This window comes from Nomascus leucogenys, chromosome 14 (assembly GCF_006542625.1).
Source record: "Nomascus leucogenys isolate Asia chromosome 14, Asia_NLE_v1, whole genome shotgun sequence".
Taxonomy (NCBI): Eukaryota; Metazoa; Chordata; class Mammalia; order Primates; family Hylobatidae; genus Nomascus; species Nomascus leucogenys.
Window position 1 is genome coordinate 12,698,515 of NC_044394.1, and position 137,989 is coordinate 12,836,503.

At 38.3% G+C, this 137,989-nt stretch overlaps 1 protein-coding gene and 1 non-coding gene across 3 annotated transcripts; one reads left to right on the forward strand and one right to left on the reverse strand.

Moving 5' to 3' along the window:
- Window positions 1–56,097: 56,097 nt before the first annotated feature.
- On the forward strand, window positions 56,098–121,637 carry FOXN2 (forkhead box N2). Of its 2 annotated transcripts, none has more exons than XM_030827697.1 (6): window positions 56,098–56,282; window positions 87,800–88,350; window positions 101,425–101,525; window positions 105,036–105,100; window positions 115,682–115,750; window positions 117,269–121,637. In XM_030827697.1, exons 2-6 carry the CDS (start codon window positions 87,814–87,816, stop codon window positions 117,790–117,792), a joined length of 1,296 nt encoding a protein of 431 aa, XP_030683557.1. In that variant the 5' UTR covers window positions 56,098–56,282; window positions 87,800–87,813; the 3' UTR covers window positions 117,793–121,637. The 2 variants fall into 2 exon arrangements, with proteins under 2 accessions (XP_030683557.1, XP_030683558.1); XM_030827698.1 differs by lacking the exon at window positions 56,098–56,282 and adding an exon at window positions 70,092–70,233.
- On the reverse strand, window positions 82,271–82,410 carry LOC115838517. The gene has a single exon (XR_004033532.1). It is a non-coding gene; the product is annotated as a U4 spliceosomal RNA (small nuclear RNA).
- Window positions 121,638–137,989: the final 16,352 nt, after the last annotated feature.

Below are 137,989 nucleotides of genomic sequence, written 5' to 3' on the forward strand. Positions count from 1 at the left end.
AATGAACCTTTCGCATCTTGTCAACTTCTCTGATTTTCCTGGAACCTCAACCTGTGTTGAAAATCCCACCCCCCCATATTCCTCTCTTACTCCTTCCCACATTCATGGAATGGCTTAAATATCACCACCCTACCCTGTGTTGGGATTTTACAGTTGCAAAGAAATTAAAAAGTGGCAGAATAATGATAAAACGTTCTGGAGTGATGAGAATATCCTATATATTGATAAGAGTGTGGGTCATACAAGCATATGTATTTGTCAACACTTTGGAATGGTACACTAAAGATTTGCAAAAAACCCAAAACACTCTTAAAAATATATTGAACTCTAATAAATGATAGACATGCTGAAGTATGTAGAGATGAAATATATTGATGTCCACAAATGTATCAAAAATATCAGATGGATTGATGGATGGACAAAAGGATAGATAGACAGGACAGAGGTCACCATCCAGACCCCAAGAGACGGCTCTCAGATCTTGTGCAAGAAAGAATTCAGAGCAAGTCCGCGGTGCAAAGTAAAAGCAAGTTTATTAAAAAAGTAAAGTGGTGAAAGGACAGCTACTCCATAGACAGAGTAGCATGTTCCCAAAAGTAAGAGGCAGAACGCACCCACCCTAGGTACAATGCTTGTATATATGGGGAGATGTGCTCTGCCACTGCAAGAATCGATATTATTATCTTTAATAAAGCAAAATTAGGAATGCCTTTATTCTCCAGATTCGGGATATCTGGACACTCTCAAGTCAGGGTCTGTTTTAGTAAACATTATTAATTTGTTCCCTTAACCACAAACATCTAGAGGCTAGGAATGCCTAAATTTCTGGGAATGCAACCCAGCAAGTCCCAGCCTCATTCTCCTAGCCTCACTCAAAATGGAGTCGTTCTGATTTGACTGCCTCTGACAGAGAGATAGATCATTATGTGAGAAGGCAAATATGGTAAATGTTCATTGCAGAATCTAGGTGGTTACATGGATGTTTACTGTATAGTTCTTTTAATTTAATTTTTCTGAAAATTTTTCATAATAAATTTAAATAGTTTATAATTTAATAATACATAAAATGCTAGTAAAAATAACTAATTAAGAAATACATTGTTTAAGTAGTAACCAATAAGACATTTAAAATTTTTTACAATAAAATGTTTGGTAGGGGAAGGTGGCAGAATGGTTTTTCCTAGGCCAACTTGTCATTTTACAGATGAGGAAACTAATGCTTAGAGAGTGTGTCTGATCCTTCTGATCCTATTATTCCACTGTTTAAGATCTCCAAAGGCTCCCTCATTCCCTTTACAATAAAACCCAAGCTCTTTGGCTTGGCACACAAAGCACTTCATAACCTGTCCCTGACTCTTTCTCTTACCACATCTTCCATCCTACAGACAGAAGAGCACAGCCATGAGACACATGAGCAATGAAGCAGGCTAATAATTTGTCACCCTTTTAATATGATAGCTCTTTTAAAACTAATTTTTACTTATCAAAGCAATATATGTACATAGCTTAAAATGTCAAGTAGTTCAAAAGGCTTATAACAAAAAACAGGCATATTTTCACGCAGCTCTATCCCACCCCCAACATCCTATTATCCAGAGACAATCACTTTCAGCTGTATTAGCTGTTTCTATTTGCCTCCAGTTCCTGGATTTGTGATTCTCTCTCTATTCATCAAGTTAGATATTATCTATTGATTTCTTTTGGTTGGTGGTGAGGCTATTAGCGCTACTACTCTTCCTCTGCCCCTTCTCCCATTCTCCCAACATAGTTGTATCACATCTTTTGGTAAAATCCATATTCAGTTCAATTAATATGACTGTAAATATTGTTTTCTGATGAATCAAGAAAGATTACATTTTTTCTTGCACATCTTTTAATTTATTTTGAAATTGGTAATTGCTTATGTTTTTTCATTTGCTTAGATTTCATTGAACCAATTTTAAGTGTTCCTACAATAAACCAACAGCTGTGTAAAATGCTCCTCAACAAAAACTTTCACATGACCAACCTCTTAGATAATCTAATAGTAGTTCCATTTTCTTCCTCCTGGCACCATCCTTCCTGGAGCCCCCTGTCCCACCTAATTCACACAGGTTACTTTCTGGGCTTGCCACCTGGCCTAGTCTTATCTGTTGGTCTTCAGGGACTTCCTTTGGTCATCATTCTGGAGATGCCCTTCACCTGACTCCTGTGTGTAATCCCCTGTTCCTTGGATCTTTCTTGGTTTATTTCATCATTTGGTGGAACAAACCATCCAGTAGTTTCCTGAGAAAGGATATGTGAAAAGAACATCTTTTTGTGATGTTACATTTATAAAACTGTGTATATCCTATCCTCACCCATAATCAAAGGTTTGTTTTGGTGGGTGAGTATAGAATTCTAGGTTAAAAATCATTTTTACTCAGATTTTCAATGGCATTATTCCATTAGCTTCCAGCTCTCAATGTTGATGAGAAGTCCAGCAGTATTCTATTACTCCAATCCTTTGCAATGATTTTTTTTTCTCTTTGAAAGCCTTTTGTCTTCCTCTGAATTTTTGTTTTTATTCTGCTGGCTTCCACCTATGTTACTGGGGGATTTAATCACAACTCCAGTGATTTTTGTGGATCTTTTCTATTCATTTTGTGAAATGAAAATAAATCTCGGGACCCCCGAAATCACTAAGCCAAAGGGAAAAGTTAAGCTGGAAACTGTATCAGACAAACCTGCCTCCCATTTTATTATTAAATAAGATAGCTACAAAGAGTTTTTTTTTTTTTTTTTTTTTTTTTTAAGCTACATACCTCCTTCACAATTTGCTCACAAGGAAATTCCTTGTGGATAAAGGATAGAACTCAAAGTCATCCCTCTGTTCACCTGAGACAACTGCCTATCTGACTGCTTACTCTGCCCTATTGTTTCACTAAGGCGGACTGACATGAGTGTCTATTCCTCTACTCTATTCTCACATGTAAATTGTGTAATCAGTGAAAGGCTAATCAGAAACTCAAAAGAATGCAAACTTTTGTCTCTTATCTATCTATGACCTGGAAGCTCCTTCTCCCCCTTTGAGTTGTTCTGCCTTTCCGGACCAAACCAATGTACATCTTACACATATTCATTGATGTCTCATGTCTCCCTAAAATGTATAAAACCAAGCTGTGCCCTGCCCACCTTGGGCACATGTCATCAGGACCTCCTAAGGCTATGTCAGGGGCATGTCCTACACCTTGGCAAAATAAACTTTTGAAATTGATTGAGATCTGTCTCAGATACTTTTGGGCTAACAAATTTTATTAAATAAAACAAAGCATTTGAAAGATGTTTGGAAGCTATTTTTATGTTGGTGGCCCTGTCTTCTGATGGCCTTTACTAGATTATAAACAGATGGCCAGCACACTTTTTCATTTGGTGTCCCTACAATTAATGTAGGTAGGTCTCTTCTCTGGTGGTATTCGATTTCTCCAGAGAAGGATCACCTTGTCTCTATGAGTGGAGGGGAAAGAGGGAGTGCCGCTAAACCTGGCAGAGAAGGGCATGGAGGCTCTTACTTTCCTCTTTTCAGACTCTAGCACCTCACTGCCAGCTCTCCTCTGTATGGTACCTGATTTCCTAAGACTTTCTATCTTAGCTTTTCCATAAACCCGTATTCCTATTTTGTAGATTGGGTGGGAACCTAGATGTCTAGGGGCTTCTTACACACTCTTACTCCCTATTTTCACTCCTTCACCTAGCCTCTGTCTTCCAGGTACCTGATGCCACCAATTCCTGAGTTTTTCTGCTGTTCAGTGGAGTGGACTATCTCCTTCAAATTAGCCTGGCCCTGGGCAGGTATGTTAGTTTGACCTTCCTCCTCTTTAGTTCAGCACTGCCCCTAAATGGACTTCTCCTTGGAGGAGATGGCTAGAAAATGTAAAGTTCATTGATTATATCTATAAGCACCTACTGAATACCACTGGGTACTGGGAATAAAAAGATAAATGAGATCCGGTCCCTGACCTCAAGGAGCTCATAGGCGAATTGTCAAGAGAATCACATAAACAAACAATTGCAGTACAGTGTTATGAGTGTAGCAGTCCAGATGCTTAGAAGACATAGAGAGAAAAGAGGCTATAATTTCCTCTGCAGGAGCAGTGTTTCAGAGTGGTGACACAAGCTGAGTTTTGAAAAACATAAATATGAGTTTACCTGCCAAATAGGAAGAGGGAAAATATTCCAAGAAGAGGGACAAAAACATGTGCAAAGGTTCATTTCTTCATCTGTTTAAACATATTAAGACCTTGCACTAGGTAGGCATTGGGGATACAATTCCTTTGTTGTTGTTGTTGAGACAGGGTCTCACTCTGTTGTCCAGGCTGGAGTACAGTGGTACAATCACAGCTCACTGCAGCCTCCACCTCCTGGGGTTAAGCAATCCTCTCACCTCAGCTTCCTGCGTAGCTGGGACTACAGGTGCATACTACCACACCTGGCTAATTTTTTCTAATTTTTAAATTTTTTTATAGAGACAAGGTCTCACTATGTTGCCCAGGCTGGTCTTGAGTTCCTGGCCTCAAGCAATCCTCCTGCCTCGAACTCCCAAAGTGTTTGGATTACAGGCATGAGCCACCATGCCTGGCCAGGGATATAATTCTGAACAGAACGAAGTCCCTGTTCTTGAAGTTTGCAGAATGACAAAATCAGACAATCAAATTATCAGACAAATATCTAATTACAAACTGTAATAATTGTCACAGATGGAAAGTAATAAGAATGGCAGGGTTGGGAGGGAGGGGTCCCAGCATGGTGTATTCAGGGAACCATAAGCAATTCTACATGGCTGGATAGGAGCAGAACACCCAGCTATCTTGGATGGGGCAACAAGTCCATTGTTCCCATTTTACCCTTGGGCTGATCCATACTCTAAACAGTTCTTCAACCCCTGGACAGATAATTATGAATTCTAGAGTGCTTTCCTTCTTTCAGCACGTTTAGCTTTTCTGAGAATTTCACTTACTTTTAAAAATTATGAAGACTCAAGTCAGACTTAATCTGTCATATGGCTGCTCGCTGCCTCTGTCAACATGTTCTAGTCCATCTGGAGTTTCTCAGAATCTTTCAGTGTTTTGTTTTGTTTTTTAATGTCTCCAAACAATTTAGCATCATCAGCCACCTTCACCAACTTAGAGTTCACCTTTTCTTGCCGAATGCATTAAGCACACTAACAGTTGGAAACTTTTTTTTTTTTTTTTTTTGAGACAGAGTCTCACTCTGTGGCCAGGCTACAGTGCAGTGGCGTGATCTTGGCTCACTGCAACCTCCGACTCTCTGGTTCAAGCGATTCTCCTGCCTCAGCCTCCCAAGTAGCTGGGATTACAGGCACACACCACCATGCCCAGCTAATTTTTGTATTTTTAGTAGAGACAGGGTTTCACCATGTTTGCCAGTTTGGTCTCAATCTCCTGACATCGTGATCCGCCCGCCTCGGCCTCCCAAAGTGCTGGGATTACAGGCGTGAGCCACCGCACCCAGCCAGAGACATTTTTAAAAGCTGACGTTGCATATACTCTCTCTTCTCCTATTAGAAATGACTAGTATGTTTTATTCTCATTTAGCAAACCAAGGCTGCCAAGATTTCTGTTTGTGTGATATTATCAAGTTGTGGTGTCACTGGCACTGGCTTCTAGGTTATACCAGGCTGGATTCCTCATTTGCACACTAACATCTACCGTGTCCAGATCTACATTTATAGAGAATACACACCTAGAGCAGCCTATTAAATGTTTCACCTAGAAATGATGTCCGGGGCACCCCACTCAGACTAACTACCAAAGGCCCTCAGCAAAATGGCCAAGTAGGTATAATTTGCCTTTGGTGCCTACTCATAGCCCCCATCTTTGCCTCATCCCCATGTCCCTTTTCCCCAGCCACAGTTTTTTTGCTCTCAGCTCTACTGCAAAAAAAAATTTAGAGGCACAAGGGAGGCATTGAGAGAGATGAAGAGAATTTTTTTTTTTTTAATGACTCTGACAGTAAATGATTCTGGGAGCACACGAATGTTTATGTGTCCACACCCAAAATGCTCTTACACATCTTCAAACAGGCCCTCAGAGAAGGAGAAGGGGGTCTGTGGGAACAAGATAAGGGAGGGAAAACGTTCAGAAAGGAGAAGTTCTGATGACAGCCTTGCCCTTGACAGCAGAAGAGAAGCTATCTACATTTCTGGGTAACAGATAAGGATAAAGTTGAACACCATGTCAGTTTTTTTGGAGACTTTGTACTTCCCCATGTTGCTATTTTTGTTATTACCTTCTGTTTTTCCATGATAATTAGTCCCAAACGAAGCCCTTAAAATGGAAAGGGCCAGTGTATTTATTTTGGTGCACAGCAAGAAGGGAGTATATCCCACCCTAGATTTACTCTTGAAGGAAAATGAGAACCAAGAACTTGAAAGTTTAACTGGGAAGTCTGAGAGTTCCCCAACAATCCTTAGAGCAATGCAACCCTCCTCACCCCTAAATGCTCCATGTTTTAACATGACCTTTCCTTTCTTACCCTTAATCCAAACTTCTATGTGGGCAAAACAAGAAGAGAGAGTACTTGGATCACCATGGCAAAATCAGGGAAGGCTTCACAGAAGAGGAAGATACATGTGCACGTCTTAATGTGGCATCATCTCTAACAAAATACTTGTATAATGCACATACATCAGCCACAGTGCCTGGGTCAGCCTCCACGGTATCTTCAGGGCAAGCATCACTTTCCATTTCCCAAAAGGAACAGCTACTTTCTATTTTGTTTTTGGAAAAGGAAGGTAGGGCAGAGCCAGCGCTAAGAGAAATATCCAGTGGAAACATGTTTTAGAGTCTGCTAGATTCACTTCAGAGCCCATGATTCTCTTGCATGTATTCCCGAAAGTAATTATATTAACCAGACATAAATGGGAAACGTTTTACATTAATGACTACAGCTGTGTTCCCTTTATCCTGCCAAAGAAAGTGTCTATATGTTTTCCTTTTATTCTGTTAATTATTCAGCATCAATGAAAAGTACGCTTGCAACTTTTTTTTTTTTTTTTTTTTTTTACCAAAACCAGGTTTCCTCTGTCACTTTCATACATAATAGGAAATGAAGACCCTGAATCAGCACATCAGAAGCAGGAGATCCCTTTCATTGACCTTCTCATTCCATCTCTATCCCTGAGCATTCTTGTGACCTAACCATATTGAAACTGCCTTTACAAAATATGACTGAGACAGTGAAAGAGATATAACTTAACCAATTCCATCTTGATTCTAACCTCCAAGCTGCCCTTGATCATTCCTGGACATAGGCTGAACTAACTTTGGGAGAAACTTAGTTTATAGTTTACAATTTAAAACAGAGATGATAACAGCCCTTTCCTAAAGCAGGCCTCCCTCTTGCCTGGGAACTAGATTGCCTCTGTAGGACTAACATTAGCCACAAGATTAGAAATTATGGCTTAGGAGTCATGCAACTGGGGGCTGTAAGATTCTGACCCTCCCTAAACTGCTCCTAAGATCAGTGCTTGAGATATTTTGCAGACCCTGCACTTGATGGATCAGCTGGCACCACCCAGATCAATAAACTGGCTCATCTGATCCTGGGTGGCCCACCCAGGAACTGACTCAGTTCAACAAGACAGCTTCAACTCCCTGTGATTTCATCCCTAACCAATCAGCACTCCCGACTCCCCCCATCCACCAAGTTGTCCTTAAAAACTGCTCCAGAGTCTCAGGGAGATTGATTTGAGTAACAATAAAACACCAGTTTCCCGCACAGCCAGCTCTGTGTCAATTACTCTTTCTCTATTGTAATTCCCCTGTCTTGAGAAATGAGCTCTGTCTAGGCAGCGGGCAAGGTAAACCCCTTGGGCAGTTACAAATTGTTTACCTTCCAGTCTTCTAGGATGACCTACTATACACATCCTCAAGAGCCTCTTGAGTAGCACCCATTTCCTTCTCTAGCTTCCCTTCCCTTTGCTTCTTGGGTTTGGGGCTGGTGGCTGGAAGGAATTAGGAGGCTATGGCCTGTTTGAGGGTAGAGTGCAATAGAGTAGTGGTTATGAGAGTGGCATCTGCAGTCTTACTGCCTGTATTACAATCCTTGTTTCCTCCATTTAACAGCAGTGTTGCCTTGAGCAAATATCTAAATTCCCAAAGCCTATAAAATGAGGATCACAAACCCTTAACATAGCCAGGTTGACAGTGGCACGAACCTGACTTCTGCTAAAATAACAACTAATAATCCCAAATTGGGTACCCCACTTACACTTCTCAGTAAAGACAACTGACAGCCCTAATCCTGAGCAGGCATTTCACCTGAGTGGGAAGACAACACTTCTAACCAGCCCAGCACTTATATAATACCTAATCAATAAAGCCAGATATTGCCAGCCAATAAGAGGCACTCTAAGACTTGGTTTTTTAATATGGAAGAGAGCTAGTTTGTGGTTTTAGCTTTAGAAGATGTGGTAGCCAACCCCAAGGTGGCCCCCCAATGATCTATACCTCCAGGTATTCACGCCCTTGGGTAGTTCTCTCCTACATTGTGGCAGAGTTGGTCTATGTGATGGATAGAATATGGCAGACATGATGAAATGTCAATTACAAGGCTAAGCTACAAAAGACATTGTGGCTTCTGACTTGTTTTCTCTCGTACTGCACTTTCTCGGGGACGCCCATTGCCATGGCTTGAGGCCTAGAGAAGAGGCCCATGAAGCAAGGAACTGAAGTCTTCTCCAGTCTTCCTACATCCAGCAAGGAACTCAGGTCTTTTCAATGAATGGGGTCAGCTACCACTCTTGCCAAGAGCCACGAGTGTCTGTCATCTTAGAAGCCAGTCCTCCATCCCAATCAAGCCTTCAGATGACTGCAGCCTTGGCCAACATCTTGTCTACAACTTCATGAGACACTCTAAGCCAGTAACATTCAGCTAAGCTGCTCCTAGATTTCTTACCCTTGGAAACTGTGAGATAATAAATGTTTGTTGTTTTAAGCTGCTAAACTTGAGGTAACTTTTGGGAGTACCCAGCAATACACAACTAACATAAAACACTTTATCTGTTTTTTTTTTTTTTTTTTTTGAGACGGTGTCTCATTCTGTTGCCCAGGCTAGAGTGCAGTGGTGTGATCTCAGCTCACTGCAACCTGCACCTCCCGGGTTCAAGTGATTCTCCTGCCTCAGCCTCCCAAGTAGCTGGGATTACAGGCATGCACCACCATGCCTGGTTAATTTTTGTATTTTTAGTAGAGGTGGGGTTTCACCATGTTGGCCAGGCTGGTCTTGAACTCCTGACCTCAAGTGATCCGCCTACCTCGGCCTCCCAAAGTGCTGGGATTACAAGCTTGAGCCACCGCGCCCAGCCCACTTTCTCTCTTGAACCCTAGCCCCTAGAGCCAAAACTCCACTCTATGCCTGGTCAACAGTAAAATAAATTTCCACTCAGATCTCACAATGTGGCAATAATATGCCTATTTCATCAGGTTGGGAGGATTAAGCAGATAGTGCATGTGAAGGGTTTAGTATGAGCCCAGTACATGGTAAGCACTCAACTAATGCTATTTACCATTATTATACAGAGACGTAGGCCTGTGGGTGGTTGCTCTGGCTCTTGGTGTCCAAGAGGCTTAAGGCACAGCATAATTAATGAGGACTTAGAGCTCAGGGGACAGGGAAGGAAATCCGAATGGGTCTTCCTCACTCCTAGTAGCTCAGAGGGAGCAAGCCTCTAGCTGCTACAGCCAGGGCTCCCTTCCATGGGGGCAGAAGGAACAGGTCAGAGAAGAAACATCCCCTTTTCTTGGTTCCTAAATTGACAAAGCAGTATGTAAAATGATAGAAAAAAATGTACCAAGTGAGGAAAGGGAAAGAAACAGGAAGTTAAGGTATGAAAGTTATCTTCATCTGCTTCTTGATTTTGCCCTGGAACTACCGTGTTTATTTTCAGCTTTCCCTGGGCCAAGCAGAATCTGTGCACAACGATGCATTCTAGAGCTTAGGACAAAGCACAAGTCTACTGTCTAGCATCTGCTTGTGGCCTAGGCCATCTCCGGTATGTATGGGCTGTAAGAAAAGTGGTAGGCTCTGGGGGTGCAAGTCAGGAGGTTTATTACTGGGTCATTTATTGTCAAGGGAACCATGCCAGAAGGGAAAGGTAGTTGCTTGTAACACAAAGAACAAAGTGCAGACTCTGATCTGAAAGTCTGTCAATACATGTGCCAAACTAAAGTAATTAGGCAGGAAATAAACTGAAGAACAATTGAGAACCAACAGTGGTCAGAGACAGACTAAAGTAAAATGGGTCACTTGGAGCAATCATGGAATTAATTTGGTGAATGTTGTTTATATGCTGAAGCCATTATTTTTAAATACACTAAATGTAAGACTCACAATTTTCATCTTTTTGATCACAATTATATTCCTAGTACCTAGATTAGAGCCTGGCATATAGTAGGTGCTTCATAAATATTTGTTAAATGAACGAATGAATGAATAAATGAATGCAAATGTGATTCAACACAGCTCGAGAAGTTGGGGTAAATTTAGAAAGACCTATTATTTAAGTATACACACAGATTTATTTTAATTTATACAGTTATGATTCACACTTTTTTTAGGGACAATCTCCCATATAACTCTGTAGTCAATGTGCATTATGCATTCTGCTTGGAGACTTGGTCAGGTTTCAAGTTCTTCTTGACTAAAAACTTTGAGTTCCACTCACTAGTTAGACAAATTAGAAAGAGTGTTTTAGCTTTGTGGGCTATGGAAATAGAAGGGAGAAACAAGCTGGCTGTTACAAATATGTCATATGAGGAAATTATAGTTTGAATTCACTGGTCAGTACCAACATATTAACAGAATTAATTGTCCTTCAAGGGTTGTAAGCTGCCATATCTTTAAGGGGTAGAAATACTCAACTAGCTGTCTAACATATGGGCCCCCAAATGATCTACTCTTAGAGAAACTCATTTGATGAGACCAACTATTTCTCAGCCTAAGACTCTCCAGGATCACTGCATTTCTGTTGTTCCATTTGTATGAATAAACAAGAAACCTAAGAAATGTCTATATTTTCTCTGCTCTTCCTGGTCTGGAATAGAGATGTGAACTCTACTTGTTTGACAAGAATCCTTTACTCTCTACCTTTAGGACTTTGAATCATTTCAGAAATCTCTTGCTCAGTAAACAAATCACTCTTCACAAGGAGATAATGCAGCATAAAGTTCAGCTCAGAGTCTATGTAGGAAAGACTACAGTTACCCATCGACTGTCCACAGTCGACTTGGTTTGAGCTTCCCCAGAGCTCAACTTGGGAACAGGACTGTCATCTGGAGCCATTCTGTGCTGAATGACAGCCATCTGCTTTCCATGTGCCCTTTCTATTTGGACAAATAAGAAGAATCACCCCCCATGACAATCCATAAATTCATAGTTCTTCAAAGACACTTAGCCCCACTTCTGAGTATTAAGACCTCTGATAGCAATTCTTTCTTTGGGTATCAAAAATGGATCACCTAGAGCAAACCTGGGAAATATTGAGAATGTGCATTTCTAACAAGAAAAATGCTCTTGATTCCTGTTTTGGAAACTTATTTTCCCATCTGTCTGTAATTGGATTACTCAGATGATGCACAAAGAGTGAGTGAACAATTATTTACATGAACCCTGGCTTAAGACCCTAAATTCTGACCATACTGATACTAGTTTAAAATAATATGTGATTTGTTATAATCCTATTATTATTCCTATTCATAACGTGTCCTTATCTTCAAAGATAATCCACTATTGAAGTATTAGGGATTTGGGAGTTGTGGATAAAAGAAGTGAATTAAATTCATTCATTCAACAAGTATTATTGTACCTATTATCTTGGCCTGATACCCCTGCAGTGGGATGCAGGGGTGATTTTATATTTATTGTGGGCCATCCTTGTGACTTTCCCACTTTCATCTTCATTCAGAAGATACCTGTGTCTTTGTAGCTATCTATTAATTGATTTATAACATTATATGCAGCACTATACCAATGTGCACTATAATTACTTTTTTAAAGCTGGAGTTTTGACTCTTATATTGTGTGCATCATGAAGTTTGGACAGTTAGCCTGGAACAAATATATTCACTTTTTTAGTTCTCCTTTCTGTCAAAGATTATTTTGTCAAAACAAATATAACAAGGAAAACACATATTGTGCGAATCAGTATTACTGTTGTTACAGTGCTATAAAATTTGCCACTCAACACTACTGATGACCTAAATAACAACAGTTGACAAGCAGCCAGATTCCCAGGCTTCCCACATACCATTACTGCTTAGACAAAAAAAAAGTAGGTGGTGAGAAACTTCCAGCATCAAAAAAGAGAATCAAAAGCAAAGGTTTAGAGCTTTGATGCTGCCCTGCCTTTGAGAAATCGCTCCAGAGGACAAAGGGCACTGGGGTGACGACTGTTTAAAATAAAAGTCTCCCTAGAACCACTATGAATGCAGGGAAGAGAAACAGACTTTAATACACACACATAGCTGGGCGTGGTGGTGCATGCCTGTACTCCCAGCTACTCAGGAGGCTAAGGGTGGGAGGATTGCTTGAGCCCAGGAGTCCAAGGCTGCAGTGAGCTATGATGGTGCTACTACACTCCAACCTAGACAACAGAGCAAGGCCCCAACTCTAAAATAAATAAATAATAAAAATACACACATACATATGTACATCATATACATATATGCATACATATGTGCATACATATATGCACACATATATGCATACATATGTGCATACATATGCGCACACATATGTGCACACATATGCGCATACATATGCGCACACATGCGCACACATATGCGCACACATATATGCACACATATGCGCACACATGTGCATACATATGTGCATACATATGTGCATACATATGTGTATACATACATATATGTATACACACATATGTGTATACACATATACACATATGTACGTATATCACTATATTATATAAAGTAGTATATGTCTGAGGGAAAGTAATGGGAAGGAGTAAGGGAACAAAAGGGAAACTGTGAACTCCTCCCACCTCAGGACTTTGAAAGGTAATACTTGGCTTTTTGAAGTAAGCACCTCTCTGAAGGGGACAGTGATCAGAATGAATTCACACCTGGTGAGCCTGTTTTGTTTTGTTAGCATAGCACTAAGCAGCAGAATGTGCTGGAAACTTTCTTTGTACAAAGTGCACCTTAACTTCTGCTACTGCGGTGAAGTTGGTCATTTTAGGATTCATAATTTGGAAAAGAAAATGAAAGTACCCTGGTGTTTTTACTTATTCCAACCACTAAAATGGAAGTTTCATGAGAGCACAGATGTGCTCACAGCTATAACCCTACATCTATAAATTGATGGTCCTTAATAAATATTTGTCAGTTGAAGGCCAGGTGCGGTAGCTCACGCCTGTAATCCCAGCGCTTTGGGAGGCTGAGGCGGGCAGATCACTTGAGGTCAGGAGTTTGAGACCAGCCTGGCCAACATGGTGAAACCCCATCTCTACTAAAAATAGAAAAATTAGCAGGGCGTGGTGGCATGTGCCTGTAATCCTAGCTACTCAGGAGGCTGAGGCAGGAGAATCACTTGAACCCAGGAGGTGGAGGTTTCAGTGAGCCAAGATCGCACCACTGCATTCCAGCCTGGGCAACAAAGCAAGACTCCATCTCAAAAAAAAAAAAATTGTCAGTTGAATAAATGGATGAAATGAAGGATCAATCAATGAGATCAACGAGTATTGAGTGCTTTAGTGCTTTCTATATGTAATGGAGAATACAGGAATAGAAGGCCTAATTGCTGCCTACAGGAAACTTTGCAACCAGATAGAGACATAAAGTTAACCGTCATAAAGTGAATGGAAAACAATGTTCAATAGTAATAATGACAATAATGAAAGCTGGGTTATGAGCAGTTCCATTTGTAATGCTCTTAAGGTACTTGGAAACAGGGAGATACTGCTGAACTAGGCCTTAAAAATTGATAGGATTTCAATAACACTGCATGCTTACTAACCCTACTCCTCCAAGTGGCACCGTGGGGATTCTGAGGCACATCCTCAGATCGCCTGGGTCTGGTTCTAATCATTTAAAAATTTTTAAAATGTGTTAAATTAATCTGTCAGATCTACCTGTAAGAGTGGCACTGCCTTCATTGGAGGAAGAAGGAAAGACATAGAATGATTTTATAATATAGCCATGGTGACCATATATTTAGAGCTCCAACTCCAGTCATACAATAGGACATCATATTTGGAATTGAGACTCTGTAGAAAAATCTATGCTCAATAAATACTTTCAAATTGTCTAATTGATACAGATCCCATGGCCCTCATCTCACTCATCACAGGTAATGAGTTATTGTGATATAAAGTGGATGCTGTTTCTTTGCCTTAATGACACTTCAGGAAAGTTAGCTTTCAGAGAGAGCTTTGCTGAAGACTTAAAGACTGATAAGGGTAACAAATTGATCTCCGGGTGGCCCCTTAACATCTTAAAGTCAAAAGATCAATAGATGGAATGAATCAAAGCTGTTTTGTTTGCCTAATCTGAATAGAGTTGAGGATGCAGACCTGAACAGAGTGAGGGATCCTCTAGCTCCTCAGAAAGATTTTGTGATACCACTATACTCACACTGCCATACCTATATATATACATTCCCAGGAGTTCCACTTAATATTTTTTGCAAGAATATCTTGAATGGCAAGACTTTTTATTTCCTACTTTACTGGCCTCTTTCTTGTTTTCTTCCTACACCATCCTTAAGTCAGCCTGCAGATAAAATGTGTGTTTGTCTGTTATTCCAGGAACAGTCCTTGTTGAATTTAATGGAGAAATGGGGTCACACTAGGACTTTTGGAAGACATTGACAAGTGTCCTAAAACGAAAGCAACATACAGCAAAAGTCTCTTCCAAAGCTCTCTGTGTTTTGTGCTACTGTTAAGGAAAATAGAAACAAAAAGAAGACAAACCTTTGATTGAGAAACAAAGACAGGTACAGAAAAATATGCACAAAAAATGTACAGTATAGCTTTATGAGTCATTATGGCAAACACCTTTGTAACCACCATCCAAGCCAAAAAACAGAACTTTGCCAACCCAACCCCACCCCAGAAGCTTCTCCAAATGCTCATTCAAATTATAACCTCCTCTTTCCCCAAAAGTAACCACTATCTGGGTACTAAAGCAATTTACTTTCTTTACAGAATTATCACCCAAATGTAATAAAACGTCACATGTGCATCCCTAGACTATTGTTTTGTCTTGTCTGTTAACATTTTTTTTTCTTTTAATTCTGTTCCAAGTTATAGGTTCCTTTTCCAGTTCTCTTCTTTACACCCTATCTGTTGAGGAACCCACACCATCTACTCCCCTACACCCTGAATGTTGCTGATTATGCACTCATGAAGCAGTTCAACCAGTTTCTCTGTCCTCTTTATTTCCCACAGATTGGCAGCTAGATCTGGGGATATGATCATACTCAACTTTGATTCCTTTGGGAAGACTAGGCGATGGTGTTTTCTTTCATATGGAGACATGTCTGCCTGTCTCTTTTTGTACCGTCAGCAGCTGTTGGTTGCTCAGTGCCTATATCCATCAAATCATTGGAGGTTAAAAAGTGGTGACACTTTAATTATATCATTTCTTTTTAATTTACTTGTTGAAATAGTTTTATATAAAGATGGTTTCCCTCATTAACTATTTAGTAATATAATGGTACTGTTCATATAAGGTAGGACAAATGCTTAATTCTTTTCCATTATTAATTTTCAAGACAATGAATTAGTTGTCTATCATCTTCTAAAGAAGACCAACTTAAAACAAGCAACTATATTTATACATACGTATATGCGTATAAATATATAACTTTGAATACATGTATTTAATTATAATTGATGAGTTTTAATAAATTATTATCAACTTTGAAGCTCAAATTGTTATCATCCTGTCTTTGGCCAATGTAAATCTCTTTAGGCTGGCTCCTGGGTCTTTGGACATGACCCTGGTAAGTCCTTGTTCTTTTGTTTGTTTGTTTGTTTGTTTGAGACAGTCTCGCTCTATCTCCCAGGCTGGAGTGCAGTGGCACAATCTTGGCGCACTGCAACCTCTGCCTCCTGAGTTCAAGCAATTCTTGTGCCTCAGCCTCCCAAGCAGCTGGGATTATAGGCACCTGCCACCATGCCCAGCTAATTTTTGTTTTAGTAGAGATGGGGTTTCACCATGTTGGCCAGGCTGGCCTCGAACTCCTGACCTCAAGTGATCCACCCGTCTCAGCCTCCCAAAGAGCTGGGATTACAGGCATAAGTCACTGCATCCAGCCAGACCCTGGTAAGTCTTGATAGGTTCCCCACTATCTAGTATGACAAAATAGTTGAGGCTCATCTTGTATATTGACTGCCAGTTATGAGTGTAATTATATTCTCCAAAATTCATATATTAAAATTCGAACCCCAAGTCCCTCAAAATATGACTTCATTGAGAGAGAGAATCTTTATGGATGTAATCAAATCGAAGTGAGATCTTTAGAGTGGGCTCTAATCTAGTATGATTGATATCCTTATGAACAGGGGAAATTGAGGCACAGAAATACACACAGAGGAAAGACAATGTGAAGAAACAGGGAGAAGATAGCCTGGAGCTGTGAGACAATAAATTTCTGTTGTTTAAGACACTCAGTTTGTGGCACTTTGCTACAACAGCCCTAGCAAACTAATACATTTCCCAAGATTTGAAATTAGCCATTTCTCCAAGAAGCCCTGGTTTCTTTAAATGAGAATGCTATTCAAAAATCACAATCTGGCTTTTATGGGTGCTAATCACTACAGGATTGATCACTGTTTTTAGGCCTCTTCTGTGGACAGAGATATCAAGGTTGAAAAAGAAAATCTCCTTAAACAAAACTGTTTTTAAAACAACACATACAGAAAAGCACACATTTCAAATATAAAATACCTCTGAGTAATAGTAACATTTCCAATTCAGATTCAGGACCACAGTTTTTTTGTTTGTTTGTTTTTTAATCCTCCTGTATTCACACAAGAAAGCCTGGTTCTCACCAGGCACAGTGGCTCATGCCTGTAATCCCTGCACTTTGGGAGGCCAGGGTGGGTGGATCACTTGAGGTCAGGAGTTTGAGGCCAGCCTGGCCAACATTGTGAAATCCCATCTCTACTAAAACCACAAAAAATTAGCCAGGTGTGGTGGCAGGCACCTGTAATCCCAGCTACTCAGGAGGCTGAGGCAGGAGAATCACTTGAACCCGGGAGGCAGAGGCTGCAGTGAGCCAAGGTCACACCACTGCACTCTACCCTGGTTGACAGAGCAAGACCCGCTCTAAAAAAAAAAAAAAACAACCCAGTTCTCAAGGGCAGAGAATATCTGATAATTGCTGTTTACTTTATCCTGTATTACACATATCACAGGCTCAGAAAAATATACATTTACTGAGAACAGCTAAAATTGTTTCCATATATTCTTTCCCCCTTCTCCCCTCAGTTTTAATAGTTGTACTGTATTGACATTGTCCGATAGCCATTACGTACTATGCTTTCCCTATTACCACTTGTTTAGTCTTAGTCTTACAAGTAATTATTTGCTAATGCTCATGAGCATTCCTTATGTCAATGTCTCTAACCATTTTGGTGTCTAAAGTTCATTTTGTAGCAGATTCCTCAGGGAAAGAAAGTGAAAGCAATATTCCCTGAGTTTTTGCATGTTGATAAATGTTTGTCTTTTGTATTTGAAGGTCAGCTTTGATGGATATAAAATCCTTGGCTCACGTTTTCTTTGAGTGTCTCAAATATGGTACTCCCTTTTTATCTGGCATGAAGTATTATTTACAAATTTGCTAATCTGTGTTTGCCTCATAAAATCACATGGGTTTGAGGGTTTTTCTGTTTTTGTTTTTGCCTAAATGTCTAAAGATTTTTTTCCCATTTGTTTTAAGTCCATGAATTTTACTAAATTATGTCTTGGTGTTAGTTATTCTGAATGACTATTCTCAGACTATGGTGTGCTCTTTCAACATGTAACTTAAAATATTTTTTCTTGTTATATCAGGAAAGTTCTTGAATTATGGTTTTGAGTATCTGTTCAGTTCTCTCAGTCTGATTTCTCATATGGGAGACTTCCTATTATCTATATGTTGGATCTTCTTTGTCTTCAATTTTTTCACATTCTATTGAATTGTTTCTCTTTTAACTTTTTTTATTTTTAAAATCCTTATTCCTTTCACTCTCTTTTCTCTTACGGCATTATCTGTAGTTTATTCTCTTGTATTTTTTTAGTTAAGACTTTATTTCTTAAGTGATTTTTGTTTCCAATTCTCCAGGTTCTATCATCTCATTTCTGAGTTTTAAAAATCTGATTAATAGATTTTCCCATGTCTTACATTATTTTCTTAATGCTTTTTAGCTTATTTTGAAACTGAAAGTTACACTCTTGATGTGTTCTGTGGACACATGTCTCCAGCGTGCTTTTGTTGACTGAACTGATGTCATTCTGCTTTTCATTTTTGCATAGTAACTGATTTGTTGCTCATTTTATGTGAAAAAGGTTTTTCTGAACTTTTGGGAGACATAGTTGAAGGTAGTTTTGCTAACTTCAGAAAGTTCCTTGTTTTGTCTTCATAAAGTAATTTTTAAAAGTAACTATTTGCCTCCTGAGATTTTCTAGCTGTGGGTCTTCTTTTCTTTGTCTCTATCCTGATCTTTATCTTTATCTTTATCCTTTACCTTTACCTTTGTCTTTATCCTGATTCATTTTGATTCCAATTTCAGAAGTCTGGGTCATGCTCCATTTTGGAAGGAAGCCCTGTCTGGTCAGTTTTATAAGTTCATCGTGGCCCAACTGTTCTAGCTCATTCCACCCTTAATGTGGGCTTCTTGTATTCATCTGCTTTTGGAGTGGGAGAAAATGCCTCCAAATTTCAGCTACTATTCTCAAATAGGTCTGTTGCACTTTGCACTCACTAAATATCTGTTGGCTATTTTTCCTACTCTGTTCTTGGGTTTATCAGGGGCTCTATTGTTTTCCTCTGCTTTCTCCCACACAAATGGCAGATCTTGCAGATATTAATGATTTGTTCTAATCTGCTTGTATAGTAGTCCCCCTTTATCCATGGAGGATATGTTCCAAAACCCGCAGTGGGTGGCTGAAGCTGCAAATAGTTCCAAACCTTATATATACTATGTTTTTATTTTCCCATACATACATACCTACGATAACGTTTAATTTGTAAATTAGTAAAATTAGTAAAATAAATAAATAAAATTAGTAAAAAAAAAAAAGTAAATTTGTAAATCTCTTACTGTGGTAAGAGATTAACAACAATAAAATAGAGCTATTATAAAAATATACTATAATAAAAGTTATGTGAATGTGGTCTCTCTCTCTCTCTCTCTCAAAATATCTTATTGTACTGTGCCATGGGAAATCACAGAAAGCGAAACTGTGGGTAAGGGGGGCACTGCTGGTATTTGGGGTTTTCCAGGGATGCTTTATCACCTGATTTTATTGTAAATGTTTTTGGTTTTGCTATCTAGTGAATCCGTTTGTTGTTATGCTAGGATTTTGAGAGATTAAAAAACTGTCATTGCTGTTGTAGTCCCCGAATCTTCTCAATCTTAATACATTTTTTAGATATATATTTAAAGAACAACAGAATTCTCCTGCACACTGCCCAAACAACATGACCTCCTGACACAGCAGGTTGCATCATAGATCTTGGAGCTGGAAAAAGCCTCAAGAGATCATTCGGTTCAGCTCCCTGTGGTTAGGCAGGAAAAGCACTATCCTAAATTCAGAATAGATAACAGAAGCACTCAGAAATTAAGTAAGAAGTAGAACCTAATATTGTTTAATGGTTTTAAATTTTGGTGTTTTTTTATAGCGTTCATAAAATTGAAAATCTAAATGTATAAATATATACCACAGAATGTTACTCAAATTAAAATAAACACACAAACAATTCCACAGTATAAACATCAAGTTTGTGGTACATTTGGGTATGGATGAATGTTAAAATTTCTGTATTTATTATAGCCATGTATTGGAATATTAATTTAAAATATATACTTTTAAAAATAAATCTGAAAATCAGCTAAATGCAACATCCAATTCAACCAGTTTGTGAATAGCTTTGTGAGTGAGCCAGAATATTTTCAGGCAAATTCTTGTGAATTAACTAGGGAATGAAATCTGATGATGGTAAAATACTGAACTCACAAATGATAGCTTTTTTTTTTAAAGATGGTCCTCCATAATAATGAAAAGAAATAACTGTAATACAAGATGAAAATAACCTAAAAGTAAACAGAACATGTCATTAATAGAGTCCTTCATTATCTAGCGTAGCCTGTAATGGAGGAAACGGCAAGTGTAATTCTCTTATCTTACCATAGGCAGTAAGCACACACTGTAAAATCCATCTCTTCATTTTCTGGTTGAAAAGATCATTGTAGAAAAGGCCTGCCAGGGAGTAGAGGTCATGCTGATTTATTGGCAATTAAACCTGCAGGATTTCTGCACTCCCTTCAAAACAAAGTATCTGAGGCTATTCAGCCAGGATGATTACATAGTGGGCTATCTACTAAAACCCAGGAGTCTTTCTCTTAGTGCACAACAGATACAATTGACTTGGTTGTATTTAGAAAATTACTGCTATTTTCTGTGCAGACTCTTGTTGTATCTTCCTAAAATCGCCTCAGCGCAAAGAATTACCTTGTTAGTCAATTTAATATAGCAGACTCTTACCAAGTGATATATGATTCAGCTTGGAGGCATAAGAACTTTGGTAAAAATACTAACAGGGACTCACTTGAAGCAAATGAATGTATTGCTGAATCTATGTAATCTGTCTGTGGTGACTCAGACCTAGCTTTCTGAATGTTGACTAGTTTGAGATGATGTTTTAGAGTTTGATTCTCAAAATTAATTAGCTTTTATCCATTTCATGTCTAGACACAAACCAAGTTACTTAGGTTAGCTGTTTAAACCATGGACACTACTTACATATAGACATTTTACGTAGACGCATTTTACATATAGACATTTACATATAAACAGGCAGGCTCAGGTGCTAGGAATGATGGAATCTCAGCACTACCGGTAAGGTAGGAAAGAGGAAGAAGGTAGAAATAGGATGGGTGAGAAGGGAAAAAGTGACCAAATCAGCATTTCTGCCTCTGCCCAACCCTATCTACCAGAATGAACATGTTTATACCTGAGTTAGTTCTCCTTAGAAACAGGAAGATGGCTACTGTACATTGTACCATACAGGCCTGCATCAGGCGCTAGCCTGCCACCACCATTCCTAGCTTCCTCTTCCTTCCTGCCAGCCTGTGTGGCTATGGTCTCATTTATTCATCCATCCATTCATTTATTCAGTAAATATTTTTTGAGATTTTAATATGTGTCAGTTACTGTTCTAGGCCCTTGAAATATACCACGTCTCTGTAATGCACTGGTTTTTTCTTTACTTTTTTACTTATAAAATTTTTTTTCTTTTTTTTTTTCTGAGATGGAGTCTCATTCTGTCACCCAGGCTGGAGTGCAGTGGCACAATCACAACTCACTGCAACCTCCACCTCCAGGGTTCAAGCAATTCTCCTGCCTCAGCCTCCCAAGTAGCTGGGACTACAGGCGCCCGCCCCCACGCCTGGCTAATTTTTATATTTTTAGTAGATATGGGGTTTTATCACATTGGCCAGGCTGGTCTCGAACTACTGATGTTGTGATCCGCCTGCCTCAGCCTCCCAAAGTGCTGGAATTACAGGCGTGAGCCACAGCGCCCGGCCTTTTACTTATAAAATATTAAATTAAAATGATACATTTATTTTAGAAAATAAAAATGAATATAAAGATGATATTTTAATCCACATATAATCCCAACAAATACTGTTAAAACATTTCACTGTATATCTTTCTGATCTTTTTACCTCTCTGATGTTTTTAAGTTGAAATATCCAGGCATACAAAATATTAAACATCAACAAAACAAACACTCATGTGTCCACTACAGTTTAAAAATAAAATATTACACTTTTGAAGACCCCTTCCCAGTTGTATTCAACTGCCTCACTGTCAGGAGCTACCACTATGGTAAAATGTTTTTTTCTATTTTTGACCATATACGTTATGTAGCATATTTTTATTACATATGTGTGATATATAGGACTGTTTTGCATATTTTTAAAACTTTGTGTAAATATTATTCTGAATATATTCTCCTGCAACTTGCTTTTTCTCTCTCATTATTTTTGAGATTTATTAATATCGATATATATAGCTCTACTTTATTGATTTTAACTGTTGTATCACAGATATTCCAGGGATGAATATGCCATGATTCATTTATTCTTTCTCCTATGGATTGGCATGTAAGTTGTTGCCAATATCTTTCTGTTAAAAACATGGCAATGACTGTTCTATTCCTGTCTCCTTGAGCACATGAGGGAGACTGTCTCTAGCGTATACAGCTAGGAATAAAATTGTTGAGAAAAAGGGTGCAAATTACACAGATATTACCAAATGGCCCTTTGAAGTGGTTGCATTAACTTACACCACTACAAGTAATGTTTGCATAATGTACTCTTTATGTATAAATAAATATAAACATGCCCACATTCACACATATGTCATATGTATATGATGTGAATAAGGTATATGTATCAGAGCTTAGAAGATCCAAGGCCAGGATGGTCCTACCAGCATTTCTTTTCTTTCTTCTTTGTCCTGATCCATGTCCTCTCACCTTCCTGTCCTTCAAGATCCAGCTCCAGTCCCTCAGGAGGCCTTGTTTGTCACCAGGTTCCATACATCTCTCCTTTCCCTGACTTCCCGAGGCTGCCCCTTACATGCACTCACCATCCAGGAGGTGTATTTAGTGTTTCAGGACTTATGCTCCAGCTCTACATCATAAAATCAGCTCCTCAAAGGCAGGAACCATCCTGAGGATCTACTGGCCTCTCCCAGAATCCATGCCACATTCATGATGAACCCACCATGTTCTTGATGAGGTTAGTGAATTGTTGATGAAGCGAAGGCAGTTTGATTTTCCTCCCATAGAGAGGTCAGGTCATATTCTTGGAGCAACTTCTTAGGAACAGCTGTCTTCTCCTATATTGGTAATACTTGGAACGACTTAAGATGCTCATCTTCATACCCTTTGTCCCAACAATTTCATTGCTGTTATATACCCTAGTGAAAACCCCTCACATGTGTGCCTGCCTTTCTCTCACACTCTCCTCTTGGTGAATTCCCAAGGCAGCAACATGTACTTAGGCTAATCTTCTTGAAGCTACTACTACAAGTGATAAGACTGTTCTTTCAAAACCACAGGCACAAATACAGACTCAGAGTTCATCTTTGTTCAACTTAGAAGAGCTCTATTACTGAGAGCCTTCAGTCTGTTCAGTTACCCAAGTATATTCTATTCTTAGTTCTGGGTCCCTGAGAAGTCTGGATTCTCCTGTTTCTATTTCTAGCTATCTTCTAGTCTTCTGCAATATCCTGAGCAATATACCCTTTCTGGCATGTCTAATCCCAAACCTTGTTGTGTTTCCCTCAACAAGATATCAAATATTTAGATGTATTTTCTTATCAGATTTTTCTTTCTTTTGTTTTGACAGCAACATGGTGTAGTGAAAAGAAAGCAGGCTTTGGAATGGATAGAACTGTACTTGAATCTCTGCTCTATCAACTTATCATGTTAGTTAAGCAAGTTACAGAACCTCCATCATTTGTCAGGTAGGGAAATCTGTCTTATGGTTGCTGAGAGAATTAAATGAGATAACATAGGTTAAGTGTGTTTATCATAGTGTCCTGCATATAGTAGATGCTTGATAATGATTCACGTCATTCATTTCATTTTCCTCCCTCCCTCTGAATTATCAACAGGTATTTCTTCTTGAATAGAGATGGAGTAGGAAGTCATCTTCCTACTTGAACAGAGATGGAGTAGGAAGTCATCTAAGTGACTGGAAAGGACTCCATTACAGCCCACCCAAAATAATCTCTACTCCTATTTGCATCACAGAAATTCTACCAGTACCAATTACCAATTAATTATTTTGTACTCATAATTGACGAATATTTAAGTACCTTCATTATCTTAGGCAAGTTTATTAGGCACTTTGTCCCAGGACAGAGAAAACCAATGTGAACCTGTTGCCAAGAAATTTAGTGGGGCACTAAAAGGGACACTCATCTAACCAGTTGGGCTGAGAGACCTATTTAGTATTCGGTATCTCCTAAAGACATAAATGTTTCTCTTGGATAATTATATATCTATCCTTATACTGGCACACATATAGAAACCAATGGTGTCATTACACTAGAGATATCTGCCTCTTTGTGAATGTGTTTTTTATCACAGGCTTTCTAAAAATATTTTTAGAATATTTCAAAATAACATATTACATAAAATATTTAATTACATTTTTATAATAAAAATCTCTATTATCAGTAAGATTGTATCAATAAGATCCAGTATTAATTTCCTTCCTCTGTATATCCACAGCAAGGTAAATGCTTTGAACGGTAAAGCAGCTAGAAAAAGAGTTAGTTCTTTCTGAACTACTTAACCGAGAAAGCTATTGGAAGGCCCCAGACACACTTAATTATCAAAGTAGAGCTATCCTAGATCACTGCAGGACTTGGGGAACTTGAGACTAAGAAAAAAGAAATCATTCATTAGGAAGTGTGAGAAATGTCTTAGGGTTGATTTTGTTTAAATGCCAATGTGAATTGATCATTAGCATTTGCGAGAGCTGTGCAAATAACACCACCTAAGGGTCTAAACCAATGCGGAATTGTTACAGAGCAATTAATTCACTTCCAAGCCTTTTGTATTACCTCCACCTTATTTCCCTAGTGTAGATAGACAATTTGTTTTTTTTTAAAAAAAAATCAACCAAAAACTGTGATATTCTGCCAACAAGATTACAGGGGTGAAAGAACAACCCCCTAGTCAAATGCAAATTGTAGTCATATTAGCATGTTAATGAGCTAGGTGATAAACTGTGGGTCAAATTTCCCCTTCTCAGCTTAAATAGCACTCCAGAAGGGCTTATTTTAAAATGTTTGGGAAACCTAGGAACGGTAGCAATTAAGGATTATTATGTGAACATGATCTGTTCAGCAATATGAAAAATTAATAGATGGGACTTAACTAAAATGAGACATAATTCTTCCTAATGATTTACAAGTTATCAAGAAACATAGCTTAAAGGAGATATATTTAACTATTCTAAATTTGGAGTGAAGTCTTTTCAAAATTTCTTATATTGCGGTTTTTAAAATTTAGATCTGTTTTATCTAGTTGAAGGAAATTTAAGGAAGAGCCAAAAGGAAAACAGAAGACGATGACAGGTTTAGGGATATCAATTTCTCTTTCTTGACCACTTATCAAAGAAGTCTTTCTTGATTGAACCTACTCCCATCACCTGATTTCACCCTTACAAAGCAGCTTTGTGCTTTCACATAATTTTTCATATTCACTAGCTTTTACGTGCTCATGTTCATTTTATAAGCAGGTTTCATTGTATTTTACAGTGCCTAACTCAGCTTCTCGCCTGCTGGTCAGGCTCTGGAAAGCTGAGTGAAAACAGAAGGCAGCCAGAAGGTGCAGTGGGGACAACTTGCAATAGTGTCACATAGGCCCTCCTCCCTCTTTCTGTGTGCCCATGTCCACCTCTATCCTTGTTGCCACTTCCAGAAGCTTTTTAACCATGGGCAAGTTACTGAATCTCTCTGGACTTCAACTTTGACATTTGTAAAATAGAGATGATAAAGCTTTAGGTCCAAGGCAGTGGTCTCAACCTTGGCTGCATAATGGAATCATCTGAAGAATTTTTAAAAATACTGATGACTATGTTGGATACAGTGAATTCTAGATTTCTCTTCAAAGAATCAGTATGTCAGTATGTTCAGTTCTTTATCCTCCATTTTAAAGTTTAACTTCCTCGTAGTTTCAGTAAACAACCTTTTCCACCAGTTTAATCAGTATTTCACATCTGTTCCCCTGGTCACCTGCTCTGTCCTGACTCATCCCAGTCACCTGCTTTGACCTGAGTCACCCCTGGTCACTGGCTCTGACCTAAGTCACCTTTAGTTACCTGTTCCTAACCGTCCTTCCTGCCAAACTACCCACCCTGCCACTCTGGCTGATACCCCTGCTCTCTTTAAAATAGCCAATCAGAATTAGCTTAGACTGTGCGGTCCAACCCTCACCAAGAGGGGAAGGACACAGCAGTAGGGGGCTACCTGCGTCAGGAATAAGAACCCCTTCCCCTCCCTTGTTCAGGTATGCTCTCGCCATTACTCCATTCGTGACTCGCACCCTTCTACAGAAGTAAAAATTGCATTGCTGAGAAAATTAAATTTATGTTTGAGTGCTATTTCTTTGCGGCTCCAAGGAACAAGCGTTTTGTTTCTAACAATCAAGGAACAGGCATTTTGTTTCTAACAACTGTGTGCATCCCAGAGCTTCTAAATTCATCAGTGTGGTTGTTGCCAGGGAATGGGAAGCTTTAAAGCTCCCCAGGAGATTGTAACGTCCAACTGAGGTTGAGAACCGATATTCTAAGGAGTGTTATGATAATTAAATAAAACAGAGGGGGAAAAAGCAGCCTATAAGTAGTAGGAGGTAAAAAATAATTTGTTTCTTTCTTTCTCCAGTTAGTTTTACTATTTATGTTGGTAGCTGTATTTGATCCTAGCTAGAAGCTGAGGGACAAAGAATTTTGTTCAAAGATTTTTTTTTAACTTTCTATTTTGAAATAATTTTAAACTTATAAAAAAGTTGCAAGAACAGTGTAAAGAATTCCCACATACGCTTCACCCAGGTTTATCAATTGTTAACAATCTACCACATTTGCTGTATCACTCCTCCATTCTCTGTATGCACATATTTTTTTTCTGAACTAGTTGAGAGATAGCTATAGAAAATATGTCCCTTTACCCCTAAATAGCATATATTTACTAAAAACAAAGAAATATAACCACAGAGACAATTATTTGGAAAATTTAATATTGATACAATGTTAATATCTAATCTACTGTCCATATGTAATTACTTCTAGTTTTCCTAATAATGTCCTATGGCATCCTCCCATTACCCTTCTCTACCCTCATGCCCTTCAGGATTCAATCCAGGTTCATACATAGTAGTTGGTTGTCATGCCTCTTTAGTTTCTTTTAATCTGAAATAATTCTTCTCCTTTTCACAACACTGACTTTTTTTTTTTTTTTTAAGTACAGGCTAATTGTTTTGTATCCCATTCCATCTTTTTTGGTAAGCATACAATTAAATGCTTTTTATTAAACTTAGAGGTGTGCAATCATCACTAAAACTCAGTCTTGAACATGTTTATCACCCTCAAATGTTCCCTTTTCCCCCATTCCCACCCCCCAGCTCTAAGCCACCACTGATTTGCTTTCTATCTCTGTAGTTTTGCCGTTTTCAGAATATCACATACATGGAATCATATAATATATGGTCTTTATGTCTGGCTTCTTTTATTTAGCCTAGTGTGTTTGAGGTTCACCTACTTGTAGCATATCTCTGCAGGTTGTTCCTTTTTTATTGCTGAATAATATTCTAGTGTATGGATATGCCACACTTGTGGGCAGCTTCTAAGATAGTCCCCAATGATTCCTACTTCCTAGTATTCATGTCCTTGTGTAATTCCCTCCCACTGAGTACGGGCTGGACCTAGTGCCTTACTCCTAATGAACGGGATGTGGCAGAAGTGATGGAATGTCACTTCTGAGACCTGGTTATACAAAGACTATGACTTCCATCTTGGGAGCTCTCATTCTTTCTCACTTTCTCAAGCCCCTTGGACTGAGTAGCCATGTTGTGAGCAGCCCTATAGAGAGGTCCACATGGCAAGCAACTAATTTTTCTGGGCAACCACCAGTGAAAGCTTGAGGCCTGCTAGCACCACGTGAGTTAGCATGGAAGCAGATACCCCTTCTCTATACTACAGTCTTCAGATGAGACTATAGCTCTGGCCAACACATTGCCTTCAACCTCAGGAGAGACTGAGTCAGAGTTACCCAGCTAAGTAAGGTAGATTTCCCATTGTTTTTACCCATTATATTTTGGGGTGATTTGTTCACAGCAATAGACAATTAATATATCACATTTAAAAAAATCTATTCTCTGGTAGATGGACATTTGGATTGTTTCTGGGTTTTGACTCTCATGAATAACTTTGCTATGAACATTTACACACATGTCTCAAAGGATTTTTTTTTTTTTTTTAAATGGCACCAAGCTCACCTGGCTTGTACTACTCCTACTGTTCCGAATACAATTTTATTCTTTTTCAACTTGTTTCCTTGTTTAAAGCACTCTCTTATTCTGTCAAGTAAAATTGTGCAATCTACCACCTATGCACTTCGGTAATATCTGAAATCAGAACACATGCTGGAGAGTAAATTGACCAAATTTTAAAAGCCATTCAAGTCCAATCTATACAGAGCCCCTACTACTGCTTGATAGGGTATTAATGTTTCAGGATATTAAAATATTATTTGGGAATAGTGGTGACAAAACATACATCTCTTATAAAAAAAAATGTTTAATCTACTACACTTGCACAGTAGTCCTTCATTCCTTTAACTCAACAGAGGATACAGTTACCATGACATGTGTCTTAGTCTATTTTGCGCTGCTATAACAGAATAATACTGACCAGGTAATTTATAAAGAACAGAAATTTATTTCTCTCAGCTCTGGACACTGGCATCTTGTCTGATAAGGGACTTGTTGTTGCATCCTTCCCGACAGAAGGGCAAGCGAACTGACCATTGCATGAAGCCTCTTTTATAGGGGCCTTAATCCCATTAATGAGGGAAGAACCCTCATGGCCTAATTACATCTTAAACACTCTACCTTTTAAGACTAGCACTTTAACAACACCTGAATTTTGGAGGAGACACATTCAAATCAAAGCAACATGCATTTAGGATTTTCTTTGCATAAGCAAGACATGAGCCATTGTATTAGTTTGTTTTCACGCTGCTGATAAAGACATACCCAAGACTGGGGAATAAAAAAGAGGTTTAATTGGACTTACAGTTCCACATGACTGGGGAGGCCTTAGAATCACGATGGGAGGTGGAAGGCACTTTCTACATGGTGGCCACAAGACAAAATGAGGAAGCTGCAAAAGTGGAAATCCCAATAAAATCATCAGATCTCATTGGACTTTTTCATTACCATGAGAATAGTATGGGGGAAACCACCCTCATGATTCAAATTGTCTCCCACAGGGTCACTCCCATAACATGTGGGAATTATGGGAGTACCATTCAAAATGAGATTTGGGTGGGGACACAGAGCCAAACCATATCAACCTTTAACAATAGGTAGCACTTAATGAGTCCCTACCATGTACCAGGCACCATTCTAAACCCTTCAATGCATTACATTTTATTTAATCCTTACAAGAGTCTTAATCATCACAACTTCATGAGGTAGATCCTCATCAATGTCATTCACATTGTGATCTTTGTGAATGGGATCCCTGAAATTGTGTACTGCTAGGCTGCCTATTGGTATTATCTATTGCAATCTCCACTTTACAAATGAAGAAGCACAGAAAGGTTAAGTATCTTGCCCAGGCTTCCCAAGCTTGTAAGTGGTAGAGCTGAAATTTGCATTTAGGGTATCAGGTGTCTTCCAGGGTGATATGGTTTGGCTGTGTCCCCACCCAAATCTCATCTTGAATTGTAGTTCCCACAATCCCCATGTGTTGTGGGAGGGACCTGGTGGGAGGCAATTGAATCACAAGGGCATTTACTTATCCTGTTATCATGATAGTGAGTGAGTTTTCATGAGATCTGGTGGCTTTATAAGGGGACTTTCCCCCTTTGCTCAGCACTTCTCTCTCCTGCTGCCACGTGAAGAAAGGTGTGTTTGCTTCCCCTTCCACCATGATTGTAAGTTTCCTGAGGCCTCCCCAACCATGTGGAACTATGAGTCAATTAAGACTCTTCTTTATAAATTACCCAGTCTTGGGTATTTCTTCATAGCAGCACGAGAACGATCTAATACACAGGGTAAGAGCTCTTAACCACTGCACTCTTGCATAGAATCTTACTGTTTGGCTAAAATGAAAAAGGTTATGTTAGATATACTTCTCAGATGATTATTTCTAGGGCATTGCTTCTCAAGCGGTGGTCCCTGGTCTGGGAAGATTATCATCATGTGGGAGCTTGATAGAAATTTGAACTATCATGACCCAGCTCCATCCCAGATGTATTGAATCAGAAACTGGGGGTAGGACCCAGCAATCTGTGTTTTTTTTTTTTTTTTTTTTTTTTGAGACGGAGTCTCGCTCTGTCACCCAGGCTGGAGTGCAGTGGCGCGATCTTGGCTCACTGCAAGCTCCGCCTCCTGGGCTCACGCCATTCTCCTGCCTCAGCCTCTCCGAGTAGCTGGGACTACAGGCGCCCGCCACCACGCCCGGCTAATTTTTTTTTGTATTTTTAGTAGAGACGGGGTTTCACCGTGGTCTCGATCTCCTGACCTCGTGATCCGCCCGCCTCGGCCTCCCAAAGTGCTGGGATTACAAGCGTGAGCCACCGCGCCCGGCCAGCAATCTGTGTTTAACGAGCCCTCTAGCTGATTCCAATGCATGTTAAAGTGTGACAACTATTGTTTTAGGAAATAACTTAGTTTTTTAAATGAAAAAATATTTTTAAAAACATGTTTTCATTTGTTTTAGAGCAATTTTCCTACTCAGATAAGTTTAAGTGTTGAATATACTCTTGATCTGTACTTTAAGAATTCTAAACTCACAGAATTCAAGGAAAAGGCAAGGGTGGGAACAGGGCAATTCACCCTCTTGGGCTCCTCTTTAAAAATGATGTAGCTACTTACTCCCTAGGTTTCTGTGTCTCCTCTCTCAAATACTGAAACAAGGAGAAATTAACTTTTTTAGCTATGCAGTAGGGTGCATCTCCTTGGGGCATCAAATTGTTCATCCATGACTGCCTTACCTAAGTTCAGGGGAGGGGGCAGTGTCACATAGTACAAATGGGCCAGTAAAGTCTCTGTTGTGATGGAAGCAGGAGTCAAAATCTTTTGGAATAGAGGATGGATATAATTAATTCATCCCCAATACACAATTTATGTTTTATATTATATAATATCAAATAGACAAGAATGTATTTTATTCCGTCAAATTTTTCTTACTTAACATATTGCATTTGAGTTTCTAAAGTGGTTTGGGAAAGGAGGAAGACATAGGTATGGCCAGAGATCAGAAGTCCAGTGCAACATAGCAATTGGTGAGGTACTCAATGCATTTCTCTATTAAATGGCAACACAGACACCAAAGAAACGTCCAGTAAATAAAAGAGATAAATTATTCCATTAGCCAGATTAACTGAATTAAGATTGGTAATTTTTCTTTTAGGGACCTGAAGATATATTTTAAAAGAATGTGAAATGCAGTATTTGCTTATAAGAAAATAAAGTCGGCCAGTCGCCGTGGCTCATGCCTGTAATCCCAGCACTTTGAGAGGCTTAGGCCAGCAGATCACCTGAGATTGGGAGTTCAAGACCAGCCTGACCAACATGGAGAAACCCCGCTTCAACTAAAAATACAACATTAGCTGGGCGTGGTGGCGCATGCCTGTAATCCCAGCTACTCAGGGGGCTGAGGCAGGAGAATTGCTTGAACCCCGGAGGCAGAGGTTGTGGTGAGCCGAGATCGTGCCATTGCACTCCAGCCTGGGCAACAAGAGTGAAACTCCATCTCAAAAATGAATAAATAAAAATAAAAAATAAAGTCAATGGTAGTTTACACTTTCTCAAGGTTACATCATCAGTGGTGGAATTATATATTGTATCTAGCTATTTCCTGAACAATCTATCACCTTTGAATAAACCCTGCCTGGGCCTTTTTGGTCCTGGCTGCCCTGTTTCTACTACACTGCATTCTCACGAGCCACAGTCGATTGGATCAGAGGTGGATACCTGACCAAGGAGAAACAAGCTATTTCAGCCAATCAGACTCTCTGACTCAATATTTTAGTACCTGAACTGCATTAATGATGCGACACTGGACTCCTTGTACTGACAGTCCAAAACTGTATCGATTCTTGTCTTTCCTGATTGTTCCATTTCCTTTTCTTTGTAGACCATGAGATGATATTTTTATAATGCTCCTTTTAAAGTAATTTATTATGTAAGGACACATATACAGATGGTAAAATCTATAAAGAATAACAAGAGAATAATTATCTCAAAGAGCAGCATAATGGTTGCCTCTGAAGGAGAGGGAGGGAGATATTTTCAGACAGGGGCAAATCAGGGCTTTTTTTTTTTTTTTTTTTGAGACAGAGTCTTGCTCTGTCACCCGGGCTGGAGTGCAGTGGTGCAATCTCAGCTCACTGCAAGCTCTGCCTCCCAGGTTCACACCATTCTTCTGCCTCAGCCTCCCGAGTAGCTGGGACTACAGGCGCCCGCCACCACGCCAAATAAGGGCCTTTTAAGGTGCAGCTGTGCTGTATTCTTTACCTGGTGGTGGTTACTCTATTTACTTTTAATATTTGTACATGTATATTTCATATACTCTTGTTCCATAAGACACAATTTCTCAAAGAAGATTTTTAACTTGAGCTAATTTAGTGGGTTTCTACTCCTTTCAAGCAAACATATTTCAAGACCTATTATTATTAAAGATAATTTAGTAGTAGTGGTATTCATTCAAATAAATAAAGTGTGTGTGTGTGTGTGTGTGTGTGTGTGTGTGTGTGTGTGTTTAAAGCATGCTATTCAAATCTCACTGAACTCTAGGATTAGAATAAGCCTTAGGAATGTTCTAGCTTGTTCAAGGTCTAACAAAAGAAAAGAAAATTGAGAGCCAACTCAGAATCCTGAGTTTTTTCTACCAAGCTACATCACTTTCCTAATACAAGAGACAGCAATCATATCAGCAAGAAATGCATATTTCAAAGATTCAATTATTTTTAATGCTTATTTTATTCTTAGAAAACTTAACTGCTGGCCAGACGCAGTGGCTCATGCCTGTAATCCCAGCACTTTGGGAGGCTGAGGCGGGCGGATCACGAGGTCAAGAGATCGAGACCATCCTGGCCAACCTGGTAAAACCCCGTCTCTACTAAAAATACAAAAAAAAAAAAAAAAAAAAAAAAATTAGCCAGGCATGGTGGCAGGCGCCTGTAATCCCAGCTACTTGGGAGGCTGAGGCAGGAGAATCACTTGAACACAGGAGGCAGAGGTTGCAGTGAGCCGAGATCACGCCATTGCATTCCAACCTGGGCAAAAAGAGTGAAACTCTGTCTCAAAAACACAAAAACAAAAACAGAAAACTTAACTGCCTCAGTACTGAAAATAAATTATCTTATGTAATATAACATCTATACATAAGCAACATTTTATATCATGATTGCTGGATATCAAGAACATCCAGAAAAGAAATTACTGCAATTTAAAATGGAATTTTACTGACAACTACTAAATTTTCTTTCCTGCTTATTAATGTTAAATCATATAATAAAGTGAACTTAATGACATAGCGAGTCTTATGAGTATGAGAAAAATTGCTTCCCCTTTGCTAAACCCATCACGTGTAATTGAAGATTAATAATACTACGTGTTGTAAAAATTGGCTTATTTTCATTAATGGAAGGCATATCACCATCTCTGATGTTATGTCCCATTACCTAGAAAGAAAAAAGAAGCAGAATGCCTACAGACAGGACCTGCTACATAATTTGCAGGGCCCAGTGAAAAATGAAGATATGAGTGCCTTATTCAAAAAGCAGAGGTGGCAGTGCCATTAAGGGTACTAAAATATAAAACTTTTCTTTCTTCAGATGTTTCTCTTTCTCTCAACTTGTCATGGTGTTTTTTATTTGCTGCTTAATGTTGTGCTCCCTTGCAAGGGGAATGCTTAGAGGGCAAACAGAGACACTCACAGGTGCCCGGGACCCTGTTCCTGGATTTGGTATGTTTTCACTGTCTACCAGCTGCCAGGTTCACCTGCTTATCAGCTGCAGGACCAACGTGCTGCACCCTGCAAAGAACAGGAAGTCAACCTCCCCTTCACATGGCCTGCCACTCAACCCACAGGACACAGGCACCCTCCTTACAGACTATAACCTCCACACCAGGAGATATTCAGTACCCAGATCATGGGTGGGCGAGAGACTTGACCCTGCCAAGACACCCATCAAATGTACCATGGTGCTAACAGCCTAGAGCAGGGATGCTACAGTCATGCCCTGGCCCAAGATGCTACTAGGTGCATGTACCCTACTCAGACCTTTCCCAAACATACCACGGTCCCTGCTGGAGGCAGAGGGTGCCAGCAGATTGCAGCCCCACCTCCATGACCTGGTTGCTATCCTGGGTAGAAGTGGTCACTTGGCAGGGGCAAAAAGAGGGAGGCTGGGCAGGGTTTTGGCTGCTGGAACATGGTAGAGCTAGCAGCTGAGAACCCCTCCTGGGAGGCAAGGAGATAGCAAGAGGGGGGACATGTGTGAGCCAAGGTTCCAAGCCCCCATCATATGCTCCATTGTCTCATCGAACTTCACTTAAAAACACAAAGATAAAGATTACGAAGATTTTTAAGGAGACTGCAGACATTAAACCCCAAAAGCAGGGCCCTTCTGAGCACCAGGTCCTATGGAACTGTACTGGTTACACCTATGAAACCAGCCCTATCTACCAAACTATATACTTACTTCCAGGGCATGACAAAAATGAGATCACAGATACCTGTGCATATTTACAGGTATGTATTTATATCTGCTCTGAAATGTCTTTTTAGATGAAAATAGTATTACTGGTAGGATTCAAGTCAAGGTATAGTGCCAACCAGTCAAAATGATGAAGGTAATTCTTCCATAAACATACAGCTTTGATAAAGAAACAAATGGGAAAACACTGCGTACAAAAAAACTTTTAAATTTCTAAGGATTTTTTGCTATTACATGAAATACAGATGATTATCTGTCTAATTTTTGGAGTCTCTCAGTCAGTCCTTCAGTTACAAGGAGGCATTATTTCTTTTTCTCTTCCACATTCCATTTAGTAGTAATCCTCACCAATCCTCAATGCCCAATCAAACTCCACCTTTTCTTTAAGGCCTTCTCCCGCTATCCCAATGTTATCCTTGGTTTGTTTGTCTCTTTTTTATCACTGGTAATTGTTGATTACCTTCCAACAATATGTGTGTTGTGTTTCCAGATGAGACCTTTACTTTCTTTGAGGAGAAAATTCAGATTCTTTAGTATTCTCTGTGTTCTTTATTTCTTTATTTCCCTACTCAGGGTTTAACAGTCTGTCTTGTATTGTGTATACCTAATCACATTCTTTTTTTAAATTAGGGCTCCAAATTGTCTACATCATTAAGAACTTGCTTAAATGACAGCAAACTCTCCATTGGAAATAAGAGGCCAGCAGGAGATGAGGCTGCATGTGAACATAAAACCTTAGGCCAAAAATCATATTAGGCAAAAACGTGATGCAATCTAACAGAACATGATCCAGTCTTTCACATAAAGGGCCAGCACCTTCCACTCTGTCTCCTCCCCATGACCCTGAGCACATGCTGTGGTGCCAATGCCTGTTTAACCCTGTTGGCAATGTACTTGACCTCCAAGCACTTCTGAAACTCCACTTTCATCCTAACTATGAATGCTTTCCTTTTGCCTTCTTTTCTCGAGGCTTTGCTCACTGTTTATTAAGGAAACTAACCTCAATAAGTGAGTTAATGAAAGATGGAATAAACCCTACCAATTTCTCCTTTCTTAGGTGACGTTATACTTTGTAAAAGATGTTTTGGGGAGTCAGATTCTTCACCCAAAAGGAGCACTCTCATTATGTGAATTTTTGTCACTTTTATGGTCCCTCTTCCAACACTTTCCTTGAATACTTGAACAGGTCCTTATTAATTCTGCTAATCCAACAACTAAAATTTTTCTTATGTAACCCTGCCATGTGAAGCCTCCATTTTTGCTCCATGCCAACCTTAAAGTAAAAATCAGAACACGTTCAAGTCCCTTGAAAAGGAAACCCACCCTTTGGCTGGGCGCAGTGGCTCACACCTGTAATCCCAGCACTTTGGGAGGCCAAGGTGTGTGGATGGCAAGGTCAGGAGTTCGAGACCAGCCTGGCCAATATGGTGAAACCCCGTCTCTACTAAAAACACAAAATTAACTGGGTGTGGTGGCACACACCTGTAGTCCCAGCTACTCGGGAGGCTGAGGCAGGAGAATTGCTTGTACCTGGGAGGCAGAGGTTGCAGTGAGCCGAAATCATGCCACTGCACTCCAGCCTGGGTGATGAAGCAAGACTCCATCTCAAAAAAAAAAAAAAAAAGAAAGAAAGAAAGAAAAGAAAAGAAAACCCACCCTTCAAATATTTAAAGCAATGGAGATTTTACTGAACATTTTGTAAAGGAGCCAAGGGAGGGCTTTATAAACCACACTCTATAGCACACAACTTTATTAATGCCCCCCTCATTTTTCTTCTTTCCCCTGTTCCACCAGTGGGGTGGGGTGGGTAGAGAGTTTTCTATGTTTTCCCATAGAGGGTCAACTCACAGATCATCCCCTATGTGCTGCTATTCCCCTTCTCTCATTTCTTCACTGCAATAGTCCCTACACAGGCTCCTGGCCTGACGATGAGTGCCTCTTAGCCAATGTATCAGACTAGGCAGTCCTAAAAATAATGGCTATTTGGAAATAAAGTTCTGTTTTGTTCACAAATTGGGGATTGCTAATGACTAGAAAGGGAGTGGAAGTGGTATAAGTACTATCATACAACATGAGGAAGATGAACTCTTAGGTGAGGAAATGTGCACATCAGTTTAAAGTAGAGTTATATTTAGGACATATGGGAATTTTTATGTTAGTATCAAGAAGAAATTAAAAACACAAGTAGAAAGAAAATGGAAAACCCCTCAATTCATGTAATTATTTGCTTTCTTAAATGATTGTCAATTTGGCTTAGTCTTTGCTCAAATAAGACAGCACAACAAACACATGTAAAACTAGTAAACACAAAACTAATTAATTGATTCAACAAATATTTGTTGGGTGTGTATTATAAGCCAAACAGTGTTCTAAATGCTTGGAACACATCAGTGAAGCAAATAAACACTGCAGCCCCTGTGAGGCTTATGTTTTAGTAGGGGAGACAGAATTAACCAAAATATAATAAATAAGCTATGTAATGTGTTGAAAGATGATTGCTGTCGTGGGAAAAATAGAGTACAACAAGGAAAGGGGATTGAGATTCCTGGTTTGTGGTTGCAGGTATTAATAATTTGCAGTATTAAATAAGAAGGGCAAGGCAAGCCTCACTGAATAAGTAAAATTTGAGCAGAGACTTAGAAGAGAGAAGAGGGTTAGCTAAGCAGGTATCTGGGGGAAGAACATCCCTGGCAGAGAACACGGCTGATCTGGCAGGTTGTGCCTGGCACTGTCAAGAAAGAGCAGGGAGGCCAATGGTGTGGGGAGGGGTAGTCAGATCATGTAAAACTTTATGGGCTATTACAAGGACTTTGGTATTATTCTGAGTGAAATGGGAGCCATTGAGGAGTTTTGAGCTGAGGAGTGACATGAAATGACAGATTTTAAGAGGATCACTCTGGCTGCTGTGTTAAGAAAATACTCCTGGGGGCAAAACTAGAAGTAGGGAGTTAGGAGGCTATTCAGGTGAGAGGCTATTCAGGTGAGAGACGACTGTGGCTTTGACAAGGGTGGTGGCAGTAGTGGTAGGATGAAAGGATCAGGTTCTAGATATAATGTATTTTGAAGGTATGAGAAAAACCAACATGGCTCCCAGGTTTGAGCCTTATACAACCAAAAAGACAGACTGAAGCAATTGACCATCATTACTAAGAATGCCTTACTCTAAATAAAATGCAACACCACTGTGGAGCAAAAAGTTGCATTTGTTATAATTTGAAATCTCTTTAATACTCACTGCTTTTCCTGAACATTTAGCCAGGATTCAAACCCTATTCTGTCTAGGTCGAGGGCTTTTAAAAAACTGCACACACTGTCTCTCCATTTGAGTGCTAATTATGGAGGGACCAGAGAAGAGGTATGGGATTTCAGCATTTTGTTGTCCCTAAGATTTTAAATATATATACTTTAAACTCTGGGATACGTGTGCAGAATGTGCAGGTTTGTTACCTAGGTATACATGTGCCATGGTGGTTTGCTGCACCCATCAACCCGTCATCTAGGTTTTAAGCCCCGCATGCATTAGGTATTTGTCCTAATGCTCTCCTTCCCCTTACCCCTCACAGGCCCCCGTGTGTGATGTTCCTCTCTCTGTGTCCATGTGTTGTCATTGTTCAACTCCCACTTATGAGTGAGAGCATGCGGTGTTTGGTTTTCTGTTCCTGTGTTAGTTTGCTGACAATGATGGTTTCCAGTTTCATCCACGTCCCTGCAAAGGACATGAACTCATTCTTCTTTAGGGCTGCATAGTATTCCATGGTGTATATGTGCCACATTTTCTTTATCCAATCTATCATTGATGGGCATTTTGGTTGGTTCCATGTCTTTGCTATTGTAAATAGTGCTGCAATAAACATACGTGGCCATGTGCCTTTATAATAGAATGATTTATAATCATTTGGGTATAAACCCAGAGAGATTGCTGGGTCAAATGGTATTTCTGGTTCTAGATCCTTGAGGAATCACCACACTGTCTTCCACAGTGGTTGAACTAATTTACACTCCCACCAACAGTGTAAAAGCATTCCTATTTCTTCACATCCTCTCCAGCATCTGTTGTTTCCTGACTTTTTAATGATTGCCATTCTAACTGGTATGAGACGGTACCTCACTGTGGTTTTGATTTGCATGTCTCTAATGACCAGCGATGATGAACTCTTTTTCATATGTTGGTTGGCCATATAAATGTCTTCTTTTGTGAAGTGTCTGTTCATATCCTTTGTCTACTTTTTGATGGGGTTGCTTTTTTCTTGTAAATTTCTTTAAGTTCTTTGTAGATTCTGGATATTGGACCCTTGTCAGATGGACAGATTGAAAAAACTTTCTCCCACTCTGTAGCTTGCCTGTTCATTCTAATGATAGTTTCTTTTGCTATGCAGAAGCTCTTTAGTTTAATTAGACCCCTTTTGTCAATTTTGGCTTTTGTTGCCATTGCTTTTGGTGTTTTAGTCATGAAGTCTTTGCCCATTCCTATGTCCTAAATGGTATTGCCTAGGTTTTCTTCTAGGGATTTTATGGTTTTAGGTTTTACATTTAATTCTTTAATCCATCTTGAGTTAATTTTTGTATAAGGTGTAAGGAAGGGGTCCAGTTTCAGTTTTCTGCACATGGTTTGCCAGTTTTCCCAGCACCATTTATTAAATAGGGAATCCTTTCCCCATTGCTTGTTTTTGTCAGGTTTGTCAAAGATCAGATGGTTGTAGATGTGTGGTGTTATTTCTGAGGCCTCTGTTCTGTTCCATTGGTCTATATATCTGTTTTGGTACCAGTACCATGATGTTTTGGTTACTGTAAGCTTGTAGCATAGTTTGAAGTCAGGTAGCATGTAGCATGATGTCTCCAGCTTTGTTGTTTATGCTTAGGATTGTCTTGGCTATATGGGCTCGCTTTTGGTTCCATATGAAATTTAAAGTAATTTTTTCTAATTCTCTGAAGAAGATCAATGGTAGCTTGATGGGAATAGCACTGAATCTGTACATTACTTTGGGCAGTGTGGCCTTTTTCACGATATTGATTCTTCCTATCCATAAGCATGAAATGTTTTCCTATTTGTTTGTGTCCTCTCTTACCTCCTTGAGCAGTGGTTTGTAGTTTTTGAAGAGGTCCTTCACGTCCGTTGTAAGTTGTATTCCTAGGTATTTTAATCTCTTTGTAGCAATTGTGAATGGGAATTCACTCACAATTTGGCTCTGTTTGTCTATTATTTGTGTATAGGAATGCTTGTGATTTTTGCACATTGATTTTGTATCCTGAGACTTTGCTGAAGTTGCTTATAAGCTTAAGGAGTTTTGAGGCTGAGACGATGGGGTTATCTAAATACGCAATCACATCATCTGCAAACAGAGATAATTTGACTTCCTCTCTTACTATTTGAATATGCCTTCTTTCTCTTGCCTGATTGCCCTGGCCAGAACTTCCAATACTATGTTAAATAGGAGTGGTGAGAGAGGACATCCTTGTCTCAGGCTGGTTTTCAAAGGGAATGCTTCCAGCTTTTGCCCATTCAGTATGATATTGGCTATGGGTTTGTCATAAATAGCTGTTATTATTTTGAGATAAATTCCATCAATATCTAGTTTATTTCGAGTTTTTAACATGAAGGGACGTTGAATTTTATCGAAGGCTTTTTCTGCATCTATTGAGATAATCATGTGGTTTTTGTCATTGGTTCTGTTTATGTGATCAATTACGTTTATTGATTTGCATATGTTGAACCAGCCTTGCATCCCAGGGATGAAGCCAACTTGATCGTGGTGGATAAGCTTTCTGATGTGCTGCTGGATTCAGTTTGCCAGTATTTTATTGAGGATTTTCGCGTTGATGTTCATCAGGGATATTGACCTGCAATTTTCTTTTTTTGTTGTCTCTCTGCCAGGTTTCGGTATCAGGATGATGCTGGCCTCATAAAATGAGTTAGGAAGGAGTCTCTCTTTTTGTATTGTTTGGAATAGTTTCAGAAGGAACGGTACCAGTTCCTCTTTGTACCTCTGGTAGAATTTGGCTGTGAATCCATCTGGTCCTGAGTTTTTTTGGTTGGTAGGCTATTAATTACTGCCTCAATTTCAGCACTTGTTATTGGTTTATTCAGGGATTCGACTTCTTCCTGGTTTAGTCTTGGGAGGGTGTATGTGTCCAGGAATTTATCCATTTCTTCTAGATTTTCTAGTTTATTTGCATAGAGGTGCTCACAGTATTCTCTGATGGTAGTTTGTATTTCTGTGGAGTCAGTGGTGATATCCCCTTTATCATTTTTTATTGTGTCTATTTTATTCTTCTCTCTTTTCTTCTTTATTAGTCTGACTAGTGGTCTATTTTGTTAATCTTTTCAAAACACCAGTTCCTGGATTCATTGATTTTTTGAAGGGTTTTTCGTATCTCTATCTCCTTCAGTTCTGCTCTGATCTTAGTTATTTCTTGTCTTCTGCTAGTTTTTCAATTTGTTTGCTCTTGCTTCTCTAGTTCTTTTTTTTTTTTTTTGAGATAGAGTTTCGCTCTTGTTCCTCAGCTGGAGTGCAGTGGTGCGATCTTGGCTCACTGCAACCTCTGCCTTCCAGGTTCAAGCAATTCTCCTGCCTCAGCCTCCCGAGCAGCTGGGATTAGAGGCATGCACCACCATGCCTGGCTAATGTTGTATTTTTAGTACAGACAGGGTTTCTCCACGTTGGTCAGGTTGGTCTTGAACTCCTGACCTCAGGTGATCTACCCGCCTCGGCCTCCCAAAGTGCTGGGATTACAAGCATGAGCCACTGCACCTGGCCTTCTCTAGTTCTTTTAATTGTGATGTAGGGTGTTGATTTTAGATCTTTCCTGCTTTCTGATGTGTGCATTTAGTGCTATAAATTTCCCTCTAAATACTGCTTTAAGTGTGTCCCAGAGATTCTGGTATGTTGTGTCTTTGTTCTCATTGGTTTCAAATAACTTATTTATTTCTGCCTTTATTTTGTTATTTACCCAGTAGTCATTCAGGAGTAGGATCTTCAGTTTTCATGTAGTTGCGTGATTTTCAATGAGTTCCTTAATCCTGAGTTCTAATTTGATTGCACTGTGGTCTGAGAGACTGTTTGTTATGATTTCCATTCTTTTGAATTTGCTGAGGAGTGTTTTACTACCAATTATGTGGTCAATTTTAGAATAAGTGCTATGTGCTGCTGAGAAGAATGTATATTCTGTTGATTTGGGGTGGAGAGTTCTGTAGATGTCTACTAGGTCTACTTGGTCCAGAGCTGAGTTCAAGTTCTGAATAACTCTGTTAATTTTTTGTCTCATTGATCTGTCTAATATTGACAGTGGGGTGTTAAGTCTCCCACTATTGTTGTGTGGGAGTCTAAGTCTCTTTGTAGGTCTCTAAGAACTTGCTTTGTGAATCTGGGTGCTCCTGTATTGGGTGCATATATATTCAGGATAGTTAGCTCTTCTTGTTACATTGATCCCTTTACCATTATGTAATGCCCTTCTTTGTCTTTTTTAGTCTTTGTTGGTTTAAAGTCTGTTTTATCAGAGACTAGGATTGCAAACCCTACTTTCTTTTTCCTTTCCATTTGCTTGGTAAATTTTCCACCATCCTTTTATTTTGAGCCTATGTGTGTCTTTGCACATGAGATGGGTCTCCTTAATACAGCACACTGATGGAGTGTGCTGTATATTTTATCCAACTTGCCAGTCTGTGTTTTTTAATTGGGGCACTTAGTCCATTTACATTTAAAGTTAATATTGTTATGTGTGAATTTGATCCTGTTATCATGATGCTAACTGGTTATTTTGCAAATTAGTTGATGCGGTTTCTTCATACTGTCATTGGTCTTTATGTTTTGGTATGTTTTTGCTGTGGCTGGTACCGGTTTTTCCTTTCCATGTTTAGTGCTTCCTTCAGGAGCTCTTGTAAGGCAGGCCTCATGGTAACAAAATCCCTCAGCATTTGCTTGTCAGTAAAGGATTTTATTTTTCCTTCACTTGTGAAGCTTAGTTTGGCCGGATATGAAATTCTGGGTTGAAAATTCTTCTCTTTAAGAATGTTGAATATTGGCCCCCACTCTCTTCTGGCTTGTAGGGTTTCTGCAAAGAGATCTGCTGTTAGTCTGATGGACTTCTCTTTGTAGGTACCTGACCTTTGTCTCTGGCTGCCCTTAACATTTTTTCCTTCGTTTCCACCTTGGAGAATCTGATAATTATGTGTCTTGGGGTTGCTCTTCTCAAGGAATATCTTTGTGGTATTCTCTGTATTTCCTGAATTTGAATGTTGGCCTGCCTTGCTAGGTTGGGGAAGTTCTCCTGGATAATATTCTAAAGTGTGTTTTCCAACTTGATTCCATTCTCCCCATCACTTTCAGGTACACTGATCCATCGTAGGTTTGGTCTTTTCACATAGTCCCATATTTCTTGGAGGCTTTGTTCATTCCTTTTCATTCTTTTTTCTCTAATCTTGTCATCACACTTCATTTCATTAAGTTGATCTTCAATCTCTGATATCCTTTCTTCCGCTTGATCGATTCAGCTATTGATACTTGTATATGCTTCATGAAGTTCTCGTGCTGTGTTTTTCAGCTCCATCAGGTCATTTATGTTCTTCTCTAGACTGGTTATTCTAGTTAGCAGTTCTTGTAACTTTTTATCAAGGTTCTTAGCTTCCTTGCATTGGGTTAGAACATGCTCCTTCAGCTCAGAGGAGTTTGTTATTACCCACCTTCTGATGCCTACTTCTGTCAGTTCATCAAACTCATTTCTCCGTCCAGTTTTGTGCCTTTGCTGGAGAGTAGCTGCGATCATTTGGAGAAGAGGCATTCTGGTTTTTGGAATCTTCAGCATTTTTGTGCTGGTTTTTCCTCATCTTCGTGGATTTATCTACCTTTGATCTTTGATGCTGATGACCTTTGGATGGGGTTTTTTTGTGGGCATCCTTTTTGTTGATATTGATATTGCTTTCTGTTTGTTAGTTTTCCTTCTAACAGGCAGGCCCCTCTTCTGCAGATCTGCTGGAGTCTGCTGGAAGTCTACTCCAGACCCTGTTGCCTGGGTATCACCAGCGGAGGCTGTAGAACAGCAAAGATTGCTGCCTGCTCCTTCCTCTGGAAGCTTCATCCAAGAGGGGCACCCACCTGAGGCCAGCTGGAACTCTCTCGTATGAGGTGCCTGTCCACCCCTGCTGGGAAGTGTCTCCCAGTCAGGAGGCATGGGGGTCAGGGACCCACTTGAGGAGGCAGTCTGTCCCTTAGCAGAGCTCGAGCACTGTGCTGAGAGATCTGCTGCTCTCTTCAGAGCCAGCAGGCAGGAACATTTGTCTGCTGAAGCTGTGCTCACAGCTGCCCCTTCCCCCAGCTGCTCTGTCATACTGAGATGGGAGTTTTATCTATAAGCCCCTGACTCAGGCTGCTGCCTTTCTTTCAGAGATGCCCTGCCCAGTGAGGAGGAATCTAGAGAGGCAGTCTGGCCACAGCCATTTTTCCGCACTGCAGTGAGTTCTGCCTAGTCCAAACTTCCGGGCGGCTTCCTTAACACTGTGTGGGGAAAACCACTTACTCAAGCCTCAGTAATGGCGGATGCCTCTCCTCCCACCAAGCTCAATTGTCCCTGGTTGACTTCAGACTGCTGTTCTGGCAGCAAGAATTTTGAGCCAGAGGTTCTTAGTTTGCTGGGCTCCGTGGGAGTGGGACCTGCTGAGCAAGACCACTTGGCTCCCTGGCTTCAGGCCCCTTTCCAGAGGAGTGAATGGTTCTCTCGCTGGGGTTCCAGGCACCACTGGGGTCCAAAAAAAAAAAAAAAAATACTCCTGCAGCTAGCTTGGTGTCTGCCCAAACAGCTGCCCAGTTTTGTGCTTGAAACCCAGGGCCCCGGTGGTGTAGGCACACAAGGGAATCTCCTTCTCTGCAGGTTGCAAAAACCGTGGGAAAAGCATAGTATCTCGGCCGGATAGCATAGTCCATCTTGGCTTTCCTTGGCTAGCGGAGGGAGGTTCCAGCCCTTGCATTTCTCAGGTGAGGCGAAGCCCTACCCTGCTTCTGCTCGCCCTCCATGGGTTGCACCCACTGTCTAACCAGTCCCAATGAGATGAACAGGGTACTTTAGTTGGAAATGCAGAAATCATCCACCTTCTGCATTGGTCTCGCTGGGAGCTGCAGACCAGAGCTGTTCCTATTTTGCCATCTTGCCAGGTCCCCGTCCCTAAGATTTATTGAATATTAGGTTTGTTTCTTTTGTTAGCAATTAGTATAGCTTTAAATGTAGCTGTGTTTTAATGAAGTTTCAATGGTCACCTTCTGAGCCCTAGATGCTTTATTTATTTATTTTGAGACGAAGTCTTGCTCTGTTGCCCAGGCTGGAGTGCAGTGTCACAATCCCAGCTCACTGCAACCTCTATCTCCCAGGCTAAAACAATTCTCCTGCCTCAGCCTCCCATGTAGCTGGGATTATAGGCATGAGCCACTATGCCCAGCTAATTTTTTGTATTTTTAGTAGAGAGGGTGTTTCACCATGTTGGCCAGGCTGGTCTCAAACTCTTGACCTCAAGTGATTTGCCTGTCTTGGCCTCCCAAAGTGCTGGGATTACAGGTGTGAGCCACAGCACCTGGCCGCTTTATTTTTGAGTTGAAAAATGTGATCTATATCAGTGATTCCCAAGTTTTTAAAAATGTGTACTCTTTCAAAACAGGATATGTCTCATCCCTAACATGGATTCATTGTAGTAGTTCTCAATGAGGTGGAGCTGGAAAACAGCCTGGTAGTTTAACAGACCCTGGGCCTGAAGATTCTATTACTTCTGCTCATTCTGTTAGATCAGTGGTTTTCAAACTGTGTTCTTGGAGGAACATTGAATAAACATGCCTGGGTTTTCCAGCCCTTCCCTGCCTTCCAGCATCCTCCCATCTTCAATCAGAACAGGTCTACTTTGATCTATTTTATGAATTGGGCTTTATGAAAGATTTCATTCAAAGAAAATGAAACAAAACAACTGTTCCATTTTAAACCATCTGAAAACTACTGTACTAATTCATTGCTTCTCTCACTTTAATGTAATTAGAATTGACAAAAATTCTCTGCTCGACCAAACCTTCTTCCAGCATATTTGTACACTTTCTTGTAAAGTCCATTTTTAGCAAAGAACTCTGCTACATCAGTTTAGCAAGAACCTCTCCCACCTTTAAGATCTGACTGGATTCTTCATCCTCTGCCATCCTCCAGGGGATGTCTGATTATCCTGGCCTGTCTATAGCAGAAGAAACCTTCTTAGGTTAGTTTAGCCAGAATCCTCCTTACTGCTGATGTTTGCTCTTAGTAATTTTTCATCCACTGGCCCCTACCTGCTCCTTGGCTATAAATTCCCACTTGTCCTTGCTGTATTCTAAGTTGAGTCCAGTCTCTCATCCCCACTGCAAAATCTCATTGCAGTGGTCCCTATACCTATCATGATGGTTCTGAATAAAGTCTGCCTTACCATGCTTTAACAAGTGTCATTGAATAACTTTTTTTTAACAAAATCATCTATGGGATTTTTTAAAATGCAGGTTCTTATTCACTGGGTCTAGAATGGGGCCAGGGATTTTGCATTTCTTTTTCCTTTCTTTCTTTCCTTCCTTCCTTTCTTTTTTTGTGAGACAGGGTCTCACTCTGTTGCCCAGGCTGGAGTGCGGCGACATGATCTCGGCTCACTGCAACCTCCACCTCCCGGGTTCGAGTGATTCTCCTGCCTCAGCCTCTCTAGTAACTGGGATTACAGGAGCGTGCCACTACCACACTCAGATAATTTTTGTATTTTTAGCAGAGAAAGGGTTTCACTATGTTGGCCAGGCTGATCTCGAACTCCTGACCTCAGATGATCCACCCGCCTTGGCCTCCCAAAGCAGTGGGATTACAGGCATGAGTTACCACACCCAGCCGGGATTTGGCATTTCTAATAAACTTCCTGGTGATGCCAATACCGCTGAGTGTGCTTGGGCCACACTTGGAGTAGTAAGGATCTGAAGCTTAGGGGTTTGTTTTGTTTTGTTTGAAACAGAGTATTGCTCTGTCACCCAGGCTGAAGTGCAGTGGCGCAGTCTCGGCTCACTGCAACCTCTGCCTCTCCGGTTCAAGCGATTCTCTTGCCTCAGCCTCCTGAGTAGCTGGGACTACAGGTGTTCACCACCACACCTGGCTAATTTTTCGTATTTTTAGTAGAGACGGGGTTTCACCATGTTGGCCAGGCTGGTCTCGAACTCCTGCCCTCAAGTGACCCACCTGCCTCGGCCTTCCAAAGTGTTGGGATTACAGGTGTGAGCCACCGTGCCTGGCCATGAATCTTAGGGTTTTAAAAAATCTAATATTTTTTCTACTCACCCAGAAAAACTGTTTCTTATCAAAGATTTCCCCACAATGATCTTAAATTTACCAAAATAGTAAATTCTAGATTTTATTGTCTCCTCCCTGACCAAGTCTCAGTCTATCTGCCTCTTTCTATTTATCCATCTCTTTCTCTCAGTACCTTCTCTCTCTCTCTCTCTCTTTCTCTCTGGAAGGTAAACAATATTTAACCTTCTGGACATGCATTTAAAAATCTTTGTACATTCAGCAAATATTATGCCTCAGTCAGTTCATCTCAGCAAGAGCTATGCTTGGAGGGTCTGGGAAATTTGCCACAAGTGAGTTATTTAAAGGCAGTTACAGGTGACACGCGCTCCTAAATTTAGCATCTTAATGAATTTCTCCAGAGTAAGAAGTTACGGTCTTTTACCCTTTCACCCTTTGTGTAAAACATTTAGCATACACTTGAGAATGATTATTTTCTTTCCTGTGTTAGTTTGCAACCCGTTCCTTTCTCAAAATACTTCCACAGCCACTGTTTCTTTCCCCACCATTATCCTTTTTTTTCGAAGAGACACAAAGGGGTCATCCATTTTCAGAGCTTCCATTACCAGAGCTGACTCCCTGTAAATCTTTATACAGCTCTACACCTCCACATGACCTGTTTACTGCAAAGTCAGCAAACTCTCTTTTTTTTTTTTTTTTTTTTGAGACCAAGTCTCACTCTGTTGCCCAGGCTGGAGTGCAGTGGCGTGATCTCGGCCCACTGCAACCTCTGCCTCCCGGGTCCAAGCGATTCTCCTGCCTCAGCCTCCCAAGTAGCTGGGATTTACAGGTTCGCACCACCACGCCCGAGTAGTTTTTGTATTTTTAGTAGAGACGGGGTTTTACCATGTTGGCCATGCTGGTCTTGAACTGCTGACCTGAGGTGATCCACTCACCTAGGCCCCCCAAAGTACTGGAATTACAGGCGTGAGCCACCGTGCCTGGCCAGCAAACTTTTTCTGTAAAGGTCGCCATAGTAAATGTTTTCAGCCTTACGGTCCATTGGTTTTCTGTCTCAGTTGCACAACTCTGTCTCTGTAGTGCCAAAGCAGCCATAGATGGTATGTTAATGAATGTGTGTGGCTATGTTCCATTAAAACTTTATGTACAAAAGTGGAAGGCAGGCTAGATTTGGTCCCCAGGGCCATAGTTTGCTGACCCCTGATCTACAAGCATGTAGAAGCTGCATCACTCTGATTACAGCTCCTGGGAATTTGGAAGTGGGACCCTGAGGCTGTGTTAGGTAATAACTGTGGGTTGCTAAGCAGGAAAGTTAGACAAAGTGGGTTGGTGGCAGAGGTGGAGAGCCAAGGCCCGTATCTGGGACAGCCATAATGGGCCACATGTAAGCATATAAGTGAGCAGAGAGTGAAACAGACACACAAAGAAAAGCCAAGACTAGATGGTGAGAGAGAGAAAGGGGAGAGTTCTTGTAATGTTGGCTGTGCTTCCCACAGTTGTGTCTCACATAATCCCTGCCTATTTTTATATTCATTTCTCCTACTTTAGCCAGCTGGCATGTGTTTCTGTTTCTTGCAACCGGATAATCCCTAACTTGAGCAACCTTTTATATTCCAGACATTCCAAATGACTGGCAGTTCTCTGACTTGAATAATCATGCTCTTTCCCCACTAGGCTTTGCTAGATATGGTTCCACCCCTCCTTCTACCACTCCCATTCCTACCTCTACTCTATATTCTTCTCTCTTCAATCTTTGTTCAGACATCTCCCAGGGCTGAGTTAGGACTTGATTCCCATTTACTACTTATGTAAAGCTCTATCACTGCACTTGTATACCACAATTATATTTTCTGATTTGCTTGTCTGTAGTTTTAACTACTGTTTTCATCTCTGTACTCAGTGCAGGGCCTGGAACATAGTCGGTAGTTAATATGTTTATTTAATGAATGAGGTAAAGGTACACAATCTATCTGTAAAATAGGGATAGATTCTAAGCAGCCTGAAGGCTCAGGATCCTCTGATATCCTTACCAGCTTCACGAGCCAAAGCAGAAATAACAAACTAATGAATTTCTTCATGTGTAAAGGACTGTAGAAAAGTATTCCATGTCCTTATACTTAACTTTGCTAATAGCGTTGTTCAGACCCATAGTCACTGAATTTTTTGTCTGTTTTATCAGTAACTGAATATGTTAACATCTCCTCCTAAGATTCTGGATTTTTTATTCCTCGTAGTTCTGTAATTTTTGCTTTATATACTTTGAGGTTATGTTATTGGAGGAATACAAATTTAGAATATTTTTATCTTCCTGGCAAATTAAGTCTTCATTATTATGAAGAGTCTCCCTTTCACTCCAGCAGTACTTTTTGTCTGTTTTCTTTTTTTTTGTTTTTTGAGATGGAGTCTCGCTCTGTTGCCCAGGCTGGAGTACAGTGGCGTGATCTCGGCTCACTGCAAGCTCCACCTCCTGGGTTCATGCCATTCTCCTGCCTCAGCCTCCCGAGCAGCTGGGATTACAGGCGCCCGCCACCACACACAGCTAATTTTTCTGTATTTTTTAGTAGAGATGGGGTTTCACCGTGTTAGCCAGGATGGTCTCGATCTCCTGACCTCGTGATCTGCCCGCCTCGGCCTCCCAAAGTGCTGGGATTACAGGCGTGAGCCAACGCACCCAGCCCCAGTACTTTTTGTCTTAGTATCTACTTAATTTAGCTATTCCAGCTTCCTTTTGGTAATTTTGCATGGTTTACTTTTTTTCTATTTTTTACTTTCAAACTTTCTGTATTTTTATGTTCTAGATTATGCCCCTTGTAAACAGCGTGTGGTTGGGTTTTTATTTTTGCCCAGTGACAATCTGTGGTAGTTGGTTACGTCAATTGGTGGCCCCAGGTTCATCCTACTTCCTAGTATTTACACCCTTATGCAGTTTCCTCCTCTTGACTCTAGGCCTGTTATTTCCTTTATCTGATAGAATGTAACAGAAGTGACAGTGTGTTAGTTCTAAGCCTAATCTTCATGGGAACTCTGAGCTTGCATGTAAGAAGTCGGCTATCTTTCTGGAGAGGTTACATGGATCGGCCATGTGGAAAAGAAGTCCTACAACTACTTGTAGAAAAACCAAAGAACCCAATCAATTGTGAGAACCGAGGGCCCACACATATGATATCAGTCAAGCTGTTCTAACCCCTGGTCATTGGAGCCATCCTAGCTAGGTGCTAGACATGTGAGTGAAGAAGCTATTTAGAATATTTCAGCCCCAGCAGACATCACCCAGAGAAGAGAGCCTTCTCCATTATGCCCTGTTGAAATTTCTGACCCATAGAATCTGGAAAAATAATAAAATGGTTTTGATTTTAACCTACTAAATTTTTTTTTTTTTTTGGAGACAGGGTCTTGCTATGTTGCCCAGGCTGGAGTACAGTGGCACCATCTTGGCTCACTGCAACCTCCACCTCCTGGTTCAAGTGATTCTCGTGCCTCATCCTCCTGAGTAGCTGGGACTACAGGTGGGTACAACCATGTTTGGCTAATTTTTTGCATTTTTAGTAGAGATGGGGTTTCGCCATGTTAGCTAGGCTGGTCTCAAACTCCTGACCTCAAGTGATCCACCTGCCTCAGCCTCCCAAAGTGCTGGGATTACAGGTGTGAGGCACCGTGCCAGGCCTAAGCTACTAAATTTTGGGGTAGTTTGTTATATAACAATAGGCAACAAAAACAATCTTTGTCATTAAATTAGGATCTGTTTTCATTTAGTGTAATTAGTGATATATTTGGGTTTATGTCTACCATCTTACAACAACTTTCTATTTGCTCTATCATATGTTCTTATTTCTCTTCCATCTTGCATTTAGATTATTTTTTATTTCCTCACACCCTCAAATTAGATTGGAAATTGCATAGTGTCCTGGTTTATTTTATGAATCAACTTGCCAGTGCCACTGGTGTCCAAATGTTTGGTCAAACACTATTCTAAATGTTTCTGTGAAGGTGTTTTTTGGATGAGATTAACATTTAAATCTGTAGACTTTAATAAAGCAGATTATGTTCCATAGGAGATCTTATCCAATGCCTTAATAGAACAAAGATTTATCTCCCATGGGCAACAAGGAATTCTGCTGGCCGACTGCTTTTGGACTCAAACTACGACTCTTCTTTGAGTCTCTAGCCTGTTGTTCTACCTTACAGCTTTTAGTCTACTAAGCCTCCACTTCTGTTTCTCTGAAGAATCCTGACTAATACACAGTTTCTTACTATTTTCTCAATGATTATTCTAAAGCTCATAAGATGCATTCTTGACTTACCAGAGTCTAATATTAACTATCACTTTTTCCGTACTTCTAGAAAATGCACTGATTTTAGAACAATTGATTCCATTTACCTTCTCCTGACATATACCATTATTTCATGTGTGTGTGTGTGTGTGTGCGGGTGTGTGTGTGTGTGTGTGTCTTAAGAGCTCAAGCAATCTTCCCACCTCAGCTTCCCAAGAAGCTTTCCACTACAGGAATGTGACATCGTGCCTGGCTAATTTTTTAATTTTATGTACAGATGGGGTCTCACTATATTGCCCAGTCTTGTCTCTAACTCCTGGGCTCAAGTCCTCCTGCCTCAGCCACCCAAAGTGCTGGGATTACAGCCATGAACCACTATACCTAGCCTATTGTATATTTTTAAATACAGAAAACAACACTATTATAGTCTTATATAGTCAGTATCAATATTCATTTAGATTTACCTGTATATTTATCATTTTTCTTGATCTTTATTTCCTACCATATCTACAACTGGGATCATTTACTTTCTGCCTATGGAATGCCACTGTGAATACTGTTTGTTCCTTTGGAAATTCCTTAATTTTACTTTCATTCTTAAAAAATATTTGTTTCAGCCCTTTAAAGTTGTCATTCCATCATTTTCTGGCTTCAGCTATTTCTGTTAAAAAGGCAACTACAAGTCTAATTTTCTTTTTTTTTTTAAGTCCTCTCTTTTCTCTGGCTGCTCTTAAAGATTTTTCTTCTTGTCTTCAGATTTTAGCAATTTTTTCATGATGTGTATATATCAGCTGTGTGGATTAAAAAAAATCCTGATGGAGATTCATTGGTTCAAATATTATTTAGGCTGAATACCTTTTCCTTTCCTTTTGGAATGTCATTTATGTTCATATTAAACTTCCTTACTCTATCTTCTACGTGTTCTATATTTTCCATCTTTTTTCCTTTTTGTGCTTCATTCTGAATAGTTTCTTCTGACTTACCTTCTAGTTCACTAATTCTATCTTTATCTGTGCCTAATATGCTTATACCCATCACTGAGTCTTTATTTTGTTAGTAAATTTTTTTGTTCCAAAATTTTCATCTGGCTCTTTTTTCAAGTTTCTAGTTGTCTGCCCACATATTTAATCTTGTGTTTGATTTATTTGAACATAGTAGGCATTGTCATTTTTAAATCTGTACCTGATAATTTCACTACCTGACCCCTGTTGGGTCTGTTTTTGTTCTCTGTTGTTTCTGCTATATTTTTCTTATTTCCTTAGGTAACTGATTTTTAAAAATTGTGTACGAGGCATTGTGATTTCAAAATTATCTGTAGAAATTATTTGAGGCCTAGAATGATATTATTTTACTCCAGAAAGGATTTTAGTTTGCTTCTGCCAAGTGCTTGTGGGCATGAGCTCAAAGGAATTATCCTAATCCAGTTTCAAGGTTGAGGTGATCTGAAACTGAGCTACAGACCTTTTACTTTTATGATGGAGCCCTTTGAATTCCCAGTCCAAAGCAAGGGGCCTTCAACAGAGTTCACCTCTTTCTCTCTTAGTATGCCCTGAACTCAAATCTCTGTCCCCCATTCCTGCTCATCCTCTCAGCAGCCCTCTATGGAATTGACCTCCATCATTCCCCAGATCATGGCCTGGTAATTCCTCATTAACTTTTTGGCTTTCTCACGCCTTCAAGCTGGTATCTTTTATATTTTGTTGAAGATTGATCCAAATTACTGTTAATATTAAGTCTTACAAAAATGTAGATATCATTAAATATAGGTAGTTGCTTCTAAAAAATGCATTGAAAATGATCCTTCAGGAAAAAAAAATTAGACATTTATTCATAATTCTAACCTTTTAGCCCAAGTGGCAGACCAGTATTTAGGAATATTATATACTACTCCTGGTATCGTAAAATTTGAGATTAGTTACTTATTTTATTGACAAACATTATTGAACATCACCACTGTACCTGAAGCTCTTCTTAGAAATTAGATTATAGAAAAACATGGTTCTTGACCTCAAGGGGCTTGAAGTCTAGACTCCTTATTGACAAACTGGTTATTTTTAGAATCATCAATTCATGATCAAAAAGTCTTTTGTTAAATTTATGTAGCATTATACAATGATAAATACATTTAAAACATAAACAAATATTTGAGCTTCTATCACTTTTTAGCCTAAGCATAGGGGCATTTTAAACAATATATTTTCTAATGCATTTGTCTTCCAGTAAAGTTTATCACTGAATATGCTTCTTTGAAATATTTTGGAGACAGAAGAATAGCAAGCTTCACAAGAGATCTTAAAGCCAGGATCATCTTTTTCCTAGAGTTCACTTCTTGTTTCCTAGCCTTTTTACTGTTGCAAACTCCTGGGAAAAGCTACTCACTCTGAATCATCATTATCTTTAATCAGGGCTTTTCCTTGGCAGATGTTCAAAGTCCTCTAAAACAACCTGTAGGTATACAAGTATCCCTGGACTGTAAACTAAGGGCATAACAGATTTGCTGACACCTCAGCCTTACTCACAAAGATTATTTAAATATGCCCAGACTTTCTGGGTTGAATCAGTGGGTAAGAGGATTAGGAGAGGCAATTTAGAGAATGAGGGTGCAGTAGATTCATCATTTGATCTTGGACAAATTACGTAACTTTTCTGGATTTGTTTTCTCATAATAGATTGAGTTCCTGGATGATACATCTCTGAAGTATCCTCCAGCTCTCAAATTCTGGGATTCTTTTGCAGTTAAAGAGGACTGCTTAGCCACTTGATTTTAAAATAGATGGATGGCACAGCGTGGTGGTTCACGCCTGTAATCCCAGCAGTTTGGGAGGCTGAGAGAGGGAGATCACCTGAGCTCAGGAGTTTGAGACCAGCCTGGCCAACACAGTGAAATCCTATCTCTACTAAAATTACAAAAATTAGCTGGGCATGTTGGCGCACGCTATAATCCCAGCTACTCCGGAGGCTGGGGCATGAGAATCGCTTGAACCCGGGTGGCGGAGGTTGCAGTGAGCCGAGATTGCGCCACTGCACTCCAGCCTGGGCGACAGAGTGAGACTCTGTCTCAAAAAAAAAAAAAAAAAAAAATACATAGATGGAGTAAGAGCAATGAGGAGAAAGATAATTAAAGTTCAATATATCAAGTAAGATATTAGTAAAATAATTTGTAAGAAGATTAACATATATTATGTTAGTAGCCACCACAACAATGGCTGGCAGAGATAAAACAAGACTGAGGTGTGAGGAGGCTGTGGCTCCTTTGTGGCTCCATCTTCTTTCAATCTTCCCTTCGTTCTTTCCCCTGCTCCCTCTCTACTACACCCTCCTTCCAAGAATTTCCTTCAGTATGTCCATGAGTGGGCAACAGTGATTGCTGCGAAGGGAGAAGTCACAGCAACTCCTGCTCCAATTGAAGCAACTGTACATTTGCCTTGTGGCCTCTGAATGCAGCTGAGGCCCTCCAGGACAGTGCAAGAAAGACAAATGGAACTGGTAGATGACTAAACAAGTTATATAAATGCAGCGTTCCATCTGTGGAATGACGGGATCAAATGTTTATATTTTTAAAATATATTCTGATGCCCATAATTCTTCTGTAGCTATCAGCCCACAGCCTGACTTGTTGTATTGTCAGCAGGTAGCTTGTTTCGTACACAGCTCACCTTCTACTCAGAGCCTGGACACACAGTGAACATGCTCAGTCAGTATCCGGGCTTCGTATACCTTTTCTTTTAGTCTACTCAACACCTTTGTGAGATAGGTATCACTACCGTAGTTTTTGAAGATATTGATAGAGAAACTCAGAGATTTAATTATCAGGATCATATTCGTAGCAAACTAGAGCCTTAGTGCTGCCACTTCTCATACATTTGACGGGTCATTTTTCTTAAGTCTGTTTCCGTATCTGTAAAGTTTCCACTTCTAAGCCTCAGTTTCCGTATCTGTAAAGTTTCCATGAGTTAGATAGGGTTCTCAGATTTAGTAAAACGAACCAAAATAGACAGGAAGTATATCCCAAACGGGATATTTTTATATTAAAAAAAAAGAATCTCCATTTATCTGAAATTTAGGTTTAAATGAGCACTCCTGTAATTCATGTGGCAAAGCTATGTTATTATTATGGATATGACAATGCATGTGAAGTCCTTAGCTTCTGTAAATGCTATGCACAATAAATTTTGGATTTGATCTCTAAGTCTTTTTTTCCCTACCGCAAACACAGTGACTTGTTTCCACAGAACATTTCAGTCAAGCCAGAGTAACACTACTTTAAGTTACAGCAATGCTTTACCGTTCCTAAAGCGCTTTCAAAGCCCGGGCAATGGCGGAAGGTCTTGCGGAAACCCACATAACTTGGGGTGTCGAAGAAGGTCTCTGCAGCCGGTGAACAGGCACCGAGGGCCGTCCTGCCCTGCAGCAGCCTAACCCCGCCCCCGCGCCTCCTCGGCCACTCAGCGGCCGCGCCGCGCCGCCGCCGCACTCCTATAGGTCCTTCCTCGGACAGGCGAGGCCTTTCCATTTTCCCGCTTTCCCCTGCCCTGCTCAGCCCGAAACCCGCACCGGCCTACAGGGCCTCCGCCCTGCTTTCCGTGTGAGCCCCGCCCTTCCGGCCCCTGCATTTCACCCCCACCTCAGCAGCCGTGCCGAGCAGCCAGCCGGATCCCAGGCCCGTCCCTTTGGTAGGAGGTGGGCGGGAACCGGGAGGGGCCGGCCGAGCCCCCTTCCTCCGGGTCGCGGGAGGCGGGACGGGAGGGAGGGGTGGGGCTAATCTCCTTGGCGCCGCGTTGCCATGGCAGCGGGGAAGGGGAGGGAGGGGGAGGAAGCGAGCGGGAGGGGGATGTGGTGCTGCCGGGGCCGCCACTGCAGCTGCTGCTGCATGCTGGTTGCCGCGTCTTCCCGGAGGCGACTGCTGGAAGCTGCAGGAACAGCTGCGGTGCTGTGCCATACTGTGTCTTCCCGGGCCGGTCCCTCGCCTCCCGGCCGGTCGGCCGAGCTGACGGTGAGTCCCGAGCGGAGCCGTGCCCTCCGGGGTCGGCCCTCCCCGCCCCAGCCCGCGGCGCAGCTCCCGGGCGCGGAGGCAGCGCGAGCGACCCGCGCCAGGCGTGGGGCGCGGAGGCGGCTGTCCCGTGACGCGCCCGGACATTTTTGTCCCGTGAGGAATTTGCGCCGGCGCTAGGGTGTTCCCGGCGCGCGTATCGGGTGGTGTGTGGGCTCCGGGGGATGTCGAACTGAGGGGAGTGTGGCTTGTGAGGAGTTAGGAGTTTTTCCTGAGAGGTAATGATCGCCCGGGAGGGGCTGTCGCGCGGCGGAAACCGCGGCGAGGGGTGTAGTCTCTCCGGGAAGGCGTGGAGGGGGCCCCGAGGACCGTCAGGGCTCGGCTCGGGGCTGGAATCTGCTGTTAGGGAAGTACCCCAAGCACCTCGGAGCCTTTGCAACGCCCCCTCCTCTGGCTTGAAGTGGAGCGAGACAAGCCGGGCTCGGAGTCCTGGTCCGGCCCCAGTTGGGACTGGCTGGGCTCCGCCAAGTAGTGCCCGGGGAGGTGCCGGGGGCGGCCGGGCGTTGTGGTGGGCAGAGGCGGGTCCCGGGTGTGTGTGGGGGCGACCGCGGCACCCTCTCCCCCCTCCACCGCCTCGAGGGGGCCTCCGAGGGTGGCTGTCTTGGGAGCTGTTTCAGCGCTGCAATATGGACACTTCCTGTTCGCCGCCTCCTTTGGGGCCGTGGTTACCTTTGCCTTTCAGTCCTCTTTCCTGGCAAGGCGAGAGGTCTGCGGTGGAAGAGGCCTTCAGCCTTTCAAGTTTGCCCCACTGCCGCAGCAGCCTGTGTGGAACCCGGCAGGACGGTGGTAGTTAGGGGAAAGCAGCCCATGTGTTCCGTGCTCCATCCTCCACTCTACTTAACTCCACCCCCTTTTGCACCTTTGCAAAATGCCTCTTTTTCCACCGCAGCTCTCGGGAGTTGGGGTGTCTGCCTCGCTGAGGAGCCACACTCTCGCAGTGTTCTTGCACTGGATTTCTGCTTTAAAGTCTCTTTACAGCAGTCTCTGAACTTCATTTTCTCCCTACTGGGAAAAAAGAGTTTTAGCGTGCAAAGAAATGACCACAGACTTTCTTTCCCCTACCCCAACTCCGAGGTGAGGGGAGGAGGGCGGTTAAGTATTTACAGGTTGAAGCTGTTCCTCCTATCTTTTTTCTGATTGTGACAGCCACGTGGCCGGCTGAGTGTAATAGAGTGCGCTAGCGGCACTAGGGGCTGAGGTTTCTTTGGTAGCCAGGGGCTTTGTAACTGTGCTGTCGCTTCGCATGTACGTTTATCTTGGTGGGAGAAGCTGAACCATTCATGCCTGTACCTGTTCCATCCGAATCTTAAGACTTACCTCTGTTACCTTGCATTTCTGCTAAGGTGTATACCGACGTTTTTTGCCGTTCTCTGCTGTTTTGTTGATCTATCTTTAAAACCTCAGCATTACTAGGTACCATCATAGAGTGATGGAGAATAGTAGAATAGTGCATTATGGAGTTTGCCAACTTTGGGAAAAAATATTACTTGAATTTCAAAACCATTAATGAGAGATTCTAATGTAATCAGAAATAATTGCATTATCTGGATTTCTTTTTGATAGTTTTAGAAAAATCTGTTCTTTTCTTTTTACATAAAAATTGTGATCTAAACATACGTAAATAAAATTACCAGTGAAAATACTTTTTTAGGGATGAAGTAGTGATTTGTATATATATGTGCTTTTTAAAGCTTTTTTTGAAAAATGTGAAGTTAATATGAATGTTAACACGAACAGATTTTAAGAGAATGAAATATAATTTTTAGAATATATAAAAGAAGGTCAAAGAGTTGAAGATAAAAATAAACTTTTGGAGAGTTTGGAAAATTTTTGAATTTAAGGACAATCCTTGTTTACTAATGCATCGTTTCATTTTGTGAATGCTTTGGTAGATTTGAATTATTTCTGTAATGTATGTTTTTATTTGAATCAATTTTACTTGAAGAATGTTAAACCACAGGAACCATTTAAAATCTGCACAAGAACTGTATAGAGAAGTTATAGCAACACCATTTTATTGGAATTTTAATTACCCCATAACAATGGTGCTCAATCAGAAAAGTTAAGTGATAAAGATATTGAAGTGATATCTAGGCCTCAGGGCGGAAAAGACAATACAATTGAGAAATGAGTATATATGCTAACCACTGAGAGCAATTTTTAGTTGAGAAAGAAAAGTAAATGAGGTCATAAAATACTTATATAAGGCTAAGGCAGGAGGCTCTCCTGAGATCAGGAGTTCAAGTCCAGCCTGGACTATATAGCCAGACTCCCATCTCTTGAAAAAAGGATTGCTCAACTCGTGCCTGTAATCCCAGTACTTTGGGAGGCTGAGGTGGGAGGATCACCTGAGGTTAGGAGTTTGAGACCAGCCTGGCCAACATGGCAAAACCCCATCTCTATCAAAAATACAAAAATTAGCTGGGCCTCGTGGGGAATGCCTGTAGTCCCAGCTACTCGGGAGGCTGAGGCAGGAGAATCGCTTGAACCTAGGAGGTGGAGATCGCAGTGAGCTGAGATCATGCCACTGTGCTCCAGCCTGGGCAACGGAGCAAGACTCCGTCTTCCAAAAAAAAAGAACTTTTGAAGGGTTGAGAACAAAGATTGATGCTTTGGGAAACTAACATTTAAGGAGCATTTGGTTTGGTCATATGTGACTTCAGAATTAATACTACAGATGTGTACAATGCGTATGGCCTGTAGTATTGCCTTTTTTTTTTTTTTTTTTATGGAGTCTGGCAGCCTTTCTCCCAGGCTGGAGTGCAGTGACGCTATCTTGGCTCACTGCAACCTCCACCTCCCGGGTTCAAGTGATTCTCCTGTCTCAGCCTCTGGAGTAGCTGGGATTACAGGTGCCTGCCACCAAGCCTGGCTAATTTTTGTATTGTTAGTAGAGACGGAGTTTTACCATGTTGGCCAGGCTGGTCTCGAACTCCTGATCTCAGGTATCCGCCTGCCTCAGCCTCCCGAAGTGCTGGGATTACAGGTGGGAACCACTGCACCCAGCTTATAGTATTGTTTTATTAATAATTTTATTTCCTCTAAATGAGAAGGCTATCCCTGTCCTGCCACTAAATATAAAGGAATCAAAAGAATGTTTATTATTATTTGCTTCTAAGGGATTTTGATCCATATATACTTTATTTCCCTTACCCTAACTTTTCTATTTAAATAAACTTTTTATTTTAGAATAGTTTTATAGTTACAGAAAAGTTGCAAGCTAGTATACAGAGTATACCTCACCCAGTTTCTCCTGTTCAATTTCCTACATTACAACGGTACATTTGTCACAATTAAGGAAACAAAATTGTTACAGTACTGTTAACTAAACTACATACTTTATTCCTATTTCGCTAATTTTTCCCTAATGTCTTTTTTTTTGTTCCGGAATTTCACTTTCTATGACTTCTCTTTGTTTTGATGACTGTGACAATTTTAAGAAGTACTTGTCAGACATTTTATAGAATATCCCTCAATTGAGATTTATCTGGTATTTTTCTGATGATTAGACTGGGATTATGAGTTTTAGGGAGGAAGATAACAGAGATGAAGTGCCAGTCTCATCACATCATATCCAGGATACAAACTAACAACATGATAAAACTGATGATGCTTACCTTGATCACGTGGTTGAGGTCTTTGTGGAGTTTCGCCCACTTTCCTGCCTCCTTTCGATCTCTACTCTTTTGGAAGCAAGTCACTAAGTACATGCCATACTCAAAAACCATAACCTAATTTTGATTCGTGTATTTTTAATTTCCCTCAACCTAATTTTCCTTTCTATAAACGAATACTTAAACTTGGACAGATGTTTATTTAGTATCTATTGTATTTAGGTGCTAAGAATACAGTGGTGAGCAAGAGAGACATTTCTTCTGGAGTCTGCCTGATTTAAATATCACATAGGATGTATCTCGTCACCTTAGGTCCTGATTTCGTTAACAGTTTATAAACATAAAATTACTGAAGCCCTAAAAGGCTAAATAATCAATAAAAGCTCCTGAGTAAACATTTAGAATATATGGTATTAGCATAAAGTTTAAATATATGTACCATAAAAATAGCCATCTCTTTGCTCCCAACACAGATAATGGAAAATTACCTTAATTCTTCCCGAGTAGATATATTACTGTTAAATCACTGGGATAGTTTAATTACTGTTAACTATTTTCCTATCTTAAAAATGTTTACAGGTGTTAGAAGAAAATTCTTGCCTTCTTGTTGGTATTTTTACAGGTATTGGTGCTTCTGCCACTCAAAAGCCTTTTTTTTTCTGAGAAATGCTTTGAAAGGTGTGTTGGAGAAAACACATGGGGAAAATAACAGGGACCCTGGTCTCTCTATGAGAAGCCATGCTTATTTATTTATGGAAAAAGAAAATGAGACTGAGGAAATAAACATTAATCAAAGTTTTTAAAGTGATAATAACCGTTTTTGGAGGGAATTTACTGTATATTTAATAGAAGAGTAGAAGAGTGCTGCCATCCTAACATTGGCAATGTTATTGGGAATGTTTTTAACCAAATAATGCCAATTTTATTGGAGAATAAAATTTTATTAAAGACTTACTGAGTAAAGATTTCAGTTAATATTTTTCTGGTAAACTGGGTTAACTACAAAACACTCTTAATTTGAACTTTTAATTGAAATTCTTTCTAAAATATGTCATTAATACACTTTAAATTGTATAGCCCACTGAACAGAATTTTTATATATTTAAATTCTTTTTTTTTTGAGACAGGGTCACACTCAACCCTGTTGGAGTGCAGTGGTAACAATCACAGTGCACTGCAACCTCCACCTCTCAGGCTCAAGTGATCCTCCTGCCTCAACCTACCAAGTAGCTGGGACCACAGGGGCGCTCCACCACACCTGGCTATTTTTTAATTTTTTTTTTTTTTTTTTTGTAGAGGGGAGGTCTGACTATGTTGCCCAGGCTCGTCTCAAACTCCTGGGCTCAAGGGATCCTCCTACCTCAGCCTCCCAAAGCGCTGGGATTTTAGGCATGAGCCACCTCACCTGGCCAACATTTAAATTAAATTTTGCGTTATACAGGGTTAGTGTGGTTATTCTGGGTTTTATATATAACCTTGGAGATAGAGAATTGAGGAAACTGACACATTTATATACTTGTAGTTTGTTTCTTTTTCTTAAAAGAGGAAATACGGAAAAAAAGGGGAAGAAGTTTCTTATAATTAAGATTTTACTGGTCCTTTTGACTGCACCATGCCTTTGTCCAACCCTTCCATCCTTAAAAATTCAGTTTATATACTACCTCTTTCTATGCTGATTGAACAATTATTAATAATCATAGCAACAACTGCAGTCTTTATTGTGTCTACTATGTATTGGCATAGTTATACTAGACACATGAGTATATAATTTAATTTTTTTTTTTTTTTTGAGACGGATTTGTGCTCTGTCGCCCATGTTGGAGTGCAGTGGCTCCATCTCGGCTTACTGCAACCTCTGCTTCCCGGGTTCAAGCAATTCTCCAGCCTCAGCCTCCCGAATAGCTAGGACTACAGGCACAAGCCACCATGCCTGGCTAATTTTTGTATTTTTAGTAGAGACGAGGTTTCACCATGTTGGCCAGGTTGGTCTTGAACCCTGACCTCAAGTGATCTGCCCACCTCGGCCTCCCAAAGTGCTGGAATTACAGGTGTGAGCCACTGCACCTGGCCGTAATTTAATTTTCAATAATGCTGTAAGGAGTGTCATATTCTCATAAACAGATAATGAGAAATTGTGTAAATGTAATACTGGGTATTTACCGAAATCTCTCAGACTTGAAAAAAATCATTGATCTTTGTACTACAATCTGAAGTCTTTAAAAAAAATGAGTATTTGTTAGGATGAGATGCTTACATCTTGATCTGTTCCTACGAAGGAGTAGGGAAGAATACAAAGTAGGGAGAGAAACTAATATTTATAGAATGCATACTCTGTGGCAGGAATGTTGCTACTTTATTGTTATAGCAAGTTAAGTAAGTGGTATTATTCCCTGGGACTCAAGGAGGTTCAGTCATTTGTCAGAGATTGCTAAGTATGTTGGTGGCTGGTGGGTCAGTTTGACTTGAGAGCCTCACTCTTTCGCTTTTCTCTCCTTTGTTTTTTTTTTTTAACTTGCCCCAAAGCAATGAAGATACTGTCTCAGTTTTCTAGTACAGCATCTACTATATTTATTCATTCATTTAAATATTTAAATGTTCACTACATGTTATGGTCTGTACTAGAGCATAAAAATGAAAGTATTGAGTTCTGCCAACAAGGATTTATATTCTAGTGTAGTATTTCTTAAATGGGTGACTGAATTGGGGTGGGAAATTTTGGCCAGCTTTTATTAAAAAACAATCTAGGCCGGGCGCAGTGGCTCGCACCTGTAATCCCAGCACTTTGGGAGGCCGAGGTGGGCAGATCACGAGGTCAGGAGATCGAGACCATCCTGGCTAACACGGTAAAACCCCGTCTCTACTAAAAATACAAAAAAAAATAGGCAGGCGTGGTGGCAGGTGCCTGTAGTCCCAGCTACTTGGGAGGCTGAAGCAGGAGAATGGCGTGAACCTGGGAGGTGGAGCCTGCAGTGAGCCGAGATTGCCCCACTGCACTCCAGCCTGGGCGACAGCAACACTCCATCTCAAAAAAAAAAAACCACTACAAAAATTTTAGTACATTTTATGTGGTAAGGGTAAAAGTATTATTTCATGAAATTGTGACCAGCTTTTATTAAAAAAAATCTAAAAAATTTTAGTACATTATATGTGGTAAGGGTAAAAGTAATATTTCATGAAATTTTTGTTTTATATATGTATGTATATTGTGGGTCTCTATGAAAAAAATACATTTCTTATTGTGGGATAAGATTGAAAGTTTGACTACAGGTCTAGTGGCTGAGATAGAACTGTAAGCAAATAATTATATGTAATTAGAATAGCAAGTAAGTTCCTTTTTTATTTTCAGATGGAGTCTTGCTTTGTTGCCCAGCCTGGAGCGCAGTGGCATGATCTCGGCTCATTGCAGTCTCTGCCTCCGGGGTTCAAGCAATTCTGCCTCAGCCCCCGGAGTAGCTGGGACTACAGGAATGTGCCACCACGCCTAGCTATTTTTTTTGTATTTTTAGTAGAGATGGGGTTTCACCGTGTTGGCCAGGCTGGTCTCGAACTCCTGACCTCAGGTGATCTGCCTGCCTCGGTCTCCTGAAGTGCTGGTATTACAGGCGTGAGCCACTGTGCCTGGGCTGGAGGTAGATTTAAATTAATAGCAGCAGCAGTTTATTTTCCTAAATTCTTTTTTTTTTAATTGTAAAGTGAAACAAATGCAGAAAACCACACAAAACAAATGTGTAACTTAGTGAATTATAAGGCTAGCACCTGTGTAACCCTGTCCTTTAAAAAGTAACCACTGTCATGGTTTTTCTGAAAATGAATTAAGTTTTTGGTTTTATTACTCAAGTATGTATCCCTAGATGCTATAGTTAAGCCTGTTTTCTTGCTCATGCTCACGCTCATGCAGATTCTTGCACTCCCCCCTCCTTTTTTTCTTTTTCATTAAGCTTTCTTTCTTTACACCTACTGTTTCTCCAAGATTTTCTCCAATACATTTTTTTCTCGTAATCCTTTAAGTCTTCATTTCTGAAATGATTTTTTCCCTTTTATTTTAAATTCTTTCTTGAGCTCTATCACCTCATTTCTGAGCTTTTCTAATTCTGATATATTTGAGATATAGATATAATATATATATCTGATACAGGTATTTCTCATAATTTTTTTTAAGTTTACTTTGAAGTAGTTCATTTTTATCTCTTTGAGCATCTCTTTCAGACTTGCTTTTATTGTTTATAGGGATGTTATTTTATTCTGTTTCTTTTTTTTTAGTTGTAACTTTGTGTGGGATTCAATCTCTTGAAAGTATGAATGCTTTCATTTATACTGTGCTGGGAATAAGATGCATGTAAGTAAATAATTGCATTATGAGACATATTCTTCTAAACGTACATTCAAGGATATTATGAGAACACAAGAGTAGGAACTTACTTTCCCCAAAGCGTAGGGATTGGATGAAGTGGACTTTAGTCATAATGGAGGTTTTTTATTGGTGTATCAATATTTTTAAATATTCTGTTTTTTTCTTTTTTATAATTGATATATTTTTGAGGGTACATGTGATATTTTGGTACATGTTTACAACGTATAATGATCAAATTAAGATAATTAGAATATCTGTCACCTGAAACGTCATGGTAGTTCTGATTTTAGTTTTTGAGGAACCTCTATACAGTTTTTCATAATGGCTGTATTACTTGACATTCCCACCAACAGTATGCGCATTCCCCCTTTCTCCACATCCTTGCCAGCATTGTTATTTTTTGTCTTTTTGATAAATAGCTCTTCTGACTGGTGTAAGATGGTATCTCATTGTAGTTTTAATTTGCATTTCTGTGATGATTAGTGATGTTGAGCATTTTTTTCATGTTGGTTTGCTGCTTTATGTCTTGAAAAGTTGCTGATCATGCTCTTTTCCTGCTTTTTGATACAGTTGTGTTTTTCTTGTTGAGTTGTTTGAGTGCCTTGTAGGTTCTGGGTATTAGTCCTTTGTCACATGTATAGTTTGCAAATATTTTCTCCCATTCTGTGGGTTGTCTCTTTATTGATTATTTCTTTTGCTGTGCAGAAGCTTTTTAGCTGATTAAGTCTCATTTGTCTGTTTTTGGTTTTGTTGCAGTTGCTTTTGAGTTCTTAGTCATAAATTCTTGTTCAGGCCAATGTTCAGAAGAGTTTTTCCTAGGTTTTCTTCTAGAATTTTTATAATATAGTTTCAGGTCTTACATTTAAATCTTTTCTATAGCTAATTTTTGTGTATGGTGAGAGATGGATCCAGTTTCATTCTTCTGCATATGGCTATCCAATTTAGTAGTGCTTTTTATACAAATGAATTTACTGTTGACTTCCTTCAATTACTACTTTGAAATACTGTTCAGATGGAATTAAAATAATATTTTAAAAGTTTTCTTTTGTTATACTATTGTTATATATCATCAACTATCTCTTAAGTAGAGACCTGAAATTTAGAAAGTGAAAAGGTCACAAAGTAGAATGGAAAACATAGTATAACGCATAGTATTCTGTATGTGAATGATAAATTGCTCAGTAATTTTTTTTTTTTTTTGTGACAGAGTTTCGCTCTGTCTCCCAGGCTGGAGTACAGTGGCATGATCTTGCTCACTGCAACCTCTTCCTCCTGGGTTCAAGTGAGTCTCCTGCCTCAGCCTCCCAAGTAGCTGGGATTACAGGCACCTACCACCTTGCCCGGCTAATTTTTGTATTTTTAGTAGAGACTGGTTTTGCCATTTTGGCCAGGCAGGTCTTGAACTCCTGACCTCAAGTGATTTGCCTGCCTTGGCCTCCCAAAGTGCTTGGACCAGTAAATATTTTAATGAATATCATATTTTATCCTTCAATTTTTTTGTTTCATGTAGTTTGATTAAAATGGTTTCTTTGTTTAGTTAAAAGAAAACTTAATGTTGTGGTATGGTTTGGGTATAATTTTCCGTTTGTACTTCTATTCAAATTGGCAGCCAGTTAGAGCCAGGTTGTGCTTGCTTTTGAAGTACTCTGCTTAGGGATATTGAGTCCATTGTTTTCTATTTTCTTTGTTTGGTTAACGAGACTTTTGACTTGGTGTGTATTAAGTATCTTATAAAATGACTTGAGTGTTTATGAAGTGATCTCATGTCTATTGTTTCTTTTGGTCTCTTAACATAAATAACTACAGGAAAAAGAGGAAATGTAAATGCAGTTGGAACATGGAGAGATTTAAAGACTAACAGAAAAAAGCTGGGGTGGGAATTATGTGGAGGAGTTGTCCTTAAATTAGGCCTTAAATATTAGGGTTTGACTGAATGATGATAGGGAAGGTAGACAATCCAGTTGTTAGAATATCAAAAGCAAGCATATAGAGAAATGTATTTGAACAGGATTAGTATAGTTTGGACTGACTTCTAATACAGAAGCATTAGCTTGAGGATATAGATACTGAATCAGTTACTGATTTTTGTTTGTTTGTTTTTGGTCTTTTGTACTTAAAAAGCAATCTAGGCAGGATGTCAGGCTAGTGTAGTAGTGAATAGTGTGAACTCTGGAGCCAATACTTCCAGTTTGGAGCACACCGTTTAATCCTTCTCTGTATGTGTTTCTGCATATAAAATAGACACTAATAATGGCAACTACTTGATAGGGTTGTTATGAATAAGATTAAAAGAGTTAATACTAGTAAAGTATTTACAACAATACCTGTTACCAATAAGCATTCAATGAGTTTTTTTAATTTATGAAAGTACTAGCTCTTTCATTCTGTGTATGTGTGTATTTGTAATGTACACATACATGTGTGAGTATATATGGAATATAATGTGAGTGTATGGGGAATAAATACAGAGAGGAAATGTAGATCTCACATGTATGTATCTATAGGAAAGGTAGTAATATTTGAATTTCAGTTTTGATTAGAATTTAGATTATTAGAATAAAATCTAACATCTCATTTTACAGATGGCAAAATTACGTACTAGCAGAACTAGAACCAAGATTTGCCAGACAACAAATATTTGAGCAGTAAACAAAACAGACAACCAGTTCTGCCCTTATGAAGCTTTCAGTTAGTCAGGAAAGGTATGTATTAAACCATCTCAGGTGTGACAAATGTTATCAAAAGGTTAGAGTACTATGGGAGAGTACTATGGGAGAGTAGAACTGGGGCCTCTCCATAGTCTGGGATTTTAGAGAATTCTTCCCTCAAGATTTCTTTTATTTATTTATTTATTTTTTTTGAGATGAAGTCTTCCTCTGTCGCCCAGGCTGGAGTGCAGTGGCGCGATTTTGGCTCACTGCAAACCGTGTCTCCCAGGTTCAGATGATTCTCGTGCCTCAGCCTCCCAACTAGCTGGGATTAAAGGCACACGCTACCACGCCCAGCTAATACTTGTATTTTTAGTATAGATGGGGTTTTTGCCATATTGGCCAGGCCAGTCTCAAACTCTGGCCTCAAATGATCTGCCTGCCTTGGCCTCCCAGATTGCTGCGATTACAGACATGAGCCACCATGCCCGGCCTTCTTCTCCCAAGATTTCCAAGCTGAGGTGTGAATAATAAATAGCAGTTAGCCAGGGTTAGGTGGAATGAAGAGTGTTCCAGACAGAGGGAGTAGGATTTGTATAGGCTCTGAGAGAGGAGAAAGCATGGTCTATTCAGATATCTGAAATGGAGAGAACAAGGGAAAGGGTGGCAAAAAATGTGACCTGAAAGATTAGAGCATGGCTAAAATATGCAGGGTCTTGTATACAAGGTTAAGGATTTTGACCTAAGGGTCCCTTTGATGGATTAAGCAGGAAAGGGACATTGCTAGATTTACATTCTGCGGTATTACATTAGTATATTACAGAGAACAAATTAAGAGAAAGTCTGGCATAAGTTTAGGGAGATTAATTTAGGAAGATACTGTAGGAGCTACTGTGTGTGGTTGTGCAGAACACACCATAGGGGTTTCCATTCATGTATGCTGGTTGAGCATCACTAATGCAAAAATCCAAAATCTGAAATGCTTCAGAATCTGAATTCTGAGTGCCAACATGATGCTACAAGTGGAAGATTCCACACCTGACCTAATGTGATGGTTTGTAGTCAAAATGCAGGTGCACAACACATAGTTTATTCAGCATCTCCAAGGGAAAAATAAAATTACCTTCAGGCTATTTGTGTAAGATGTATATGAAACATAAATGAATATTATGTTTAGACTTGGGTCCCATCCCTAAAGTATCTCATCATGTATATACAAATAAATATTCCAAAGTCCCAAATCCAAAGCATTCTGGTCTCAAGAATTTTGGATAAGGAGTGAGTATTCAACCTGTAGTACCTTTGGAGTGGTCTGGATGAAAGATAATGTTGACCTAGGCTATAGTTGTGACAGTGAAAATGGAGAAAAGTGGACAGATTTCAGAGATATTTCAGATTTAATGACTCCAAAATTTATCTCCAGACCAGAACTCTTTCCTGAACTTTAGGTCGTGTATATCCCAAATGCCTGTCCTACTTGGATATCTCACAAATGTCTCAAATTCAACAGTTTTTAAAACAAAACAAAACACCGCAAACATTAATCTGTCTCCAAAAAGAAAAAAATAGTAATTTTCTCTTCCAGTATTTATAGTAGCAAATAGAACTAACATCCACTCACTTGCTAACCATGTCTACTAGTAGTGACCACTAGACTGCTTAGCTATATGTAGCTGCAGTTGATATGGCTTTTTAGAATTTAGGTTATATTCCATGTAAGTTTATTTAGAAACATTTATTTTAGAAAGTATTACTTTCTAAAATGATCGGAGATAGTCTTTTTTTTTTTTTTTTTGAGACGGAATTTCACTCTTGTTGCCCAGGCTGGAGTGCAATGGCACGATCTTAGCTCACCGCAAACTCTGCCTCCTGGGTTGAAGCAATTCTCCTGCCTCAGCCTCCCAAGTAGCTGGGATTACAGGCATGCGCCACCACGCCCAGCTAATTTTGTATTTTTAGTAGAGACAGGGTTTCTCCATGTTGGTCAGGCTGGTCTTGACCTCCCTACTTCAGGTGATCCACCTGCCTTGGCCTCCCAAAGTGCTGGGATTACAGGTGTGAGCCAACATGCCCAGCTGGAGATAGTCTTTAATAACATTAATATCTTTAATAATTTTTTAGCATAAATATATATATATATATATATTTTTTTTTTTTTTTGAGACGGAGTCTCGCTCTGTCGCCCAGGCTGGAGTGCAGTGGCGCAATCTCGGCTCACTGCAAGCACCGCCTCCCGGGTTCACGCCATTCTCCTGCCTCAGCCTCTCTGAGTAGCTGGGACTACAGGCGCCCGCCACCACGCCGGCTAATTTTTTGTATTTTTTAGTAGAGACGGGGTTTCACCGTGGTCTCGATTTCCTGACCTCGTGATCCGCCCGCCTCGGATGGAAGCATAAATATATTTTTAAGTCAGAGTATATGAGGTTAATGTAGCCCTATTTAAAATCAATTTAATTCTGTTAATTATATTTTTGTTTTGTTTTTAGAATTACATATAAAGTCAATATATTAAACCAATCAGTATAGAGTCCTAAGTTTCGCTCTTGCTTTCCAAATTTGACATTGGGGCTATTAGTAAGATATCATTGTCTGCATTTATTAGATTTATTTCTGATCATGAATATACTTTAAAAGATGCTTCTTTTCAGTGGAGCAATTTATTTGGCTATAGGTGATTTACTGCATGACTATGACTTGAAATATTATACATAAATTTTGATGACAAGACCACGTGTTTATATTCAAATGCCAACCAGATTTGTCCTTTAGGACATTAGCTCTGTTGACTTTTTAGGTTTCTATAACTTTGTTCCTTTCAGTGTTGTTTTTCAAGTGCAATATAGTCATCCCTTGATATCATGGGGGATTGATTCTGGGACCTCCTGAAGATACCAAAATCCACAGATGGTCAAGTTTTGTGTATTACCTAGTGTTGTATTTGCATATAACCTACCCACTTCCTTCCATATACTGTACTTTAAGTCTCTAGATTGCTTATAATACCTAATACAATGTAAATACTATATAAATAGTAGTTATACTGTATTGTTTAGGGAATAATGACAAGAAAAAAAAGTCTATATCTGTTCGTTACAGACACAACCAACTTTTTTTCCCCCCATATATTTCTGATGCGCAGTTGGTTGAATCCATGGATAACAGAACCCACAGATGCAGAGGGCTGACTGTACAAATCTGTCAAAAAACCAAAGTGCTGGTTGGCTAATAATTGGTCACTGTATGACTTATAGTACAGGTGATATTACTTCTGATTCTAGATGGTAAGTATATTTTTCTCCTTTAATTGTTTTTGTTCTTTGATTTCTGTGCTGTCAGTTTTTTTCCACTTTTAACATAGTTTTGTTTAGATGTGGCTGATAGCAATCCTAAAGTTTAAGTAGATGGGTTTTCTAAGTCAGATTTACTCTAAGAGCTAGTAGTGGTTCTTTTCTATTCTATTTAGTAACATGTAGGGTATATAAGTGCTATGTATGACATAATAGAACTTTATAAATTATTTAGTCACCGATTTTTTTAATGTTTATTAAAAATAGCCATTTTTCTTAAAACAGTTTTTACTCAGTTTAGATCTTTTGTGGTACTGCTTTTTGAAATCCGTGTTTCTGTGAAAGGGAAGAGGATTATGTGCTAGGGACTCATTTTAATGTATTTGGTCTTTATGCAGAAAATATCAGGTTTGTAAGTTATTGCTTCATTTTAACTTCCCCAAGAAAGGGACGAATGACTACACTTTTCTTTTTGAGACAAATGCTGCAACATTGTGTAGAGGAAGTCTATACACTGTGTACAATTGACAGAAAATTATTAATATTTAAATAGAAGTGGCGTCTAAACACATGGTTTACAAATTGAATCTGGGCAAGTTAGTATAGGAGAGAAGTAAATTCAGTGGAAGGTTGCCACACATATTTTTTTTTCTTTTTTTCAGTTTTAGTGGTATCTGCTTTTAGTATGAGTTGGAGAAAGGTTCCCCCCACTCACTTTTATTTCATTTTTTACTCTCATTTGAGAAGCAATTTCTCCATGAGACAGATCTTTGACCCTTTTGTATTCTGCACTCCCATCCCCCTTGACTAGAAAATGCAGCTGCACACATTTTTTGTTTAGAGACAATGGATCACATGCTGTGTCACCTAAATCTATGACCAAGAGGCAGTTTTATCCCTAAGAGACCATAATGCTTCAGTTCTCCTGGATACATGACATCATGTAGCATTATAATCAAATATACATCTTTTTGCAGTACCTTTGGGATTTGATTTTACCCTCTAATCTCAGTATTGGATTTTATGGGAATAGACATTATTTATAATGGAGAATCTTAAAACAAAAAATGTATTGTTAAATCAATAGGAAAGGTTGTGAGTTCCTTCCTTTTATATGCCTTCTTTTTTTCTTACATGAGGTTTACCAGTGTTTTTAGATATTCTGAGATTATAGAATATCTTTAAAGCTGTAGTGGCTATTAGGTTTGTTACACAGTGCATTGCAAATAATGTGTGTTTAGTAAATGCTAGACTTTATTTTTGCTACTGTCTAGACAAATTAACAGGAAGAAAATTGTTTGCCTTTTTTGAGTGAGAACCAACCTTAATTACAAAGAAAAATAAAAATAAATAAATAATTGTTTTCCTTTTTAAAAATGAGGAAGTCTTCAGATTTAGAAAATATTAGTATCTATAAGCTGCTAAAATATATTATGTCAAGTTTATTATAATAAGCAGATTATACTTTTGAATAAATCTGGGAAATACAATGCTGTGGCTTCCAGTCTTGAGAAATGGTACCTTATTATAATTAATAAATATGGTTCATTCCTAAGAATATTGGAGGTGAGGAAAGGAGAGGAAAATTGAATGGAAATTTCTTTTATTATGTATTAAATCTTAGTGGCAAAGCTTAAATAAATTGCAGTGAATAATTGAACTAATTGCTAGGCAGTTTCCATAAAATTCACAAACATTTGGATTTCTGGGCTTTGCCATAGCTCTGTAGTAGACATTTCTCTTTCTATGAAAAACATTGTTTAGTAATCTGAATTCAGTGAATGACTACCTCTTTCCCTTTACTAGGGTTATCTTAGTCTCAGTCAATTTGTTTTTTTAATATTGGTTACTTGAGAGTGATTGGATAAGAAAGCCACAAATCTGAGATGATGCCTACTTTCCGGTTGCTCTTTTGACATTTGTGAAATTGCTTTATTTGCTGAGGACATGCAGTTCTTGGTGGGTGGTAAAATAGCAAGTCAATAAAATAAAGTTTCCAAATATCTTAAGAGCACCTAAAAAGAATTAGAGCTTGTAAACTTAAATTAAATGTAACCTAAAAATCCTATTCTTATGTGCTTCAGGATTCACATAGTATTTAATGAGAATGATTTTAAGTAGGAAGCTGGAGTAGTAGGGTCAAAATGGTGAGAAACAATTTTTTCTGTAGGCTAGATGCTGCCATATAGTTTGAGATTAATTATTCCTTGCTTAAAGCATGGGACTGACTACAGTCTTCCTCAGGCCCCTTGGTACAGTTATTCAAGTGTTGGTTTCAACTCCTTTCTAGTTCTAGTAGAAATAAGAGATGGCATGGTTCTTTTCCACTCCGTGTAGTAAAGCTTACTAGAAACAGCACAATTGATGTTCTTCATTACCGAAAGAGGTAATAAGGAAAGATATTCAGTGACTGGCTCAAGGGTACAAGGAAAGAATAAATTTGCCTAAGTTTGCTTTGGGCTATCAAGAATTGACTATTGTATTTTGTTTTGATCTGAGTCTTTTCTCAGTGCTATATTTTATTTCCCAGTAAGAATTCTTAGACAATATAATGGATGAAATATAAATTTTAAAAAAGTAAACAATGATTTAGAAACAACATAGATTTAGGATTCTAAGAACTATAGTATAGGTAAGAGAGAAACAATTAAAATTGAAAATGTAGCATGAAGAGATTCAATAATAAAACTTTAAAAGCACTTTTTAAAGGTATTGAACTCATAATTAATCAAACCAAGTTAATTGCAGCTATTCCTTATTTGCTGTGGACCTATGTAAGTTATTAAAGAATACACTAAAAATCATTTATGTTGGCCAGGCACACTGTTTCACACCGGTAATCCTTACAATTAGGGAGGGGCCAAGGCAAGAGGATCACTTGAGCCCAGGAGTTTGAGACCAACCTGAGCAACATAGGGAGACCCTGCCTCTACAGAAAATTAGCTGAGTGTGGTGACACACACCTGTTGTCCCAGCTACTCAGGGAGCTGAGGTGAGAGGATCGCTCGAGCCCAAGAGCTTGAGGTTGCAGTGAGCTCTGATCATGCTACTGCACTCCGGCCTGGGCGACAGAACCAGAAAAAAAAAAAAAAAAGAAAAAGAAAAAAACCCAGAACCTTTATGTTCATGAGAATTTTGGAACTGAGCTGGATTTTTTTTGGTCATTAAATAAATTTTATATTCATATACTCATATTTTTAATGTACTGTAGCTGCTAGGCTGAAATTAACCATGTTATTTATATGTTTTTCTTAGATCTACTGCATTTATTAAAAGTAGTATCTCAAAAATGGATAGAAAATTATTATTTTGAGTATTTTAACTTAAGAATTCTGAAACAGAATAGTACATTCTAAATTAGTTGGATACAATGAATGTAACTAGGAGATATTTATATTCCTGTCCTGTTTTCATGATGCCATTATATTTGTTGCTGTGTCTTTTCTTTTTGTTTTTGAGAATGGCATTAATAGTGAAAACTCATGATTATTTCAGAGGTAGTATAGTTATTTTTATTGTTCATAAATTCTTTTTTTTGTGTGTGAGAATGTTGGCATCAGACAAAGCTGTTAATAAAGTAATTTAGAGCTTTCTTGGCCATTAATAATGAAATATTAAAAGTTTATATGTTTTTAAGTTCTTTTGGATTAAACTACAAGGATTAGAAGAAGGGTTCTATCATGTTGCATGGTTGGCAAAATATCTGCAAACAAAGTGCATGGAGACAAATATAATAAGGAAGTGAAAGTCGAATCATAAAGAAAATGATGAAACACGTATTGTGGCACTCTTCCAAGAAGTCCTGATCTCATGTGGCCACCTCGTCAGTGGATGTCATTGGTCGTGAGGGAGATCTATCCTTAACACTAGACAAATATGTTTTTAATTTCAAAACTTCAAAATATAAAGCATTGTTATAGGGTACATGATTTTGTACCCTAATTTTTATATTTGGAAGTTATAATATTTATACATCTACTTTAGGAAGAAAGCTAATAATTTTTAAAATTTATAATAGTAATAACCATCATTACCATCTCTGCAGCGAATATTCATTGTATACTTACTCTGTACCTCTGTTCTAAGTGCTTTATTTTTGTTGTTTAATTTGTACTAAGATTCTTATGAAAGTAGGTAGTATAATTCTAAATTGATAGGTCTCATAGCTTAGTGAAAGGCAGGGCTGGGATTTGAAGCCAAGCAATATTTCTTCACAGCTCATGCTGATAATCGTTTGGTTCACTGTCTCCAGATGTGATTAATATCAAGGTAAATGATTTATATTTTCCTTTTTGAATTTTTAAATTAATGAAGTTCCTTATCCTTCATAATTTCAACTTCAAATATATTGCCTCCTCAAGTTTCTGCCCAATATCTCCTAGTATTATGTATGTTAATCCTTTCTTTCTAAAGGAAGAAGGCTTTCCTTTTATAGTTATATAATATTTACCATAGACTCTAACTATGACAACAGAGCCATGCATGTAGTAGAAGCAAGAAGTTTCTGATTTGAAGCCTCTTAGAAAAGAACCAGCAGAGTTTCTTCTGAATAGTGTATCTCTTATACATCTCTTTCTCTACCTTTTATCTACATTTCTAGATGCAGATACTATAATCATAGTCCAATATAGCTAATACTTTAGCTTTAGCATTTAAAATTCCTATATACATTTTATATGGATTTAAATTTCTACATTTAAAATTCCTATATACATTTAGGTACTTCTGACATTATAGTAATTCATAATACATTTCCTTACCAGGAGTTTACTTACTCTGTATCCTCAACTGTTAAACCACAGATAGACAAAAAAGAGACTTACAAGTATTTGTTGGGGGGGAATCACGAAGTTTATGCATTAAATTCATATCCCTTAAGGTGAGCTCTTTACCCTTGTTAAGATTTTATTCAGATCTGTGATATTATATGAAATTTACCTGGCTTTCCGTTCTGTAACATAATAAATCTGGAAGTCCATTTCCATGATTTAGAAATCCAAAATGCTCCGGAAGCCAAAAGTTTTCTTAACCCTTATAGTGGCAAAACATGATCTGAGTGGATGTAAGGGTATTGGTGGTCTTTATTTACAACCCCTCTTACTGTGAATATACATTTTGCCACAGAAATATTAACATATTTATTTTGGGGTGTTGCCTCTCACTTCACTAGGATGTGAGAGATGTGTGTGTGTGTGTGTGTGTGTGTGTGTGTGTGTGTGTGTGTGAGTGTGTCGTATTACCTTTCTGAAATCCAAAATATTCTGAATTTTGAAATATATTTGGCCCTAAGGTTTTTAGATAAGGGATTGCAGACCTGTATAATCAGGTACATTGACTACATACAGTACCATTGAGGACTAAGATATGGAAGTAAGGTTTATTTGGTAACTTAAATATAGCAATTTGAGACCTTTCAGTATGGAGCAGTGCCTCTCTCAGTACGGATCTGTTTTAAAGAAAAAAAAAAACTCGTTTTGAGAATCTCCAACTTTAGTTCTTAAGGCAGTTTTCTTTAAAAATGCCTCTCACTTTTCTCTTTGAAAATGGTAAAACACATTTTTTATTATTGAAATGAAAGCACAAAATGAAAATTTGCAACACTTGTGTGGCCAGTAGAATGTATCCATTAATCTTTTACCTCCAGGGATACTTCCAGTTGAGATTCATTGTCATAATGACAGCCCTTGTTAGAAGTACGTCAAACTTCTCAAGTGTGCTGAGGCAGAAAGGAAAACATAAGAAATTATGTGCTAAAATAAAGGATAATGTACTTTCGTGACACTGTCATCAAAAACTAATGTAAACATCTGTTTCCAGCAGCATGGTGAACCACGTACCTGGATCAAGGTACCAAGTACCCCTAGCTTTCTGCTGAAAACTACCTAAAATGCTGGATAAAATAAAATCTTAAATGCATCAGTGCTCTGGCTCAAAGGGGAGTACTTAGGCCAGGCTGAGTTCTGAACCTGGCTATTGCCTTGAGGATATTTGCCAAATCAGGTGAGCTTCTCTGTTCGTGGCTTTGTGGGGCTCAGGGATCAGGAAGCAAAGCCTAGACCCAGTCAAGGTGGAGCATTTAGCAGGAAATAGTCTTCCTCATTAATGTGGAGCCCCATTGAACTGTACCTTTGTAAGAGTGATATAGAAATTATTTCCCTTTATGCCACCAGGGTTTCTACAGAGAAATTTTTTTCTAGAATATTGCTGAAAATCGAAAAGATGTCACTGAAAATGTGCTACCACAAACCAGCTCTCACACCAGTTTGCAGCATGAATTCACACTAAACCTTAAGAATTCAAAATGATCCTGGGCTGTTACTACTCCCAAGGGCCTGAGACAACCTAACATATAATCATCATTATCAAAGAATTCCGATTGGTAAAGTTCTAATGAAAATAAGTGGCTTATAATAAAAATTACAGACCATGCAAGGAAAAAGGCACAATATAAGATAATTTGAGTCAGATCTGCAAATAGTTCACGTTTTGGAATGATCAGATGTAAAATAGAAAATAAATACGTTTAATATGTTAGTAATAGGCTTAAAAATGAAAAGAGCAAACATGTTGAAAAAGAACCAGAAGTTCTAGAAATGAAAATAGTAATTGAAATTAAAATTCAATTGATAGGTATAAAAGCAAATATACTGTTGAAAAGTTAGCATAATGAAAGGTAAATCTTAAGAAATTTAGACCAAAAGATAGACAAGAAATTGGAAAATATAAAAGAGGTTAATAAAGGGAACATTTTTAAGAGAAAAGACAGATTACCTCCAAGGGAATATCAGGTTTCGATAACAGTAATGGAAATAGTAGTGGACTATGAAATGATACGCAAGACAAAATAACAGCATAGAATTCCATAGCAAAAACATCTTTCAAGATCAGGGGCAAAATAAGGACATTCATACAAATAAAATGTGAAAGTTCAGTGACAGACTATTTTTTAAGCAGAAGTAAATGATCAGAGGTAGAAAATCTGAGATTTAAGAAGAAATGGTCAAAGAGAGTGACAATTATATAGGTGAATAAAAGTGGACTCCATAAATAATAATAGCATCTTATGAAGTTAAGAAAAAGCTATATTGGCTGGGCACGGTGGCTCATGCATGTAATCCCCAGCACTTTGGGAGGCTGAGGCAGGCGGATCACAAGGTCAGGAAATAGAGACCATCCTGGCGAACACGGTGAAACCCCATCTCTACTAAGAATAGAAAAAAATTAGCCAGGCGTGGTGGCAGGCGCCTGTAGTCCCAGCTCCTCGGGAGGCTGAGGCAGGAGAATGGCATGAACCCAGGGGGCAGAGCTTGCAGTGAGCGAACATCACACCACTGCACTCCAGCCTGGGCGACAGAGCGAGACTCTGTCTCAAAAAAAAAAAAAAGAAAGAAAAAGCTGTGTTATAAACCAGGAGAAGGTGATTGGAGCTAGCATTTAAAGATCTTTTTATTGTTGCTGGGCACGGTGGCTCACGCCTTGATCCCAGCACTTTGGGAGGCCGAGGTGGGCAGATCACTTGAGGTCAGGAGTTCAAGACCAGCCTGGCCAACATGGTGAAACCCAGTCTCTACCAAAAATATTTTTTAAAAAAAGCTGGGTGTGGTGGTGCACATCTGTAGTCTCAGCTACTCAGGAGGCCGAGGCAGGAGAATCGCTTGAACCTGGGAGGCAGAGGTTGCTGTGAGCTGAGATTGTGCCACTGCACTCCAGCCTGGGTGACAGAGCAAGACTCTGTTTCCAAAAAAAAAATATATATATATATATATGTGTATGTATATGTATATATGTGTGTGTGTGTGTGTGTGTGTGTGTGTATTTATTGTTTAGGAGCAGACCAAAGATAACTGGATTTTTAGAAGTATATATCAAAATTCATAAGGTAACATTTCAGTGATAGAAATATGTATATAATTTCCACACTAGTAGAGGATTTAAAAAAATGGAATGAGAAAAAAGAATCATTCCAAAGAAGGCAAAAAAAGAAAGAGAAAAATTAACATGGAAAGAGCAGGATACCAAAAAGGATGGTAGAAGTAAATCGAAATACATGCATGCCTTTAAAAACATTATTCATTTATATGGGGTTTAGGATAGAGACTACAAGGAAACAAAGGAAAACGTTGAAAGTAAAATGATGGAAAAACATACACCTGGCAATTTTTTTTTTAAATTTTAGTGTGTACATAGTAGGTGTATATATTTATGGGGTATGTGAGATGTTTTGATACAGGTATGCAATGTGAAATAAGCACATCCTGGAAAATGGGGTGTCCATCATTTCAAGCATTTATCCTTTGAGTTACAGATAATCTAATTACATTCTTTAAGTTATTTAAAAATATACAAATAAGTTATTATTGACTATAGTCACCCTATTGTGCTATCAAATAGTAGGTCTCATTCTTTTTTTTTTTTTTTTTTTTTTTTTTTTTGTACTCATTAACCACCCCCACCTCCCTCTCACTAATCCCCCACTACCTTTCCCAGCCTCTGGTAACTATCCTTCTACTCTTATGTTCATGATTTCAATTCATCTGATTTTTAGATCTTACAAATAAGTGAGAACATGCGACGTTTGTCTTTCTGTGCCTAGCTTATTTCACTTCACATGATGATCTCCAGTTCCATCCATGTTGTTGCATATGATTGGATCTCTTTTTTTTTTTTTTTTATTTAATGAGATGGAGTCATCTCCCTTTGTTGCTTAGGCTGGTGTGCAGTGGTGTGATCTCAACTGGCTGTAACCTCCACTTCCTGGGTTCAAGCAATTCTCCTGCCTCATCCTCCCAAAGTAGCTGGGACCACAGGAGCACACCACCATGCCCCACTAATTTTTGTGGGGTTGTTTTTTTTTTGGTACAGATGAGGTTTCACCACGTTGGCCAGGCTGGTTTTGAACTCCTGACCGCAAATGACCCGCCCACCCCTGCCTCCCAAAGTGCTGGGATTACAGGTGTGAGCCACCACGCCTGGCCTGATCTCATTCTTTTTCATGTGTATATGTACCACATCCATTTCTTTCACTGATGGACACTTAGGCTGCTGCCTGGCTAGTATTAATGGAAAGAAAGCTAGTATATAATTTCAAATAGACTTAAAGACAAAAAGAATTGATACATAATGGGAAATGGCTAATTTGGCAGGAATATATATGTTTTAAAGTTACATGCAATTAATAACCATAGCCACAAAATACAGCAAAAAATTAGCAGATGTACAAGGAAAAAATTGAAAAATTTTACCAATATAGCAGGAGAGTGTAATATATCTGCCTTAGTATTTGATATAGAAAGCAGACCCCAAAAAAAGATTAGTAGGAATATAGAAAATTTAAACAGTGCGATTAACAAGCTTCATCCAATGGACATATATTTCATCCACGCACCATAGAAACATCACATGAATCATTATGAAAATTAATCATGTACTGGGCCATGAAACAAGTTTCAACAAATTTTAGAGAATTGATACCGTATACACTATTATAATACCAACTCAGTTAAGTTAGAAATAGGTAACACAAAAAAACTTTCTTTATCACATGGAAATTAAAAAAATTTTCTCAATATCTCATCCATCAGAGAAGAAATGTTGGAAGTTGGCCTGTTCTTTAGTAGGAGATACTGAATCGTACCTCAGGTTTGCTTGCAGCAAACAAAAAACTGAGAAATGGCCCAGATAAAAGGCCTTGCATTCTTAACAGGTGAGAGTGTACAGGGACGCTAAGGACTGATGGTGAATAGGTTCTCCTAACAGGAAGGATGAAATTTTTTTTTTTTTTTTTTTTTTGAGACGGAATCTCAGAATCTTGCTCTGTTGCCCAGGCTGGAGTGCAGTGCCATGATCGTGGCTCACTGCAAGCTCCGCCTCCTGGGTTCACGCCATTCTCCTGCCTCAGCCTCCCCACCAGCTGGGACCACAGGCGCTTGCCACCAGGCCCAGCTAATTTTTTGTATTTTTAGTAGACGGGGTTTCACCATGCTAGCCGGGATGGTCTCAATCTCCTGACCTCGTGATCCACCCGCCTCTGCCTCCCAAAGTGCTGAGATTACAGGCAGGAGCCACCGCGCCTGGACTGAAATTTTTAATCAATGTGCTGGAACAATTTTATGTTTGTCTGTGAAAGATGAAATTGGATAAAAAATACATGTATACATTTTTGGTGAGTTGAAGATTTAAATGTAAAAGGCAAAAACTATAAAACAAACTGCAGACCATAAAGAAAAGGGTTAATAAATTCCACCATATGAAAGTAAAGAAATTTCTTATTAAAAGCAACTAATAAAGAGACTGAAAAGACAAGTCATCTACTGGGGAAAGATACTTGCATCACATATTAGTATCCAAACATTACAAATCATTAAGAAAACCCATAAAAAAATGGGCACAAGGCTTCAATAGATACTTTATGGAAGAATAAATCCAAATGGTATATGTATAGATATTCATAGCTATATGTTCATATATATCTATATATTCATATTCTATATATCCATATACAGATATATGTGAATGAATGAAAAGGTGTTCCGCCCTGTTACTAGTCTGGGAAATGCAAATTAAAACTACAAGGAGATACAGTTTCAGAGTTGATATGGTCTGGCTCTGAGTCCCCACCCAGATCTCATCTTTAATTGTAAACCGAATTGTAGTCCCCACGTGTTGAGGAGGGACCTGGTGGGAGGTGATTAGATCATGGGAGTGGTCCCTTCAAGCTGTTCTTGTGAGTTCTCACAAGATCTGGTGGTTTTACAAGGGGCTTTTCCCCAGTTTGCTCAGCACTTCTCTCTCCTGCCACCATTTGAAGAACGACATTTTTGCTTCCCCTTCTGCCATGATTGTAAGTTTCCTGAGGCCTCCCCAGCCATGCAGAACTATAAGCCTATTAAACCTTTCCATTATAAATTACCCAGTCTCAGATATATCCCTCTAGCAGCGTAGGAATGGACTAATACAGTAGTCATCAGATTGGCAAAAAAATTTTGGCAAGTACATGAAGCATTTGGTATATACATTCCTGGTTAGTGGTAACTGATTCAGCATTTTTTGGTAAGCAGTTTGTCATCAATTAAAGTTGAAGACTATTCTGTGACCAAATAATTCTACTTCTTGACATATGTTCAACTTTTAGATGTATACTCAAGAGGAATTTTTGGCACTTGTATTCCAGATGATATGAACAAAGACTTCTATAACAGTAGTACTTGTAATAGCCCCAAACATAAACAAATGTTCCTTAAGAGTATAAGAAATTATTGAATATTCATAAAATGGAATACTAGTCTCTATAAAAATGAATTACTGCTACAATAATGTTAATGAATTCGATGGGGGAAAAAACAAGTCTCAGAATGTCTTCCATATAATTTAATTTTATATGATGTTTAAATGTGGAAGGCTAAGTAATGTTTAAGGATCCTAACATCTGAGAAAAGTATAAAGAAAAAACCTTTTATTAACTCAGTCTTTAATCAGTTAAAAGTGTGGAAAAATAAGTCAAAATTCTGATTGGTTAAACCAACATTTTGTGTTTAGTAGGTTTCTTAGTTATTTTGGGCAAAAAAGGCCATCACTGCAACACATCTAATTCTCTGTAATGCAGCATATTATGTTTTAGGTAGTGCTGAAAATTCTGTGGCTTTGTTTCCCTTATGTAGTCTCTGAAGCATTTCTCTCTTACCAATGTTAATACCAACCTAAGCAAAAATGCTCTCCTATGACCTTTTGGGAATTGATCAGAGAATTCCAATATGTAATTTTATATTTCTTATCCTAGAGTAGGATATCACTATAACATTGAACATAATATGCAGATGTGCAAATCTCTGTTAGACACCTTAGGAAATGCATGAGCTGCACAACTGTGAAAAAAAAAAAAAGTACATTTAAATCCCAAGCCTTCTTCTCAAGATACCGCCATGGCAGGCACACAGTCAAGCTCTAGGTGGGTTCCAGAGTGATTGTACTGGGTTGGTTTGAACTCTCCACTTTTATTTTTATTTATTTTTCTTATTTTATTTATTTATTTACATCTCCATAGAGACTGTCAAAAATTGCCAGTGCTGACTATATTGCAAGTAATTGCAGTGGGGTATTGGGAAAAGTTTCCAGTTAGCAATAATTGCACTCAGATAAACCTCATTGGCTACGATACTGATACTGCACAAAGCCTGAACTCTCTCCACTTTTAAAATTCTCCTTGTGAATAATTTTTTTTCTTTTTTAGAACGTAGAAGATGGGAGCCTTAACACAAATGTGTACTTTGCTAAAGTGTATAGTACATTTATCTACTTTTTTGGATAGCAGTGTCTTGGCTTAGAAATTTGTTTATTAGTGGTTGTATTAATTACTTGGATTAAGCTAGTTATACTCCTAAAAATTAGAATATATTTTTTAAATCCCACATCATACTATTTTGGGTTTTTTTTTTTTGAGTAATATTTGTTATGTATCACAATTTTATGTGGCTCATTGAAATACTGTTCTTAAAGGAGTAATAAAAAGAAATGTTACATCACAGGCCCAGGTTTCCTTTTATTTATGCATTTGGCTTTATGAAGCAAACTGACCATGCATATTATTAATGCTCTGCTAGTGAATGTTTTCATTTCATTTTAAGATGCAGTTTCTCATAAGACTATAATTTTTAAAATAAATAAAATGGAAAGTTTTCTTGATTTTATTGTGAAATATACAGATCTTTTTGTAGTAATATTGCATATTTATATATTCCTGAAAACACTAAAATTGTGCACAGCTGATGGGCCAACTCACTCTAAAGTGAAAAATATGCAGCTTTGTAACCAGAATGCTAACAAAAATAAATCTTAATGAGAATACTAGAATATATTAAAACATACATGAAATTTTTCACAAACAAGTAATATGGTCAGTTTAGGATTTTAAAAAAAAGATGAACACTGTGCAAGGAAGGGTTGAAGCTACAGGATGATGGACGCCAGGGTGAAATGCATGAAGATTTGGAAAGAAGAGCTCATTAATCACTTCCAAGAAAGAGCATGTGGCCAAGCTGTGCCAAGAGGAAGAACATGGGTTGAATGAGAATTGTGTACCATACTGTCTTTTCAGCAGCTTGCTGCTTTCCACTGTGTTAGCCTATTTTGGGTTCAGCTGTTGTTATTTGGTAGTACAAAAACATAGGCTGAGAAGAATCATGTACAAACCAATATGACTTACATTATACTAAAATCATTCCCTTATTTACCAGTGGGCTAATTCGTGTTATGGAAAAGGTTTGTAACAGAACAGGCTGTATTAAGAATACAAGAGATGGCTTCTGTTTTTGACTTGAGCTCTCTCCTAAGTCCATGACCTTTTTAAGATTTGATTTTTGTGTGTGAAATGGAAAGACTACAACTAAAAATAATGTAGTACAGCCTTTTCTCCCTTGAGCTTGTTTTCATTTTAAACTATAAAAATAATAACACATTAAAGAAAAATTGGAAAATAGAATAACAAAGACAAAAATTAGTAATATAAACAACCGTTTTCTTTTTTGTATGTATTTTTTACTTTTTCACTGGTTTTTATAAGCTTTTTAATTTATTCACATTCTTCAAGTCAGTCATTTTTAATGGCTACTAAATATTCGATTGAATAGATGGGCTTTAGTTTATTATTTCTCTATTATAGAAAATGTAAGTTGTTTATAGTTTTCTGTTATCTTTAATAATTCTTGGATGAATATCTGTGTGTCTCTCCACACATCATGGGCTGGGAAGGGAATATCTTTTTCCCTACATAAGATTATTTCACAAAGTGACACATTTGGAATTGTTGGGTCAAAGAATGAAATTTTTAATAATTCTTGATACACATTTCCAGTTAGCTTTCCAAAATGGCGCTAGGTCCTTGCCCAAAATTGTTTATTTTATATTTTTTAAAATAAGTTTTTTATATAATTTTTTAATTTATGTATTTGTTTGCTATTTGTATTTAATATGTGAGAAAAGATCATTTGCCTGTTTATCCATTGTGGGGGACTTGGTGTTCCAAATGGATAGTGCTCTGTCTATGGTCATAGCACCCTGAACGTGCCTGATCTCATCTAAGTGGATAGTGCTCTAAAGTGTTCTATAAGGATAGTTTAGAAACAGCTTTTTTTCCTTCTTGAAAACACAATGACAGTTCAGACCTTACTAAGATAATGTCAGTACTTGGTTTTTAATAATGTCAATACTTGGTTTTTAAACTTTGCTTGGATTAACACTCTGTAACTCTTTGGCATATTTGCTGCCATACTATTTCTTTACATCTTACAGTAATGAAATTTTATTGTAAACTTGTAATTCAGAGGAATAACATACTTGCAACCATTTAAATTACTTATGAGAAAATTTAGTCAATAGTTATCAAGAGACTGATTTTTGAGTATGTTACATTAATAAAACTCACTATTTCTGTTTTAAGTAGTATTGGTAAAAATACAGGTTTCTTGAGCGATTGAGAGTGACTCTAATGGCCAGAAATTTGAATATTGAACTTAGCCTCGTTTATAATTTTGGCTCTGCTTTTTATTAGCTTTAGAACCTTAGGGAGATGGCTTACTTCATTTCCATTTCCTTATTCTTAACAATGGATTTCAGTTTTTTTTATTGTTACCATTTAGGATGTTTCCTACCCATTAAAAATTCATTTCCAAAATAAACTCTTCAAGGCAGTTAGTACAGCATTTTGCAGGATAGACAAATAATTTGTATTATGAGTTCATTTCTATCTGAAATAATTATGATTTGAGTGTCTACTCATACTCAACATTTTGATAAGATTAATTAGGAATGCAAAAGTAAAAGACTCTTATCCCAGCTAAGCATGGTGGCTCATGCCTGTAATCACAACACTTTGGGAAGCTGAGGCGGGAGGATTGCTTGAGGCCAATTGTTTGAGACCAGCCTGGGCAACCATAGCAAGACTCTGTTTCTATAAAAAATTTAAAAATTAGCTGGGCATGGTGGTGTGCGCCTGTAGTCCCAGCTACTTGGGAGGCTGGGGCAGGAGGATCGCTTGAACCCAGGAGGTGGAGGTTACAGTGAGCCATGATATTGCCTGTGTACTACAGCCTGGGTGACGGAGTGAGACCCTGGTCTCTTTAAAAAAAAAAAAAAAAAAGACTTGCTCCTCATGGAATTCACAGTCGGAAAGGAAGGACATATATTGAACTAAGGAGTAGTTCAGAGTACGTAGAGATGATGCATTTTAAGCCTATGACAATAGAATCTGTAATGTAGTAAAATCTCAGCAAATGTTAGCCACTGCTGTTTGGTACTTTCTAATTTCTAGATGTAATGGAAGATAAATGGAGATTTAAGTGACAAGGCCAAAGTGAAACATTAGAAATTAATCACTCCCTTCTTTAACTGAACACTGGGTACACTAAAGAGTGGTTTTTTGTTTGTTTTTTAAGGAAGCAAGACATTATTCAACCAATTCTCATTCATCATGTTTTTAAGTCTCTATGAACGGAGAAACTTTGGTGATAAAATGAATAATTTGGTCACTTATATAGTACAGGATATCAGTTCTGAAATACATTGTGTGCTCGTATATGTGAATGTTTATGTATGTATGGTTTTCATAAGAGATTGAAACAGAAACCAAATCCGTTACCGTTTGATGTTTTCCTTTTTACAGTGTTTTGATGTTTCAAGTTATGGGGGCACAGGAGAGAGATAAGAACTGGATATGGAAAGAATGCTGTTAAGATTTAAAATGAATAGGATTTGAGTCATTGGTGCTCATGGGTGTTGTGTACATACTGTTGCCAGCACATATTGTGGTTAGAGTTTTGTTTCCAGAGTCAGTCTGCCTGGATTTAAATTCTGACAGTTCCACTTACGCTTAACCTCCGTGATTAATTTTCCTCATCAATAAAGTTGAATTAATAATAGTGCCTACCTTATAGGGTTTAATTGACAGTTAATTGAGATATCATATGTAAATTGTTTAGCACAATGCCTGGGCACTAAAGTATTATCTAAGGCTGTTGATAATGGAGTGCTCTGAGGCCAACTACTTCTGGTGGTAGCTCCCAGAATCCAGATAAACTGTTCTACATCTAAAATTAACCAGTTTTCTCTTTTACATAACTGACATAAAAAATAGAAATAAAATTAGCCGGTTTTCAGAATTCTTGAAGTAACCTGCCATCTATGTCTTAAGCAAAATAAAACTCTGGAGGTACCCCCCCCCCAATTATTTCAGTTACACAAGCATAAGTGGGTTGAATAGGATAATAGTCGGTTTTTCACTGAATTTAGAAATGAGTTATCTTTATGAGCCATTGAAAATTAATTAAATAGCACATTAGCCTATTGCTTTCTTCTCTAGTCTGTTATTGTCTCATGATAAAGTTTTTGAATAGAAGGGTGTTTAAAATGCAAAACAAAAATAATTTGAGAAAATAGAAATGAAAAAAGAATAGTAACAGCTATTTTTTGCTCTCCTTGAAAGTACAGGGACACTTCATACCTTACTAAGAGAATGCCAGCCTTGAAATGTCAGTACTTGAGATGATATAGAATGCAGAGTTTAAAAGTACTGGAATTTTAAAAAGAAATGATAACTTACAGTGAATTTAATTTGGCTAATAATAAACTTAGTGAATAAGAAGTGTTATCTTGTTAGACTTACAGAAGTATAGAGTGGAATGGTTGGTAACCATATACGGGTGGTGGGGGTAGGAGGAGGGTGTAGGGAAGGGGGAGATGTTAGTCAAAGAGTACAAAGTTCTGGTTACACAAGAGGAGTAAGTGCTAGTGACCTATTGCGTAGCATGGTGACTATAGTTAATAATAATGTATATTTCAAAATTCCTAAAAGAACATTTAAAATGTTCTCACCACAAAGAGAAATAGGTATGTGAGGTGGTGGATATATTAATTAGCCTGATCTAATCATTTCACAGTATATACATGTATCATAATATCACATTGTACCCCATAAATATATATAATCATTATTTGTCAATTCAAAATAAATAATGAAATAAAAATGTTACCTCTTTTTAGTATCATGTGCTGTAAAAATAGTATGCATAGTTTCTTTTTATAGTAAATATTTGAGATTTGAGGAAAGGGTTTATTTTTAAATATTGCTTAAATAATTTCAAATTTATTATTTTCAAGATTCAACTATTTGTATATAGTAAAATCATAGATTCTTAAGATACATATAAAGTCTTATAATTCAAAGAAATAGCCTGTCCATTTTAAGTAATAATAGCCACTTCCTATTAGGTGGTTAGCATGTGCTAGGTACTTTACTAAGTATTTAAAATACATTATTTAATTGTGTTAATATCACCCATACACCTGGTCCTATAAAGCTGCACTTTATTTACAGCCATTTCAATGAATATAAGTTATTTTCCTTGTATTATAACCATTAGTATCTTCATTATACAAATGTGGTGCTTAAATATTATGTGGGATAATTGATTGCAAAATTTCTCTGATTTGGGGATATTTACATATGTATTTTCTTTTTCCCAGAGTTTAAGAATCTAAAGTATTACATTGATAATTGTTTCCTTTGTTGCAGAACTATAAGAGTAAATGGGTCCAGTAATTCGAATGACTCCAGATAAGAGAGCTGAAACCCCAGGAGCTGAAAAGATTGCAGGATTAAGCCAGATTTACAAAATGGGAAGCTTGCCTGAAGCTGTTGATGCTGCCAGGCCAAAGGCCACTCTAGTGGACAGTGAGTCAGCAGATGATGAACTCACAAACTTGAACTGGCTTCATGAAAGTACTAATCTTCTAACAAACTTCAGCCTTGGAAGTGAGGGTCTTCCAATTGTTAGTCCATTGTATGACATAGAGGGAGATGATGTGCCATCCTTTGGACCAGCTTGCTACCAGAACCCAGAAAAAAAATCAGCAACTTCAAAGCCCCCATACTCCTTTAGTCTTCTCATTTATATGGCTATTGAGCACTCTCCAAATAAATGTTTGCCTGTCAAAGAAATTTATAGCTGGATTCTGGACCATTTTCCGTATTTTGCTACTGCACCAACAGGCTGGAAGAATTCTGTTCGACATAATCTGTCCCTGAATAAATGTTTTCAGAAAGTGGAAAGAAGCCATGGCAAGGTCAGTGTTTATGAACATTGCTGTATTTGGTGAGGTGTGGGGGAACTAATTAACATGGAGCCCTTAAAATATCTGGAAATCGGGGAGACAAGTAGTCAAGTCAAATTACTTCAGCTGAACTGAATTATATTCATTTGTTTTCACTTGAGATGTTTTAAAATTTCTTAAATATTGATATAAATTTAGCAGAATTATGTTTTGTCTACTATAGGTACCTAGATTAGTCTTTTTATTATTTTAGTTCTTTGTTTCTAGTTTCTGTAGTGTTCCTATAACTATCAGTATTTGATTCTTTATTCAATATGATAATCTCTGCCTTATAATCCAAGTATAGACCATTTAAATTAATGAAATTGATACGGTTGGGTTTAAATCTATCACCTTGCTATTTATTTGATTTTCTTTTCCACTTTTCCTGCCTTTTTTAGGATGAGGTGTTCTTCGCTTTTGGTTTTGGTTTTTTGGTTTTTTTTTTTTTTTTGAGACAGTCTCAATCTGTCACCCAGCCTGGAGTACAGTGGCACGATCTCCGCTCACTGCAACCTCCACCTCCTGGGTTCCAGCGATTCTTATGCCTCAGCATCCAGAATAGCTGGGACTACAGGCGTATGCCACCATGCCCAGCTAATTTTCGTATTTTTAATAGAGATGGGTTTTGCCATGTTGTCCAGACTGGTCTTGGAACTCCTGACCTCAAGCACCACCCACCTTGACCTCCCAAAGTGTTGGGATTACAGTGTGAGCCACTGTGCCCGGCCGAGGTGTTTTGTGTGTGTGTGCGTGTGTGTGTGTGTGTTTATTTTTATGCTTCAATTTTATCTCTACTATTGGCTTATTATTTATGTATTTTAGTGGTTGTTATATGGTTTTCAGGTTTTCACCTTCAAATAATATTACACCATTTCACTTAACTGGCTCTTTACAGAAAAAGTTGTTTGGCACCTGATGCCCTATTGGATTAATTCCTTTTGCCTGGAGAAGTTTATTTAAAATTTCTCATTATTCAGTTTTGCTGGCAATGGTTATTTTAAACTTTTTTGTGGGGTGCGGGTTTAGAATTCTAGGTTGACATTTTTTCTTCTATGTATTTTAAAGATGACTTATTGTCTTCTGGCTCCCATAGTTTCTGGTGAGAAGTTCTGCTGTCATTATTCCTCTTTATGTAATGTCTCTTTTTTTAATTGCTGTCTTCAGTATTTTTTCTTTCTCTCTTTATCACTGCTTTTCAGCAGTTTGACTATAACGGGCCTAGTTGTGTTATTCTTTATTTTTATCTTGCTTTGGTTTCTCAGTGGTTCTTAAATGTATGGTTTATTGCCTTTCATTAAATTTAGGAAATTTTTGCTCATTATGTCTTCAAATATTTCTTCTGCCTCACTCCTACTTTTAGGACTCCAAGTAAAAATATATTAGACCATTTGCTATTTGTCTTACGTCTTGATTGCTTTGCCTTTCCCCCACTCTTTCTCTCTTAGTTTGGATAATTTTTATTGATTTTTCTATACGTTCACTGTTTTTCTTTGTTGTGTTCATTCTGCTGATAAGCCCCAATGAAGGACTTCTTCATATTTTTTATTTCTAATGTTTTCATTTTCCTTTTAAAAAAGTTTCTGTCTCTGCTAAAATTCCCCACTAGATCCATAAACATATTAATTATAGTCGTTATATAATGTCTGTCAGTTTCAATAACTGGTCCATCTCTGGATTGGGTTTTGCTGACTGTTTTAATTTCTTGTTTTTGTATGTATTTTATAATTTTGGATTGAATATCAGACATTGTAAAAGAATGGCAGGGACGGAAGTACGTAATATTTCTACCCAGAAATAGGCATGCCTCTACTTCTGTTAGGCTGTTAGTGTGAACAGGTTTTGGTCAGTCTAGTTAGTAATTGAGAAGAGTTTTGAGTGTTTGTGGTTGCAGTAATTACTGTCAGTACACCACACTCTTCAGACTCCTACAGAGATGAACTGCCAATACTTTGTGTTTAAAGTGAGGCCTGGAGCAATAGATGATTTTTTTGTCTCAGCATTACTGCTACAACTTCATCTTCCAGCTTGTGCCACATTTGAGGGTGGGAGAGAGGTAAGATAGCTCTCTCTGTTGCCCTTCCTACAGCACTAGGTTGCTATTGCTTGTTACTTGGAGCAAGGCTTTTGGATGGGGCAGAGTAGGATTCTTGGTTCTTCTCTAGCATTAGTCTTAAACAGGTTCTGCATGCCTGTGCTTCAGGTGTGAGTCTTTCTGTGCCTCCCCCAGGAGCAGACAGTCTCTCCATCTACCCAGTATAGAGTCTAGAGCTGCATTTTTCAGTAGCAAAACGTACTCTTTCATGCCAGGAACCATCTCACCACTGCACTCCAGCCTGGGCAATAGAGGGAGACTCTGTCTCACAAAACAAAACAAAAAACATTGGATTCAACTTTGGCCGAGTGCAGTGGCTCACACCTGTAATCCCAGCACTTTGGGAGGCTGAGACAGGTGGATCACTTGAGCCCAGGAGTTAGAGACCAGCCTGGGCAACATGGCAAAACCCTGTCTCTACTAAAATTAGAAAAAATTAGCTGGGCATGGTGGTACACGTAGTCCCAGCTACTCAGGAAATGGAGGTAGGAGGATTGCTTGAACCCTCGGAGGTTGCAGTGGGCCGAGATTGTGCCACTGCACTCCAGCCTGGATGACAAAGTGAGACCCTGTCTCAAAATAAAAAAATAAGCTGGATGTGGTGGCTTACACCTGTAATCCCAGCACTTTGGGAAGCTGAGGTGGGCGGGTCACCTGAGGTTGAGAGTTCAAGTCCAGCCTGACCAACATGGAGAAACCCTGTCTCTACGAAAAATACAACAAATTAGCCAGGCATGGTGGCACATGCCTGTAATCCCAGCTACTCGGGAGGCTGAAGCAGGAGAACCGCTTGAACCTGGGAGGTGGAGGTTGTGGTGAGCCTAGATCGTGCCATTGCACTCCAGCCTGGGCAACAAGAGTGAAACTCCGTCTCAAAAAAATAAATAAATAAAATGTGACAGGGTCCATCCTGTGAGGTGAGATGTAACATATGAACTGTTACCTTTGACAGAGCACAGAAATGGCAGTCATAAAAGAATGTAAGAAAAAGAAGCCACCCAAATTTTAAATCAAATTATTAAAGACCAAATGTGAGCTAGCATGACAGCTTAGAATCCCTGACATTCCCAGAAGAAGAGTCTGCATCCACTAGCTAGGTCTTTTTCCACTGGCCTCCATCTGGTGCCCCAGAGGAAGACTGCAGGCAGGCCAGGAAGCATAAGAGAGAAACCTTTATGAATGAAGACAGATGTACAGAATCTGCCAAGGTTTAAGCAAAGATAGAGTCTAGAGCTTCATTCTTCAGTAGCCATTTATCCACATGTGGCTAGTGGTTGGCATATTGAACAGCTATAGGATATTTCTGTCATCATCAACAGTCCTTTTAGACAGTGCTGTTTTAGAGTTCAAGCCAGTTTTCTACTCATTCCCATTATGGTAGAGAAACTCAGCCTAGTATTAGTGGGAGGTCTTGGGCAAAAGTGAGTGACCACTCCCTTTCCCAATGGCAGCAGTTCTCTGTATCATCAGCAGATTTGAGCATGAGCAGATTTTCTGCCTTTCTTCTAGTGGCACGTGGCACATTGCCTTGTTAAATATGGGGATAGCTAGGTTTTATACTTCTCTTTTAGCAACAGCCATCCTTTGCCTGGGACTAGAGTGGGTGAAGTATTTTGCCTCTTCCTCAGTGGCAGACAGCTTTTGCTTTGTATTAGGGAAGAGTCCGGGATATAGGTAGGTTTGTGTCTATCCTACACCACCACCTGATCTTCACCTTGTGCTTGTTCAGGGTCTAGAACATGGATGATCTTTGCCTAAACCTTGGCAGATTCTGTACATCTGTCTTCATTCGTAAGGGTTTCTCTCTTAGGCTTCCTGGCCTGCCTGCAGTCTTCCTCTGGAGCACCAGATGGAGGCCAGTGGAAAAAGACCTAGCCTAGTGGAGGCAGACTCCTCTTCTTCTGGGAATGTCAGGGATTCTAAGCTGTCATGCTAGCTCACATTTGGTCTTTAATAAATTTGTTTTAAAATTTGGGTGGTATTTTTTTTCTTACATTCTTTCACAACTGCAATCTCTGTGCTCTGCCAAAAGAAAGAGTTCATATGTTACATCTCACCTCACAGGATGGACCCTGTTACGATTTATTTTATTTTTTTATTTTGAGACAGGGTCTCACTTTGTCATCCAGGCTGGAGTGCAGTGGCACAATCTCGGCCCACTGCAACCTCCGAGGGTTCAAGCAATCCTCCTACCTCCATTTCCTGAGTAGCTGGGACTACGTGTACCACCATGCCCAGCTAATTTTTTCTAATTTTAGTAGAGACAGGGTTTTGCCATGTTGCCCAGGCTGGTCTCTAACTCCTGGGCTCAAGTGATCCACCTGTCTCAGCCTCCCAAAGTGCTGGGATTACAGGTGTGAGCCACTGCACTCGGCCAAAGTTGAATCTAATGCTTTTTGTTTTGTTTTGTGAGACAGAGTCTCCCTCTATTGCCCAGGCTGGAGTGCAGTGGTGAGATGGTTCCTGGCGTGAAGGAGTTTAAGTTTTAAAAAGTAAGAAGGCAAACAGTTAATCATAATACAATATAGAAAGAAATGTAATAATAGCAACATGAACAGAGTCAGAGAGGAGTTGATTAATTATTACCTAGCACAGTGGTCCCCAAACTTTTTGGCACTAGGGACTGGTTTTGTGGAAGACAGTTTTTCTGCAGCCTGAGGTGGGGACATGGGATACGGTTTTGGGATGACAGTGTTCCACCTCACATCATCAGGCATTAGATTCTCATAAGAAGCGCACAGCCTAGATCCCCTCACATGCACAGTCCACAATAGGGTTTGAGCTCCTGTGAGAATCTAATGCATGGGCTGATCGGACAGGAGGCGGAGATCAGGTGGTAATGCTTCTCAACTTCCACTCTCCTCCTGCTCTGCGACCTGTTTCCTAAGAGGCCATGGACCTGTACCAGTCTCCAGCCTGGGGGTTGGGGACCCCCTAAACTAAAAGATTTGGGAAATTTTTATGGAAAAGTTTGCCATTGAAGTGTGCTTTGAAAAAAAAGAACAGGTTTTAGAAGGGTAGCATATGCCAAAGGGCAATAGTATATTCTGCCGGGAGTTTGGGGCAGTAGGCATATTCTCTGTTGGTGAGGAATGTATGAGAGCAGGGTGGAAAAGCAGAGTGATGCAGAATAGAATTGTGATGAATATCATGCTGAGTTGTTTGGACTTCAGTTTTGAGAGCAAACCAGTGAGAGTTTTTAAGCCAGGAGCATGATGGAGTTTCTCTGTATTTGACTTGTGACAGTGTGAATGATAGAGCAATATATTATCTTAAACAATATCTGAATTTATTTGCCAAAGGAGTGTTACAGTTAGTAGTACCATGCAGAGATAGTTTCAGTGAAGATGTGGGATTTGAACACTTTGTAATCATTGCCCTCCTTATGTCTAAATCCACTGACTTCTTTTCTGTCTTATTCAACCTAAAACTGCATTATATGACATGATTAGCTCTGGGAATTCATCTTTCCTTTGATTTGTGTAACACTGTGCTTAATTCTTTGTTTACCTGCATGGACTCTCCATCTTTTTCTTTTACCACTTGCCATTTAAACTTTAGTGTTCACTATTTTGTCTTTTTTGTTGATTTAGTGTTTTCTTAAATAATCTGATTAATTCCCATGGCTTAATATGTCATCTGTAATCTAATGACTTCTAGATCTTTCTCCTAAAGCCCAGACCTAAATTTGCAACTAATTATTAGATCTGGAGGTATCTCAAATTCAGTGTGTCCAAAATTGGACTTTATTCTTCTCCTTCTCCAAGGATCTATTTGGGTCTCAGCTAGAAATCTGAGTCATCTTGGGTACCTGCTCTTTGCAATGCCTAAGTTATTTGAATGTCAAATTTGAAAGGAATGTAGACATTATCCTGATGAACCTCCTTATTTTATAACCAAAAAAGTGAGATACGTGGTATTAATTGATCCTGGTCTAGAAAGCCTGTCAAAGCCAGGGGTTAGATTCTAGAAAAAACAGTATCTGGTAGCACCTATAAATACCTACAAGTTGCTTTTTGATTCTGGCCATTTCTTTTAGTTTCTACCATAACATTGGCCTTAGTTCAGATCTTCCCCTCATTTCTCATCAAATTGAACTATTGTATAAGTTGAGGAGTCAGCATGAAGGATTGGATTCAGGTATGTTCCTAGATCCAGATAGATGTGTGACTTGGTAAAGTTAGACTCTCTGAGCCTCATTTTTACTTCAGTTTTTGTAACTAGTAACCTTTAGTAAATATGACTTACTAAATAAAAGCCAAACTTGTAAATATAGTTTTCAAAACCCTCCTCAGTTTGGCCTCTGCCTGTCTTTGCAGTTTTTTTTCTTCACTACTCCATGATCTACCCCCACAAGACTACTTGCTATTCCAGTATACTATAAATAGTCCTTGTTTATTTTGTTCCTCTATCTACACTGCATTTTCGTAATTCACTGTCAGTGGAGATAACATTTCCTCAAAGCCCAGCTCAGAAGTCACCTCTCAAGCATTTCCTGCTTTTTTGTACTCATTTTGTGTGTTTATAGCATTCTGTTTGTTACCTTTATAACATACATATCCCAGTTATGTATAGATTTGCTTCTCCCATTAGGGAGGATATGAGAGCTCTCTGAGGTCAAGGCCTTAGTAGAATAGTCACTTAAGACTGTGTGCGTGCCAGTTAGAATGGCCATCATTAAAAAGTCAGGAAACAACAGGTGTTGGAGAGGATGTGGAGAAATAGGAACACTTTTACACTGCTGGTGGGACTGTAAACTAGTTCGACCATTGTGGAAGTCAGAGTGGCGATTCCTCAGGGATCTAGAACTAGAAATACCATTTGACCCAGCCATCCCATTACCGGGTATATACCCAAAGGACTATAAATCATGCTGCTGTAAAGACACATGCACACGTATGTTTATTGCGGCACTATTCACAATAGCAAAGACTTGGAACCAACCCAGATGTCCAACAACGATAGACTGGATTAAGAAAATGTGGCACATATACACCATGGAATACTATGCAGCCATAAAAAATGATGAGTTCATGTCCTTTGTAGGGACATGGATGAAACTGGAAATCATCATTCTCAGTAAACTATCGCAAGGACAAAAAACCAAACACCACATGTTCTCACTCATAGGTGGGAATTGAACAATGAGAACACATGGACACAGGAAGGGGAACATCACACTCTGGGGACGGTTGTGAGGTGGGGGCGGGGGGGGAGGGATAGCATTAGCAGATATACCTAATGTTAAATGACGAGTTAATGGGTGCAGCACAACAACATGGCACATGTATACATATGTAACAAACCTGCACATTGTGCACATGTACCCTAAAACTTAAAGTATAATAATAATAAAAATAAATAAATAAAACAATGAGATACCGCTGCAAAAAAAAAAAAAAAAAAAGTTGTGTGTGTGTGTGTGTCAGAAAGAGAAAGGGGGGAGTGATATTATTCAATAACCTTTTAAAAAGCTCAGCGTCTTTTCTCATCTTATTGCATAATTCTCTTTAATTGTGATGTGGATGAACATTTAGGTTTCTAATTTTTTGTTATAAACACTGCTACAGTGAAAATCATCTCCCTATCCTTCCTCTTCTCTTTGCCTTCTTTGAAATTGATCTCCCTTTATTCTTTTTCCTCTGTTATTTTGGTATTGTTATCCTCTGTCTTTTTTTAAACACTATACATATTTCATAATTATTTTATATAGTCTCCGTTTAAATTTACCCTTATAGTTACCAGTGTCATTGTTTGCTATTGTTTATGCATTTAGAATTTCCTTAGTGATTTATTCTTGAATTGTGTCACTTAATTCTTTTATACTTTTAGAACTATTGTGTTTATACTTATGATGATACATAAAAGGTAACCATCTACTAGGTACTTAGAAATATAGGCAGGAATAGAGGTGATGTGGTGAGATTACAGCTCTTAAGTTTGGAATTCATCAGCATTGCTTTTGAGTGGAATAATCTAGGAAAAGTATGGTGTAATGAAGCCAAGGAAGCTAAGCTTAAGTGTGAATGGCCAACAGTGTCAATTGTTGCAGAACACTTGAAAATGATTGGCTAAGAAGAAGTTGTTGAGAAAGTAGCAGCCAAAAGATTAGGATTCAAAATATGTAATAAGTGCTGTGCTGGCTGGGCATAAGTGCTGTGCTGGCTGGGCGCGGTGGCTCACACCTGTAATCCCTGCACTTTTGGAGGCCAAAGTGGGCGGATCACGAGGTCAAGTCCAGCGTGGGCAACATGGTGAAACCCCATCTCTACTAAAAATACAAAAATGAGCTGGGTATGGTGGCGTGTGCCTGTAGTCTCAGCTACTTGGGAGGCTGAGGCAGGAGAATTGCTTGAACCCAGGAGGCAGAGGTTGCAGTGAGCTGAGACCGCACCACTGCACTCCAGCCTGGCAACAGAGCGAGACTCCGTCTCAAAAAAAAAAAAAAGAAAAAAAAAAAAAAAGTGCTGTGCTGATAAATGTTTAACAACTGGCTAGGGATGGGCTGTTTAGCTTTTGCAAATTTCCATGGTATAATATTTCCATCATGGCCAATTTCAAGCTACCAACATCATGTCATTAAATGTGGAGTTGAGAAGTGATGTTTACTATTAACAGTATACCATTATAGAAGAAACTCATATAATTCAATAAGAAAATGAAAATCTAATAGAAAAATGGGGAAGTATATGAATAGGCAGTTCACAGAGGAGGAAACACAAATAGTCAATAAACATAAAGATGTTTATCTTACTAGTAATGTGTGTAAGGGACATTCAAATTAAAAGAACAAAAAATGCTTTTTTATCTATTAGAACTCAGAAATTTAAAATATTTGATAATATCGAATAAGATGAGGACATGAGTAAATATTGATACTTTCACACCATTGATAGGAGTATATTAATATGACCATTCTTGAGGGCACCCTGGCAGTAGTTACTAGAATTAGAAATGGGCTCTCCTTTGATCTAGCAGATCATATTCTGATTTCTCCCCTAGAGTAACATTCATACTTGCACAAAGAAGATGTGTGTGATAATATTCACAGTGGTATTATTTTTAGTAAGAGAAAACCATATGTTCAATAGTATAATTTGTGGTAGTACTCAAAAGGGAGTTGGTCACGTCTATAATTTTTAAGTGTATACATTTTTAATGTAATTAACCTGAGTGTTTTGAATGTTCAGAGAAAGGAAGAAATTAAGGAAGTGAGAGCTAGAGAATGGGAAAGGATGCAGTCCAGAGTATAGGTAGAATTTGATAACGAAAAGGAGAGAAATCATCTTACAATTTTAAAAAAGGGATAAATATAGAAATGGTAATATATTGGCATAAAAATTAGCAAGCTATCACCACAAGTCAGGGTGGGAGGGAAGGAACTTGTAAATCGTCTTCATAAAAATCAGTTAACTATTTTGCCTAAATGTCTGAGATTTAGACAAAGAGATACATTCAAGTAGATTTGGGAATGCATGTGGTTTTTTTTTTTTAATTTATGAAACGTTTCTTGTGACAGAATGACAGCATTTTTCTTCCAATCTGTGGAAGTCAAATATACTTAGTTGCATTAAATGTTAGAATTGGATTTGGCAACCTTGACAACACTTTTCTGATGAATGGCTGTTATCTAGAGATGATAATCCCAATAGAAGGCAGAATGGCAAGATCTAGATCAAACTATGAAGTGGTAATGATAGCCGCTGATACAGCTGCTGATCAGATTTTTTTCTCCCTATAATCATACCATTTTTACTACTCTGAAAAGACAGGTTCTAACAATCCTGGTTTGGTATTTATTTGTCTCTGGATTTTAAATTTATTAAAATTACATGTGGTTGTCTTTTGTTTTGGTTCAGCTTGCTTTGGTTTGGGCTTTATGTTTTAAATGTTAACTTAACATCTGGCTGGGCACAGTGGCGCATACACCTGTAATTCCAGCACTCTGGGAGTTTGAGACACGAGAATCACTTGAACCCGGAGGCAGAGGTTGCAGTGAGCCAAGATCGTGCCACTGCATTCCAGCCGGGATGACAGAGCAAGACTCTGTCTCAAATTTAAAAAATAAATAAAAATAAAAATTGGCCAGGCATGGTGGCTCACGCCTGTAATCCCAACACTTTGGGAGCTGAGGCAGGTAGATCACTTGAGGTCAGGAGTTCAAGATCAACCTGGCCAACATGGTGGAACCCCGTCTCTACTAAAAATACAAAAATTAGCCGGGCATGGTGCTGCGTACCTGTAATCCCAGCTGCTTGGGAGGCTGAGGCAAGGGAATCTCCTGAACCTGGGAGGTGGAGGTTGCAGTGAGCCGAGATCGTGTCACTGCACTCCAGCCTGGGTGACACAGCGAGACTGTCTGGGGAAAAAAAAAAAAAAAAATTAACATCCAAGTCTTGTATGTACTTTTCTAAATTTTTATAAAGCCCATCTTAAACATTATTACTGTGAGATTTTAGCTGGGAAACATGGAACTAGATTGTTTCCTAGTGTGGTAAAATTGTAATCAGTTAATTATTTTTAACTCAGAGGTTCTAAAAGCCACTGAAAATCATTACCACTTTATAGTTTTATCTAGGCATTGCCATTTTGCCTTCTTTTTGGTAGTAGACAAGGTGAGCAACTCTATTAAAATATACAGGATAAGTTCATAAAAACATTTTAGGAATAATGAACGTTGCCTCTTCTCCCAATCTAGTCTTTACCACTTCTGTTAAGACAAGTCTTTTTAAAGTTCACCTTTTAGTATATTCAAAATTTCTTCAAAACCTTTAGCAGTTCTCTACCAAGTAAATTCAGAAGCCTTAGAGTTCTAAAACGCAAAATAATAAAATGAGAGAATGCTCATTTCCTGTTTCTGTTGCACAGAAGACTATTTTGTTGTAGGCAAATTTAGTTTTAAACAGTTATTATTTGTATTCTCTTATCTAGGCCCAATAATATAGGAGCAAAGGTTTCAAGTGGAAAATTAGTTAAAAATAAGTTTCTTTTTGCTGTAGACTCTAAAATGTAGATTAGGAAATACAGAGTTTTATCTCTTGTTCATGATAGTTCATGAACAGACCCAGTGAAAGGAAGTGCTGCCATGGTAACATAAACCAGACTGTTACTTGAGACCATACTCAAGATACTTAACTGCCCTGAAACTGCACGTTTTCAATACCAGTTTTTCCAATTTGCTATTTCAAGGAAATAGCAACTCTACTGTGATCAAAACAATTTGCAGTCCCCCTCACAACAGAATTTGAAAAGTAGACTTGAACTAAATAATTTCTAGGAGCGTAATCTCAGGAATTCCAAGATAGAGCATGGCTAGCATTATTAAAATAATTGTCTTGGTCTGTGTGTGAAAAGTAATGCTGCATATCTTTTCTATATGAAACTGAATTGGCTTTGGGGCAAAAGATGTTGTAGGTGCTAACATTTTAATTCTTCTTTTTTTTTTTTGAGACAGCGTTTCACTCTCACCCAGGCTGGCTTCAGCCTCCTGAATAGCTGAGACTATAGGCGCACACCACCACACCAGGCAAATTTTTTCTATTTTTGTAGAGACAGAGTTTTGCTATGTTGCTTACGCTGGTCTTGAACTCCTGAGCACAATCAGTCACCTGCGCCGGCTTCCCAAAGTGCTAGGATTACAGACGTGAGCCACCGCACCTGGCCTGGTGCTAACATTTTTTTCCCTGTCATCAAAACATGTTTATCATTTGGTCCAGGTGACTGAACATATAGCTCAGTTAAGAAGTTTCATTTAATCCAAAAATACATTTGTAAAACATGTCTTTTCTTGAAAAAAACAAAAAAGAAAATGTCAAATACTTTTTTAGTATAGTTAATGTGATATCTTGCTGCCAAACACCAGGAAAATGTTTCTCCTGATAATCCAGTGCATTTCTTTCTTTATGACAGTGTGATATGACAACCATGGTTTTTCTATTTATGTAAATTGCCAGCATAGTAAAAAACTGCCTTACACTCAATTGCTACACCTTTTCACAGGCAAAAGGTTTTATTCTCTCCTGAATTTATTTTATCCCGTTTTTTTACCACCTAACTTTTGCCTTTTATTCAGAACTAATTTATTTTTTTCTTATTGTTGATTTTTTTTCAAAATTCCCTCCTCTGTGGAAAGTAAAGGAGTAGGAACATACTATTATTCAACCAACATGCAGCAAACCCTTACGTATGTCAGTTTCAGAATGGCCCCTTAATATTCACCTATTTTGCAGCTATGTCTCTTGCATATAAATCCGCTTATTTGAATCTCATTATAATTCAGTGAAGTGGCCTGCATTGTTGTTTTACTTTATGGGTAAAATGTAAATGAGAAGTCTTACTCTCAAAAATTAAATGATTTGCCCAATGTCACATAGCCAGTCAATAGGTGGTGATCAGGACCTTGGTTTTTGAACCTATAGAACAGTGTTCTTTCATTTTGCCATTCTGCTATAAAAATTATGAAACGATATTCAGAGATAAAAGAACCTCAGTAATAGATTAGTATTACCTTGAAAAAGAGTGTGGGAAATGGAAGGACTCTGGAGATCATCACATTAAATCTTAATAGCAATCATAATAGCTTATATCATAGATGATTTGATACATGCAAAAAGGAGTATGAGAATGGGAAACAAGTAAATTTCGTTATCTAAATAATTGTTAATGTAGTTGTAAAGGTAATTCAAATTTTAAGAACGAGTTTTTGAAGTATAAAACCAGAAGCTAATAACATTTGAACCTCACTAATCTTGTGAATTAGAGGAAGTTTTGTACATCATAGGATGACTTTTAGTCACTACAGTGCACACATAGCAAGCTCACTTCAACCTTAGTTTCATACTCAAAAGGTGCTAGAGATTATTTTCCCCCTGCACATTTATTTAAAACATTTAGATGCTGACTGTTTATGTATAAAAGTTCCTAGTTAGTTATTCTTGTGCATTTTATTCTAGGTTAATGGAAAAGGTTCCTTATGGTGTGTTGATCCGGAATATAAACCCAATCTTATCCAGGCACTGAAGAAGCAACCTTTTTCTTCAGCATCTTCACAAAAGTAAGGACCTTCCATATAACTGTCAGTGGTGATTTATAGGATTTCACTGTGTGAGATGGAGAAACTTCAAGGTCCAGGGTATTTTGTTTCTGTTTTTTTATTGTATAAAGAAGTATTTATGTTTTATTTAGTTTTTAGTTTTTGTTTTGTTTTGTTTTGTGAGACAGAGTCTTACTCTGTCACCTAGGCTGGATGGAGTGCAGTAGCAAGATCTTGGCTCGCAACCTCCTCTCCTGGGTTATGGTGATCCTCCCACCTCAGCTTCCCTAGTAGCTAGGACTACAGGCACGCACCACCACTCTCAGCTAATCTTTGTCTTTTTAGTAGAGACGTGGTTTCACCATGTTGGCCTGGGTGGTCTCTAACTCCTGACTTCAAGTGATCCTCCCACCTCTGCCTCCCAAAGTGCTGGGATTACAGGCGTGAGCCACCATGCTTGGCCTGTTTTTTTCTTTTCTTTTTTTTTTTTTTTTTTTTTTTTTTTTTTTTTTTAAGAAGTATTTATGGATAAGACATTAGCCTAAGTTAGTTTTCCTTATGGTCTAATTTGTGTTTCTAGAAAACAGGAAATTGGTTACTTGAGAACATAACACTCTGGGAAATATAGTCAGTATTGAGTATAAGTAAACCCTAAAGAAAGTTGTAATATAATTTCAGTTACAAACAGGTCAGATCATTTTAATTGTCTGCAATGCTAATGCTAACCTAAAAATGAAGGAAATTAAAAATATATTTAAAATCTTTTAATAAGATTATGAAGTTTGTCATTGTAACATTTTATATACATATGTAGGTTTCTTTTTCTGTTTTAGGTTTTTTTTTTTGGTAGTACTTAATATTTGAAAAGTATGTTCAAGTCTAAAATTTTTAAATGTTTGGCAAATAAAATAATGCTTTGAACTTTGTTTTTATCTTTTCTGGTAAATAGAATTGTACTGTATTTGCTTATAATTTTCCTTGTCTTTATTTTCAATCCCAGTAACCCCTATTGATCTTCTAGCTTCCTCATTTTAAGTTAAATCGGAAAATAATATGACCTTCTTAAATCTGATTTTTCCTTTTTCTATAGAAGACTTTAGAGTCTTCTACAATTTATTATGTACCTTCATTTGAATTGAAAATCCCAGATTTGGTTAAAATACTTTTAAGGGTAGTTTATAATAGCTAACTTGTTTTTTGAAAAATTTCAAAAGATTTTTAATAAAGTAATAAATGGAAATTTTTAAACATGCAAAAAAGTAGAGAGAAAGTTATAATGAACTCCCAGCTGCAGCATTCATCAACATTTCATATAGTGGTTAATTGGAATTCTTTAAGTATTGTTAGATAACTTGTAGAGGAGTGGTTGTAGCTGGAATACAGTAAATAGCTGGGAAGGCTAAAGTTGAAATATCAGTAATATGTTCACTCACTGAGATTTTAAGCTTCTTTTTACCATATTTGTAGATTAGATGGATCATTATAAAAAGAATAACTGAGTGGTTTATCTTTATGAAATGAAACCTAGAACAGAAGTTACCAGATTTCATAGTCTCGTTTGGAAATTGATATCTTTATTAATTAATTTTGGTTATTATGAGGCATTTTAAATAATAATTTAGAAACTAATGGTGAGTTCTATTGATGTTCACCTATGTGTTTTACTTAGCTGTGTTGGGTTTTTTTTTTTTTTTTTACTGAAGATTAAGCCTGGGCAACATGGCGAAACCCTGTCTCTACCAAAAATACAAAAATTAGCTGGGCGTGGGTAGTGCACGCCTGTGGTCCCAGCTACTCAGGAGGGTGAGGTGGGAGGATCGTTTGAGCCTTGGAGGCAGAGGTTGCAATGAGCCAAGATGGTGCCACTGCACTCCGGCCTGGGTGACAGACTGAGACCCCATCTCAAAAAAAAAAAGATTATATGAAAGAATTGGCACCATTTTTTCTAAACCATCACAAATATATTTTGCTGTCTTTGATATATTGTATTTTCATGTTTCTGTCTTTTAGCCTTAATCATAAGTTTAAATGTTAAAAGTGATCTTGTGGCTTTAAAAGAAGATAAAAACTATGGTCGGGTGAGGTGGCTCAAGCCTGTAATCCCAGCGCTTTGGTAGGCCGAGGCCAGTGGATCACCTGAGGTCAGGAGTTTGAGACTAGCCTGGCCAACATGTTGAAAACTGTCTCTACCAAAAATACAAAAGTCAGCTGGGTGTGGTGGCACACGCCTGTAACCCCAGCTACCCGGGAGGCTGAGGCAGGAGAATCGTCTTGAACCCAGGAGGCAGAGGTTGCAGTGAGCCGAGATTGCACCACTGCACTCTAGCCTGGGCGACAGAGCGAGACTCTGTCTCAAAAAAAAAAAAAAAAAAAAAAAAAATTAAACTACAACATAAGGGTTATATATAACCTTTTGACTTTAAACCCTTAATATAAAATGAAACATTTTCCCCTTTGTGTTGTTTGGCAAAATAACAGTTCCATCTGACATGCTTTTGTGTAGCCCTTGCATATAAGAATTTGTAAGTCTGAGGAAAAGAGTGAGATACAGTATATGTAAAACTATGAATAGGAAATAAACTTTTAAGTTAGTTAACAAATAGATTTTTTTTCATACTATCATAAATTCCAAAGAAGAGAAGTAGTTTTTCCCAAAGATGTTTTAATTCCTGGATTAAAAAAAGAACTGTTGATGTCTTTCCAGGAATATAGAAAGCTTAATTTTATGTTTATTAATAAAATCAGGAACATACCTGTTTGCTATCACTACCAAGTGTTCCTTAACTATGAATTTTGGTAAATGCTTTTACTTCTGTGGTAATACCTATATTAGTATTACATCAAACTTAAGCATCCAATGCAAAACCAAACAGTAACTATCATGTATTATCTATAGTTCCAGGCATTTTAAATGCGTTATTCTTATTTAATTGTCACAACAGCCTATGTGGGAGATTTAATTATTCCTATTTTACAGATGAAGAAACTAAAAGATTAATTATTTTGCCTAAGAACATCCAAATAGTTGTGATTTAATTTTGGCTCCTATGCTCTTTCTGCTTTGGCAGACTTTCTAAATTGAGTAGTGTTAGCAAAGAAAACAAGGTAAAAATAGTTTGTTTTTGGTGGTAGAAATTAGCTGTATTTGTGACTAAGTTCTAGAAAAAGTGAAATAGTTGGGTGCGAGTGGCTCACGCCTGTAATCCCAGCACTGTAGGAGGCCAAGGCAGGTAGACTGCTTGAGCCCAGGAGTTTGAGACCAGCTTGCACAACATGGTAAAACCCTTTCTCTACCAAAAAAAATTAAAAAATTAGCCACACATGGTGGTGCATGCTTGTGGTCCCAGCTACTCAGGCAGCTAAGGTGGGAGGGTCACCTGAGCCCAGAAAGTCAAGGCTGCAGTGAGCTGAAATCATGCCACTGCACTCCAGCCTGGGCGGCAGAGTGAGAGAGAACCTGTCAAAAATTAGGGGGAAAAAAGTGAAGTAAAAATTTTTATAAGCACGTTTGCTTTTCTGTTTGTTTTTCAGTGGTTCTTTATCACCTCACTATTTAAGCTCTGTAATCAAGCAGAACCAGGTGCGAAACCTCAAAGGTATGTGTGAGTATCAGTACAGTCATGCACCACACAACAATCTTTTGGTCAACAACGGGCTGTGCATAACAATGGTGGTCCCCTAAGATTATAATGGAGCTGAAAAATTTGTATTGCCTGGTGCCCTGGTAGCGTGTTGTAACATTGTGGCACGACACATTTACTGAAGTTTGTGGTGATGCTGGTGCAAGCAGACTCACTGCACTGCTAGTCCTGTAAAAGTATAGCACATAGTTATGTACGTATGTTAATACTTGATAATCGTAATAAACTATGTCACTAGTTTATGTATTTACTGCACTTTTTACTGTTGTTTTTGAGTATACCCCTTCCACCAATGAAAAAAAGTTAACTGTAAAAGAGCCTCATGCAGGTCCTTTAGAGGAGGTATTCTAGAAGGCATTGTTACAGGAAGATGACAGATCCCTGTGTTTATTGTCCCTAAAGACCTTCCAGTGGGACAAAAATGTAGAGGCAGAAGACAGTGATATTGGCGATCTTGACCCTGTGTATGCTCATGTTAATGTGTGTATTTGTATCTTTGTTTTTAACTAAAAAGTTAAAAAATGTTAATTTAAAAATAGAAAAAAGCTTATAGATTATAAATAAAATATTTTTATACAGCTGTATTATGTATTTTATGCTGTTATTACAAAAGAGTAAAAATGTTTAAAAAATTAAAAAGTTTATAAAGTAAAAGGTTACAGTAAACTAACGTTAATGTATTACTGAAGAAAGAAAAAATTAAAAAATCAATTTAGTGCAGCCTAAGTGTACACTGTTTATAAAGTCTACAGTAGTGTGCAGTAATATCCTAGGCCTCTACATTCACTCACCACTCACACTCTCTGACTCACCCAGAGCAATTCTGGTCCTTCAAGCTTCATTCATGGTAAGTACCCTATACAGGTGTACCATTTTAAATATTTATATGGTGTTTTTATTGTACCCCCTTTTTTGTCCCCTCGCAGAAACTAATAGACCGTTTACTGTATATTTTCTGTGTTTAGATACACAAATACCATTTGTGATACAATTGCCTATAGTATTCAGTACAGTAACATGGTGTACAGATTTGTAGCTCAGGTGTGTAGTAGGCTATACCATTTAGGTTTAAGCATACTCTATGATGTTCACACAATGACAAAATCACCTAACAGTACATTTTTCAGAACATATTCCCGTCATTAAACAAAGCAGGACTGCATTTTTATTTTATTTATTTGTTTTATTTTTAAGAGATGGTGTCTTGCCGTGTTGCCCACACTGGTCTTGAATGCCTGGGCTCAAGTGATCTCCTACCTCAGCCTCCCGAGTAGGTGGGACTACAGGCGCACATGACTGTATTTTAAATCATAAAAAATTCAGATAAAAATTTGGGATGTTTTGTTGTTGCTGTTTAACATTTTTCTATTTTAAAAAAGTATTATATATTTATTATAGGAAATTTGGGCAATAAAAACATTTATCAAAGAGAAAGTAAAGTCATTTATCCCATTGTTAATATTTTGTTTATTTTTATTTATTTATTTATTTTTTTGAGACAGGTTCTCACCCTGTCATCCAGGCCAGAGGGCAGTGGCACAGTCATGACTCACCACAACCTCAAAATCCTGGGCTCAAGCCATCTTCCCACCTTAGCCTCCCAAGTAGCTAGGACTACAGGTGCCATCACACCTGGCTAATTTTATTGTTAACATTTTGATATAATTCCTTTGGGGTTTTTTTAATGCCACATATGTAAATAGATACACTTGCATGCATGTATGTACAGGGACACATAGATAAACACACACATACTTTTTCTCCAGATACTAGATTGACACTGTGTATACAGTTTTATATCCCTTTTCCATTTATTTTTATGGGTATTTTTCATTGAAAATAGGATTGAATTTTTTAGTAATATCAGTAGAGTTATTACCTTTTCAGGTCTATCTTAGACTAGAATAGGGGTTGGCAAACTATGGCCCATGGCCATATCTGGCCTGACATCTGTTTTTGGGTGTCCTGTGCGCTAAGGATGGTTTTACATTTGTAAAATGGTTGGAGAAAACAAAATCAAATAACAATAACATTTCAAGACAAAATTCATTGCAACAGCAGAGTTAAGTAGTTGCAACAGAGACCTACATATTATATCCTGTGTTTTGCCTCTTAGCATGCAAAGCCTAAAATATTTACCTTCTGACCCTTTACTGAAGAAGTTTGTCATCCCTTGAATTAGAATATGCTTGAAGATATTTCTCCTGTAGGTTATTTAATCTGAAGAACTTTAATTTTAAAAGGTAATAAGTTGACTTCTTAAAAGCATATCAAAATTCTGAATTAGTGGGTTTTTTTCTTCTTGTAGGTTAGTAGTGTATTAAAATCAGTTTTTCTAGTGTTGCTTTGGAGCCTAGAGACATTTTCATAACCTTTAAAAACAGAAAATTTCAGATGAAAACCTTTCTGTGTATCAGAAATATTTTGGGTCTTTGGAACTATACTAAACTGAGCCTCAGAAGCAGTGTGCTGATATCTTTAAAAATAAAGGAGGAAAAGAATATGAAAAAGTTCTAGAGAACCCTGCAAAGAAGTTAAATGGATAGGGGATCTGTTTCAAATAATGTTCTGTGTTAACTTAAGACAAATATCCATGTTCCTGTTACCTACATCAGTAAATGTGGTTTCTCTTTACATTTAGCTATTGCCAAAACGCCTTTATCTTTGTATTGCCTCAATAAAGTCTGACACTTATTCTCTAAAGCTCAGTTCGTGTACATATTTTGAGAACATTTTCTTTGTGAATTCTGGAGTCTACTTAAAGTCTTTTCTTGCCCTTGTTCTATTCTATCCAAATTATTTCTTTCTTTGGGGAACAGACATTTCCACAAGTTTTTGCTGCTAGTTTCAGCTGCATGTTTTTCATTAGTAGGGCACAGGTACTTCTTCATCTAATGACTTATACATATTATGCATCATCTGTCTAGTGCTACCAGCTCCTTACCTCCATTCCTATATGCATGAGTCTTAGGCCTATTCCTCTAGTAATAATTAACTTAGTGGGGAGGTCGTTGGCATTCTAGGTTAAAACAAATGCACATCTGTCCTGGAATATAATACAAAATTCTCCATGAATTTTAAGGGAAGAAAACATAAAACCTCACAAAAATTTAGAAAATTTTATTTTTGAACTTGGTTGTTTTGGGGTATATTTCTGAGGAAGTTTTCTCTTGCCTCTTTATATTATTTCTAGAGAGAAGTTTAAAAAACACCAGGTGGATTAGACATTCATTACAACTAATACTGTTGAGCCACACTCCTTGTGCCAGACACTGTTGGAGGTTCCTTGGGATATGCATAGATGAGAGACCCAGGCCCTGCTCTTAGAAAATATATACTTTGGCTGGGCATGGTGGCTCACGCCTATAATCCCAGCACTTTAGGAGGCCGAGGTAGGTGGATTACATGAGATCAAGAGCTCGAGACCAGCCTGGCTAACATGGTGAAACCCCATCTCTACTAAAAATACAAAAATCAGCTGGGTATGTGGTGGCACATGCCTGTAATCCCAGCTACTCGGGAGGCTGAGGCAGGAGAATCACTTGAACTCGGGAGGTGGAGATTGCAGTGAGCTGAGATCGCGCCACTGCACTCCAGCCTAGGCGACAGAGTGAGACTCCAAAAAAAAAAAAGGTGGAGAACACCTGATTATCAACGATTTGTCCAAGGTACAACCTCAGACTTTGTGGAACAAAAGTTCTCCCTGGCAGAGAGAATCATAACAATAGAGAAAGATGTCTGGCAGTTGCTGGGAATCTGTCTGGCACGTTGATATAGACCAGGTAGGTGCGGTCATTTGCGTGGGCAAGGCAAATGTAGCAGAAGTTTAAGAGCTTATTTAGCATAATAAGGACTTTCAACATCCTCCTCTGCCTACAACAATTAATAAGCCTTAAGTTGCTTACTTGATGCTTTGCATGTATTATATAATTTAATCCTTAAAACAACCCTCTGAGGTATTGCTGCCCCTCTTTTACAAATAAGCAAACCGAAGTTTGGGGAGATGAAGTAACTTCTCAAGGTCACACAACTAGTAAGTGGCAAAGAAGGATTCAGATTGAATAATTCTAATTTCAAAGCCTGACTCCTACTAGATAAGTGGCACTGGGAGACTTGCTGAAGAACTTTAAATAGTGAAGTGACATTGTCAGTTTTATGTTTTATAAAGATCACTTAGGTATTATCATTGGCCTCCAATATTAAAACTTACATATTCATCTAACACTTCATAGAATCATCTTTACTGATCATTATATTACAGCTACCTTTAGACACGGAAAACTAAGGGGAGAGATTAGGCTTAGAACTCCAAAAACTGTTATCAGCCTAAACAGCTGCAGCAGTGTGTTTGTTGTCTCTTGATCAACTTACAATGACTAATTTTATGTGACAATATCAGTGTTATGACATGGTCTAATAGATTGCAGGAGACACAGGCTTCTCATACTGAGATAGCAGAACAAAATTTTTTTTGGTCAATAGTTTGGTTTGGTGTGTATTTAGAGTAAATTCACCTGTTTAAAAATATTACTGAGCTGTTCTAGACACCAAGGTACATCAGTGAACAAAGCAGACAAAAATGGAACTCACATTCCAGTTAGTAAATTTTAGTAGTTACACTAACTGCTAAAAGCACCTGGTATACTACAAACAGATATAAAATTAAGATAGTTGATGGTGTTGTTAGGGCTACATGTAAATCTAAGATTTGTGTCTTACTGAAATGAAACTAAACCAGTGGTCCAGACAGCTTAAAGTGTTGGTAATTTATTGAAACTATTCTTCTACTTCAGAGAATTACAAGAGACAGCTTCTCCATCTGGATGCTCTGCAAATGTTTATATTAGTTTTGATAGAGACAATAAATCCTTTTGTAGTTACTACAAAGCTTATACCATTTGAATTATTTCTATAGTTCTCATATCATTCCTTACACAAATGGACTGAGAATCAAACAACAGAAATATACTCGACTTATAACCTTACTCTCATATAGCTAAAACTAGTGTCTTTGAATTGTTTTTAATTATTTTTAATAATTTCCCACCATCAAGGTTAAGGAAATAAAAACCAACAGGCACAAATTAACAGGTTTTTAAAATTGTTGTTCATTTTTTGTTTTTTGAAACAGAGTCTGTCACCCAGGCTGGAAGTGCAGTGGCACGATCTCCGCTCACTGTAACCTCCACCTCCTGGGTTCAAGCGATTCTCCTGCCTCAGCCTCCCAAGTAGCGGGGATTACAGACGCATACGACCTCACCTGGCTAATTTTTGTATTTTTAGTAGAGATGGGGTTTCACCATATTGGCCAGGCTGGTCTCGAACTCCTGAGCTCAAGTGATCCACCCACCTTGGCCTTCCAAAGTGCTGGGATTACAGGAGTGAGCCACCACACTTAGCCAAATTCACGGTTTTGACACAGTTTTGTTTGAACCAGTTATGAAATCAGTAGCATGTTTGAAACTATCAAATTTTGGTTCCTTATGAACTGGATATGTTAGATAATATAGCTAATAGTGTTATTGTTTTTAAAAACAGAGCCACCTTTAAAATAGCATAAAGTACTTTATCAATGAAAAAATACCATTATGAAGTGTTTTCAAATGTGACAATAAACAAATGAGTCTTCAGTTTACATTTAATAGCAAAATTGGCTGAACGCGGTGGTTCATGCTTGTAGTCCCAGCAGTTTGGGAGGCCGAGACGGATCCCTCAGGAGTTCAAGACCAGCCTGAGCAACATGGTGAAACCCCATCTCTACCAAAAATATGAAAATTAGCTGGGCGTGGTGGTGCACACCTGTGTTTCCAGCTACATGAGAGGCTGAGGTGGGCACTTGAACCTGGGAGGTGGAAGTTGCAGTGAGCCATGATTGCACCATTGCACTCCAGCTTGGACAACAGAGTGAGACCCTGTTGATAAATAACGAACCAATCAACAAAAATAGATTAGGTACTATAATTAAAAATTGTAAGTTCTACCCAGAGAATTTTTATTGGTTTTGTTCCACGAAGTTCAAGATTGTACCTTGGACAAATCATTGATAATCAGGTAGTCTCAATTATGATGGTATTTTGGGTCATTCATTGCTTATTTTTAATGTTGAAGTTAAACTTTTTTTCACAGTTAATTGGCAAGGCATTGCAGGAAGCATACTTATAAATGTTTTAAACAAATAAGATACCGGCAAAATCCTTTTGCAAAGAAGTGTTTGGTTTCACAAAGTTAATTTCATGTTGGAGAATTCAAATTAATTTGGCTGTAATAAGTTATCTACAATAAATAAATCTTAGGAGTATTTTTCCTACCATTCTACTTTATAGAAACAGTACTTAATTTTGTTATCACTTTACAATATTCAGAAATGGTGTTCATGTAGCTTTCTTATGTTATCAGGATAAGCCTCTTATCAGTTTTAGGTGTTGTGTTTCAAAATAATGTTCCTTGAATCATAATGGATGTTTGTTAAAAGAAGTCAAGTTAGGCCAGGTCGGGGGCTCACGCCTGTAATCCCAGCACTTTGGGAGGCCACGGTGGGTGGATCATCTGAGGTCAGGAGTTCGAGACCAGCCTGACCAACATGATGAAACCCCATCTCTACTAAAAATACAAAAATTAGCTGGGTGTGGTGGCAAGTGCCCGTAATCCCAGCTACTCAGGAGGATGAGGCAGTAGAATCACTTGAACCCAGGAGGCGGAGGTTGCAGTAAGCTGAGATGGCGCCATTGCACTCCAGCCTGGACGACAAGAGTGAAACTCCATCTCAAAAAAAAGAAGTCAAGTTAGAGATACACTAATTTTTTAGTAAGTAGAATTTATAGGTGCTTCATTTATAAGACAAAGTTTCTGTAATTGGTTTCTCATTATAATGCATTTCCTTGTTAGATTATTTTACCATCACCTTCCTCTTTTATAAAATTGGAAACAAGGTAGATCCTTTTTATTAAAAAGAAAAATTAGGCTGGGCACAGTGGCTCACACCTGTAATCCCAGCACTTTGGGAGCCTGAGGCGGGAGGATCACTTGAGCTCAGACAACACAGTAAAACCATATCTCTGCAAAAAATAAAAATAAAAATTAGCCAGGTGTGGTGGTACATGCCTGTGGTCGCAGCTACTTGGGAAGCTAAGGTGGAAGGATCATTTGAGCCCGGGAGGTTGAGGCTACAGTGAGCCATAATTGTGCCACTACACTCCAGCCTGGGTGACAGAGGGAGACCTTGTGTCTCAAAAAAAGAAAAGAAAAAAAAAAGAAAAATTAGTTTATGGAGAAGTAATCTCTCTGTTGGGGCTTTTGCATGCAAGTTGTGCCCTCTGCAAGTCCACCTGGCTTAAGGCAGTGAGTGGGGCCTGAAATTCAGCCCACATTCCATTCTTCTAGCTGTGTGCCTTGAATAGGGAACCATTCACCTGGAAGAAGATTTACTTTTTTTCCAACTCACACAGAGACACAATATGGGCTAGCGGCTGCATCTTTTCTTCAGACGTGTTAGAATATTGAACTCAAAAAGAATTGTCTTAGGCTTCATCCTAAAAGACAGGAATTGGAGAGGTCATTGTTTTTGCTAGCCTCTTGGATGTGGCATGTGGGCATCATTGATTCAAATCCTTTGTACTTGCTTTTCTTTCTGCCCAATACTCTTTTCCCTCAGATATCATTCTTTCCCTCCCTGAGGTCTTTGTCCAACTGTAGCCTACCTTCTCCTTCAGGACTTCTCTGACCTCTATATTTAAAATCGTAACCACTTTACCCAACACTCTATTTCTCTTTCCTCTTAATTTTTTTAAATTTCTTGGCCATTTGTATGTCTTCTTTTGAGCAATGTCTGTTCTGATCATTTGCCCATTTTTAAATTAGAGGATTTTGGTTTGTTTGTTTGTTTTCCTGTTGAGATGCTTGAGTTCCTTTTATATTGTAGATGTTAATCCCCTGTCAGATGAGTAGTTTGCATATATTTTATTCCATTCTGTAGGTTGTCGTTTCACTGTTGATTGTTTCTTTGCTGTGCAGAAGCTTTTTAGTTTGATATAATTCCGTTTATTTTTGCTTTTGTTACCTATGTTTTTGAGGTCTCATTCATAAAATCTTTTCCCAGACCGATGTCCTGAAGTGTTTCATCTTTGTTTTCTCCTGGTAGTTTTATTGTTTCAGTTCTTACATTTAGGTCTTTGATCCATTTTGGGCTGATTTTTGTATAGGATGAGAAGTGGGAGTCTCGTTTCATTCTTCTGCCTGTAGATATATATCCAATTTCCTTTGTATCATTTATTGAAGAAACTGTCTTTCCCCCAGTTAGTATTCTTGGCACCTTTGTAAAAAATCAGTCCGCTGGGGCGAGCGCGGTGGCTCATGCCTGTAATCTCAGGACTTTGCGAGGCCGAGGCAAGCAGATCACTTGAGGCCAGGAGTTTGAGACCAGCCTGGCCAACATGGTGAAATTCCATCTCTACTAAAACACAAAAATTAGCCGAGTGTGGTGGCACGCCTCTGTAATCCTAGCTGTTCAGGAGGCTGAGCACAAGAATCACTTGAACCTGAGAGATGGAGGTTGCAGTGACCCAAGAACACTCTGCCCTCCAGCCTGGGTGACAGAGCAAGACTGTCTCCAAAAAAAAAAAAAAAAAAATACATTAAAAAAAATTAGTTGGCTGTAAATATGTGAATTAATGTCCAGGTTCTCTACTCTGTTCCATTGGTCTATGTGTCTTATTTTTATGCCAGTACCTTGCTTTTTTGGTTACTACAACTTTGTAGTATATTTTCAGGTCTGTTCATATTTTGCCTCCAGTTTTGTTCTTTTTGCTCAAGATCGTTTTGCCTATTTGGGGTCTTTTGTAGTTCCATACAACTTTCAGGATTATTTTATATTTCTGTGAAGGATATCACTGGTATTTTGATAGAATTTATAGATTGCTTTGGGGGTAGTATTGTCATTTTAACAATACTAATTTTTCCTATCCATGAGTATGGGATGTTTATTTGTATTGTCTTCAACTTTTTTGTAGGTATTTTGATTTTATTTTTTGTAGCTATTGTGAATGAGATTGCCATCTTGATTTCTTTTTCAGCTAGTTTGTTGTTTTGTGTATAGAGATATTACTGACTTTGTGTATTAATTTTGTATCTTGCAACTTTACTGACTTTATCAGTTCTAAGAGTTTTTTGGTAGACTCTTTAGTTTTTTCTATATATAAGATCCTATTGTCTGCAAACGGGGACATTTGACTTCCTCTCTTCCAACATGGATGCCTTTTATTTCTTTCTGTTACCTAATTGCTTTGGCTAGGGCTTCCAGTACTGTGTTGACTAAGAGTGGTGAGAGTGAGCATCCTTTTCTTGTTTCAGTTATTAGAGGAAACGCTTTCAGCTTTTCCCCATTCAGTAAGATATTAGCTGTGGATCATGAGGTCACATTTTACTTGGGGAAAAAGAGGTATAGTATTATGTGCTGTCTCATAGCGGCCAACATCTGATTTGCTTAAGCCTGTTAATGTTATCAATAACAATAGCATTTCCTACCTTAAGAGAGTTGATGGTCTAGTTGGAGAGAAAACAAGTCAGTATCTTCATGGCTTTATTATCTACAATAACTTTTAAATTAGACATTGAAAGTAAATAGGAAATCTTTATGGTAATAAAAATTTCCACTTTTCAGATATAGATTAGAAATTTCATGTCTGAGTCTTACTTTAAATGTCTTTTTGTAAGCTAAAATTTATAAACATTTTCTAACTTTTCTAATTATTAATGGTGTAATTTAGATTATACCATTTTGCTTTTCTTTAGTTATTCAGACTAATATATCACCAAGATGAAGAACTTAACAGCAGTAAATATAAGTAGGTATGAGAGCATAACTTTATCTGTTGTAGAACCTGCTGATTTTGCCAGTCTTTTAAAGCCCATTTTTAATGGAGTATCCATTTGACTTCATGAATATTATATAAATTGGTCTTACTTGTAACCCTAACCCTAACCCTAATCATGACTAAAAACAATACTAATTCTTTTTGTTTCTGCATAATTATTCACTTAGCATTTATAGGTTTACATGACCTAGACTGACGAATTGCATATTTTTATCTCCTGCAACTGGCATGTAATTAACATAGTACTTCATAACTGCAGATATGCATAGGTAATGATAGTATTCAAGTAAAAATGCAAAAAACAAAAAAAAAGGAGTAACGATGTACGTTCTTAGCTAATTTAGTCTGTTTAACGGGAAACCTTACTGAAATACAGTTTAAGTTTTCGTTTTCATTGTGAATAATTAAAGAAGAGAACTTGCATTATTTCTGGTACCTCTCCATCTCTTTTATACAATATTGTTCACAAAACTGTTTCATGATTTTAAGTGAACAAAATCAGACTTCAGAATAATATATAATATCTCATTTTTGTTTAATGTGTGTTTATGCTTTCTTAGAATATACACCAACATTGTAACACTGGTTATCTTTGGGGGCTTGCAAATACTTACAATAGCCTCTCCTTTATAAAGAACATTAATATTATTATTTTTTCCCTTTTCAGAATCTGATATCGATGCTGCTGCTGCAATGATGCTTTTAAATACTTCTATAGAACAAGGAATTTTAGAATGTAAGTAATCATGCCTTTTTAAAAAAAAAATTTTAGTGCCTTTTCACATTTAAACTAGACTATAAAATAACTATTACAGACAAAATTACTTCTTTCCAACCAAATTGTATTTTGATCTGAGTAACTCAGTTTCTGTTTTATTATACTTTCATTAATTTATGTGAGCAATTGAGAGATTGAAGTTAATGCTGTGATTTTTCTTACATTGACCAAGAAATGAAGAAAAATGTATTCAGAAAATGAGCTCGAAGAGCTAAAAGTAAAAATGAAAACTATAAACAAGAAAATATAGTAAGTAAAGTATATTTATGAACTTGGACTAGGAAAAGCTTTCTTTAAGATACAAAATGCAAAATCCATAAAGAAAAAAATGGGTAAATTTAATAAAACATCAAAATTTTAGCATTCTGGTCAGGCATGGTGGCTCACGTCTGTAATCCTAGCACTTTTGGGAGGACAAGGCAGGTGGATCACTTGAGACCAGGAGTTCCACACCAGCCTGGGCAACATGGCAAAACTCCATCTCTACAAGAAATACAAAAATTAGCCCGATGTGGTGGTGCATGCCTGTAGTCCCAGCTACTCAGCAGGCTGAGATGGGAGGTGGAGGTTGCAGTGAGCCATGAGCATGCCACTGCACTCCAGCCTGAGTGACAGAGTGAGACTCTGTCTCCAAAAAAAAAGCATTCTGACAACAAAATATATCTAAGAAAAGTGACATAAAGTGCTGGAGACATGTTTTTTCCATATATAACAAAGGATTAGTATCAAGTGTATACATAAAAGGATTCTACAAGTAAGAAATAAGAAAACAGTTCAACCAAAAAGTCAGCAAAATAATATGACTAGGTGGATCTTAGAAGAGGAAATGTATGTGGGCAATACACATGTGAAAAGATGTGCAACTTCTCTAGAAATTCGGGAAACACAAAATGAAATAATATTGAGGTAACTTTTTTGTCCATAAAATTGTAAAAAATTTAAGTAATTGAGAATGGTGTTAAGTAGGGAATAAGTTTTGTCATACACTGTTGGGAGTAAATTGGTACAACCATTTTGGAGGGCAATTTGAGAATACCAATTATAATTTTAAATGTATATATCCCTTAGCAATTTTTTTATATCTCTTTTTAAAAATTACTTGCATATATTCAAGAAAAGGCATCCAGAAGGATTTGTATTGCAGCATGATTTATACTAATGAAAAATTGGAAACAGCCTAAATATTAACATGAAAGTGATTAGCTAAACAGTGGTACATTCATATTGAGGCATTCTTTGTAAGCAATTCAAAATAGTTATATATTCTATAGAAAAGTCAAGACATTGTTAAATGGTTTTTAAATGTTTCAAATTAATGCTTGCAAAATGATGTGATCTGGGTAAAAAAATAAAAAATCTACAAAGCTTCATGAATCTAAAACATTTGCTGCTCAAGAGTAATGTAGTAGTTTAAAATTGGTCTGTTTTTGCAACCAAACATATTTGACCTATTGATGGAACTTTTATTTTCCACAGGTGAGAAGCCTCTTCCTCTTAAAACAGCGTTCCAAAAAAAGAGGAGTTACGGCAATGCATTTCATCATCCCAGTGCTGTGCGATTACAAGAGAGTGATTCTTTAGCCACCAGCATTGATCCAAAAGAAGATCACAATTACAGTGCAAGTAGCATGGCAGCACAGCGTTGTGCATCCAGGTCTAGCGTGTCTTCCCTGTCTTCTGTGGATGAGGTATATGAATTTATTCCAAAGAATAGCCATGTGGGAAGTGATGGCAGTGAAGGATTTCACAGTGAAGAAGATACAGACGTTGATTATGAAGATGATCCTCTTGGAGACAGTGGCTATGCATCACAGCCTTGTGCAAAAGTCTCTGAAAAAGGGCAGTCAGGCAAAAAGATGCGAAAACAGACATGTCGAGAAATTGATGAGGAGCTCAAAGAGGCAGCTGGATCTCTGCTCCACCTTGCTGGAATTCGTACATGTTTAGGTTCCCTAATAAGTACTGCAAAGACACAAAATCAAAAGCAACGGAAAAAATAGAAATACTTAAAGTGTGGCAATACTCTTTCACTTAATTCTTTACAAGGGATATCAAAGCCATAATGGACTTCATTAGTTTTAGGGTAGGGAAAGGATACTAATTACTTATTTCTTTAAAAACATTTTTGGTTTTTAAAATTGTTATCAAACAATTGCTGTTAGGATCATGCCTGATCAGAAATACATGATGTGAAGTCCTAAAAGCATAATTTTTGTGATAAATGTGTCCCAAGATTTGAAAATTTTTATATAAGAAAATCCCCAGCCTCTGTCTTAAACTTGTGGGACAAAAATCCTTTCTTCTGTTAATATGTCAGAATGTAAGATTTGGCAACTCTATAAATTTTTTTCATTTTCTTTTCCAATCTGTAACTATAGTTACTGAACCAGCTAAAAATTTTGCTGATGTATTTTTCATATAATTCTCTCCTGACACACAATCCGGTAACATAAGATTGAAATTTTTTTACTTTCTCTTAATTTGTTTTTAATTTTTTTTTTGTTGTCGTGTGAGCAAAGACAAACATAAATTGAAAAATATCCTGATGTTTAGAAAGTTTCTTTTGGTTACATAGGTAGAGAATACAACAAAGAGTTCTAAGATTTAGAAAAGACAATTTTGTGGTGTCATTTCATTAAAGAACACTCCCAATTCCTATTAGAATGGTAGCTTTGAAGTGTCTTTACTTCACAGATACTGCATAGCATTTATTGGGGCCTTTTATTCTTTCCCAAAGTGCTTTGCAAACATTAAGTTTTAGCCACTAGCTGCCTTTGTTGAGTATAAGTTATCCAGTGAGAGGATATAGCCAATTAAGTGTGTTATGGAGTACACCCATTTTGACACACTTGTAATAAGAGATCTTTCATTTGCCTGCCACATGTACTGTATTCTGAGAATCTTATAATAGGAATGGAGTGAAATGAAACATTTTGAGTACTGACTGCATGTTATCATATCAATAAAGTAGGTCATTTAGGAAAAAACTTCTGTCCAAGCTTTGTATGAATTAAATTTATAAGTATACCAAATTAAATCAATAGACTTAATGCAATTTTACAGACAAAATACCTTCATGAATTTCAAAATTCATATAAAATTTGATCTTATGCAATACACCCTTTAGAGGAGGCCGTGTAATAACCTATAGTGCCATTGATCCACGAGAAAAAAGATTTTCTGGTACTACTCCAAAAGTGCTTTGACTAAGTGTCTTAACTATTTGAACAGTCTGCTTATATGAGACAGTTTTTCATAGTATCATTTGTATAATTTGATTAGATTATTCAGAAACAACAGGATGCTGAACTAAACTTACTTATTGTATCTTTTTTTACAATGGTGGAAGCAACTTTCTAAAAGTTCAGTCTTATGCTACATCCTAAGTCATAGACAATGACCTCGTTTTCATTCTGATAGATTGTATACATATGTACACATACATACACACACATGCACAGTCAGGGTCATGATGTTGATTTGCTTTCAGCTGTTTCTATGACTATAAAGCATTTTTTAAGATACAAATATTTTAACTTTTAATTTTTATTTTGGCAAAACTGTCAAATGAGAAAAATGATCTTAAAAACTTTTTTTTCGATTGACAAGACTTTAAGTCAGGGATAACAGTATTAATGTTCTCTGTTCTGTTTCCATGTTAAATTTAATTTAACCTGGATAGCCACATTAATGAATTGGTGCTGTCAAAATATAGTAATTTTTAAATTTGTTAATAATGAAAACTCTTAAATATGCAGGATGAGGTATTTGGGTTTTTTCTTTAGATCGATCACATCTACAGGAAATGGCTAAACCAAGTTAACTTTTATTATAGACAGTGAATAAAACACCAAAAACCCAAAAATGCTTTAACTACAGTATAAATAATAAAGAGATTATACACATCATTTTAATAACTGTTTTTAAGTTATTTAGCATAGCCTCCGGATAGACCTTAGGAACAGTGTTTCAGTGATCTGGCACCAATTTATTTTGTTCTGCGGAAATTCTGTATCACAAATGTGCTACCTGGTTTCTGTCCATTAGATAATTACTCTTTATAAGAAAAGGAAAGTGATCTAAGAGAAGCAGAGTTAGTTCCAGCTCTAATGGGGATCTTCAAAGTTATTTTGTCTTGATGTACGTTAACAGTAATTCTTCACATCTTTTGATTTTTCTCTTCCTTTTTATTCACTCTTCCCATGAATTTAAATGTTTAAGTTATATTCATCACTAGCAAGGATGATAAACACTTGTGCACTGAAAGCTAACAGGGAGAGGTTACACAATATTTTACAGTTTCTTAAACATAATTTAATGCATCACCTTCCACTTGCTAATATACCAAGTCAGTTATTTTCAAGGGGAATAACCTTTTAAATTATGGTCCTCCAGTTACTACTTCCATTGAGATTACGCTCTCATTCCTCAGGTGTTTTGAGAAACATGACTAATAACCACACAATTAAGTAGAGTCATTCCAAGTCCTATGGCCTGGAAATTGTATTCCCTATAATATACAAACTTTCCTGTAATAAAGTCAACTTAGAAACTCCAAGGAGGTTACATGTTTTCCAGCATATCCTAAAACTGTGATATAAGCTAACATATAATTTGCCTTATGTCAAAAAGAGTATGTTTTGTTGCAGCTGATTCCAGTTTATAATAGATCCCTAGTAAAAAGCTTTGATTCAACACAATTGTTCATCTTCACATCCCAAACAGAATCAGCGTTTCTTGAATATATATTTTTGAAGTTTTTTTTGTGCAATATATTACTAAATCAGTTATTATTTTACTTTTCAAATTCAGAGAAAGAAAACAGATTACCTGAATTCATGGAAAAGGTAGATCACCTCCCTTTTTCCACCTTCAAGCCTTTCCTGTCCTCATAGCCAGCATGACTTCTTTTAACTTGGATTCCTTTGTATATAGTAAAGTTTAGTATATATATTTTTTTCTTTTGCTACTTTCTGAGGCATTATGTAAAGGGCTCATATTAGATGTTCGGTTAAATATACTTTAGCACAAAGTCAAACTAGAGAATGTGTTAAGGAGGGAGTGTATGTGTTTTCGTAGACCAGGAGGCCTTTCCCAGCAATTTAAGCAACAGATGTGAATGCTTCACAAAGCTGTAAAGACCATTGTCTTAAATGCTACAACAACTTAACACCCTTTTGTGAAGATCATAGCATTTATCTAAGAAACTTTGAGGCTTTCTGGTTTACATATATCTTACAGGTGTTTTTTTTTTTATTTTTTTTTTAGTTTGAAATGTGTAAGCTTTGATTTAAACCAGGTTTACTTCAGTATGTTAATGATGTAGTAAAAATATTTATTGAAAGGCGAATTTGAGTATTTTAATGTTATACCTGCCATTTTTTTCTTAAAGCATATTCTTTGCATCTAACTGCCAGTGCCATAGTTAAAACTTATTTTTTAAATCGTTGTACATTTCTTATTAAACTAAGTGCTTAAAGTATTATGTTGCCATCATATAGTGTATGAAAATGTATAATTGCCAATTGATTGTAACTATTTATTTTGAAATGAAAGTGTAAGAATGCTTTCTGATTCAACAAATTTGTTATCAAACTGTTTCCTTATCCTCTTCTGATGTAGCATAAAAATTGTCCCGGTTTGAGTTATAACTGCCAGTAGATGACCAGTCACAAGTGAACCACTTCTCAGTTGCCAGTCTTTGCTCATATTAAAAACAACTTACAAATACTTAGTTTTTGTATCTAATCTCTGATTATTAAAATGTTTATAAAGTTTATTTTTACCAAAGAGATGCAATTCATTATGAGAAAGTATTGCATAATAAATTTTGTTTTATAACATTTTTTGTGCTTTCTCTGATCTGTTGTAGGATAGGGTGGGACAGGAGAAGGGTGGTAGGGCAGATGTGATGGCTTATACTTCTACACACACTTTCCATTCAAATTGGAGTCAAGGAAATGAAAAATACAGTGTAATTTCAAAAATTTTTTTAAAGTATTTTTTATGGTTTTTAGATGTTAATTATTGAAAGCTAAAACGACATTAAATTAGTATCTTCTAAAGTTAAACTTCTTTTCCTATTAATTTACATATATCTGAAATATTTTGAAATATAACTGGGAAAAATGCAGTAGAATATGAAACCAGCCTGGCCAACATGATGAAACCCCGTCTCTACAAAAATACGAAAATTAGCCAGGTATAGTGGCGAATGCCAGTAATCCCAACTACCCAGGAGGCTGAGGCATGAGAAATGCTTGAACCTGGGAGGCGGAGGTTGCAGTGACCTGAGATCCCACCACTGTACTCCAGTCTACACAACAGAGTGAGACTGCATCTCAAATAAAAAAAAAAAAGTCATCAAGAGCTTTATGCCAATAAGTTCAACAACTTCGGTGAATTAAAATGCAACAATAAGAAAACCCAATCTAAAAATGGGCTAAAAACCTGAACGGACACCTCACCAGAAAAGATAAAACAGATCACACTCATTGATATTTACCCAAATGAGTTGAAAACATGTCTAAACAAAAACCTGCACACAATTGTTACAGCAGCGTTGTTTGTAACTGCCAAAACTTGGAAGCAAATAAGATGTCTGTCAGTAGGCAAATGTATAAACTGGTACATCCAGACAGCAGACTATTATACAGCAATTTTTTTAAAAGCTATCGACATCCCAAAGAAGATAAACAAATGGCCAAAAAGAACATGAAAATATCCTCGACATCACTAATTACTAGGGAAATGCAAATAAAAATCACAATGAGATACCACCTCATATCCATTAGAATGGCTACTATTAAAAGGTTAAAAACACCACCAAAACTAAATGACAAGTGTTGGCAAGGATTGGAACACTTGTGCAGCCACTATGGAAAGCAGTGTGGAATTCAAAATAGTGCAGTCACTGAAAAGCAGTATGGAAGTTCCTCAAGAAATTAAAAATAGACCAGCAATTTTACTTCTGGGCACATACCCAAAAGAATTGAAAGCAGGTTCTCAAAGAGATACTTGTCTACCCATGTTTAGAGCAACATTATTCACAATAGCCAAAAGGTGGAAGGTACACAAATGTTCGTCGATAGATGAATGAATAAAATATGGCACATACAGACAATGGATTATTATTTCACCTCAAAAGGGAAGGGAATTTTCACGCAAGCTACAACATGGATGAAACTTGAGGACATTATATCTAAGTGAAATAAGCCAGTCAGAAAAAGAAGAATGCTGTATGGTACCTACAGTAGTCAAACTGATAGAGACAGAAAGTAGAAAGATGTTTGCCAGGGGCTGGAAGAAGAGGGGAGTGGGAAGTTGTTTAATGGGCATGGAATTTGTGTTTTGCAAAATGAAAGAGTTCTAGAGATTGTTTTCACAACAATGTGAATGTACTTAACACTATTGAACTGTACATACAAAAATAGTAAATGTTATATATATTTTACCACAATTAAAAAACAAAAAAAAAAGAGATATCAAGCTATGATGGAAATTTAAACGCATATTACTAAGTGAAAGAAGCCAATCTTTGACTTAGTTGAAAGGTTCACTTACTGAGCCTTAGAAGGCTCATTTCTGTGATTCCAACTACAATCTTGTATCGCTTAGCAACAGGAATACCTTCTGAGAAAAGTATCAGGCAGTTTTCTTATCGTGGGAACATCATAGGGTATACTTACACAAACTGAGATGGTATGGCCTACTACACAACTAGAATATATAGTAGATAGCCTATGGCTCAGGCTTCAAATCTATGCAACATGTTACTGTCCCAAATACTGTAGACAGTGGTGATGCAATGGTGTTTGTGTATCTTAACCATATCTAAACATAGAAAAGGTACAGTAAAAACAGTATAAAAGATAAAACATGATACACCTGTATAGGGCACTTACCATGAATGGAGCTTGCAGGACTGGAAGTTGCTCTGGGTGAGTCAGTGAGTGTGAATGGTGAATGAATGTGAAGGCCTAGGACATTACACTACTGTAGACTTTTTAAACACTACTCTTAGGCTATACTAAATTCATTTAAAAATTTTTTCTTCAACAATAAATTAACATTAGCTTACTGTAACTTTGTAAACTTTAAATTTTTTTTAACTTTTTGACTCTTTTGTAATAACACAGCTTAAAACACAAACACATTGTACAGCTGTACCAAAATATTTTTTCTTCATATCCTATAAGCTTTGTTCTATTCAAATTTTTCTTTTTACTTTTTAAACATTTTTCTTAAAAACTAAAACACAAACACACACATTATCCTAGGCCCACACAGGGTCAAGATCATCAGTATTACTGTCTTCCACCTCCACATCTTGTCCCACTGGAAGATCTTCAAGGGCAATAATATGTATGGCGCTATTATCTCCAATGATAGCAATGCCTTTTTCTGGAATATCTCCTGAAGGACCTGAGTTTGTTTTACAGTTAGCTTTTCTTTTTTTTAATAGGAATATACTGTAAAATAATGGTAAAAAATATAGTAGATATATAAACCAATAGCATAGTCATTTACTTTCAAGTATCCTGTACTGTACCTTATTGTATGTGCTATACTTTTATATGACTGCAGTAGGTTTGTTTATGCCAGCATCACCATAAACACAGAATGTATTATGATAATATGAGGGCTAAGGCATCACTAGGTGATAGGAATTTTTCATCTTCATAATGATCTTATGGGACCGCTGTCATCTATGTGGTCTGTCCTGCCTTTGACTGAAACATCATTATGCAGCTCATGGCTGTATATGACATTCTAGAAAAAATAAAACTATGGAGACAGTAAAAAGATCGGTAGTTACCAGGGGTTGTGGGGGAGCAAGGGCTTTTTAGGGCAGTAAAACTATCCTTCATGATACTGTAATGGTGTATATTATCATTATACATTTGTCAAAACCCACAAATTAAAACCAGACAGAGTGAACCCTAATGTAAACTATGGATTTTAGTTACTAGTGATGTATTAATACTGGCTTATCCGTTGTAATAAGTGTACCACTAATGCAAGACAATAATAGGAGAAACTGGGGCTGTGGTAGGGGGCACAAAGGAGGGTATAAGAGACCTCTTGGTACTTTCTACCCAATTTTTCTATAAACCTAAAACTCCTCTAAAAAAATAAAGTCTATTAATTAAAAAACAAAACCTAAAACAACTGGCACTTGAAAGTACTTCCAATGGCCAAAGCTAGAACAATATGAGCACCAAAATAAAAATGTAGTCTTGGCCAGGTGCGCTGGCTCACATCTGTAATCCCAGCACTTTGGGAGGCTGAGGAGGGCAGATCACAAGGTCAGGAGTTCAAGACCATCCTGGCCAACATGGTGAAACCCCGTCTCTACTAAAAACACAAAAATTAGCTGGGCGTGGTGGTGTGCACCTGTAATCCCAGCTACTCAGGAGGCTGAGGCAGGAGAATTGCTTGAACCAGGGGTTGCGGTGAGCCGAGATCATGCCACTGCACTCCAGCCTGGGCTACAGAGCGAGATTCCATTTCATAAACAAAACAAAACAAAACAAAACAATTGTAGTCTTATATCTTAATGTATAAAATAAATATCTGTGAGTCCATACTGATATAAATAAATGATTGAATATGTAAATACATGAGGGAAAAGAGACAAATCTCCCATGCAGAAGAATTCCACATAAATTATGCAGCTACTCCACCCTAAAGGAGGAAGCATAACTTCCCATTTCTTAAATGTGAGCTTGCATAAGGGCTTCCTTCCAGAGTTTAATGTGGAAGGGACAGTGATGCGGGTAGTACCTTCACCGTGGAGAAACCTGACAGACACTACTTCAGTCAGGCATCCTAGGTCAACATCGGCAGTCATGACTGACGTTGATAGCACGTGTTCTTGATATTATATAGAAACGGACTTTCCCTCTGTGATCTGCCTCCCAAAACTCATAGCCTAATTTTTAAAAAGAAATCAGACAAATTCTAGTAGTTTGGCATTCTACAACAACCCTGACCAGTATTCCTCAAAGCTGTCAAGATCATTGAAAACAATCAGTCTGAGAAACTTTCATAACCAAAAGAACCCTAAAGAGACACAGCAACTAAATGGGATGCATCCTGAATGGGGTCCTGGAATAGAAAAATGGTATTAGGTTAAAAACTAAGAATGCCTAAATAAAGTATAAACTTGTATTAATAAAAATGTATCAATAGCAGTTCATTAATTGTAACAAATGTACCATACTAGTGTAAGAGGTTAGCAGCAGGGAAAACTGGGCAGGGCAGAGGGTATATGGAAAGTATCTGTATTATTTGCTCAATTTTTTTAACTCTAAAATGACTCTTTAAAAAGTCTGGTAAAAAAAAACTGAAAGCAAACTCCAAGTCCACATGGCTTCACATGAATTATATTTATTATTTAAGGAAGAAATAATACCATTATACCCAAACTCCTTAAAAGCAATAAAAAAAAGACAAGAAAATATTTCATAAGTTGCTTTATGAGGCTATAGGTTTAGCATTAACCTAATACTAAAACTGAGTAAAGACATTACCTGCCGGGTGCAGTGGCTCATGCCTGTAATCCCAGCACTTTGGGAGGTCGAGGTGGGTGGATTACTTGAGGTCAGGAGTTCAAGACTAGCCTGACAAATATGGTGAAACCCCATCTCTACTAAAAATACAAAAATTAGCTGGGTGTGGTGGCACGTGCCTGTAATCCTAGGTACTTGGGAGGCTGAGGCAGGAGAATCATTTGAACCTGGGAGGCAGAGGCTGCAGTGAGCTGAGATCTCGCCACTGCACTCTAGCCTGGGCAATAGAGTGAGACTCAGTCTCACAGAAAAAAAAAAAAAAAAGACATTACCAAAAAACTACAGACCAATATTCGTCATGAATATAGACACAAAAATTCTTAACAAAATATAATCAAATAAAATTCAGTAATATAAAAAAGAGACGATAACCATTGGGGCTGGCCCTAGGAGTGCAAGTTGGTTCAATACTAAAAATCATCATTATAATTCACCATATCAGCAGAGGCAAGAAGAAGAATGTTGGGAACAGGCCCCCAAAACTGGCCATAAACAAAATCTCTGCAGCACTGTGACATGTTCATGATGGTCATGACGCCCACACTGAAGGTTGTGGGTTTACTGGAATGAGGGCAAGGAACACCTGGCCCATCCAGGGCAGAAAACCACTTAAAGGCGTTCCTGAACCACAAAGAATAGAATGAGCGATCTGTGCCTTAAGGACCTGTTTCTGCTGCAGATAACTAGCCAGACCCACCCCTTTGTTTTGGCCCATCCCTTTATTTCCCCTAAGAAATGCTTTTAGTTAATCTATAGAAACAATGCTTATCACTGGCTTGCTGTCAATAAATATGTGGGTAAATCTCTGTTGGGGCTCTCAGCTCTGAAGGCTGTGAGACCCCTGATTTCCCACTCCACATGCTATATTTCTGTGTGTGTGTGTCTTTAATTCCTCTAGTGCTGCTGGGTTAGGGTCTCCCTGACTGAGCTGGTCTTGGCAAGTGGCGCCCATACATGGGGCTCGAACCCAGGTTGAAAGGTCACCAGAGCGACAGTTGGAGATTGTAGAACTAAGCTGGAGGACACTCGAGTACTGTTAAAGCAATCCCCATGGTGAGTAAGAAGGGGAGCTCAGAAGAATCAAGGGGAGCTCAGAAGCATCAGGGTAACAACGGAACAAGTGTGGGCTCTGGTTCGTTCCACCTGGGAACATTTTCACACTGATGATGAGGAGGAAGGAGAGTATAACAAAGTAACAGAGCAGGTTTGTTTGCCAGCTAAAGGTAAAGTGGCAAAGGAGGGAGAGGTTCATCCCTCCCCTTCTGCACCCCCTCCTTATTTTGAAGAAAAAGAGTGGCCTGACCCTCCTGATCTTTCTCTTCCAGAGGACACTGGGAGAAAAGTAGTTGCCCCAGTGACTGTTCAAGCAGCACCTCGAGTGACCACTCTCAGTTCTATTCAGGCAGGAATCCAGCAAGCTAGAAGAGAGGGTGATTTAGAGGTTTGGCAGGTCCCTGTTAGAATATACCCCCCAGATCAATAGGGAAATATTATAACTACATTTGAGCCTTTTCCTTTTAAATTAGCTCAGTTACAGGAGTTTCTTAAAGAGGTGATTGCAGGCAGCATGCGGGCTCAGTGGCTCACGCCTGTAATCCCAGCACTTTGGGAGGCCAAGATGGGCAGATCACGAGGTCAGGAGATCAAGACCATCCTGGCTAACATGGTGAAAGCCCATCTCTACTAAAAATACAAAAAGAAAATTAGCCGGGTGTGGTGGCGAGCACCTGTAGTCCCATCTACTGGGGAGGCTGAGGCAGGAGAATGGTGTGAAACCAGGAGGTAGAGCTTGCAGTGAGCCGGGAACGTGCCACTGCACTCCAGCCTGGGCAACAGAGTGAGACTCTGTCTCAAAAAAATAAAATAAAATAAAGGTGATTGTAGATTTGGTTGCTCAGGATATAGTGTTGTGGTTTTTAGCTTTCAACAATGCTAATCCTGATTGCCAGGCTGCTGTGCAACCTATTAGAGGGAAAGCACATTTAGTTGATTATATCAAGGCCTGTGATGGTATCGGAGGTAATCTGCATAAGGTCACTCTGCTAGCCCAGGCAATGGCAGGACTGAGAGTGGACAAAGGAAATACTCCGTTTCCTGGAGCTTGTTTTAACTGTGGGAAGCACAGTCATGCTAAAAAAGAATGTAGAAAAAATCAGCAAGTCAGGCCACCAGATAGGGGAAAAAGAAAACTGCTGAGCCTGAAATATGTCCAAAATGTAAAAAAGGAAAACATTGGGCTAGTCAGTGTCATTCTAAGTTTGATAAAGAAAGGAACCTGATTTCAGGAAATGCCATGAGGGGCCTGTCCCACGCCCCGTTCCAAACCGGGGCATTTCCGGCTCAGGCCATTCCCCCACCCCTGTACAATGTCTGTCCCCTGACACAGCTGGTAGTGCTGTAGTAGATTTATGCTACACAAAAGCTGTGAGCCTTCTGCCTGGGGAACCTCCGCAAAAGGTCCCGACAGGAGTCTGTGGACCCTTGCCAGTGGGGAAGATAGGATTACTTCTAGGAAGGTCTAGTGTAAGTTTAAAAGGGGTACAAATACATACAGGAGGCATTGATTTAGATTACAATGGGGAAATTCAAATTGTTATATCTACTTCTGTTCCCTGGAAAGCAGAGCCAGGAGAGCACACAGCACAACTCCTGATTGTGCCATATGTGGGAATGGGAAAAAGTGAAATTAAATGAACAGGAGGATTTGGAAGCACAAATAAACGAGGCAAAGCAGCTTACTGGGTAAATCAAATTACTGATAAATGTCCTACCTGTGAAATAACTATTCAGGGAAAGAAATTTAAAGGTTTGATAGATACAGGAGCAGACATTTCAATCATTTCTCTACAGCACTGGCCATCCGCATGGCCAACTCAACCGACTCAATTTAACATGGTTGGAGTTGGTAAAGCCCCTGAAGTATATCAAAGTAGTTATATTTTGTGTTGTGAAAGGCCTGATGGACAATCTGGGACTATTCAACCAATTATAACTTCTGTACCTATAAATTTATGTGGGAGAGATTTATTACAGCAATGGGGAGCACAAGTTCTAATTCCAGAACAATTACATAGCCCTCAAAGTCAATATATGATGCATGAAATGGGGTATGTCCGATATGGGACTAGGAAAAAATTTGCAAGGTTTGAAGGAACTGCTTCAAGCAGAAAGACAAAGTTCCCACCAAGGTTTATGTTATGATTTTTGATGGTGACCATTGTTAAGCCTCCAGAACATATACCTTTAAAATGGTTAACAGATAAGCAATTTGGATAGAACAATGGCCACTAAGCAAAGAGAAACTGGAGGCTTTAGAAGATTTAATTACTGAACAATTAGAAAAAGGACACATAGCTACAACATTTTCCCCTTGGAATTCTCCAGTTTTTGTAATTAAGAAAAAATCAGGTAAATGGAGAATGTTGACAGATCTTAGAGCCATTAACTCAGTTATACAACCTATGGGAGCATTGCAGCCAGGATTGCCTTCTCCTGCTATGATTCCAAAAAATTGGCCTTTAATCATCATGGATTTAAAAGACTGTTTCTTTACTATCCTCTTAGCTGAGCAAGACTGTCAATGGTTTGCATTTACAATTCCTGCAGTAAATGACCTGCAGCCTGCTAAGTGTCTTCATTGGAATGTGTTTCCCCAAGGAATGTTAAACAGTCCAACAATTTGCCAGACTTATGTAGGACAAGCAATTGAACCTATTCATAAAAGATTTTCACAGTGTTACATTATTCATTATACGGACAATATACTTTGTGCTGCCCCCACTCTAGAAATATTACTCCAATGTTATGATCACTTGCAAAACTCGATTTCTTGCACTGATTTAATTATAGCTCCTGACAAAATTCAGACTACTACTCCTTACTCCTACTTGGGGACCTCAGTAAATGACACTACCATTGTGCCACAGAAAGTAATCGTACATAGGAATCAACTGAAAACATTAAATGACTTTCAAAAATTACTAGGGGATATTAATTGGATACAACCTGCTGTAGGCATTCCTACCTATGCCATGAGTAATCTATTTTCTAGCCTTAGAGGAGATACTAGTCTCACTAGCCCTCGGCAATTAACAAAAGAAGCTAAGGCAGAGTTACAGCTGATTGAAAAGCAAGTCCATAAGGCTCAAATAAATAGAATAGATCCAGAGAAGATTCTAGATTTGCTAATTTTTCCAACTCAGCATTCCCCTACTGGTGTTATTGTCCAAGAGCAGGACTTAGTAGAATGGCTTTTTCTTCCACATACTAATTTACGGACTCTAACTCCTTATTTGGGTCAAATTGCTACTATGATAGGTAATGGGAGAACTCGGATTGTTAAATGACATGGATATGATCCTGGAAAAATTATTGTCCCTCTCACAAAGGCACAAATACAGTAAGCTTTTATAAACAGTCTTACTTGGCAAACCCATTTAGCTGACTTTGTGGGTACTCTTGATAATCATTTTCCTAAAACGAAACTGTTTCAATTTTTGAAATTTACTGATTGGATCCTCCCTAGAATAACTAAATTTAAACCAATTGAAGGTGCTAAGAATGTTTTTATAGATGGGGCTAGTAATGGTAAAGAATATTAAACACACTACTGGCATCCCATATAATTCTCAAGGACAAGCCATTGTAGAACAAATGAATCTCTCCCTGAAACAGCAGTTGCAAAAACAGAAAGGGGGAAACAGGGATTACAGGACAGCCCACACACAATTGAAGCTAGCATTATTAACTTTAAATTTTTTGAACCTGCCTAAAGGCCAGATGTTATCAGCAGCTGAACAACATCTACAGAAACCAGCTGCAAAGACAGAAGCAGAACAACTGGTTTGGTGGAGAGATCCGATAACAAAAAGTTGGGAAATAGGTAAAATAATAACTTGGGATAGAGGTTATGCTTGTGTTTCTCCAGAACCGAATCAACAGACGACTTGGATACCATCAAGACACCTGAAACCTTATCATGAGCCAGATGCTGAGGAAGAGATTCCGAGAGGATCCTGAGGAACCCCTAGTTGGCTGCAGCCATGTCGAGACTGATGCTGAGGAGGACCCCAACTGTTGCGAGCAACACCCATTGAACACAGCCACCTACTTGGGGACAGATCAAGAAGCTGTCACAGATGGCAGAAGAAAACCTGAGGAAAGCAGGACAGCCAGTCACAATGAGTAATTTAATGATAGCTATGATAGCGATGATCACCATTGCTGTGAGTATTCTTTCCGCAAAGGCTGACACAGAGAACAATTATACTTATTGGGCATATTTATCAATCCTGGACGGCAATAATGCATGGATGTAATCACTCTATGACACCTTTACACATGCTTTCTGATCTCAGTATTTACCATAATAAATCTACTCCTATAATTGGGCATACCACCCTCAAAAACCTATTTGTAAACAGAATTGGACCTGGCCAGAAAAAATGAACGTACTTGTTTAGGAAGATTGCATTGCAGAACAGGCAGAGGTTCTGCTCAATGATTCCTATGGAATCATTATTGATTGGTCCCCTAAGGGGATGTTTAGCTTAAATTGCACTGCTCAGTCTGCATGCCATGGCCACACTATGTTCAGCTGGTCTGAACAAAATGGCCAGATGGTAGAAATGGTAAGAAGTATGGCAATAGTTCCTATTATCTGGAAACATGGCGGTATAGTGGCACCTCAACCTCAAATGATATGGCCCGCCGTAGGAGCTAAACATAAGGATTTGTGGAAACTCTTAATGGCTCTCAATAAGATCAAAATTTGAGAAAGAATAAAAAAGCATCTAGAAGTACAGTCTACACATTTGTCTTTGGATATTGCAAAATTTTTTTAAAAACTAATATTTAAAGCATACCAGGCACACCTGACCTTAATGCCAGGAACTGGAGTGCTTAAAGGAAATGGATAAAAACACTTGGGAGGTCTGTGATTTCAATGACTGTGCTTTTAATCTGTGTTGTTTATCTTTGTATAGTCTGCAGATGTGGATCCTGACTCCTGCGAGAAGTAGCTCACCTTGACAAAGCTGCCTTTGCTTTTATTGCTTTGCAAAACAAAAAAGGGAGACATGTTGGGAACAGGCCCCCAAATCTGGCCATAAACGGGCCCCCAAACTGGCCATAAACAAAATCCCTGCAGCACTGTGACATGTTTGTGATGGCCATGACGCCCACACTGAAGGTTGTGGGTTTACTGGAATGAGGGCAAAGAAAACCTGGCCCACCCAGGGCGGAAAACCACTTAGAGGCGTTGCTGAACCACAAAGAATAGAATGAGTGATCTATGCCTTAAGGACATGTTCCTGCTGCAGATAACTAGCCAGACCCATCCCTTTGTTTTGGCCCATCCCTTTATTTCCCCTAAGAAATGCTTTTAGTTAATCTGTAATCTATAGAAACAATGCTTATCACTGGCTTGCTGTCAATAAATATGTGGGCAAATCTCTGTTGGGGCTCTCAGTTCTGAAGGCTGTCAGACCCCCGAGTTCCCACTCCACATGCTATATTTCTGTGTGTGTGTCTTTAATTCCTCTAGCGCCGCTGGGTTAGGGTCTCCACAACTGAGCTGGTCTCGGCAGAAGAAAAAATATGACCATTTCAATAGATAGAAAAGCTTTTAACAAAATTCAGTATCATTCATAATAAAAATTCTAACCAAACCAGAAATTAAAGGAAGTGCTTTTACTGGAAGACAATTTTCTATGGATGTATTTTTTTTTGCAATTTTTTAATTCTAGCAAAATATATAACATAAAATTTTAATCATCTTGAAGTGTACACTTCAGTAACATTAAGTACGTTCACGATGTGCTGCAACCATCACCGATACCCATTTCCAGAACATTTTCATCATCCCAAACAGAAACTGTATTCATTAAACACTAACTCTCCATTCCCTGCCTCACCCCCGTAACCTCTTTTTGCTGTTTGTCTCCATGCGTTTGCCTATTCTAGGTACCTCATTATACATGCAATCAATCATACAATAACTTCCCTTTTGTGTCTGGCTCATTTTCACTTGGCATAAAGTTTTCAGGTTTCACCAATGTGGTAGCATGTGTCAAAATTTTATTTCTTTTTAAGGCTAAATAAAACACCATTGTTTGTATACAACATATTTTGTTCATCCATTCTTCTGTTGATGAACATTTGGGTTGTTTTCACCTTTTGTCTCTTGTGAATAATGCTGCTATTAACACTGATGTATAAGTGACTGTTGGAGTCCCTGCTTTCAATTTACTGGGGACACCTAGAAGTAGAATTGCTGGATCATATGGGAATTCTGTGTCTAACTTTCTGAGGACCCACCAAACTGCTTTCCACGGCAGTTAAGACGCTTTATATTCCCACCAGCAATGCACAAGTGTTCTACTTTCTCCGTATCCTCTCTAACACTTAATTTCTGTTTTTATGTGTTTTATTTTCATAATAATCATCCTAATGAGTGCAAAGGAGAGTGTCATACATTTTTGCATGTCTTGCAAACAGAGGCACTGACAGTGTTTTTTTCCAGACTATCTTTTCAAGGATGTTTGTAGAGTGAGCAGCCATGAAAAGTAGATACAGTATCTCTCTCCAGAGAAGAGGACAAGTTTGTTTGCTGTCCAGTATCATAAAGATAATGGCTTAATCTGGGGCAAAGGTTGGACAAGTTTGCTTGTACCCTTTATAAAATATTCAGATTTCCTAAGCAGCATCCACCTGCGCTACTCAGCATAACCCCAAAGGAGTGATGAGAACCAATGTGATCATGAAGCTGATGTTGCTTGCTGAGCTATAAGAAATTCTTTGGTCTTTGACCCAGAAGTCTGATGTCTCTGGCCAGCATCCATGAAACTATTGCAGGCTAGCCTGTTAGCTTGAAAGTAATATAAAAGCTCACACTCTTTACAGTTCTGGACATTCTTCTGCCTGATAAAAGCCATCTATTGAAAATCTACAATAAACATTATACTGAATGGTGAGAGACTGACTCCTTCTCCCAATAATGAACAAGCCAAGTATGTCCACACTCACCCCTTCTATTCAATATTGTACTGAGGGTCTTTGCCACTGCAATAAGGTCAAAAACTAAAAAAGAAGGAGGAAGAGAAGGAAAAAGAGGAGCAGGAGGGAAAATAAAAGGCATATAGCATGGAAACGAAGAAATAGAACCATCTTTATTTACAGACACCATGATTATGTATGTAAAAATTCCTAAGGAATCTATAAAAGGCTATTAGAACTAATAAGTACATTTAGCAATGCCACAAGATACTAGGTCAGTATTTAAAAAGTCAATTGCATTTATATTAGCAACAAACTTTTGGAAAATTAAATTTTAAAAAGCAATACCATTAACAGTAGCATACAAAAAATGAAATACAAAGGGATAAATTTAACAAAATATGCGCAACACATGTACAATAAATGAAAACCGGAAAACATTGCTGATAAAACTTTGAAAGATCTAAATAAATGGACAGATAAACACTGTGTCCATGGATTCAAAGACTTAAATATTGTTGAGATGTCAATTCTTTCCAAATTGATCTATGCATTTAATTCAATCTCAATCAAAATCCTAGCTGGTTTTTTTTTAAAGAAATTGGCAAGCTGATTTTAAAATTTGTATAGAAATGCAAATGACTTAGAATAGTCAAAATATTTTTGAAAAAAAGAAAAACAAAATTGGATGACTTATACTACCTGACTTTAAAATTTGCTATAAAGCTACAATAATTAAACAGTATGGTGTTGGCATAAATCTAAATATATAGATCAATGGAACAGAATAGTTCAGAAAATAAAAACTCACATATATATAAGTAACTGCTTTTGGACAAGTACCAAGTTAACTCAAAGGATTAAAGATAATTTTTTTCAACAAATGGTGCTAGAACAATTAGATATATATCAACAATAAGACTTGACCCCTACCTCTCACCATACATAAACATTTATTTGAAATCAATCACAGATGTAAATGTAAAAAAAAAGCTAACAGTGTAACACTTTTAGAAGAAAACATAACAGAAAATCCTTCTGATTTTGAGGCAGGCAAAGATGTATTAGATAGCACACACACACACAAAAATTAAAAACTAAAAATTAGCCAGACATGGTGGTTGTGTACCTGTAGTCCCAGCTACTCAGGAGGCAAAGGATGTAGTGAGCCGTGATCAAACCAATGCACTCCAGCCTGGACAACAGACTGAGACCCTATCTCAAAACAAAACAAAATAAAAATTAAAAAAGAAAAACAGGTGAATAAACACATTATGCTGAATTCCTACAATGGAGCAAAAAACTTCTAATTTTTTTCAGAAATAAAAAGAAACAAACTACTGATACAATGTATATGAAACCAGTCTCAAAAGAATACACATATGTGATTCCATTAACATGAAATTTTTAAAAAGACAAACCTAATCCTCTCTGTAGTGACAGAAAGCAGATCAGTGATTGCCTAGGACATGGGCTTGGGTGGGGAGCATTAAGAATCATGCACATATAGCAGATGGGAGAAGAGCTTGTTGGTATTCTAATTCAGTGTTTGCAAAACAGAAATAATTTGTCCTGCTTGACCTGCAGAATAAGAGAAATAATACAAATTTGTTATTAACGTGAAAAATTGAAATAAATAGGACAATTTCTATTACTTTCAGAGCTGATGGCTGAATAAAAAAACCTTCAACTGGTACTAATGACTCCCATGTAGAATACGAGATGGATTAGAGAGAAGTATTAAAAGGTGGCTGGGTGCGGTGGCTCACACCTGTAATCCTGGCACTTTGGGAGGCCGAGGTGATCTCCTGAGGTCAGGAGTTGAAGACCAGCCTGGCCAACACGGCAATACTCCGTCTCCACGAAAAATACAAAAATTAGCTGGGCGTGGTGGTGTGCACCTGTAATCCCAGCTACTTGAGAGGCTGAGGCAGGAGAATTGCTTGAACCTGGGAAGCAGAGGTTGTGGTGAGCCAAGATCGCACCACTGCACTCCAGCCTAGGTGACAGAGTGAGACTCCGTCTCAATAAATAAATAAATAAGAAAAAGAAAGAAATATTAAAAGGTTTCTGAGGAGGGTTGGGTGGATGTGGGAATCAGTCACTAGAAGTTCAATGGCCTTTTTAAAAAAAAACTTCATTAAGAATATTAATGGAATGTAGGCTGGGTGCAGTTGCTCACGCTTGTAATTCCAGCAGTTTGAAAGGTCGAGGCAGAAGGATCACCTGAAGTCAGGAGCTCGAAAACAGCCCGGCCAGCATGGTGAAACCCCATCTCTACCAAAAATACAAAAATTAGCCAGGCATGGTGGTGGGCACCTGTAATCCCAGCTACTCGGGAGGCTGAGGCAGGAAAATCACTTGAACCTGAGAGATGGAGGTTGCAGTGAGCCGAGATCGTGCCATAGCACTCCAACCTGGGTGATAGAGACTCCATCTCCAAAAAAAAAAAAGAAAAAAAAAGAATACATGGAATGGAATGGAATAACTACTGCTTATTGAGTATTTACTATTTGCCAAGCATGGCAATCACCACCAAGCCAATAATTTATATATTGTTTGTTATTTCACTTAATCCTCACATCGACACTATGAAGTTAATGAGGTAAATGTTACCATTTATAGATGAAGAAACGCAGACTTGAGGAGTTTAAATTGCCCACTAGTTAGTAAATGATTAAAAAAACCAAGTCTGATTCCAGAATTTGTGCCTTAATTACCAGGCTTCACTGCCTCTAGATTATAGGAATATACAAGCACGAGAACATGTTTGGCCATTGATTCATTTGCTAAAGAAATCAGCATGAAGCACTTTTTTTTTTGAGACGGGGTCTCCAGGCTGGAGTGCAGTGGTGCAATGTTGGCTCACTGCAACCTCCACCTCCCACATTCAAGCAATTCTCATGCCTCAGCCTCCCAAGTAGCTGAGACTACAGTCACATACCACCACGCCTGGCTATTGTGTGTGTGTGTGTGTGTGTGTGTGTGTTTAGTATAGACAGGGTTTCTCCATGTTGGCCAGGCTGGTCTCGAACTCCTGGCCTCAAGTGATCCAGCTGCCTCAGCCTCCCAAAGCGCTGGGATTATAGGCATGAGCTACCACACCCGGCCAGAACACGAAGCACTTTTTTTTTTTTTTTGAAATGGAGTTTCACTCTTGTTGCCCAGGCTAGAGTGTGATGGCGCAATCTCGGCTCACCACAACCTCCTGCCTCCCAGGTTCAAGCAATTCTCCAGCCTCTGCCTCCCAAGTAGCTGCGATTACAGACATGCGCCAACACGCCCGGCTAGTTTTCTTGTATTTTTTAGTATAGACGGGGTGTCTCCATGTTGGTCAGACTGGTCTCGAATTTCTGACCTCAGGTGATCCGACTGCCTCGGCTCCCAAAGTGCTGGGACTACAGGCGTGAGCCACCAAGCCCAGCACATGAAGCACTTATTAAAGCCCCATCACTGTTTTGGGTCTTGGCAGTTGGTAGCAAACAAAACGAAAAGTCTCTGCCCTCATGGAGCTTATGTTCTAGTGGGAGGAGAATAGATAAAATAAGAAATTGAAATAAAATATGAGAAGTCATAAATGCTATGAAGAAAAATAAGGTGAGGAAGAGGAAGTAGAATCAGGTTGACA

Coding starts and splice junctions, on each gene's coding strand:
- FOXN2 (XM_030827697.1), top strand. CDS start 87,814: ATGGGTCCAGTAATTCGAATGACTCCAGATAAGAGAGCTGAAACCCCA. Junction 88,351..101,424: donor TGGAAAGAAGCCATGGCAAG/GTCAGTGTTTAT, acceptor ATTTTATTCTAG/GTTAATGGAAAAGGTTCCTT. Junction 105,101..115,681: donor CCAGGTGCGAAACCTCAAAG/GTATGTGTGAGT, acceptor TTCCCTTTTCAG/AATCTGATATCGATGCTGCT.